Source organism: Cavia porcellus, unplaced genomic scaffold, assembly GCF_034190915.1.
Source record: "Cavia porcellus strain 051 isolate PalLab524CR breed Dunkin Hartley unplaced genomic scaffold, mCavPor4.1 scaffold_1, whole genome shotgun sequence".
Taxonomy (NCBI): domain Eukaryota; kingdom Metazoa; phylum Chordata; class Mammalia; order Rodentia; family Caviidae; genus Cavia; species Cavia porcellus.
The window spans coordinates 235,800,068-235,942,917 of NW_026947484.1; the positions used below are offsets into that span (position 1 = coordinate 235,800,068).

The window sequence follows — 142,850 nt, forward strand, 5'->3', positions numbered from 1 at the left end:
AGACTTTGTCTCAAAATACAAAATGAGAGGAGCTGGGATGTAGATCAGTGCAAAGTTCCTGGGTTCAATCTTCAGTGTTGTAGGAAAAAAAAAAAAAACAAAAACCAAAAAGTGAGACTCTCACAAATGATATTATACACTTAGCAAACAAGTTTTATCTCTCTCCCAGGAGTGGAATTACTATGTTGTACACTGTGTTTAACTTTGAGCAATTTTCCAAACTATTTACAAAATGGAGTCATTTAACTTTCCAACCAACAGCGAAGTTTCCTCTGAAGAGCAAATAAGAACTAAGATCATATTTACTATCTTGGAATGAAATGCATCGATAATGCAACCTTCTAACCATAATGCATAGAAAAATTCAATGTACAGACACAACTATTATATAAAAGGTAATGAACATAACTGATACATTTTTGTTTTTGTTTTTGAGACAAAGTCTGGAGCACTAGGATTACAGGTGTGGCCACCACTCCTGCCATAATTGATACATTTTCCAACATGACTGAAGTCAAATTGGCCTTCCCAGGTGAACAGGTCCGAGGCTAGGGGCGGCTCCCCCTGGGCTCTGCCAGAGGCTTATACCCAGCTCATCCCAGTACCAAGGGCAGGTGCCGGGGGGATGCTGAGACAGACTGTCCCTTAACTGCCCAGGAAGGCTTGGTGGCTTGTTAAGCACAAGCCAAGCCCCACTTGGAAGCCTTTGCGCCTCCTTGTCACGCGTGTGCACACGCATGGTCACCGGCGCTTGCGCGGCTCGGGAGCAGGTCACCCTGCACTGCTTCTGCCGGGCCGCGCCGTCCTCTGGGGCAGCAGGACTCACTCCACAGGCCACAGGCGAGCTGCTTGGGTCCTCCGTGCCGGCTGCTCTGTTCTTTTGAGCAGCAGACATGAAAACAGAAGCCTGGGATCCGAGGGTGGGGCTGAGGACAGGCCAGAGCCGAGAGCCTTAAAGGGCACTTAGAGCCCATTGTTGGGTTGGCAGGAGGAGGGCGGCTCAGGGGCTTCTGAATGCACTAATGGATGTGCATTACCAGCGTCCTTCCTGTCCAGCACGTCACTCTCCCCAGCTAGAGAACTCTGCATTCTTCTGGGAAAGCACAGTCGTGCCTAAGACCCCAACAAAGGCATTTCCTCTGCAAAAGGACCATCAAGCTTGCCACTGAGTCAGAAGGGCAGCTGCGAGCACCTGGGCTCTGTTTGGAACAAGAGACTGCAGTGAGGTCATCCAGGGGCGCCTGATATGCCTGTGAAGTCTTCAGCAAACGCCCTGCCTCCAGGAAGTCCGCCATGGTCGCCTTCAGTTTGAAAAAGCAGCTTCTGAAAGAACACACACAGCTCTTCAAGGCAGCGCCAGGGAGCCAGAGGCCTGGGAGTGTCCACTGCAGGATGAGAAGAGCACACAGACCCGCAGGTCTTTGCCCAGGGTGTGGCACTGAGCGGGCCTGGGTGGACACATTTCAGGGGCTCCGTGGCTCAGGCTGACCGTCCCCAAGCCCACCGGCCCTGGAGGTGGCTGCCCCTGAGGAGCCATGGTAGTCAGCGGTCCTCTGGCCTTGTCTGGCAGTTGGAGCTGGCAGAGCGAAGAACTGGCTGGCCGTGCGAGGAGCCTGGAGCAGACATGGTGTGAAGACGGCCCATCGGGGCTCAGAGGGTCGGCTCAGCCCCGGCAGCCACGTTCTGTGTGATTGCTGTTTGTGCCACAGAGCTCTGTTCAGGCCTGAGCTGGAATCCACAGGACAGCGGGCACCGAGGGCCACGGAGCACCCCTGCCAGAGTTTGGATGGGAGGTGCCTGGCCAGGTGCCGAGGCCTGCAGGCAGTGGAGCTGGGGCTGGACCCTGGGTCATCCTGCCCCTCTTCTGCCTCCGCTGGGTCTCTGCTTTGGCTCCACGGGTGCTGGAGGCCAATTCCGGGAAGAGGCCTGGACCCCGGCTCAGCCCTGGGCCTCCCCCTTCTGCTCTGCCCGCATGCAGACCATGGGAGCTGTGGCCTGCTTTGTGCTAATGCCGTGCATTAGTGGATAAAAGCAGTCTCAAGGGTCTCTTCATGAGGCCCCTTTGGCTGTAATAAAGCAAATTAAAACCCCATTCAAAGGTCAATTGAAATCTCTTTCATTCCAGTTCTCTGCACAAATTGATTCCTCTTTGCCCTTGGGGTCAAACTGAAGACCAAAAGGGGCCCAGCTGTGCCTTGAATGGGAGCAGCTCTGTAATAGCGTGTGTGTGTGTGTGTGTGTGTGTGTGTGTGTGTGTGTGTGTCTCGGGGTGTGGGAGGAAGGGGGCTTCTCTCCCATTCCCTGGGCCATCTGGGGCATCAGGGATTCTGTCCCCTCTAGTGCCGTGGGCTTCAGGGTCCTTTTCTGGAGATGAACTCTGTGCCTCTTCCCCAAAACCCACCAGCCTCCCTGCAGAGGAATTTTGAATTTGTGTTTGTACCAACAACCTCAGGAGTAGCCAGGATTTCTGAAACCTGTGTGAATCTTCTCAAGCACTGTGAGATGGGGCTTCAAATGTGACCAGGACAACTCAGAGAGGTTAAGTAAGTTGCTCAAGGCCACAGAGCACATGGTTTCCTTCTCCAAACACATTCAACCTCAGTCTTTCCCATACCCAGCAGTTCAAACAAGAAATCTGGAACCATCTCAAATCCTTTCCTCTGCTTCACTCCGTGTCGGTGCTGGGTCCTTTTCTGACTCCCAGACAGCCCGTGAGCTGCACCCAACCCAGCCCCTTCTGTCTGCTTCTGCAGACAGCCAGAGCATCATTCAGAGGACTCAGACCTGGCTCTGTCCCGCTTTGGCTGCAAACCAGCCATGGTTTCCTTCACATTGTGGAGGAATAATACTCTGATTCAACCTCTATCAATTCTTAGTCAGAGTGGACCTTTGTAAAAGGGTAAGAAGAGGAAAAGGAGCCTGGGGAGTAGCCCAGTGGTGGGGCCCTGGCCTGGCACGTGGCCCTGGGTGCAGCACCAGGACTGGAGACAGAGCAGGGGGAGTTTATTAACCAATCCACAGCATCCTCAACAAAGAAAACTTTTACAGAAGTGCCACTGAGGTAGGATAGAAGGAACAGAGAGAGCAGAAAGGAGACAAGAAAAATCATAGTTTAAAATTGTATTTTTAAGTAGACTGTTACTTCAGGGCGCAAAGTTAACCAAAGTTACTCACATCTGTACCCCAGGTCTTTACTCCTTTTGCTTTTTTTCCCTTTTCTTTTTGGTGTGGCACTGAGGCAGGAGATGAGGGCACGGTCGGCCAACTGGCAAGTGGGCATGCCCAGTTTATCACAGAGGTCCAGGATACGTGCCCAAAACAGTCCAAGTGCTGCGCCTGGACCAGTCGGAAAGTGCTACTGTTGCTGGGTAGCTTGCTTCTGAAAAGTGGTTTGCCGGCTAAACGTTGCTGGGCTTGGAGTTGCTCGCCTCGACTTCCGGAGTTGGAGTCCAGGTTCTCACCGGAACAAAGAATTGAATGAAAGTGTGCAAAAAGCAGTGGTCAAGTTTATTCGTGAAAGCAAAAGTGGGAGGGAAACAGGCTCTGCAGAGTGAACTTGGGGCAAGTAAGTAGAAAAAGAGTGAGACAGAGCGCAAAGATAACGCACACTGTTTCTGGGAAACACAGCATGGGAAATTGAGGAAAGCGGCCACGGCAAGTCTCCACGGCACCCACGTGTCCGCTGAAGCGGTCTAAATCCCGAGGAAACCCCTGAGAGGCGGTCGTGTCCACCCCGCAGGCGGCAGGTCCAGGCCGTGCAGCTGAAAGGCTGCTCCGGAGAAGTCCACGCGTGGGGCTTTGGAACTGTTCTGTGCATGCGTCCAGGATCTTGCCGTTAACAGGGCACACCTGCTTCTCCGGCAGTTTTTGGCACACCCCAATCTCCTGTCTCACGGTTCTCAGTGCTCTTGAGAAAGCAAGCAGGGTTGTGATAGGACAGCTGAGACCTGGCAAAAGGTGGCCGCCATCGAGCTGGTGGCCAGTGTGAGCCCTTCCGTGGCCTGCTGACACCCTAAGGGGGTACCTGTTTCCCTGCTTTTACCGGGCCTGAGCTCACGCTGCAGAAGGTATTTGTTTTCGGATGTTTAATCTCTTTAATAAATGCAAAACCTTGCTACTTATTGTGATCGCCTTAACTAATTCTTTGTTCAGAACAACAAGAACCTGAAAAGCACCTCTAGAAGACGTCCACAGCCCCCCAGAACCCTGTAACAGGACTGGGGGTTGAAAGCAGAAGTTTTGGTTTTGTGCATGTCGAGTGAGTGTTGTACCACTGAGCTACATCTCCAGCCTCTTGATTTTCCCCTTTCCAGTCCCATTATGCCCAAAGCTTTTAAAGACATTATAAGTTAATAAATTAATCTAGTTAATAAGGTAAAGGGCAGCAATCTGACCCCTAAAATGAAAACAAAAATAAAAAAAACATTCAAAACATTCAAAGAATGTTTTTAGGCAAAACATATCAAGTCATTCACTTAAAAAATTATTTTATTATTTTTTTCTATTTTGTCTTTTTGAGACAGGGTCTCTCTGTGCGGTTCAGGCAGGCCTTGGGCTCACTTTGTAGCCCAGGCTGGTCTCGAACTTGCAACGATCCTCCTGCCTCAGCCTCCGAGTGCTGGGATTGCAGTGTGTGCGCCACCACACCCAGCTTATTTTATAATTTTTGCATTAGTCGTTATTAGTACATGTTTGCAGTATACAATGATCACATTCATTATGGAGAATTGTTCCATGGACTAGCTTTGGGAGCTGTGTCCTTTCAGACAGGCCACCAGCCTGGCAGGCAGAGCTTTCTCTGGCTCACACTGCAGAGGGGTGAAGGCTCTTTCCAACAGGGGCCCTGGGAGGGGCCAGAGGTTCTGACTTGAGGAGCTGGTGGCCACGGGGTGAGGAAAGTGGGCAGGAGGGCCAGGAAGGAGCTGGACTTCCTTGCTGTGCTGCTCAAGGCTGGCATTTGGGTGTTCCAGCTCAGTCTGCGGGACAAATGCTTGCAGCCTCGCTCCTAGGACCTTCTCTCAGTGGGCTGTGGCCGGTACCTGAGGGCCGAGGGCAAGGCCCCCTCCAGTAGCCGACTCTGCCAGCCCCACTCCCAGTGCTGTCCTCTCGGCCACTTCTGCACCTGCCCTTGTAAACGCACTCACACCCAGGTGACATCTCTGTTCCAATTAAATCCTCAAAGGTGAAAAGCTGGGATGACGGGAGCAGCACCCACGGCCACCTGGCGTGACGGCAGCAGGGGTGAGGACACTGCCCTCCCCGGGAGCCTGCCTAGGCCAGGGGTTCAGTGACTCACCCTAAAGGCTCCTTTCCTTCTTCCCTCCCTCCCTCCCCCGCTTCTGTCTGCCTCATTCCTTCCCTGCCTCCCTCCTGTCTGCACTCTGTGACCTGAAGGAGAAGGGCTGGCACCGTGTAGGGCTCACCAGGGGCCAGGCCCTGGCAGGAGAGCATCACATGCACTACCCCATGGGGTTCCTGTGGCAGCAGTGGTTGAGTCCAAGTACAAAACAAAGCGGGTTTCGAACTCCTGAAACTCTACAGGAAGGAGGCAAGCAAGGAGACTGCTCAGCGGCAAATCCTGGCTGTTTTGGGAAAGGAAAGATGTTATGGATTAAAAACTGGTGGTCAGCCTAACACCAGCTGAATTAAATCAGCGTGGTGCTGAGTGTAGTTGGCCCGCCTGAGGAAAGTTGCCTGCATAAATGGAGACATGGAGAACTAGAGCGAGGTGTGAGTTCTCTTAAGTTTTGCTATTTTGAGCCGCTGGTTCTCCTTGGAGGAGCTGGTCATGCTGGCTTCCTGGATGTAAATTTGGCCATTAGCATTGCAGGACCTCGGGACCTTGTTGCTTAGAGTGGCTGTGGGTCATTTTGGGGGAGCTCTGGTCCTTACATTGAGCATGGCTTCCTGGCTCCAGAGGGGAAGATGTCGCTGTTTAATCTCCAGAAGAAGCTTGTCACACTGGCTTCCTGATATGTACTCAACTCTTCTCATTATCAGAGGAGCTTGGGACTTCATTGTAACCAGGGAGGGCTATGGTACTTTTCAGGGCAGCCCTGGTCTTTATTTTGAGCCACACTTCTTGGCTTCAGTGTGGAACCCTCAACGTACCAGCACAGCTCCTTCACCCTGCTGACACAGACTTCCTAGCTTCCACCACTGACCTTGGGGCCTTCCCAGTGCACAGCCATAAAACAGACTGGCGTGAGTCTTTGTCCTGGGCTCTAGGCCTCCAGCTGGACTCATGAGAGGCATTGTCATGGGCTCTAGGTCTTCTGCTGGACTCATGCAGGACAGTGCTGTGGGCTCCAGGACATCGGCTGAATATTCTGGGTCTTTAGTGTTGTGGACAGATTTCCTGTACTTTCTTTTATTTAACTCAGGGTGACCATCATAAAGTAGTATTACAAATACTGTGTCCTGTATGTAATTGTTCTCATAACCCCTGACTACAACAAAAGCTAACAGAGGGGAGCAGGCGCTGGGGCCAGGAGCCAGCGAGAATCGAGAATCATCCCAGGTGGTGGATCTGCAGCCTGGAGCTGCCGCGGCTGGATCGCTGCACTTCCCGGGCTTCATCCCGCCAGCCGCCTCGCCCCGGGCCTGCCTTGCCTTTCTCCATCCTGTTATGCAGAAGGAAGTTCCTTCCCACTGCTCAAGGGGTGGGTTCCTCTGCATCTGATCTCTGAGCTGCTTAAGATTTGCAGTATCGGCTCTTCTCACCACACCTGCGCCATGAGCTCCGCCCCTCTGCTGGCTTAGGCCTCCCAGGTGCAGCCAGGCTCCAGTGTCTCTTGGCTATTTTTCTCTGTCCTCCTCACTGCCCTCCTCGACCCCCTCACAGTCACACTCAGACTCCTGGAAAGAGTTGTCCTGTTTTACATCAGGACAGGGAGAAATAAGGAAAACTGAACAAGCAGTGGACAGTCTCTCTCTTGCTAATACACTAAGATGCCAAATAATCAGAAAGGATGTAGGTATGAAAATGGCACAGAACACTCAGCAGCCACAGGGTACCTGTTCTCTCCAGGTGAGCGGGTCACTGAGAGCTGTGGCCTGCAGGCCCATTTGCTATGCAAGCCTTAAAAGATTTCTAAGGGCTGAAATCAAACACATCTTCTGATTCAAGGGAAACTGAGCTAGAAACTACTTTTAAAATTTATCTTAAAATCAAAACATACCTAGAAAATCCCAGTTGTTTGGAAGTTAACTAGAATATTTCTCAGTAATCCATAGATCAAAGAAGACATCTCAATGAAAAGAAGAAATTATTTGAACTAAATGGCATTGAAAATATGGTGTATCAAAGCTTGAAGCATATCAAAACTTTATGGTCATATCTATATATATTAAGGAAATAAAGGTTGAATATCAATAATCTGAGGAAAAATAGTTATTTAATGTCCAACTGAAGGATAGAAAAAGTATAGCTAATTAAATCTATGGCACATGGAAAGCAATAAATAACAAGAATAAAAACTTCAAAAATATAAGTATACATACAATAGAGAGAATTAATAAAACTAAAGCTGAATCTTATGAAAAACTAATAAAATTGATAAACCCCTAAGAAAACTAATTTTAAAAGAGAGAGAGTTTGAGGATATAACTCAGTAGCACAAGAACCTGCCTGGCAAGTGTGAGGTTGTCAGTTTGATCTCCAGTACCAATAAAATAGAATAAAATAAAATAAAATAAAATAAAGGCAGCCCTCTCCTACAAATTGGTGCTATTCAAAGACTGCAGGAAAGGAGAACAGGAAGTCAACAAGAAGCTAAGACCTCCTGTGGGTCGGCGCCATATGCATGCTGACTGGGGAGAGCCTCACAGCACCCCCTTCTGGGCATGGGCAGGAGACAAGAAGAACCAACACTCCTTCCTTTCCTGCCCTGTAAGCGACCAGCTGGTCCAGAGAAACACAGGCTGTGATGATAGCTAATGAGGTAAGAGACAACTTAATGTTTGCACTGACTTTGCAGGCCTAAAGCTGACAGTCTAATAATCTATTAAGAGGATAATGATACACAGTATAGCGTCTATGGGGCTCTCCTAAAGGTGGTGACCATTGTTAATTCCCTAGTATCTTGTTTTGAAGTCCAGTATCATTCTCACTGTTTTGTTTGATTGGGTTTTATTCTGCTTTGTCTTGTTTGATTTTATTATATCTGATAGCATGGGTAGCCATTTTAAAGATGGCAAGATATATTGTGGTAGCCATTTTGGACTTACTGTTGTCTTGTTTTGAAGTCCTGTATCACATTCATTGTTTTGTTTTTATTGGATCTATTCTGCTCTATTTTGTTTGATTTTACTATGTCTGAAAGTAGGCAACAGGAGGCATTGTGGTAACCATTGTTGATTTCCTATTATCTTGTTTTGAAATCCTGTGTCACACTGTCTTATTTTGATAGGCTTTATTCTGTTTTATTTTGCTTGGTTTTCTTCCCTTTAAAATTTTATTTTTTAGGGCCAGGGATTTAGCTCAGTTGTATAAGTGCCTGGCAAGTGCAAGGTCTTTAGTTCAATCCTCAATCCCCAAAAATAAATAAATGCCTAAATATTTAAAAAATAATAAAATAAATTTAAAAAGAGAGAAGATGTTACCAATATTAAAGGTGAGAGAGATTCCTCAGATGCTAAGAAGATATAATTTTGAGCCAATAAATTAAAGAGTTTAGATGAAATGAACAAATTCCTAGAAATACACGTTTTAATCGACACAAGAAGAAATAGGCGATGGGAATTGTGCTATTTATGACATTGAATTTATAATTAAAAATTGTTTGCCAAACAACCTAAAGACCCAGATGGCATCTCTGATGAATAATCTCAAGCATTTAAGGGAGAGATCCTACCACGGTACACAAATTCTGCCGCATTGGCAAAGGAGGGATTTCCAACTTATTTAATGAAGACAGCATAATTTTGATACCAAAATCTGGCAGAATGCCACAAGAAAGGAAAATTACAGGCTACCCTCATGAATATAGATGCCAAAAGTCTGAAATAAAACACCAGCAAAGCTCTTGCAGTGCCAGGGGAAGAGAACACATGTAATCGATGTGGTTTAACCTAGAAAGGCAGAGTGGGTTGGACACTGAAAACTCAGCCAAGGGCAATGGTGAGTTTCTCCTGGTGGCATCAGCGGAAGTGAGAGTTCGTTCGAGGCTGGAAGCCACATTTATCTTTAGTGGCTGTGGTGACAGTGACTCCTGTGGCTCTTGTCCTTGGCACTTGTCTGACTTCCTCCCCTGGAGTCCAGGGGCCTGATTGTGGCCAGGGCCCAGCCATCCCTCAACCCCCCCCCCTCTGGATGCCAGTTCCACACCTCGCCTGTTAGTAAACATGGCCTGTGATCCCAGTGTGGGCAGTGGCGTTTCATTCACATTCACAAGGCAGGTCCTTCCGAAGGTAATTAACAAGCGGCTGACAGGGCAGGACTGAGGCTGGGCCACTCTGAACTTTCCCTGGTCCTGCTGTATGCTACCACCAGATGCCTCCTGTCTTAGTGACTCTTTACTCATCACTGAGACAAAAATACCTGATGACCAAAGCTGGGAAAGGAAAGGTTTATTTCTTACAGTTTGTGGAGGTTTCAGTGCATACTCGGTTGGCTCCAGGGCAGGGTGGCATGGCGGGGCCACAGTTCATGGCAGCTGCAAACAGCAAGGAGGAAACCGGCAAGAGAGCGAGACACACCTTCTTCCTGCCATTACATCACATTCTGGCTCCACCCCTTTGTGGGTGGAGCACTGACATCATCAATCCAAGCCCTAGACAATGAACCAATCACAAATGCACAGTGCGAATGCATGAGGCAGTGGGGGCCACAGACATAAACCATGACACCTCCTAAGGTTAGAGCAGTGATACAAAGACATCCTGGGTGTGGCGGTGCCTGCCTGTAATCTCAGCGCTCTGGGAGGCTGATGAGGCTGGAGGATCTCAAATTTGAACCCAGTCTAGGCACCTGAGTCACTTAGGAGAGACCCTATATTGAAATTAAAAAAAATTTTTTTACAAAGAGTTGGGGATGTAGCTTAATGAGAAGATCCTGGTTTCAATCCCCAGTACCACCAGCACCAACAAGAAATAATAACAAGAAAAAGGAGAAGAAAGAAAGGCAGAGGGAAAATAAGAGGAAGAGGAAGATTATTGGGTTGGAAGAATTCACAAGCTGGCGATGTCAGGCGAGGGAGGGAGACGGGGGTCTGGGAGGAACAGAGAACCAGCAAAGTGGCTGAAGACAGCAGGTAAGCGTGGACACGCCAACGTGAGCCCACGTTTCTGATGGTGAGCGAGAGAAGGAGGCCTTAGCAGCGTGGACAGACAGACGAATGCAGTGCTCCCGGGCCTGGGAGTGTTGCGATGGCTGAGGTGCAGGACGCAAGATGAGCAGGACAGGCAGGTGACAAGGCACCCAGAGTGCCGCTGAGGACTCGGTTCTGTCTTGTGAGGAAAAGATCACGGAACGTACAGTCAGCGCCACCATCCAGGACAGACGATCTCCCAGGGAGTCTGTGAGAGCCTCCCACTGGGAATAAACAACTTCCCTCCAGTGGGAGATGGAACATCCACGTGGATCTGAAGCCCGATTTAGTCTGAGTCCTCCCTGCCACACACATCTTACTTCACAACTTTTCTTTTTCTTTTTTTTTTTTTTTTTTTTTTTGTCTTTTTCGTTTTTTATCGGTACCAGGGATCGAACTCACGACTGCCTGCTTGCAAGGCAGGCGCTTATGCCGCTGAGCTAAATCCCCAGCCTACTTCACAACTTTTCTTTGTTGTTGTTTTTGGCAGAGGGAATTGAACTCAGGACCTTGAGCTTACCAGGCAGGTGCTGTGCCGCTGAGCCACATCCCTGGCCCCCTAATTTTTTTTTTTTTTTGAGACAGGGTCTTGCTATGTATTCAGGGTGGCCATGAACTCACTATGTAGCCCAGGCTGTCCTCAGCCTTGAGGCAATCCTCCTGCATCAGCCTCCCAAGTGCTGGGGTTATAGGCATGAGCCACTTTAGCCAACAGCTCTGCACAATTTGGATTCATTTCTTCATCCATGTTCATAGGTTCTCCCCATCTAGGTCTGCATGCTGTTCTCTTTTCCCTGTCCTGACCCTGGAGCCAGGCCGGGTCCAAGGAGGACGGAAGGGCCCCAGAGCATTCTGGCAGCTCATGGCCACAGGGAGAGGACCTCAGCTGGTGTCACAGAGTGCCACCCCTCCCATTAACGATACAGTATTCACTGGACGTTTTTCTTGGCGTTCAGGGCGTAGAAAGGAAGCTGCTCTGGATTCGGCCTGGGGGAGCAGGCCTGGGCAAACGCTCATCCCACACTCAAGAAGCAACCTGGGCGGGGGCGGGAGAGCGATCCCTGACCTCTACTCCTTCCCTCCTCCCCAAAGCAGAACACGAATCGGGGGCATAAAGAATGCGCCGCCTTGGGGGTGACATTTATCTCGAAATGCCAGAGAGGCAGGTGGAGCCCCAGCACACACAGGTAACGTCGCCCCTCCTCACCACCCCAGAGACGGGATGCTAAGCCTCCGTCCGACCCAAGTGGCCACAAACACCATCTTTAATTAAGTCCTTCCTGCCCACCAGCTGCCAGGCGCGCCCTTCGGCAGCGGGGTGCTAATGCCAGCCTCCGCCGTCCGGGACGCCCCCTCCCGCGCCCCGCGGCCCCCCTGCGCTTGGCCGACGAGTTGCTTTTGCGCAGCAGAATTGCTGCCAGGAAGGTCACGGCCCGCCCTGCAGGTATATAAGGACCCTGGAGAGCGACAGAGACCCAGCGCGGAGAGGGAGGAGCGCGTGGGGAGGAGAAGGGACCCGAGAAGCCGCCCAGACAGCAGCAGCCCTGTCAGGTAAGGGCGCAGCAGCGCGGCACCGCGCTCCTACCCGGCCTGCCTGCCCGGCCTGCGGTGCCCACTGGTCCCGAGAGAGGCCTGGGCACAGGAAGCCCGAGTTCTTGGCAAACTTTCTGGGCTGACAGCCGAGGGCTCCTGCTGGACTGGGGCTCGGCAGTGACACCGCAGGCTGCGCTCCCGGACGGAGGCATCGGAGGGGCTCGGGGCTCAGGTGCGGAAACCGGGGCAAGGGGTTCCCGAGGTGTCTCGCTTCCCTGATTTCCTGGATCTAAGTCAGGTCTGCAAAGTAAGATATTCTCAAGTAGTATTGGAAACGGGGCGGGAGAGAAACGGGGTCACAATAAACCCCTTGCATGACAGATTTTTAAAATTTAGACCCCTAATCCTCATTTCGCCGCTCGCCTTAGCGCCGAGCCAGATGCGCTATGATGATTAACCCGCTCTGGGGTCAACGACCACGAGACCCGATGGGGAGCCCCTCCGCCCCGAGACCTAGGTGGGGGAAGACAGGTGCCCGCGGGAGCTGTCCGCGGTCCTGAAACGCCGGTCGGGCTCAGGGGCAGGTTCACCCTGCGGACTCCGGGCTGCAGCCGTTTGTGCCGTCAGAGGCCAGGCGAGGCACGTTCACAACGCGGGAGGGCCGACCGCGGAGCATCTGGATTCTCCAAGCTCTTTATGTATAACCGGGGCAGGGGTGGTTCTCACAAAACGGCTAGAATGAGGCACGGGAAATAAAAGTGTACGTTTGCTCATCAATTTATAGCACATAGAGATGAAGGTTCACCTAATGACTGTTATGTCCTGGACATTTTTGTTATAGGACCTGACAAGAGTGTCCATTACTGTGCAAGAGTAAAGGTGCACCCACCTCTGCTCCTCTAATCTTTGCGGAAGGACGTAGCCAATGCAGTTTGGCAATAATATTTTATTTAATTCAGAGACTCACCCACGTGGAGTCCTGTTATAAAGTTAATGTCAAGGTTAATACATTGTAATTTTCTACTTTCCAGGGCTTTCAAGTATTGGATTATTATACTTTCTACTTACAAAAAAAAAAAAGTACAACAGCTAGCATCTTTCTCACTACTTTGCTGCTTTTTAAAAATGACACAAACACGAGCCAGGTGTGATGACACACATTTAAAATCCCAGCACTCAGAGGGCTGAGGCAGGCAGGAGGATCACTGGGAGTTGAAGGCCAGCCTGGACTCATAGTGAGTTCAGGACCAGCCTGAACCACAAAGCAAGATCCTGTCGAGAGAGAGAGAGAGAGAGAGAGAGAGAGAGAGAGAGAGAGAGAACATTTACGAGAGAGAGAGACAGACAGACAGAACATTTACTATAGAAAGACAGAATATACACAAAGCAAACAAGGCAAGTTGCTTTCAGGAAACCATCCAGCTTTTGACAAATAGAGGAGATGCTCCGGCGGGAGGACAAGAATGTTACTATGTGGCACAACACAGCCAGTGTGTCGGAAGGAGCTCTCTGAGGGCTTCCAGGAAAGCCGAAAGTCATGAAGGAGGTGTTTAGAAAGTGTAAGTCATTCCAGAAAGACCAGCTTTGAGAATTAAAATACAGTCAAGGGGCTGAGTGTGGTGGCACTGCACCTGCATTCTGGGAGGCCGAGGCAGGAGAATTGCAAGTTCAAGCCTAGCCTGAGCAACTTACTGAGATTTTGTCTCAAATTTAAAAATTAAAAAGGTCTGGGGGTGTAGCTCAGTGTGAAGGTCTTGGGTTCAATCTTTCATACTGAAACACAGAGAGAGGGAAAGAGACAGAGAGAGAGAGACAGACAGACACAGAAAGAGACAGAGACAGACAGACACACAGATGAGGAGACTGTTGGATCGGTAGGATTTTTCTCTACTACTGTGTTATACTGTACCGTTGTCCTGCCTCTCCTGTAATGAGTGGACCTAATTGTGAGCTGGAGGTGCTGGGTCTCTGGGATCTCTCTGCTTTGTTCTCCAAGTTCAGGCTGCCTGCTTGAACTGGAGCAGAGCGAGCTACACCAGCGTGGCCTGTCCTGCATCACGATAGAAAGCGACACTGGCCGACCTCTTTGAGGAGTCCCCTTAGCAGAGGGGCTGCAGGGCAAGCTCTCCGCCTGCCAGCGCCATCTAACGGCTGCTCTGAAGATGCCTGGCCCAAGCCCGGCAACCCTTCCGAAAAGCCCTAGGTGGCCCAGGCCCTGGGGAATGGGCGGGTGTGGCAGAGAGAAAGAAGTGGCTTCCTGAAGTGGACATGAGGACACAGAGGACTTTTTCACTCCCCAAGCCACCGCTCTAAGACAGATCTGGCCCACATCTCTCCAAAGGACGGCCTTATCCCCACCCCTTTTAAATTAGTATGTCTGGGATTGGTACTTAGACACATGGTATCCTGGTTCGTTTTTCTTCCCGTCCCCCGCAAGATTTCTTTTAGGTAAACTTATTTTAAAGTGTAAATGTTCCTTAGGAGTGAGAAGACACTTAAATCATCCACACCTTAATGAAGGATACTTTTCTCATCTAATTAGATTTCTTTCTAAGTGTGTGTGGAGATCTCCTGAAATCCAAATTGACTATAAGTCAGGGGTAAACTGATTACAGCCCGGGCTGGGGCTTGTTCATCTGGGTGGGGGGACATAGCAACAGAAGAGCTAGCAGTGCTGGGGACAGGACACCCTGATGCTCCTCCTGTTTCCTCCTGACCTCTTTCCCAGCACCTGCCCAAATGTGAGTCCCTGGATTCTTCCCTAGTGTTTCCTATGGCCATTCTCACTGGAGGTTAGTTTCCTTCCGAACTCTCTGTCCATGTTTACCCCTCAGTGCCCACATCCCCTTCAAGCTCACCTATTTCAGACTGTGTATAAGACACTCAGGGAACAAGAGGTCTGATGTGCAGTGTCCAGAAGAAGCCAGTTGTAAGAGAATTGGCTTTAAAGTTAAACCTCTCCAAAATTACGAGAGTCTAGGAAATAGTAATCACCCAAGAGACTGTGTGCAGGACTGGGTTGGCTGAGATCTGATGAACGGGCCTGGAGTTTTAAGCACCTTTCTGCAAAGCCCATATTCACGGGAAACATGAATATCTGAGGAATGAGAGGACGCCGGCAGACGGAGGGGGAATGGCCCTGCTGAGCAGGCACTTTGGAGTCCTTTGTCTTTCTCAAGTTACCCCCACTCTTGGGTCTGGAGGGTCAGCACTACAGCCTCATGGAGGCAGTGAAATAAGAAAGCGTTGTTGAAAGCAGAATTTAGCCTTACCTTACCTCAAATGCAGATGTAATTGTTTCTTGTGGGCTGCAGATTCCCCATCTCTTGAAAGAATGGCTGGATCAAGTGATTCTCCCAAATAGCTCCCACTTCTAGCCTCTTCAGGGGTTTGGTTTTAACAGAGATAAGGGGGAAGTGGCCGTAGTTTCCCTGGACCTGTTCCTCTCCTCCCCGCAGCTCCACCGTGCACATGTCCCATCTTCCTCCTCAGTGCTGCTCTTGACCTCAAAAAGCCTTGGACTCCACAAGCAAGTGTTGTTGGTGTTGGCCTGCAGTCCTTCCTGGTGAGTGTCCAACATTGTTCTGCGCCTCGCAGGGGACCCACCGAGCTTGTTTGCCTCCGCAGAGCCTCAGCCTGCCACCTGGAAGATGCCGAGATCGTGCTACAGCCGCTCGGGGACCCTGCTGCTGGCCTTGCTGCTTCAGATCTCCATGGAAGTGCGGGGCTGGTGCCTGGAGAGCAGCCAGTGTCAGGACCTCACCACGGAGAGACACCTGCTGGTATGTGGGCCACGGAGGCCACCCTGGTTTGGGACAGCTCAAAAGAAAGGGGTGTGGGGAAGAGGAAATTCATTTTTATTCACTGGGGCTGACACAACCCAGGGCACAAGCAGAACTCTGCTGTGAAGTCAAAATTGGGCCAATGAGAGGAAGCAAAGGCTGGGTGCGGTGTTGCACTTCTGTGATCCCAGCACTTGGGAGGCTGAGGCAAGAGGATCGCTGAGACTTTGAGGTCAGCCTGGGCTACACAGTAAGTTCAAGGGCAGCCTAGAGTACACAGTGAGACCCTATGTGAAAGAGAGAGAGAGAGAGGGAGAGGGAGAGAGAGAGGGAGAGGGAGAGGGAGAGGGAGAGGGAGAGGGAGAGGGAGAGGGGAAGAGGGAGAGGGAGAGGGGGAGAGAGAGAGAGAGAGAGAGAGAGAGAGAGAGAGAGAGAGACAGACAGAGAACAGCAGCTTCAGGGAGAAGGATCTAGTTCATAGTTTCTGATTGACTAGCTTTATCCCTGCCCTGTCCTCTAGGGAGACTCCACACAACTTATCCTGCGTAGAGATAGTGCCATAACAGTAACTGCTTCATCAACGGATCCCAAGTCTTCAACCTTTTACCCCCAATTCATTCATTTTTACATAGCCTCACATCACTGTTTTAACTTCATGTATTTTCCCCTTTAATCTATTATGTTACAAAACCAGCCAAGTATTTCCATGAACATTTCTAGAGGGAGAAGGAAAGACCAGGGTACCAGCTTTTGGTAACTGGGGCCAAGTACCTCATGCTTTTTCTGGAGTGCTGACCTTCTGCCAAGCTCCTCTGCAGTCTGCAGAGGCACACAAGATCAGTGGCCCCTGTGCACATGAAAAATAGAAACACAGAGCATGAAACTGCTCTATGACTTTGAGGAAATCTTTTCCTTTATCTTAACTCAGCTTCTCTGTTGGAAAAATGCTCAAGATGTAGTGTGGGCATCTCACCCTCGCTTGGCAGGCCCTCGCATGTGCACAGAAAAGACAGAGGCCAGGGAATTCTGTTGAATTATATAAATAGACCTGAGACTTGATTTGAGACACTGAACAGCCTCTCTTGCTGGGAGCTCACAGGTAAAGAGCACTGGACACAGTCAGAACCCATGGGTTCTAGTCCCACTTCCGTTATCAGTGAGTGATAAGGTTCTTTCATCCTCTCAAGCCTTCTGTTCAGGGGAGTGAAGTCTAAAGTAGGTAGTTTTAATTTTCCACCATTAACGTGTTGCAGTAGGAAACTCAGGACTCAGTAGAATGGGTGAGAGCCTTCTGTTTTCTCTTCTGTGGTTCCCAAGTAACTCAGTTGCAACCTATGGATCATTTTCCTAAGCAAATACAGTTTTACCATAGTTGACTCCTCTAGGCCAGGGATCAGAGACATGGGCGCCATGGCATGTACAATGAAAACAACCCATTTTGCAACTCTCCCTGTAGTCTAGTCCCAGGGCTTACTGCCTGCAGGGAAGTACAAGATTAGCTAGAGAGACTCAAAAGAACCAGAGGAAAGGGCCCAGTGAGTACGCGAAGGTTTCTGAGACATGATGCAGAGACAGGGCTGGGGGGAAGCTTGGAGCAAGATGGGGTAAGATGGAAGCATTGCTGAAAATACAGGCCCTCTAAGCAAGCTTCTGTTACCCAGATTGTCCCCTAAATTTCAGCCCTATCCCTCTTCCGGACTGGAAATGAGCCATATCTATACACTCAATGGTCATGAAGTCATTAGCTACCACCCATGGGGCACATGTCCCATGTATCAGGCACATAATGGAAGATCAGCTCCCAAGGGCGGGTAAGGACAGACAAGTGAGCCATGGCTTGGGATGGCATCTTTGCGGTGGTCGCCGGAGGTATGCAGCGGGGCAGGCGCAAGTGGGCAGATGGCGTCCGTGACCACCGAGAGATCTCGGTGGCCGCACACTGGGCAGCGCGGCCTCGGGCTGGGCCGGGAACCGCACGTGGGGAGGGCTGTGCGAGGCGCGGAGCGCGGCCTTCCTCACTGCCCGCGCTGTCCCCAGGAGTGCCTCCGGGCCTGCAAACCGGACCTCTCGGCCGAGACGCCAGTGTTTCCGGGGGGCGCCGACGAGCAGACGCCGACCGAGAGCCCCCGGAAGTACGTCACGGGCCACTTCCGCTGGGGCCGCTTCGGCCGCGGTAACAGCAGCGGCGCGAGCCAGAAGCGTGAGGAGGAGGCGGCGGCGGCCGACCCCGGCTTCCACGGCGATGGCGTCGAGCCGGGCCTGCGCGAGGACAAGCGCTCCTACTCCATGGAGCACTTCCGCTGGGGCAAGCCGGTGGGCAAGAAGCGGCGCCCGGTGAAGGTGTACGCGAACGGCGCGGAGGAGGAGTCGGCCGAGGCCTTTCCGCTTGAGTTCAAGCGGGAGCTGACCGGGGAGCGGCCCGCGGCGGCGCCCGGCCCCGACGGCCTGGGGTTCGGCCTGGTGGCTGAGGCCGAGGCCGAGGCGGCAGCGGCCGAGAAGAAGGACGCGGCCGAGAAGAAGGACGACGGGTCCTATCGCATGGAGCACTTCCGCTGGGGCACCCCGCGCAAGGGCAAGCGCTACGGCGGCTTCATGAGCTCGGAGAAGAGCCAGACGCCGCTGGTGACGCTGTTCAAGAACGCCATCGTCAAGAACGCCCACAAGAAGGGCCAGTGAGGCGCGGGCAGGCCTCCCCGCCCGCCCGCCAGCTCACGGGGGAGCCGCCCCGCGGCCCCCTGCCCGCCGGCCTTCCGGTGCCTTCTGCCTGTAGTTAGGAAATAAAGCCTGTCAATTCCGCAGCAGACTGACTTGAATGTCGACTGCGAACGAAATGCAAATACACAGCCATCAAAGACCAGCTTAGAGTGGAATGGAACATAATGGTTTCCATAAGGCCAAGTGGTGTAGTGGATTTCATTAGAGATAGACCGGCAAGAACGTGCCCGGCCACGCCCCCAGCCCTGGCCTATTAGGGGCCCAGATGGGCTGGATGGTCCGAGGTGGCTTCCTTAGCACTCCTGGGATGACTCCGTTTTCTGCCTATGCTGTCACCAGGGAGCCAGGCGGGGAACCCACCCCAGAAGGGTCCTCAGGGCTGCGGTTGTGACTCCCTGGATCTGAGTCCTGGCTGTGCTCCCTGCTGTGCAGACTTGAGTCCCTGAAGTTCACCATTGTTTTTTCCGTTACTTCTCCCTTCCTAGCGAAAGGGTTATGAAGACTAAAGGAGGAAATAGATGGGATCATCTTTATCCCCGAGGAGCTGAGTGTCAGCTGACAGTTGGTATCACTTCCACTTTGGCTCCTCACAGATGCCCTCAAATGCCTGGTCTCACTCCCTTACACATATGTGCTGTGGAAATTGACCTGTCTGTATAAAGATAGCACTACACATAGATTCCTCTTCCCGTCTCTCAGGCTCAAGCTCTGGGGTCCCATTTCTCCCTTGTGCGTCCCAGCTCTGCGCTCCTCATGCTGCCCAGCATCGGCCCTTCCCTTCCTGCTCGGTCCTCCCCGCTGAGGCCTTGATCCTAACCACATCCTAAACAGCTGGTCTCCAGTCATTCTCCTCCCCAACACATTGTACACAGATTTCTATTCATGTGTACAGAATCTGTTGTAATCCCTGCTGCAAAGGAGGATCAAGCAGGAAGACAAAGTTTGAGTCCAGCCTGGGCAACTTAGTGAGACCTCTGCAGCAAAGTGCTTGCCTAGCATGTGTGAGGTCCGGGATTCAATCCCCAATACCAGGAAAGAAATAATTTGGCTTTTGCATATTTCCTCATTCAGAACCAAAACAGTTAACTTTGCCCTGCAATTTATCAGTCCCAAACTGGGCATGGCATGTAGGACCTTGGCACCCAGGCTTACCTTCCTTACGAAGCCTGTTTCCCAGATGAAGGCTGCGCTTCAAGCCTACGGTCTACTCAATTCCGCTCCCATTTTCCTTTGGGGGCTGGAACCCTCTGCCTTCCCCCAAACTTTCTCGCCTGTTGTCAACATGAGCCAGGGCTCAGTTCTACTGCTGGGCAGGATGTGATCTCTCCCAGCTGCCCCTGCTCATCTCATTTTGAGTTTCTACAGCCACTGCCCTCCACGCTGGACAACATGCTGGTGGGCTCAGATGACAAATCACTTGCTGTGTGTTTATCTTGTTCTCTTCTCTCAGGGACACTCCAACCTCTGCAGGACAGAAGCAAAGTGTCTTTTCTTTTTCACAATGCTGAGGCCACAGGTTTGCAGCCATACATTTAGATACCTATGGATATACACACGTCACTTGTGTGGGACACACCAGCAGATGGTGCACATCAAAGCTGCAGGCAAACAGTACAGTTTATACAGATGCCCTGTATTTTGAAGCTCTGAGAATTTGCAATGAAAGAAAATGTGGACTGCACGCTGGGAATTCTGATGTGAAGGGAGTCGGAGGCCAGGTTCCCATAAGCCAATGTGGGTTGCAGGAAATTAGGTCCAACAGAAAGTGGCTCTGGGCCACCTGACGACACCCCCACACCGGGAATCCTGGGTTTCCATCTGGGTAGCACTACATCCTCCTCCTCCCCCTCCTTTTTTTTTTTTTTTTTTTTTTTGGTACCAGGGATCGAACTCACAGACCTTGCGTTTGCCATTAAACCCCAGGCGCAGCCATGTCCTTCTTGAGGTGGGTAAGGTCAGGTCAGCTGGGGTAACTAAATGTGAGTGGTACGTTGCTGGTATTTTCAGATTCTGTTTGTATCTGAAAAAAACATTTACTTTAAAGGAATCAAACAGACAGGCATGTAGTGACAACATTCACATTTATTTGAAAAGGGCATCATGAAGGCTTCCTGGGAAACTGCAACTAATTGTCCTAAAGAATGATCTTGCTAAGAGTCCTTCCCACACTCCTATTTCCCTGCTTCCCTAAAATAAAACTAATTTGATGCAATAAGTTTAAAATACAGAAAACTGCCATGGGCACTAACTGTGCACTCACGTATAAATGCCAGACATTATATACAGATATTGCCGACTACAGACTATGTTACACACATGCATACACACAGGCACATACACACACTCAGCCAGGTCGTGAAGGGCTGGGTGGACACAGACACATCACCATGTATGGGCTGCAGCATATACGACCTACAACTCTGCACTTCATACGCCAGAATCCAGTCAAAAAAAGGGCTAAATGGGAAGGTGGTGGGTTCAGGAAGCCCCGGGTCCTCTGGATGAAGCCCTGGTCAGCCAGGCTGCTGTCCCAGGAGAGCTCAGAAAGTGCCTCCAGCCACAGAGTCCTTCCTCCTGTCCCCGAGGCTCCGCACCACGTCTCAGCCAGTCAGGCTCCAGCACAGGGACCACCATGACCCTCCTGCAATCTTCTGACCTAGGCCTGATCTGGGAAAAAGGGTCACAGCAGCCAGATTTCTAGGACTAATAGAATGAACCTGCCTGCCAGGGACAAGGTCACAGGAAGCAGGTATGGCCTGCCCTGGTAAGATGAGCTCTGTCTGCCTTTAAACACAACACTCAGCCCAACAGCCCAGGTCTGGCTCTCCTCAGCAGGCCCCCTGGTCACATTTCCTGGTCACAAGAAAAAACTGGGAAAAACAGCCTCGTACCTCAAGTTGGTCACAAGGCCTGGGGACAACAAAGGCAAGACCAGCCCTGCGCCCCCACAGCCCAGAGGTCTGTGTCTAAAGAAACCTACAGGCTGTTCGGACACCTACTCTGGTTGAAATGTGTCCTGTGGCCCTGGCACAGCCAGGACAAAAGGCAGCACAAACACGACACGGTGCCGTGCCTGTTCGCTGGTCCCAGGCCCCACCTTGCCCTGCTCACCGATTTGTATACAGGTAGCGGGGAGAAGCTGGACAGGGGAGTATGGAGGGGTTTTCTGCATAGGCTCCACCCCTGGTGAGGAGGCAGTTTGGGAAGAAACCACTTATCTCATCACAGAGAGGAAACTGGGAACAAGCCCAGGGCACTGAGACCAGCTCCCCTGGGACTACGGGGACACTTGGCTGCTTCTCATCCACTTTTATGACCCAATCAAATTAACAGAATTTCCAACTCTCAAATACATTCAAGGCCTTTTAAGTTCTACCAGCAGGATGCTGACTGCCCTGTCCCTTACCCACAAAGCCAGAGAGAGTCTCTGGTAGCTTTTGCAGGCAGCTGGTCTCAATGCGCTGGCGGGTTCCTCCTGGCTCATGCTCACAGAAGGGCAAAACAATGGGGCACAAGACAGTGTATTCAGAGGGCCTAGAAGGCAGGCTGCAGGGACAGTAGGCTGGAGACAGGGACACAAGCTTCCACCTCTGGATCCCACTCAACTTCACTCTGGTCTCTCCAGGCCTTGTGATGGGGTGACAGGCATCACTGTATTCACTATTTAATTCTGTCCAAGGTGATGCTCCCCTTAAACATCCTGATTCTGAGGTATAGTTGACCAGAATCCAAAGTCCACTCCACTTCGGCAGGCATCCTAAGAGTCTACTGAGCATAACTTTAAACCGAAACAGACAAGAATGTGCAGGACACAGCTGGTTCTCTGAAAGCAGCGAGTCTTTGCTCAGCAGCCACAGCGTGGAGGAAGCTACTAGCTGAGACGGAGGTCTAGGCGGCCTAAGAAGCCTTTTCTTAGGCTTTTCTTCTCTCTCTTCCCAGCAGTAGGTGAGAGACTGAGAAGTCTGAGCAGACCTCAAGGTCTCTGGTTCTAAAGCTGCCTTTAGAAGGAAGATGATTCCAGGAAGTGTCTTGAGTCCCAGAACCAGGGCCCCACAGGCAATGCTCGGAGTAACCTTAATGCTGCCTGGATACGAGGAAGACATGGGGAGTCCCCTCTGTTAGCCAAGGGTGCGTAAGAGATGGAAAGATCTGATGAGGGAAGACGTTTGTGGCTCAAAGTTTAGATTTTCCTTCATTTTTTTTCCTAGAGGTTATTTGCCTTTAAGTTTGTTTAAATTTATTTTAAACTTGGTTTCTTTATGAGAATTAGAAATCTAAATTCATGCCTGTAGAGTTGCATTGAGCATAAGTTACACAAAAACCACAAAAGATAGCCCCAAAGCCTTGGGGAGCAGGAGCCTATCCCCAGCCCAGGCCTGTGATCATGCAGGCCATGCAGAAGCCACAGGCCCACAGCCGGGACAGTGACCCTGGGGAAGAGATGTCTCGGGGAAGTGTGGACAAAGGCTCAGAAGCCCCTGCCCCAACATTTACCACGGTGCGGTGTGTTAGGATTCTGCACCCATCTGCCCTGATGGCCCTTTGGTCACTGTGCAGGGTGTGACCTGAGGGTGTCCTGGGGAGCTTGCCAGCCTGGAGCAGACACAGCCTCCTTCTGACCCCTTGCTGTACTGCCTAAAATGTACCCAAAAAATGGGTTCTTGTGGGTCAAGAAATGTACTGTCTCCCTTTAAACACAAATTCTCCACGCAGGGAACATCTGACCATTTACACCTCGCTGTGAGTTACGTCAGCTCAGGAAAGACAGGCAAAGCTTGGGAAGAAAAGGCTCCTCTTGACCACAGCGGGCTGCTGCTTCCACAGACACCAGGATACCCAAAGGCACTCAGAGGAAGGGTCGGAGAGGTGGAGCTCGGCACGCGGCCTTTTCCATGCCCTGCCCAGCTCTGGGTCTGCGGCCAGCAGGGACAAACAAGTGGCACTCGGGAAACAGAAGCCCGGAACCTAAAGGGGTCTCCATTGCCTCTTCCAATGCCAGGTGGCACAGGCACCCCAGTTTTCCAGAGTGAGAAATCACTTGAATAGCAGGTGCCGGCTCCATTTCCTCGACTGGAACATCCGACAGATTGGCTCCTGAGCCCCAAAGGCTGCTTGCCCAACTCCCCCCTCGACTTGCTCCCCCAGCCAAGCTGGGAGACCATCCTCAGAGACCCTGTGGGCAGGCCTCGGGGCCCCTGCACTTCACCCACTTGAGTCACCTAGAACTAGACGGGTGGTGGGAACCCACGCATGCACACCATAGCTGGCCGTTTGCTAGGACCAGAAACTCCAAAAGGTTCTCCATCACTGAACCACACTATCTTTTTCTGCCTTCCCTCAACCCACAGGTTGTGGAAACTCCTTAGGATCCTTGGGAGAAAAACAGAGAGAGAGCCCAAGTAACTCAAAGACCAACACTCAGAAAACAGAGAGCACCCCCTACAACTCCCTCTGAACAAAGGAGGAGAGATGCTATAGAAGGACGCAACTCGTCCCCTTGTGCCAGGGACAGTCGGCAGAACCAGCCTCCTCCCACCCCAGGCCTGCTCCCCCGCGTTCCTCTTCATGGCCCCGTCTGGCTTGTCTCCGTCCCCAGTTCCAGCGGCAAGCGCCTCCATGTCAAATTGCAGTAGAAAGAGCAGACAGCTGAGGACCAGCCAGGGAGGGGGAGACTCCTGTGACTCGGCTCTCACCTCTCCTTTCCAAGGGGAGCTCGCACTGGTTCCTCCTTGGACCAATCAGGTCTCCAGCTGCTGCCTTCTCTGGGGACACCAGACGAGCCCTGAGATGCAGCCTCAGTGGAAGCCCTTCACCCCGCCAACCCCAAGCCTAGCTTCCCTCCCCTTTCTCTCTAGAGCCCACCCCACGATGCTCCACCCTGGCTGAAGGAAGAGAAGGAGGAGGGCACCGGAGAGGGGCAGGCGCCTGGGTCTTCCCCAGGGGAGGCCGGAGGCAGGAGGGTGGTGATGTTCTGGAGGGACCTGGAGGCTTTGCCTTTACTTAGCTGGGAGGGGCCAGCTGTCAGATATCCCAGCTAGATTTTCAAGGGCAGGGATGGGTGTGAGGGTCAGCCCTTCCCTCAGCCCCCATCCCTGCGAGGAGCTTCATCTCCGGGAGCTCAGTACACACACAGGTCAGGAAACTTCATCTCGTAGACGGGTATGGAGTGGTTCTGAGGCTGGCCGTAGGCAGCGGTGATGGTTCCCGACGGGCTCGGCGGGGGCCTGGGGAAACAGACAGAGAAGAAGGGCATCAGGCAGGAAGTCTGGGGTCCTGGCCCTGGGCAACTGAACGCGGCAGCTGGTCTGTGTTCCTCTTTGCCTGGCACTGGAGACCTGCTTGTCCTGCAGACTGCTAGATTTCTAGGCTGCTCCAAGAATCTATAGCTCAGGCTAAGTTTTATGCAGGCTGTACCTGGATGCAGCCACTTTAGAAAGGAAGCACCAGCTTCATTACATATGAGGACCGCTGGCTCTTTCCAGGCTTCAGTGTGATCACTGTTTCCCTTGTCCAGGAGAGCTGGCTGCTGACCCCCGCCCTGGGGACACAGGTAGGGGTCCCTCGCTGGGTTACTACTTACCGGATGGTGATTTCAAAGATCTGGTTGAGTCTGCTCTGCAGCAGTGATGCCTAGATACAAACAGAGGGGCAGTGAGTCAGGGAACCCCGGGACCCCACAGGCGGACTCACGGGCCACCTGTCTGCAGGGGACACTGGTGGCGCCAGGCAATGGCAGCCACAGGAAGGTACCAGGGGTGAACTCCCCCCACTTGTCTGCTGTGGTTCAGGTCAGGACAGTTGTCAGGTGAAGCCTGGGGAGGGACAGGACAGACGCCCTGGGAATCAGGTGAGACTTTGGCAAGTGATTCCGGAGTTCAAGTCCTTTGGCCCTCAGTTCTGGGCCTGGACTCAGGGGCCTTCACTGGGGCTGGCTCTTTCCTCAACTCGCATGTGTCCAGTGAGGGGGCTTCAACTCCTTGCTCATGAGACAGGCAAAGTCTACCTCTCAAAGGGGTTAGAAGTTAGGAGAAGGTAGGCTAGGAAAATCTGTTTTCTCTACACATACAAAATATATGCTTACATAAGTCCTTATAAAAGCCGGGTGTGGTGGTACACAGCTGTAGCCCCAGCACTCGAGAGGCTCAGGCAGGACTTTCACAAGTCTGAGACAGTCTGAGAACCACTTGCACTACGGTGAGTGCAAGGCTAGCCTGAACTATGCATCAAGACCCAGACTCCAAAACAACAACAACATAACATTGCGTGTATCTGTGTTGAGAGCAGGTGTCACTGCAGACTTGGAATGCTGTGGCTTTGTCACATTGTTACTAAATAGGCTGACACAGTGGCGAGCGAATCATGGCGCACAATCACCGTGGAGGTCAGCCCGGGTGGCCACCCCTGCTTGTCTGGCTCTGTCTCCCGAAGCCTGGCGGAGCCCCTGCTGTGCTCTCCCCTGCCTGCTCTCCTCTCCCTCTCCTTGTCCGCGGTGGTGTAACATGGGACTACAGAGGTACCAACCTCACAGTTAGGAGGGTCAAATAAGCTGATAAATGATGGTGCCCTCGTGGGCGGGAGTTTTTCACACCTGCTATTGTGATCAGGATGAGTTTGACTGGACGGTCTGGTACTGGGCTCTGGAAGTCTTCATGTGACGGCTGTGTGGTCTGAAGAATGCCACACACACACACACACACACACACACACACACGGCTTTGGGGTCACAGGGAACAATGTAAGGCGTTGGGACAATAGCAGAGTTCTCTGTCTTGGATGTTAAGCCCTACTTTTTTAGAGGACAGTAAGCCAGAATAGGCTGCTAAATAAACTCAAACCTGCCCTGTGCCCACATCGGGTGTGTCTGGCATGGCCTGTGACACTGCACTCACCCGGGCCCCGCAGTGGGCTGCGATCTCCTCGAAGGGCGCCTTCTGGAATTTCTCCACCACTTGCCGCCGTCGCTCGCGTTCCTGCTCCTCCACCGCCACACTGTCCACTGCGACAGGGACACCGAGAGCTGGGTGAGCGCTCAGGTCTCCCACTGAGGAGGATGGGAAGGGCTCGCGGAGGTAGGAAGGTAGGTGATCTCCTCCCGGTGCTCTGTCCCCTGCTAATCGTAAGGGTCAGCGGTGTCCTGGGGAGGCGGGACTTCCTCCTGGTTCTGCCAGAGGTGCAGCCCTCTTTGTACTGAGCTTGAGAACCAGTTTGAGAACTCTTCTGCTGCTTAACAGAAAGTCCTGGAACAACTGGTCCTTTTAGTACTGAGGCTAATTGGAAAAGGGACACCAAAAAAGCTATAGGACCAGGGAAGTCAACACTGCCCCATAGCAGGACAGTCTGAGGCCCTTTAGCTTAAGGCTTTACACATGCCATTCCGTCTCCAAAATGAGACAGCGCCCTCCAAAAAACTATGTGGGTACTGGGAGTGCAGGGTGGGTCACTGACATTTGCCATCACAAGACCAGCAAGCCAGGCATGGTGGCACGTCCTGTCACCTCACCACGCTGGGAGGCCCTGGGTTCAACCCCCAGTACAAAAAGAAAAAAGAAAAAAAAAAAAGCAGGCAGTGAGCACCACCGGAAAGTGCATCACAAAACACGGAGAAGCTTAATGAAAAGGAAATCTAAAGGCTTAATTTGTCATCAGAAAAACATTTCCTAGTGGGAATACTTTATTGTGCAACTGTCCAGATGAATGAAGTAACTGCATTTTGAAGCCTACGGCCCTTGCTAAATAAATGCTAATACGACTTGCTCAAGTATCTCCCACTTGTTCTGTCATATCCGACTCCACCAAAAACAGCGTCAAAACGTTTACACAAAATTTCGCTTCATGCAGCATCTGGCTTTGGCCTCAGCTGATGATTTCTAGAGGCAGCTGCCGCCAACAGGAAGGCGGCCTCCTGAGGTGGGGTACACGGGGTGACACCAGGGACCACCGTCAGGAGAGCGGGGATTCAGCTGCAGCTTTGGTGGCCACCTAAGGCCTTCGCCCCAGGTCCCTGCTGAGTCACCTCGGGAAGGACGGCAGATCAGGAGCCCAGCCTCTCCCCCGAGTCCCCGGGGGGACTCACCGATGGCCTTCTTCAGGGTCTCGTAGGTGATCTCCTCGGCCGGCACACGCTGCAGAGGAAGGGACAGACATGCTCAGAGACAGAGGAGAGGTGGCCCCCGTGCTCCTCAGATGTCCTAATGGGCCTCTCACCAGATCTCCACATGCCTGGGGTAGCGTGGAGGCGGCTGGCCAGATGCAGTCGGGCAGGCAGGCTGACTCCTTGCCCGACCCAAGAGAACCACTGCCTCTGTCTCCTACCCAGGCTTGCCGCATCAAGCCCCATGGGAGCGGAGGACCCTGTAATCTTTAAACTACTGGGAACAAGGAGGCAGTTGGCAAATATGATGTCAACTTCAAGAATTGCACTAAGATTTACTAATTTACTGCTGAGTTGCTCTCAGGGTTTACTAGAGCAAAGAAATGCAACACTAGCATCGATGGGCCCTCCTCAGCCTGCGACAAGCTGGGCACAGGCTCTCAGGCCTCTTGCAGACTGTGAAGGGGACGCTCAGGACACACAGCCTTAGGTCAGACGCTGGACGGCTGTGGGCTGAGCTGCAGGATTCCCACTAAACTCATGACTGGAAGGCATCCCATCACTTAAACAGAATAGGGAAAGAAGGGGACACAGAAGTAAATGACTTCACTATCACAAAGTTCAGGAAGGGACACAACTCTGGCTGGTGGCTCCCTTGGGGAAAACAGTGCAGAGGCAGAGCCCCTGGAGCAAAGGACACGTTTTCAGGGCTCTCAGTGACGGGACTTGGAAAATCCGTCCGCAGAGGAACGGCTGTGCCAAGCCCGACAGTGCTCTGCAGAAGTCACCTTTGTGCGTTCATCCGTGCAGGTGCGGGCGGCACGGCCTGACATCAGAGACCCCTGTGCGAGGCGCCCAGGAGCCACAGGGTACGGCAGCCACAGGGCAAGAGCAGGAGAGAGAAGCGTGTGGCAGAAACGGAGCTTGGAGCATGGCAGCTCCCTAGGTCGGTCAAACGGGCAAGAGAAGGACCCCTAGGGCCCCTGCACCCACGAGCAGGGGACGGCTGAGGGCCGCGGGCAGACGGGGAACAGCCCCTCCAGAGGATGAGATGACATCTCGGGGCCAGGCCAGCCCTGACTGGCTCTGACCCAGGCCTGGGTTCAATCAGCCCAGCACTGAGTCAACCCCACAGTGATGGCCATGGGGAGCCCCTGCAGGATTCCGAACCAGGACAGGGCGGGCTGAAGAGCGTGGCTGCGCAGTGTGAGGAGGGAACGTGGACGTGCCTCAGCTACCTGGCCACAGTAGCCTCCTGAAGACGCCAGGAGCTGATATGGTGGCCCAGGGCATTTAACTCTCGGGCCTGGAGAATCCCTGCAGCAGGAGACAGCAGCCAGCTCACCCCGGGGCCCCACGCCGGGGGCTTCCTGGTCTCTGAGAGCTGGAAGCTCTCCAGAGGGCCCTGGTCCCACCTCTTCCCCTTGCTTGTCCCATTAGCCCAAGCCAGAGCTTCCTGCCATCCAAGAAGGGGTGGACAAGCTCTGAGCTGACTGTCTGCTCCTAAAAACAAAGCGGTCAAGGGCATGGTTGGAAAGAGCTTGATCTGACCTCCAAAGACTTCTCTGTGGTCTCATCACATCTGGGGGAACCTCGCTGGCAAAGCTGTACCCCAGGTGCTACCGGCCCTGATGGGTGTAGGAGCATGGGAATGCCCGCGTCCCCAAGCCCAGGGCCCGGTCCAGCCTTGCTACCCCAGCCTCACCCTCTACTCTGTGGCTCCCCAGCCCTCTGGGCCAGTAACCATAAAGAAAAGGTGTGATCAGCACCTCATGACCGGTTTCTCTCTCCCCTCTGCACCCCGCTTTTCTTTCTCATTTAGGGCAGTAACTATATATTTCCTCTGTGATTTCTTAGACTCCTGGGTACATCTGCTTTATTTGCTGAGGTAGAGAAATGAAATAATGGCAGATATCACATGTTATTTGCACGTAAATTAGATATTCATGGATGGCAAGAAAGGGTGACAGGAGGAGGGATCTGTAAGGCACAGCTGTGGCTTTCTCTTGAACAAGAATCGTGGTTGTCAGCAGTAAAGGATGCATAGGTAGTGCACAGGGCATTTTCACGGCACTGAAAATACTCTGCATGATACTCTCAGGGAGAGTACATGCCTGAATCCATAGAACATGCAACAGCAAGCATGAATAGTAGCCTTTGGGGACCAAAAGTGTGCCCGGGTGGGCTCGCTATTAACATACAACTATTAACTGTAACAGCACATGGACCCCTCTGGGGTGGGTACTGATAGCAGGCGAGGTTGGTTATGTGTGGCAAGGCCTGGGAAGGTATGAGAAATCTCTCCATCCTCCTCTCAATTTCTGTGAAGTTGAAACTGTTTTAAAGAAATTAAGTCTTGGACTGGGGATTTAGCTCAGTAGCATAAGCGCCGGCCTGGCAAGTGTGAGGTCCTGAGTTCGTTCCCGAGTACAAAACAACAACAACAACAAAAAAGAACTTAAGTCAATTTAAAAGGACATTATTGTAATATCTGGAAGATACATTATGAACACTCCCCTCTCCCTCAACCTCTCCTGCTACGCCTTCTGACTTCCAACATGGCGCCCTCGGCCCCACCGCAGGTGGAGAATGGTGACCAGCAAGCTTCTCCAGAGTAATTTTTCTGACATTCTCAAGGGTGTAGGGACAGACGCTAATAACTAATGCTTCCAGATGGGATGCTGGTGATACACAGATGGTGACAGTCACGGGAAAACACTGCACGTGAGAAACTAACTTCCACGTAACCTTCAATGCACTGCGCAGCTAGAAGGGCCTGCAGCATCAGGCTTCCAGAACCTTCCGCAGGACAGTGACAGGACACTCACCTCCTCCTTCTCCGGGCTGTTCCTGGATTCCACCTCCACCTGCAGGGAAATGGTCTCTCCAATGCTCTTTCTCTTGGATAAGCGATCCTCATCTGGAAAAGAAGAACCCAGAAACTGGAGTCCCAGCCCTCGGAGGCCCAGAGTCAGGCCCTGTTCCATCTCCCTGCGGCCTCTGCTTGTTCCACGGCTTCAAGCCTTCTCTGCCCATGTTAGGGTGGTTGGTTTGGTATTTTGCAATCACTGGTGAAAACCAAGAGGCCACTTAGGACCGGAAAGCTATTTCTCTTCGTGTGGCATCACCAGCAGCCATCACTGCACGGCATTTCCTAAGATGTTTTAGGCAGTAAGCTGCACTGAGATCCTGAACTGGGTTTCTGGTTCTGCAGCCTACGCATGCTGTCTTCAGCACAAGGCACTGCTCCATCCATAGGAGAGCGGGGAAACCAGCATGTCCCCATCAATCCAGTGTCTCTGACACTTGTGCAACACCCGAGATGCCATAGGTGATCCAAGGGCCCAGGACTGCTTCCATTTAGGCCCTTAGCTGGCCAAGGATCGGCCGAGGCAGGCACGGGAGGCCCCGCACACAGCTCATTAGTACCTGTCAGCTGAGGGATGTAGGGCAGGCAGAGCCGGTCCGAATTGTAGCCACTGCCCCCCAGCACCTCACTAATCTTGCTCTGGCGGAAGAGGAACTCAATCACCACACCATCGAGACTGTGCGACAACCTAGACAACACAGAAGAGGCAGACTGTGGGGGACTGCAATGACTCCCTGACAGCACTCCTCACGGTGACATTAATTTCCCACGAGCTCCTCAGAGCTGAAGAGCTGTGCTCTGGCCAGCACATGGCAAGCGTTCCCAGCCTGCGTCTACAGCCCAACACCCCAGCCTGGCTCTCCACTCCCACGAGCATGGATGTCAGGAACTCTATAGCCACAGGCAGCATCTCCTCAGCCCGGACTGTACAGAGGCCTGGGCCTCTGGGCATGCAGCCCATCTGGCCTCAGGCAGCCCCCTTCCTGCCCAGCAGCCACAGGGATACACAGCCACGCCCAGAGGTGTCTCACCTGGGCCTCTCCACAAACACATCCTCGGGGAGCATGTACGGCGCCTCCTTCTTCCTGGTCTCTATCACCTGGAGGTTGGGAGGAATCTAACGATGAGAGCAGGGCCTGGCAGACCCGGGGAGCTCAGGACAGGAGACAGAAATGGCTGCTTCCGATCCTGCCTTTCCTCCCTCCTGTGGGCCTCTGGCGAGTGCACCACAGCCAGGCTTCTCCAGTGAGAGACCCAGGCAGGTCCCCAGCGAGACTCAGAGCAGCCCGAGAGGCCCAAGTGAGCCGCCCAGGCTGTCACCCTAAGCGACGCATATGTGTCAAGGGTGCTTCGGAGACTTTGGTTTCTGGCTCCCGTGCCCTATGTCTGTGTTTTCTGCTTAAACAAGTAAAAGAGAACTCAAGCTGTGCCAGGTCTCAAACTTGCACCCTGTAGTAATGTCCTGCTAGACAGTGACCTCTTGAGCCTTCCTCAGTGTCCTGTGGGAGCTTCTGGCAAGGCTGGCAAGCAGTTGTGTGGGTGAGGTGGCACTGCCTGGACCCCCGCTAGACCCACCTCTGGGGTTCTGTGACTCCCTATGAAGAGGACATCTGGACACTGCCCTTCCTGCCTGCCCTTCCCAGCCACCGGCCCGGGGCATGGTCCCGGCCATGGCTGCACCCACACCTCAGCCTGCCCAGGCCAGCTGGGACCTGTGGTTTCTTTTGTTTAACTCTGTATGGATCGTGCATTTGCAGTTCATCCTAGACATCACTCCATTCCACCTACAAGTACCTCGGCATGTTTTTAAAAATCTGTATACAACTGATTACAAACTGGGTATTAGATGTACCAAGGGGTTTTCTTTTTTTTTTCTTTTCTTTTTTGTGGTCCCGAGGATTAAACCCATGGGCTTTATACTGAGCTACACCCCAGCTTTTTAACATGTGAACAGCATGACAGCCAAAGGGCGGGGCCACTTTCTGTCGTGAGCCACGCATGCTGACATATGTAACGTGCAAGGGAAGAGAGCTGGGGTTCATTAAAAACCATTTCAGCAGAGAAAAAAAAGGAGACAGATGAAGTAAATGCAGGGGAATCTCAGTATTTAATGCACATGACAGCTCACGGATGTTCACTATTCTCATGCTGCTTGTGAGAACTTTTGTGGCAAAACCTCTTACGAAGCCTCTTTGGTCCACACACTCTGAGGGGTGTGTGTGTGCTTCCACGTGTGGGGCCGGACGCAGGTACAGGACGCTCCTGTGCCAACCCCGCCTTGCTCTGCTGTATCGGGGGGGGGAAACGCCTCCCCACGTACCTTCTCATTATTAGTTCTGATTTCAGCACTGTGACTCCTTTCTGCAGCACTGTGACTAAGCAATGCACACTGCAGTGAGGGGGAAGTGGCACCCGGGAGCCCCCAGCCCACACCCAGCACTCAGGCTCACGAGGACACCGACCTCGTGGATGTGCTGGCAGAAGGCGGGCACCGTGGTGAGCTGGCTGATGAGGTTCAGGTAGGCTGCTCCCAGGGCGTAGAGCGCACAGCGGTTGTACACGGGTAAGTTCTCCTCGTTGACCTGGGCCACATCCTATGGCAATACACAGGGGCCTTTGAGTTTAGTGACAAACTGCACTGGAGCCCCCACCCTCCACCCAGTCCTCAGCGTTTGCTCCATGGCTTCCTGGGAGACCCGTCATCTTCATTAATGCTGAAGGAAATGGACCAATCCATGAACTGAGGGTCTTAAATACTGAATGTGAGGCCATGCCCTGGGCTCCCATGGGGTAGTTACAGCCACAGCAACCATTACTGCCCAGACGCCCTGCATTCCCGGTGGGAGGATGCAGCATCTTGCGACAGAGCTGGTTCTTGGAGGATGGAGCTGGGCAGCCTGCTAAACTGGGTTTCCAACTGAGAAAACTGTGAGAGTCCTTTGTGGGACACAAAGGAATCCAAACTTCTGCCTCTCTGGGGTAAACAGAATCAAGCGAGCTGTTATGTCTAGGTCACCCCTGCCTGCAGAACTCAGCATTGCTGAACAGGTGGTCTGAGACCTGCCCCCGACAAATTCCCAAACTTGCCACGCTTCCGGGATATGGAGCCCACCTGGCTTCAGACCTGGAGGCCCCAGCCTGAGAGGTCTAAGGACTGACCCCAACTCCTTTGGGATTATACTTCACCAAGGCAGATCTTAAAAATCCCAGGCCCTGCCCAGCACCACAGTGCAGCTATGTACCCTGCAGGGGACTGGTTAAATATACACAGTCTCCCCTTGGGAGGCTCACTTAGCAGTCTGAGAATAAGTATGGTCTGATTAACACTGCAATTCTACAGAACAGCTACGTTTGAGAACCAGAAAGTCTTTCAACAAGTTTGTTTTGAAATCACTCAAATTCTCTCTTTTACTCAGTCTTGAGACTGTAGGAGTTTAGGGGTATTTCTGAGTGACCCCATTACAAGGTCTTCTTTAAACTGAAAGTGAACCACAGTCTAGAATTAATCACTCTCTGGGTTCCCCAGACAAGGCCAGGGGGATCTTCCCAGATCCATGGTCAACCAAGCATACAGCATTCCCGGGCTCCCCAACAACTGCGGAACGGCTGCTACTCCACACTTGACCAGCACTTGGCCAGGACAGGCCCTGTCCGTGAGCCTGCTGCCTGCCTGGGTGCTGCCACCCGGGGCCCACCTGCACGGCCAGCACCAGGCGGATGAGGTCCACCACCACCTCCTCGTTGGCCAGCTCGATGCTGATGAGCGCCAGCAGGCCGTAGAGCGCCTCGTAGTGCTTCTGCACGTTCGTGTCCTCCTTGCAGCTCAGGTAGATGTGCCTGTACAGCTGCTGCGAGTGCTGTGGTGACGCGGGGCAGAGGACAGTCACACCGGGCAGACCCCAGGGGAAGCGAATCCGCGTGGTAAGGGACGGATGGGCCCAGTAACCCCGGCAGTAGGAACAGCATGTAATCAGTAGCCAGGGACCGGCAGGGCGATCTCTGTGGACTCCACATCAGGGGTGTGGGTGGGGCAGGCTGGGGTGCTGGCTACCAGACCACACCTAGGGCAGGCCCTGGGGACAGCGGTCAGCAGTGAGCTGGGGACAGGAAGGTTGGGCCCACCGGCCTGGCCTGCTTGGGGCTCACTGGTTACCTTCTTCATGAAGACGGTGTCCTGTCGGGAGCACTTGTCCACTTTGAGCTTCAGGACTGAGATGTCACTGAGGGTACTAGCGGGGTTGGAAGGGACGCCTTAGCCCCTGGGAGAGCTCATCCCGAGCTCACGCGGTGTCACTGGGTTTAACCCTGAAGACCCTGCGTGCTCCGGCCCTGGTTCTCAGCCCGGTCTCCATTGCCTCCCACATCCTCAGCTTCCCGTTCCTGCCTCTCAAATCTTTGAGCCTGATTTTTCTCTTCTTCCCTTTATGCCCCCCAACTTCTCTTAGTCTCCCCTGGTAGCACTACAGCCCTTCCCCGCCCTGAACACTCTCCTTACCCCTTCCCTTTCACCTCTCAAACCTCCAGTCTGCACCCCGCCCCAGCCATGCTAGGCCTTCAGTGTCCTCCCAGCAGGATTCCGAGGTCAATGCTGGGGCCACCCTGACTATACAAACTGCCCTTCCACCTGGTGACAGGCTACTGGCCAAGGAGACAAGCCCTTTCGGGAGTCTTCTCCCCCATCATGCAAGTACAGGCGAGACCCCCCCACACCTGATGGTAGAGAACTTGTGGCGGTTGCCATGACGATCAATGAAACTGATGAGAATCTCCAGAACAAAGAGGCGGATTTCGGCATCCTCCATGAGAGCAGTGGAGAGAAGGCGGTCCAGAAAGTTGCTGGGCAGGGCTGACATCATGTTGCTGCACTGGAAACCTGTGGACACCTGCAGGGAGCCCAGCACAGGTGTGATTAGGGACACATCCTTGTTGGGTGCAGTCAGAAACAGCCAGCAGAATCTGGGTGTAAGCAAGTACCTGTCCACTCCCTGCCTTTGGATGGGTCTCTCCTAGTTTGGTGATGATGATGGCCTCGGACTAAAGTCAGCTGGCACAAACGGACATATCGTATATGATGTCAAAGCATTCAACAGCAGCAGGACAGCATTCCTGCTCAGTCCACACTGCAGGACAATGCCACGGATGTGGAGCGCCTAAGGGCCTGGCCCAGCCTGAGCACTGGTGGAGAATATATGTGTTCATTGAAGGGGGAAGTATGTGAGTGCACCCAAACTGTCACCTCCATGAGGTGCCAAGCACAAATTAATGAAGGTAAACTGGGCAATGCTATGGCAGGAATGTGAAGATCTAAGGAGGCTACTTTATTATTCGGTGCAGGCAGTGTGAGAGCTTTGTAAAATACAGTAACATGAAGGGTGAAGGCCGGTTAAAGGGGAAAAAAATATCTGCATGGGCTTGGGGAGTCTGCCCAGGCTGAGGTGGATGGGACAGAGATGGGGGGTGGGGGGGGTGGAGGTAGGGGCTGGGGAGGGAAGGGGCACAGGGAGCCTCCAAATCTTGCATGGACAACTGTGATCTACTGTGATGAGGGGCGATGCTTGGAAACAGCATCTCTAGAAAACCTCTGTCATGGTTTGTGTCAGTGGCCCCCAAGCCTCGTGGAATTATGGATGGGACCAAATCTAGCGTATATGATTGGTTCACTGTCCAGCACTTGGATTGGTGGTGTGAGTGTTTCACCCGCCCAGAGGTGGAGCCAGGATGTGATATAGCAGCGGGGAGAAGGTCAGTCTCTCTCTCTTGCCAGTTTGCCCTTATAGTTTGCGGCTGCCATGGACTGGGGCCCACCATGCCACCCTGCCTTGGAGCCAATCAAGTATAGACTGAAACCTCCAAGAACTGTAAGAAATAATCCTTTCCTTCCTTCATTTTGGGTGTCGGGTATTTTGTCTCACCAATGAGTAACAAGTACCTGAGACAACGTCTATGGCTGCATTTAATAGCTGGAAAGAGTGATGGTGAGATTGATCTAGCTGTGAGACGCCCAGAGCCGGGCCATGGCTGGGCGGAGAGGCCTAAGGAGAGCGCCATAAAACCCTGCTCACGGTCTCTGGGGAGCCGCCGGCCACGGAAGTGGTCTTTAAGGAGACTGGGTCAGGGCTCCAGGATTGGCTACAGGGATGGACAGAAAAGCAGACGAGCTGGCCACACTGGCACATCCCCGTATCTCAGTATCCAGGAGGCTGAGGCAGAAGGATCACAAGTTTGAGTTCTGCCTGGGCAAGTCAGCAGCTTTGCAAAATATAAATAATTAAATAAGCAAATCAGGGAGGGAGGTGTAGTTCAGATGTGACCCTCCGTACTCGGAAGAAAGAAAAAAAAGAAACAAAACAAAGCCATATAAACTGCTGCTGAGGGAAAAGGTGGTGGCTGGGAGATGCAACACACACAAATGCCAAGGAAGAAACAGGAAACTAAGGGACACAGGATCCAGGAAGGTACCAGAAAAAGGTAGGAATCAGAGATTCCATCTCAAGAACACCCTGCTGAGGTGACAGGGTTATCAGTAGCAAAAAAACCAAAAAACCAAAAAAAAAAAAACCACCTTTGTGGAACTAGACAAGGCATTTGCCCTGCTCCAGTTGACCCCTAGTTTGGTGGAGCCAACCTGGCTAGTGGGCTTCAGCCTCACTCATCCCGTAGGCTGGACATACAGGGTGTGACTTGAACAACTGGACACGGTGGTCTTCTTTAGTTTCTGGGACAGCGCTGTGTCCTGCAGAGGCAGAGCAGGAATAGGATGAACTCACCTGAAGGAGGGATTTCAGCAGCATAATTTGGGTCAGCCGGTTCCTGTTCTCCCTGCGGACCAGAGACGCACACACTCACCAGGCTGGAGATGCAGTGCAGACCCCACACCGCCCACTTGGTTCTCTCCATGAGGCTGATCTCTGCTACCCAGGACCATGACTGCCAGAACAGGAAGCACATCAAGGAATTAAGGGCTCCCTGAAGGGGTTCTGTGGGATCTGAGGGTCCCAACTGCTGCTGAGGAATTGGGCAGTGAAAGGAGGGAAGAGAGAGCTGAACCTTCAGCAAGTGAGAGCAGGAAACCCAGGAGCGGAGCAGAGCGGGAAGGAAGCTCACCCTGTCCTGCCGGAGTCCACCACATGGTGCAGGGAGGGCAGCGGCACCTTGCTCATTATGAAGAGGATCACCTCGGAGCGCTGGTAGGTGGGCAGCGTGCTGGCAAAGGAGCCTGTGGGCAGAGGGGCGCAGAATGACGGCCCTGGTGAGGAGGCCTACAGCCTTGGGGTTGCTCCTGGCTCAGTGGAGCAGGTCATCGAGTTGGGTGGACCAAGAGGAGCTGGCTGGGGAGGTGGTGTACGTGTGAGTGGCCTCTGCAGGAAGAGGCCAGAGCTCCCTTTCAGCTCCTGGTTTGTCCCTTCCTGTGCTTCAGGCCTAAGCTCCTTTACTGGAGAAGGGAGGATGGAGATGATGGGCACGGGACAGGGCAGGGGCTCCTTTACCCGCCGGGCCCTGTTTCTGCTGCAGGCTGGTTCCCTGGGGCAGGCTCTGCCTCAGCGCAGCTCCGGACGGAATCAATCCTGCCCTGCCGCCTTCTCCAATTGGAGGGAGGCTCCGGGCAGGAACGCTCTGAGGTGATGAGCTCCTCACACACTTTTGGGACTACTTTGATGAACTCAGGAGACCGCCATAGTGACAAGAAGCAAAATAACTCCTGGGCATTGACCTGTTACTCACTGAAACCACGATTTGTGCTCTCTTCTGAGGCAGACTCAACAGTAGTTTTTACTAAAACCCTTGACTCTTCACTTGGGCCTGCAAATGCCCAATAGGTAACTAAAGCAGAATAAGGCTTCACCTTCAATCTGTATCCTTCGCCTTAAACCTCGGGATACTGGCATTTCAATATTTTAAAATTGTCACAGAGCAGCTAACTGGCCTTAAGCTTACCTAGCCTGACCCATCCTCCTTCAAGATTTAGCACCATGATAAGAGTGATGTTTAGGGGCTGGGGCTTTAGCTCAGCGCCTAAGCACTTGTCTGGTAAGAACAAGGTTGAGAGTTCAATCCCCAGCATTAATAAAAAAAAAACAAAGTGATATTTAGGATTCCCAGGACACCCAGCCTTAGCTCTGAATTTCAACTGCCCATTGAGGAGAGAGTTTTGAAAGTCTCCAGCTACTGTCCTGAGCCAGTAGTTACTGGAGTCCTGGGAAGGGCAGAGCCTCAGGTGACAGACGGCCAGAAACAGAGCCCAGAGCCATCCTCAAGCCGGGAGGGCTCCCCTGGGGCCACAAAATCAAGGCTGAGATGGACCCGAATCTACCGCAGCAGCCGAGGAAACAGCACTCTGCTGTGGGGTGCACACCAGTTTGAACCCCCTTGTAATGCCCTCCAGCTACTGTGCAAAGCGGAGCCCTCTCGCTTCCGGTTAACGACGTGGCCTCTCAGCGTGTACTTTAGTGCTTCAGAGTTTTCCTTTTTACTACAGCAAGGACCCACGCTAGGCAGAGACAGGCGCACACGCAGTTTCCCTGTGGCCCCCTCGCCCTCCTCCTCTTTAGTCCCCAAAGCAGGAGGTGGGTGTAAGGTGGGCGGAAAGAGTTGCGTCTCTGACCAGAAGCCCAGGCTAGGAAACCTGTCCAGCCTATTTTGTGTTCTCGCCCCGGGCCTGCCTGGGCCAGGGCATAGATATGATGGCTGACTGTATTCCTCAGTGTCCCTGAATGACACAGGAACTACAACCGAGGCCTCCTGGCAAACGGGTCTCCCTGTCCAGTTCCTCCCCACCCCTGGGGTCCCGCCCACCACCAGCCCCTCCCTCGACCCTCTGGCCCCGCCCACCACCAGCCCCTCCCTCGACCCTCTGGCCCCGCCCACCACCAAACCAGACCCCGCCTAGGGCCACGCCCATCATAAGCCCCTCCCCCGACCCTCCGGCCCCGCCCCCGCACCGATGGTCTTGATGACGGCCTCCTGGAACATGCGCTCCTCGTGCTCCTTGATGATCTTGGTGCCCAGGCTCAGCGCCCCATCGTAGCTCCCCGTCAGCGCGTAGTCGATGCTGAGCCGCAGCTGCCTCAGCAGCGTGTTAAACATCTCCAGCACCGTGGGCCCTGGGGCAGCGGGATGGGAGGCCCCCAATCAGAGCGGCCTCTCGCCCTGCGCTTCTGCAGGGCAGTGCCCTGGCACAGGGCCCGGCCCGCCGGCCCTCGTTCGCTCGGGGCCCCTTACCCACAGAGCCGGTGGCGGCGATGACCGCAGCTTCCGACAGGACCTCCACGATGCCCGCGCGCACCGTCGCCGCGCTGCGGCTGTTGGCATCCAGGTGGCTCAGGAGCTGCTGGATAACCAGGTGGGAGTGCTGCGGCTGGGGGGAGGAAGACACGCTGGTCCCCAAACACCAACCCCCGCGTGGCCAGGCGGCCTCTCCTGGGACCCGGCCGCTGGAGTACGGAAGCTGCCAGAGGCCTGGGGACACTGGGTGGCGCCGGTCCCAGGGTTCCTCTCTTGCCGCCCTCTATCCTGGACCATCGAGGACAGCCAGACACCAGTGAAGACCAGCCCTTCACATTTTCCCGGTCTCTTTCACTTTAACGCCCATTTAAAAATATTTTGTTTTCCATTTCCCCTGGCCCAGAGACAATGTAAGCTCCTATGACACTGTACACAGCAAGGTAGCATGGAAATGGAGCCTGCGTGTGTCCTAACGTGACACCGTCACAGAGGCCAGGCCAACGATCTGTAAGCTTGTATTCTGAGTGAGTTCTTCATTTACTTTTTCTAAGACTCCTTTTTCGTCACATTTTGTAAAACTATTAAGTCGACTACGACGTACTATGAAACTGAACTGGCCCTTCACCACGGGTGGCCCAAGCGGCCACAGTGCAGACCAGGAGGAGTTAGCAAAGCTCAGAAGACAGCCAGCTTTCACCCTGAGGGACTGTTCTCCTCCGCATGCGCTGTGCCAAGGAGGACAAGCGGGGAGGAGGGTCACTTACCTGAATGGAGTACATGATGATTTTGAAGCAGCGGATGGCGAACACCTTGGGTTCCCACAGGGAGTGGTTATCCAGATGGCTGTGGGGTGGAGGACATCAGGGTGATGTTAGGGAGAAGCTTGCAGAGCAGAGATGAACTCCTGAGGGCCCCTGGCTGTCCCCAGGGAAGGGAGGTGGGCTGTAAGGCAGAGGTGATGGGGAAGGAGAACCCCAGCCCCAGAGCTGGACAGGGACATGGGGGATGGCTGGGCACCTGCACTCCCCACTGGGTGCCCTCCCGTCAGCTCCCCATGTGCCGCCAGTTATGGCTTTGCTGCCACAATGCAGGGAACACAGCACCAAAAAGGGACGGACTTGGCCGTGGCATCGTGATGGTGCCCTCTCCTTCTCCCTGCCCAAGCAGTTGGAAGATGCCAGGCCTGGGATATTCCAAGGCTGAGGGCTGGGAGGGGCAGGGCCACTCAGCTCACATGAGAACGGGCTTGATGGCGTTTTTGATGTTGCCGAAGGCTGCCCGGCCCAGCAGCTCCCTCAGGCACCTCTCTGCCAGCTCTGCCGGGTTCTCCTTCTCCTTCTCTGGTGCTTGGAGGGGTGAGGGAGACCGGCTGTGGAAACAGAGCCACATGGGTAAAAGGGCATGCGATGCTGGGCGTCAGGCTTTGTGCACCCCTGGGTTTCTGTGCTTCCTCCATAGGAATGACATCAGGACACGCAGGAACTTGATGCAGCCAGCACCAGGCAATGGGCGGATGTCACGGCCATCAGAAACTGCACAGCAGAAGGAAGCCCAGAGTGGCGGAAGACTGGGGGAGATGGGATAGAATTCCTTTCCTGGAAATCCTGATGTGCCTCTGTAGAGGTGCTTCTGAGCACCACGGGCCGGGAGGCACTGACCATGAGTGTTTCTGCGTACTTAAATGGCACCTAAGTCACAATGAGTGGATCCTCATACTAACGGGGAGGCCTCAGGGCTCCCTGCCCCAAGACCCCCTGAACCTGCAAGGAGAACGCGTCAGTGGCCGCGATTCCGGAAACAGCCACTAGGGGGCACACCACCTCCCCTGCCAGTCTCACCCGGGAAGCAGCCAGAAAGCAGAGGCTGGACGCATCTTTACCCAGCACAGCCAAGGCGAGGCAGCAACGTGATTCCCAGTTTAAATCCCACTTATCTGAAACACTGGGTGGCTGTGGCTGATCAGGCATGGGCCTTTGTTTGTGGTACTAGGGATCGAACCCAGTGCATCTGCACTGCAGTGAGCTACATCCCCAACCTCTTTAAAAAGGCATTTTATGTGTTCAGCCAGGGTCTCTCTTTCTAACTCACTAATTGCCTTGGGCTTGAATTTGTCATCCTCCTGCCTCAGCCTCCCAGGGTGTTGGGATTACAGGCATGCAGCCGCACACCCTGCTGAGTGGGCCTGAAATAGAATTGGGACGTGAGGGCGCTCCAAAGGGGAAGCTCTCACGCAGGGGAGCCTCCAGCATACTTCAAGCCTCCCCGGCCTGCTACTTGAGAGACAAAGGAACCCAACTCTTGTCCTTTGTGTGCCCTTTGTGTCCGGGTAGCACACCTGCCCCCAGGGAGGGCAGCATTGTTACTGTCCCCTGCACTATCACAGAGGCGCAGGGGGACAGCAGCCAGCAGACGGCCGACCCTAGGTTCCCGGGAGCCGGCTTTGACTCCTGGCAGAAGAGGCCACGAAGGCACGACTGCAGGCCATGTCCTGGTTTTGCCTTCTGGCCAAGCCGTGAGGCTGGCAGCAGACTCGGTGGCTCCTGTCCAGCTCGCTCACCTCTCTGCCTCCTCCACGTGCTGCAGGTTGAAAAGCAGCGAGGGGACGATCTTGTCCATGTGCTGCGGGTCCCAGATATTGGCCTGCAGTTCATCGTTCACCGTCTTCCTGACCACCCCCTGTAGACCTTTGATGCCCGACATTCGGATTCTGTAAGGAGAGACAGGATGAAGAGCTGCTTCTGAGGCCAGGAGCGCAGGGCAGGGGCTGGGGACACACTGTCCATCCAAGGCAGAGGGAGACTGCCCGCCCTGAGGAACAGGACCTGCTGGTCAGTGTTCTGTGTAGGTGGCCAGCGCCCAGGGAGCCAAGTCTTCTGACCCATCTCAGTGACCCCCAGGCTGCCCTTGCCCTGGTCCACCCTGGCCCCATCCCCTTCATGTTCAAGCCCAGGGCAATTAGTGAGTTAGAAGGAGGGACCCTCATTAGTGCTTGGCCAGGCCAGCAGACCCCCCAGTGCTGCAGGGCCCTCGGGAGGCAGAGGCCAGGCGGGGAGCAGCTAGGGCAGGGTGGCTGCAGGGAGGCGCTGGGCTGCAGGCTCTGTGGGCACAGAGGGCCAGAGCTGAGCTAAGTGGCCAAGGAGCCAGGGGAGATCCAGTAACAACCCAGGGGATGGGGCGCGGGTTCCCTACGCCAGGCCCTACTGTGAGGGCCTGTGGGAAAGAGTCCCCTTTATTGGCCTTTTATTTCAGCCTAAAGTTCCTTTTATCCTCTTTTTTTAAACAAAAATTTTAACCCTTACATGCTTATTATACTCAGAGATGACGTAATTGGCAGTTGGAGTGCTGCAAACCCAGGCCTTTAGTTTTTGTGGGGAAGGAGGGAGCTAACAGAGACTGAACCCCAGGCCTCTGCACTGAGTCACCCCCTCACTGGCTGTTTTAACTTATTTTTTTTTTTTAGGTAGAATCCTGCTAAATTGTACAGGTTAGGCTTCAACTCACTATCTTCATGCCTTGGCCTTCCAGAATGCTGGCCCAGCCCTTTTTATTTTGAGACAGGATCTCACTAGATTGCCCAAGCTGGCTTTGAACTTGTGATCTTGCCTCAGCCTCCGGAGTAGCTGAGATTATATAGGCTGTGCCACCACCCCACTGCAGCTTTCTTTTCTTCTAAACATAATGACTATCAGAATTAATAATTCTAATTGCATGTCTAATTTATATTGGCTCCCCCCACATAACAATCTAAGCACCTTTTAAAAAATATTATTAGCCTTCATAAACACATTAAATGATTATATGATACACTATCATAAGAACTTCCTAAACCGGGACCTGACAAGTTTTTCAAACTGCTTATAATTTTTCTGCCATTACAATAATGTTATGTGGACACCACTGTATAAAATATTCCACTACATCTGTGAGTCGCTTCCATGCATGGAATCAATGAATCAAAAGGTACAAATGAACAGCTCCCGCTATTACCAGGTTACCTGGGCCCAAGCACAAACGACACAGTGTACCATCCCACCGTCCCACTGTCCTGCTGTCCTGCTGTCCCTGCAGCAGCACCGGGCTTGCGTCTTAATATCTGCTCTTGTTTTATGGCTCAGAAAAACCCTCACATCGTGTGGCTATTTCAGTTCACATCCTTTAGGTGATGAGTCACGCTGAGCAGTTTCTCTGAGTGTGTAATTGTCAGTTGTATTTTCAGCTTCCGTTTGAGTGGGGTGACCTGGATGTGACCCTGGGCCTTACCAGGTGACTGTCACGGGGTAGCAGGAGCCTCACAGTGCCTGGAAGGACCCCGAGGCCTATTGGCCACAGACAGGGAGTGATTCCTGGGGAAACACCACGACCCCACCAGGCCCTAGGTCAGAGGCTGTCCGGGCCTGAGCTCAAAGGCATTGCACACTGCTCTGTTTGCCATGCTTGGCTATAGGTCAGGAAGCATCGTCTCAGGACTTTGTGGGTTTACCTGAGAGGCTATATTTCTGTGTGGATGAGTATGGTTCTGTGAGTTAAGCATTTTGACAACTTGAGCATGTGGGCATGGAAGCGTTTTCTCTAACTCAAAATGTTTATCTGAAAGCTCTCAGTCATTCACTCAACAAATACATGTCCAGTGTCTGCTGTCCTCAGAGCTGAATCGGCACAAAATGACTCCTGACCTTCTAGTGCTTGCATTCTAGTGGGAGAGACAATCAACAGGAAGCAGAGTCAGGTGCGGTGGCACAAGCCTATAATTCCAGCTTTCTGGGAGGCTGAGGCAGGAGGTTCACAAGTTTGAGACCAGCCTGGGCAATTTAGCAAGACCCTGTCTCAAAATAAAATACTAAAAAAAGGCTGTGTGTAAAGGTCCTGATGCAACCAAAAATAGTAATAATAATGGTAATTTAAAAACCTAAGAAAATTAGGAAGCCTTTTGACAGGCTATGAGTGTGATGGGGTGGAGGAGGTGGGGGGCAGGATGTAGGACTGCAGAGGCCTGGGGACAGGAGTGTCCCTGCCCTGTTTGAGGCCATCCTGGCTGGAGGGAGTGAGCCAGCGGGAGGAGGCGAGGGACGGAGGTGGCAGTGAGGGCCTGGCTCCATCTTGGGGTGCAGATTTCGCCATGTAATGTGGACGATGGCTGCTTCTGCTGGGAAAGTGCGTGCCCCTCTGAGGCGTGCGTGTGCGTTCTGTCCGTGGCTTTCAGGGGCTGCTACCGTGCGTCTTGTTTTCTGACCACAAGGGCTTTTCCCTGGGAGCCATGAGCTGGGAGCACAGCAGTGCCCACACGTCCACCCACTGTCTCAGCCTGGGGAGGAGCCTCCACAAGGAGCTGGCACACCCTGGGCTCCCTTTTCACTTTGAGGCAGGGTCTTGCTAAGTGGCTAATTGGCCCAGTTTGAGCTTGCCCTTCTGATCCTCCTGCCTCAGCTTCCCAGAGTGCGGGGATGACAGCTGTGCACCACCATGCCGCCTAAGACAGGTTATTTTCCAAGACCTTGGCTTCCCCAGGAGCCAAGCAGGCTCCTCGCCCTCCTGCACTTACTTTGTCTTGATTTCCAAGTCATCGTGGCTCGAGTGGCACATTTCACTGAACCGGGACACGAAGAAGTCATAGCTCCGATGATAGGATGGCGTGTCCTCCTCGATGTTGGCGAACTTAACGAACTGCGGTGTGGAGGGAGAGGACAGTGTGATGGTCACCTGGTACCCTCACTCCAAGTGTCCCCATTTGGCTGCCACGGCGAGCCACGGGACCACGCACCACGGGACCACGTGCCCCGGATCAGCTCCTGTGGCCTTCCTGCTCAGCGCTCCTACAGGGGCCTTCCGGGGGAGGGAAGCAGGGGAGGGATGATGAGGGGTTTCCTCTTCCCCCTAAGGAGGGCAAACCCCCACGGCCGGGAAGCTATTGGGAATAATAACACTGAAACTGTGCAAAACACAAGGTTAAGGCCCGGAGCACCGATGAATGCTGCGATGCAAGAACAAATCTAAAATTTGATTAGAAAGGTGTAATTGCACTTTGTGTTGGAAACCTGGGTAAATGGGAAAAGTGTGCCGTTTCACTTCAGTAAGCCTCAATCAGCACTGCGGGTTCCACGGTGCCGCACGTTTACAATTCTAAATAGAGACTTAATTTCAACTAAATCTTGCTGAGAGAAGCAGGCATCATGGACTAGTTGGAGGAAATTACTGAAATTTTAATATAATTAATACAAGTTGTTTTGTTTAATGGCATAAATTTATTGCCCCAAATGACTCTATAAAGATTGCATAAAGTATATTCTCCATTATTTTGCCCTGTATTATCATTTATTTTTTCCAAATGTGTGCTGATTTAAAAGGGATATACTATCCCCCCAAAAATCTAGCTAGGATATTTCATAATATTCAGTGTTGTCAATCTATGTCCCAATAAAAAATCATTAACTTTTTCTGGGTGAAAATTAGCAGCTTCCCAAAGCACCATTAATTATTCTAGATTATTATTCTTGCACACAATAAGTACACAGCTATTTTCTGCTGACGGGAAGGATGTCAGAATACAAAGCAGAGCAGCTGGGCAGGGTGGCACATGCCTGTACCCCAGCACTTGGGGGGCTAAGACAAGAGGATCACTGTGAGTTTGAGGCCAGCCTGGACTACATCGTGAGTTCAAAGCCAACCTGGGCTATATAGTGAGACTGTCTCAAAAACAAAACAACAAAAATACAAAGTAGACCAAGAAATCTTTCTTCCAAGCTACGTGTAAAATGCATATATGTATAGTTGAGACCCAATGTTCTGATGTTAACAAGTCCAAATGACACTGCTGGCATTGTTGATGTGGCGAATCAGAAGACAGGCATGGTGGTCACTCATGTGGTCACAGGATCACTGATTATCCACAAGTCCAGGAATTTCAGAACCAAGGGGAAACAGGCCTTGGGTGGCCCAGCCTTCCTGAGCCACAGCTAGCAGCACTGGGCTCCCCGGGCAGTACCTCCTGCATGTGTGCAGCCTAGACCTGGCAAGGTGTGGCCCAGACCCAGGGGACACACAGACAGAGTCCGCCAGCAACTCTACCCTTAACAGGTGGTGTGTCCTGCGGGTGGGACACTCAATGTTTTATATTTTGGCTTTCCCACGTGTAAAATGAGCAGCATTTGTTTGTGTGTTTTGTTGAGATAGAGTTTCGCTCTGCAGTTCAGGCTGGCTTTGAACTCAACTTTGCAGCTCAGGCTGGCCTCAAACTTGTGGCGATCCTCCTGCCTCAGCCTCTTGAGTGCTGGGATTACAGGCGTGCACCACCATACCTGGATTCTTTTAAGGCTTTTAAACAATCAGTTACTAATACGATGAGGCAGCTTAAAGTCAGACTTCCTGTGTACACGTTTTGGAATGAAAAAGATTTTTTAAAAATTCAACAGTAAAGAGGGAAAAAAAGTCAAAGACTTCATCTAAAGTGAATGTCAGGAGAACAAATGACCAAACTTTACGTCCAGTGGTTGAGGGTTTGTGATTAACAACTAAGGAGATGTAAGAAACTTCTCGAGTGTCAGGAATGACCTTAAGCAGTTTACACACACCATTTCTTTCACTTCCTAGAGAGAGATGATTTTCTCATCCTACAAAGGCACAAGACCTACAACTCCCAGCACCCAGCTCAGTCCGGCAGGAGGTGTCTGCCTCAGCCCTGCACCTGCTGCTGCAGGCTTTTCCGGCAGCCTCCTAAAAGCCCAGCCTCCTGGAGTTCATTTTGCTTCACTGAGGTGTAGTGAAAATAAAAACCCGTGCATTTCAGGTATACAACTAATGTCTCCACACACATACTGTCTGTAAAATAATCACCAACATCAAGCTAGTTAATACATCGCCTCCCACGCATCCACCACTTTTCCCTTCTCCTCTTTCCCTTCCCTTCCCTCCTTTATCCCTTGTTCCCTTTGTATTTTCTTGTGGTGAGATTTAAGGTAGCCGAGCTACGGAAACAATCTAATTGTCCACTGTCATATGTCACGCATGGCGTACGGGAATATGATTCTGATTTAAAGAAGGAGGTCCTGTCACTTCTGACAATGCAGACAAACCCAGAAGACATCGTGCTACGTGATGTAAGCCAGGGGAATCGGAAGCAGGCAGCCTCCCAGTACAGAGCATGGAGGGAAGGAGTGTGCCAGGGCCTGGGGAGGGACTTCGAAAAGGCATGAGCTTCTCCCGGTCTCTGTCCCTGCCCTGTGCATCCTGCAGCACCGCAGACCTAGCAGCACCCCAACCCGGGGAGTGGGGTGTGATATTGTTAGGGAAAATCTGAGAGCAGAGGAAGTGACCTCACCCTGCAAAGGTGACCTTCCGGTCTTACCCAGCGGCTGCGGTACAGCAGGGTGGGGGCCACTGACCTGCATAGCCCACAGCCCACTAGAGAACCACGGCAGGCAGGGCTCCTTCTGTCCACCTCAGTCTGGCCCACGGATGCTGGTCAGGACCCCAATCCTGGACTTGGGGGAGCAGTGGCACCACGGCCCCATCACCGTCAGCTTTGACTTTCCTCTTCCTCGGGGGCCAGGGGGGCCCTGCAGGATGGAAGCCTGCCCAGCATCTGCCCTGACGGACCATTTCTGTGCTGTCCAGCACATCAGTATTTCAGCTATTACCCCAGCTTCAGAGTTAGGACTAAGATTAAAATCCACATTTTTTCCTTTTTAAATCCATTTCATTAGAAAGTTCCTTGTCAACAGTGAGGGAATGCAGGCGCCACACAGGCGTAGGGAGTCCTTTTTCAAGCATCCACGGCCCTCTCCTGGCAGTTTCTTCTGTCTGTATCTCAGCTGGGCTACCACAGTGGCCAACCCTGCAAAAACACCTTCATTTTTTCTCTTGGGACTGTGTCCCTCAAGTTTTGCTCTTGTGTTTTTTTTTTTTTTTTTTTGGTACTGGGAATTGAACTCAGGACCTTGCACTTGCCAGGCTGGTGCTTGTGCTGCTGAGCTACATCCCTGGAAGGAGTTTGCTCTTCTGTGCTTCTCCCTAGAAACACAGTTTCAAGCCTTCTTTTCATGGCTGGCTTTGACCTGGTGGAGGTTTATGCTCCAACCCACAGCCACACGGTCACTTCCTCTGCCTTGTCAGTGGGTGACTGGAGAGAAGCTGTGCAGAGTGTGGCACATGAGGACCTCTGTTGTCGGGTGGTCACACACGTGGCAGAGCGATGCAGGCACGCTTAGGAAACAGTGCCACAATCTCATGATGACCATGTAGTCACTTAGGGTCAGCTCCATCAGCTCTGGGCTAGGACAGGTGTGGTCTGACCCTTGTCCTTTGCAGAGCACTAAGCCAGGAGCCCCAATAAGGAGCCTGCACCATAGAAAGGGGTGACAGGTGCCAATGAGGTATGGAGTGAGGACAGAGGCCAAGGGCTGGGGTTGAAAGGTGACAACACACCCCCAGGAGCACCATAGAAAGGCTGGAGGTCATCTAGCACAACAGGATCCAGCAGCCACGGCTTTGAAATCAGCAGGAAGTGGCTGGCCCTGCTGTCATCTCATTAGTGGATATGTCGCCTCTTAGGAACAGGTAGTAGAGACTCCCTGAGTCCTGAATAACAGGAGCTGGGTGGATTGGATGCGTGTTATTAGTGAGGTTCCATTTCCCAAGGTTCCCGTTTCTCGGCCCCTTCCCGCCGCAGCACCACGCAGGACTGAACAGCAGCACTTACCGCAGAGGTGCACGGATGCATGCTGAGCCCTCCAGGGAAAGCAGCGCGCTACTCAGAGCACGCCTGGGGCTCCGCTGTCCGCCCTACCCCACCCACTTGATCTGAAAAACAGATTTCAAGCATCATTTTACTGATGCCTGTTCCCTTTGCCCGAACCCATGCTTCGTTCTGTAGGAAGTCCTCAAAAGCCACAAGAGGTGTGAGTCCTCGAGGAAGCTATTCACAGACACTGCAGTTTGCATCAGCAAAAGCCATTCTAAGCCTGTGCCTCAGTCTTTAAAATTCCATTGACCAGGTCTAAGTTGCCCAAGATGGCTTTGAGCGCACGATGCTCCTGCCTCAGCCTCTGGAGCAGCCAGGTGTGCACCACTGCAGCACGCTTCCCTTCCTGCTCCACCATGTATGTCAGAGACGGCAGCAACACGCAAAAGGAGCAGTTCACACTGTGCAGAGCCAGCCACTCCGGGGTGGGCCCCATTCACACTCTGAAGGTGGCAAAATGATGCCCTTCAGTGCCAGGCTCTGAGAGCACTCTTAGGAGCTCTGGACAGGTCGGGCAGCCCTGTGGCAGGACCTCCCCTCTGAGTCCGGAGCCTGGCAGCACAGTTAGACAAGCTGTTTGGGGAGTGCTGGCCCACGGCGTCCCTCTTGGACTTCCCCTCCCCGTGCTGCGCCTGCGGCTTCCAGGGGGCAACAGGAAGGGCCAGATGGGAGGTGTGGTGACCGTGATTCACGATGTCCTGGTCAAGAGCCCACAACCGTTGTGCGGTCTACCTGGGAAATGGGCCAAGCCTGCCTCGATGTGGTTGAGCACTGGGCTTCAGGGTCAGGGCTTCGTTCCCTTCAAGGCAGTGCGGTGCTGGCAGTGCGAGGCGGGGCGGGGGTCACGCTCTGTGTGTGGATCTCAGCTCCTCTGTGGATCAGTCACTCCAGTCTCCAGTCCCCCACTGCCCTATCAGGAAAGTGCGGGCCATAAGAGCACCTGCCTTGTCCCGACTGGCACGGCCGGGACTCTACCAGCCCTGCCTAGCAAAGAACAGCTGCTCCCCGTGCAGTGCCTTCCTATCCATGAGCTCTCACAGGCTTAGACCTGTGTGACCAGTTACTACTTTTTTAAAATGCATGAAACCACAGGAGCTTGCCACCTGCTTTCCTTGCACCTTTGCTAACTCACACCTTACACATGGCTTTTGTTTAAATACTCGTTGCATAACGCATGAAATCATGAAAGAATAAAGTTGAGGGTTTTTTTTCCGAGATATAGCAATGAGGAGGAAAGTCTCCATAGCAACCAACTGCAGATACTGAACATGTGACATTTCAAAGGCCATGGGCGCTGCTAGGGCCACCCGTTCAAGATCAAAGTTCCAGCTCTCTATATACAACAAAGGATGGCTCCCCTCCAGGACAGGCCGGCAGCAGGAGCCACGATGTGTGAAAGCTGGGGTGACTGAGGGACTCGGTGGGGGATAGAAAGCAAGCTCCACACAGCTTTGACACTGAACACACAGCTCTCCCGGGTCTGCAGCAGGAGGCTGAGCAGGCTGGGCGCACCTTGGCACCAACCAAGACTCTCTGAGGAGAGCTGGCCTTTCCCGCTTCTACAGCTGGATGTTCTGGGCCACCAGGAACAGAACCACAGGGAAACCTATCGGGCAGACACAGGGGCCCACCTCTCTCGCAGCTGGAGGACTGCATGGGGAAACAGGAAGCGCTCCCTGCTTCACCAAGGCAAATCCTAGCTGGAAAGCAGACTCAGTAAAGCACATGGCTTCAACTTGTATCCAGCCTGCTTACTTGCAGTCCTGGTTTTTGTTTTATTTTATAGTACTGGGCACTGAACTCAGGGCCTTTGCATTGAGCTACATCTTCAGCCTTCTTGGCCCTTTATAATTTTGGGACAGGGTCTCATTAAGTCACTAGGATGCCTAGGCTGGGCTTTAATCCCTGATGCTCTTGCCTTAGCTCCCCAGAGTGCTGGGATTACAGACGTGTACTACCACACCAGTCGCTGCTCTGACTCACCAGGATTCCTTGGAGCAGTTTACACTACAGCCAGGAGACAACCCCCATAATGTCATCAATACTGCCAACCTCGACCACTGGCTGAGGCACAGAAATTCCCATCCACCAACATTAGGCTGACCCTCCTTCGAGGGTCTTTGCCAAAGCAGCTGCAGTTCTCAGAACTCCTGGGAATATGTAGTCCTCGCCACTCTGGAGAAGCTATTCCCTCTGGCCGGAGTGCCCCACGCGCCCTGAGGCCTGCAGTCAGGGAGCACAGGCTGCGGGATGGCCTGGCTGCCTTCCTCTAAGACCCTGTCTTTCTGGCACTGAGCCTCTGCCCTGAGTGTTTCCGTGGCCTTGCAGTTCTGGGCTACCTGATGCTACGGAGCCCGCCTCTTGCCCACTGGTAACGGCAGCGCTGACTGAGAGGCTGGCATTGGACACTGCACCATTTCCAGTCCACAGATGACCGTAAAATCAGTCGGTGATGTCATCCAGGGGAGCAGAGTGAGAAGGTGGAGCACAAGAGCCTCGGAGGTCACAGACCTTTCAAGAGCATCAAGAGAATCACTGAAGCAAACAGTATTAGCTTCTCGAGTCTGCTGCAAGGAATGACCACGATTTAGCACTTAAACCAGCGCAGACTTCTGATCTCACAGTTCTGGAGCTAAGAAGCCTGACATGGGCTGCACGGCAGCGAGAGCCTCCAGGAAGCAGGGGTTTCCCTCCTCCCCAGCCCCCAGAAGCCACCTACAGTGGCTTCCTCTTGTGACTTAATCTGTGTTCAAGGACAGCAACGAAGCACCTCTATTCTCTTCTTCTCTGTCCTTTGGCCCCCACAATTAACTCCCTTTCTGACTCTGGTCCTCCTGGGGGCCACTCTTCTAAGGTCCCTCGTGCTTCTATTGAGCCCACCTGGGCAATCCAGGACTCTCCTCGTTTCTAGTTCCTTAACTCACTCCTGTCTGCAAAGTCCCTTTGTCATCTGCAGCAGCTCTCCCAGGGCCCAAGGATGAGGACACGGACACCCTTGTGGGGAGCGTCACTCAGTCCACTGCAGGAACTAGGAAGAATGAGAAAGGCGGGGGAGTTGGGGAGTCAGGAGAATGTGGAGAAGGGCACAAGGGACCGGGATTTAGTCACCAAAGCAGAAAGCCATCAGGAGGAAGTGGGGTGGGAAGCCTGCCTTTTGCACAGCTTCCACAGATTTCTAACTGGCACCACCCTCCTCCAGGTCACACTGAGCATCCCTAACAGCAGGACACCACTCAGTGCTTTCTGAGCCCCTCCAAGAGGGTCAGGGTCGAGACCTGGCTCTCTAGAGGTTTTCCAGAGGACTCCGTCAGCGGGGGTGCTGAAGACATTCCCTGTGGCGTGGAGATCTGTCCTGAGCCGAGCTGGGCAGCTCACCCAGGTTTGGGAAAAAAGCTACAGGCAGCTGGAGTTTGGCACGGGGCGAGGCTTATCCCCTGCTTCTCCTCAAGGCCACAAGGCCACGAAGTCTCAGGACTGAGACTGTCACAGGGAGTGTCTGGTCTGTGCAGAGGCTGGAGCTCTGGTGCAGGGGAGAGAGAGGCCACTGCCCTGGCCCACTCTCGGGTCTGGGGAGAACACAGGTGCTGCGCAACTGGGGATCAGTTTATCCGACCTCTCTGGGCCTCCGTTTCAAGGCGGAGGAACCTAGAAAGGTGAGGGCTTGGTTGAACTCGGTGTTTTCTCTTTTCCTTTTCTCCTCTCCTTCCTTTCCTTTTCCTTGCACAAAATTTTATCCATACTGCGTGTGTCCATCTAAGCAGATAAAAGAAGCTGACTGCAGGGTGAAGCAGGACAGGACCCAGAACCTTCTGTTCCTCCACCCCAGCCTGTTTTGCACCCACAAAACCCCAAGCCCGAAAACGTCGTGAGATCTTTTGACCGTCCTAGGCCCACTTTTCTAACATTATATGAAGCCCTAGCATACCAGCAAGTCTCAAGTGATAAGGAACCAAAGAACACTCCACTCGGGAAGGGGCCAGGAGGCCCCGCCTGGAGGCTGGAAGAGCATCCAGGAGAAGGGCAATCTGAGGAAAGGCTGTTTCCAAGCTGAAGTCTCACTTCATCTCCGTATTTGGCTTGACTTAGGAGAGCCTGCCCTCTAGAGCCTCCAGTCTGCAGCACACGGTCCCTCATGCACCTGGGCCCTGACCGCGCCGCAGTGATGCACTGAGAAGGGAGGTCACAGCACACTGAATTTCCAACTGCAGCTAACAAAACCCCTACCCGGGGCTAGGATGTGCCGTGGGGCAAAAGCGAACCGGCGGCCACCTGCTTCTGCGTCCCCCATGGGTGCGTGATGACTGGTTTATTTTCCATCAGATGTTTTCCTCTAGACTGTAGTTATCTTAAACAAGACAACTAAAACAGTATCTGAAGCTGTTGCCAGGGCAACTTGACAAAAAGACTTTGCCCTCAGCTACTGTATATATAATTTGTCAGAGGCAGCTGGCGCACAGGGAGAGAGACGGGAAGGGAGTAGCTGTCACTCTCTGCTTTGGAAAAAAACAGTCAGAAGACTCCCTCCTGGGGAAACAAACATAGGAAGAACAGGAAGAAAGACTTGACCCAGACAATAAAAATTCACAAGTGTCAGGCTTGGAATGCCAATGGAGAAGCCCTCTGCTCTTCTCCAGCTCCCTGCAGAGAGATAAGACCTGCAAATGGTCCATCTTAGTGGTCTGGAGAATTAGAGCTGAAAGTATGTCCTAAGGGGAGGCACTCAGAGAAGACGAGAAATTAAAGAACACAGCTAGCACATTCTTGGTTGTATAAACACACACATGACTCAGGAAGCTCTTGACATACCTGACATCTCTTTTCTTAATGAATCAGAACCTCCATGAAAGCAGCCACTTGTACTGGGACCAGCAACAGACAGCTCGGAGGACCTACAGACACCAAGTGCAACCTGCCCACGGAAAGGATGGGAAGACGGAGGCGGCTGAGAGACGGCTGCATGGGGTTCACAGCTAGGACAGGGCAGGCCTCTCCGGAGTCCTGCTTCCTGGTTGCTCTCAGTCTCCCCACAGCTGCAGAGCCTCATCTGCAGTTATCAGTTTACTCCGAAAGACACAGAGCCTGGACCCTTGCAGAGGCTGTCCGCTGGGACACTGCTTCGAAGGCCCCTCCATGTCAACCTATTTTCCTATTTTCTGGGGCCTCACTTAAAATTCCTTAAGGGAAAAACCTATTAAAGTTGGAAGACCGTCAGCCTAAAGATAAGCACGTTAGATGATGTTGAAGGTTATCTGATCTTGTAAATATGCTTAACCCAGTGAGTGGCAGTGAATTCTATTATTGAAGTTTTATGTTTTTATAGGTTTACAGAAATGATATGTAAGTTACATGATATTTATTTATATTTTAAAAAATGCAATACCCCTTTGGGTACACAAAAAGGGATCTTGACGCAGGCAGTCTGCAGTGCCGAGGGTCAGAGATGAAACAGGAGCAGCCCGAGAGGTCTTCCCTCCCCGCTCCCCCAGATCCTCGCCAGGATACCCGGCGCCCCAGTTGCTCACCGAGTTGGTGCCGAGGATCTGCAGGTTGGGCTTCTCTGACTCCAGCAGCTTGGCCACCATCTTGAGGAAACTCTCCACGAAGAGGTTGATGCTCTGGCAGTGGCAGGCCATGAGCAGCTGGTCCAGCGCCTCCATGGCGATGCACACGTACCTGGGGAGAACACGCCCAGTCCTCACCGTGGCTCCCGGCCCACCCACTCCCACCACCAGACAGGAGAGCGGGGTGTCAGAGTGGGACCTCCAGGGTGGCGGCTGGGAAGGAGACTCCCCCACGGCTTCCGGTGTCTACATAGTGCCTACTGCTCCGGCCCAGAATGGAGAAGCATAAAGGATCAGAGCTGCAAGGGGCCTTTAAGGTGTTACTGTTGCCTGCCGTGCTCCAGCCATACAGGCAACAAAGCAGGAGCACCAAGATTTGTTCTTCTTTATGTCTTGATCAAATCATAGCCATCTTTGAATGTTAGGCAAAAGGTTAAGAATTCTTAATTGGCTGGCTCTCTCTCTCTCTCTCTCTCTCTCTATCTCTCTCTCTCTCTCTTTCTCTCCTTAAAGTTTGGGCAAAAGGAAAGCATAAGAAACATGACTCTAGGACCATGTCTAGAGCCATCTTGATGCCAGACAGGTGGCCCACCATGCTGCCAGTGGGTGTCCAAGTTCAGACCCTGTGTGATCTAACTGCCTCAGACCTCCCCACTTTGCAAATTCAAACACATAAGAAACAGCAGCTGTAACATTTTTTAAGAATTTTTAAAAACAAGCATCAGATAGCTGGGTGCGGTGGTGTACACCTGTAATCCCAGCACTCAGGAGCCTGAGTCAGGAGGGTCACTGTGAGTTTGAGGCCAGGCTGGGCTACAAAGTGATTTGAAGGCCAGTCTGAATTGCACAGGAAGACACTGCCTCAAAAGGGACACACACACACACACACACACACACACACACACACTCACACACACAGCATCAGATATTATTTCTCGGGTTCCATTGTACTAACTCCTACACCAAGGAACCATTAAAGAGGAAAAAAAAAAAGGCCTCTATAGTTAGAAATTGTTCTTTCTACTTTTATAAAATGTTTATTTCTTTAATCTATAGAAACTGGACCAACAATTATAAATTATTATTCACTGTTTCTAGACAGTTGTCCTGGGCACATTCCTGCATGGGGCAGGTGGTGTGTTTGTCCAGAGTGCCTCTCAGACACGAGGGCAGCACGGGGCCTTTGAGCTCCTGGGTGAGCAGTGTCCAGCCTGCCCTTCCTCTGGACCTGCCACATACCGCTGGCTCTCTGCTGCCCGCACTGCCCACGCCCTGCCCTGCCCGCTCATAGTCACCAGGAAATCCGCTGTGCCTTGTGGTCCCGACCTGCATCTGCACAGGCCACTGGGCAGAGCCTGAGTCCTCAGTGCTGGGAGGCAGGCTGGCCTGGAGCCCTGTGGGAAACGTGGGCACTGCCAGGCAGCTGACCACAGTGAGAGGGCAGGGGCAGCAGCGTTCTCTCCTCTCACAGAGCATCTTGGCACCTTCTTGTGGGAAGAGATCTGCACCCACCTCTCCATGACCTTACGGAGTTTAATTGGGGTAAATAAATGCAAGGGTGGATCAGTGTGGTTAGGCCTTCCAAGCCCCTAAACCTAGATATCGCTTTTCCTTTTCTTGCAACAACAACAAAAAAGATCCCAGAATATCCTGGTAAGCAAAAAACAGCTTTGAGCAGAGGGAGGATTGTGCTGGCTCCTGACCAGCCCTGGAAATTTTGATAGGAAATCAAAATTACAGCAGCAGTGAACCTGAAGCATAACCAAGTTGAAGCCTTGTTCTCTGAGCACATTATCCTCTGTTCTCCGGCTCTGATCCGGCACCCAGGATGGCATGACTTCATTATGAACCTGACCTCTTCAGGAAGTCCCAGTCCAATGCTCTGTGTCTGTCCTATTTTACTGTCACCTTCCTGAGTGTGGTCCATCTGGCAGGCGCGTTCTCAGGGGAACTAGAGCATGGGGTTCTTGGAGTGATGTCCACTCACCAGGACTATAGTCAGAAGGTCACCAGCAGCAGAGATCTGCTTGGTTGTGGTGTTGGAAGGGGCCCAGAGTAAGGACGGGTTTGGGAATCCCAGCAGGCCTACCTGGGTATCTGGAGCAGAACGGGTCAGGAAGAAGCTGGGCCACAAGGGGGGCAAGATTCCCAGTTACAGACCACAGCAGCAGTGGACACTCTGCTCAGAAGAATTAGGAAAGCAGAACCGAAGGGATCTGGCATGAACTGAGGCCCATGAGGCAGGTTATTCAAGGGGGGAGTCAAGGTCAGTGTCCAAGGCCAAAGTGGGTCACATCCACAGAGGAGAATACCCAGGGGCCTGGTGCTTAGCAAAGAGGAAAAAGTATGGCACCCCAGAGAGGTGGTCAGTCAGGGGCATCCCCAGAAGCCAGGGAAGGTTTGGAACCTGCAGGGCAGGAGTGGGGTCACTGGCTAGGAACCGACTAAGTGGCTAGGAAGGCAGATGGAGGGGCCAGGATTAGGGTCAGCAGGCAGGAAGGAGGGTGGCTTTGGCAGGGCCAGTTATCATCCAAGAAGATGCAAAGGACAGCAGCCATGACAAAGGACCTCTTATTCTGGGCTGCTGAAATGTGCCTGGTCAGTTTAACTGTGTCTGGGCAGAACCTTCTGGGCCCTCCTCAGGATGGCCCTCCCCATCCAGGGAGAATCTGCAATACGCTCGTCTGAAGGGTCAGCCATCCTCCGACCAGGGTCCTCAGGTTGGAGTAGCCTTGTCCTCTTGGCCCTGGGTGTCCCTATCCTCGGGGCTCAGGCATGGCTGGGGGATCCTGATAACACCTGGTGTGGCATCCTGCCTGGTGGGATCAGTGTGCTTGGTGGACTGTGGACCAAGGTGACTCTCACCCAGCACTGCCATTACCTCCCCTGCTGCCCAGATTCTAGGGTGTTTCAGTGCTTGGGCTGGCTGGCAAGGAAGTGCACGAAGGTAAGGGAGAGAGGTAGGAGAGAGCGCTTCCTTTGGGATCCATGGTACTGCCCATTCAGATCCACGCAATGAATGAAAGATGCCTTGAAATTCACCCTCACTCCCTCTCTCCCCACTTCCGGCTGCACTCTGGATGCCAAACTCCCAGCATGAGGACCCCCATCCAACTGGAACAGGCTGACCGTACAGGATGGCAGTAGTCAGAAGAGGGTGGTGCTGCCCTGGGACCCAGCCCCAAAGTCCACGTGCCTAGGTCACACCGTAAACAGACGCCTGCATCACGCAGGGAGAGCCAGCCCCACCCACCGCCTGTTCGTAAAAACTTTGCTCTTCCCAGGCTGCGGTCAGTGGCGAGGAAGATGAAGATGTAAGAGGCACTCAGGGAGGAAAGCCAGGGAGGGTGAGGGGAGGGCACGAGAGATGAGCTGGAACAGATTTTTCTTCTCCAAGTGTTTATGCTGAAAGCCCTCCACGAGGCCTTTGGGCTTTAAATACAGGCTGCAGTGGCTATTTTTAACAGGACGATGCCAATTTCGCACTGCCATTCTAAGGGCAGTAAAAGGATTCTAAGTGGCTCTGCTAGCTGCTGGGCTTTTTTACTGAGACAGCTAACACTGAACAGAGGGCAGGCACCACCGTATTAAACGTTGCATGCACTAGCTGCCCATTAGCTGTAGGTTCAATCTAGGATAAAGTGATTTTTACTTGCTGAAATCCCATACTTTATACTATGTCAAGGTCCTTTATATAACAGCATGCCGTGTCTAACCTAATTTTGTTGTGTAGAATGACTATGGAAATGTATTAGTTTACATTCTGCTTTTCGTGGTAGCGTAGCCTGATTTAAGATTTGCCAGGGTTGAGGGCAGAGCTCAGTGGCAGAGTGTGCCCCTGGTATGAGCGACACCCTCAGTTTGAATCCTAGTGGGGGCAAGGGGCAGATTTGCTGGTGGGCTCTGGGCTTTCTGCACCTCGGCACCTTGCAAACCTTTTCACGGTAGTTCAAGACCCCGTCTTCCCCACACAGAGGGGTCTTAGGGCGGTGAGCTGGTGGGCAGTGGGAGGAAAAGAGAGGTCAAGCAAAGGCTCAGAGAGGCAGGAGGCATCCACCGATCTGTCTGCAGCCGGTTCTGCGGCAGGTGTGGTAGCTGGCTTAGGGGAAGGTGGTGAGAGACCTCTGAAGTCAGGCTGAGGAGTGTGGATTTCATCCTGAAGGGGCCAGGAAGGTACACTTCTGGGTCTGGGACCCGAAGATCCTACCCAGCAGGATTAACTTGGGAAGACCCCACAGGGCAAATGGGAAGCGGGGAGACCATTTCCTGTCCTCATCTGAACAGGCGGAGAGGAAGACGCTAACCAGACGAGAGGCGGGATCGGTGGGAGGCAGAGGAGGGAAAGCAGGACCACCGGGACCTGGGAACAGCTGCCCCAGATCTACCCGGGGCTTGACCCTGTCAGTGATGCTGCCAGGCCCACCTCAGAGCTCAGGCCTCTGTGAATTGTGGCATGAAAGGAGGCAACACGTTCCATCCTTTCCTGTGGCAGGAACGCATGCCCAGTGGGGAATATGTGGGAAACAGAAAAAGGAGATAGAAATCCCAACCGACCACCACCACCGCCACTAACAACAGCCATCACCAAAGAAACTCTGGCTGCACCGCTGACAACACTGCGGGGTGTTTTCTGATTCGTTGTTGATGCTCACTTTTTAATTTCATTGTAAATACTGCATATATAACTATGCTGCCTATATTTTATTTTCTAAGGAACTGTTCGTGCTGTAACAGCATCTTTATAAATACCCTTTTTATGATTAGTTAACACTTTATCGAAGGGTACACACTATAATTTACTGAACTCTCACCGAGCACTTTACTTCTGCTTTTTCGTTATTATATAAAACACTGTAATAAAGATCTCCATGTGTCAGGCAGGTTGTATTTAAGACTGATTCCTTGGGAGCAGAAATGGAATCACTAGGTCAAAGGGCATAAAGAGTTTTGTAGTTTAACACACATTTCAGAAATAAACACTTCCTACAAAGTCCAGTTTGTACCTTTTTTTCCTGTGAAGAAGTGTCTGCCTTTTTGCCATTTCTGGAACTATTTGATTTTGTATGAACTTGATGAGAGCTTAGCATTTCAAGCCTCATCTTCAGTGACAAGTCTGCTGATTATTAGCCCATGCTGCAAAGCTTCTAGTATCCATCTGCAAGCTTCTGGTTTGTGACCCTTTCCTCAGACTTTTTTTTTGAGACCGTCCAACAATGCAGTTCAAGCCGACCTTGAATTATGTAGTCCAGGTTGACCTCAAACTTGAGGCAATCCTCCTGCTTCAGCCTCCAGAGCAGTGGGATTATAGATATGCACCATCATACCTGGCCAGACCACTTATTCTTATTCTTCCCACCCCGCCCCAAAGTATTCGTTATATTCTAAAAATGTAGGGGCTTGAGTCCTTTGTTGTCTTGTTTGATATTTGTTTTTGGTGTTTGCTTTTAACATTTTGATGTTTAGTGGTGGGCCATACCTATAATCCCAGCACTCGGGAGACTGAGGCAGGAGGATTGCTGTGGGTTAGAGGCCAGCCTGGGCTACAGGGTAAGACCCTCTCTCAAAACATCAAATAAGGGCTGGGCCTTTAGCTCAGCGGCACAAGCGCCTGCCTGGCAAGCACAAGGTCCTGAGTTCAATTCCCGGTACAAAAAAAAAAAAATCAAATAAACAAAATAATACTTTGATTCCTTTCTGACATTAAAATATTTAAATTTTAAACAGCTAAATTTATTGATTGGTCATTTTCTTCGGACCTTCTCTTCTAAATGTAGTCTTTCCCTTTCAGAAGATTAATAAATAATTTCACTGAAGTGTATTTTTAATGGACAGTGACCCCACCCTTGTCCTCCCACTAGGAGGGGGATGGCCCCTGTCACTTGTGGCGTGAGGCAGGCAGGTTGGAGGAGGGTGACAGCGTGCTCCAGCTGGCTGCTCCAGGGCCCACCCTGACTGAGAGGCTTCTGCCTGGAGACACAATCAGTGACCCCAGGAAGCTCTTCCCAGATCACAGCAGCAGCAGCGCCCCGTGTCACCTGCTTTTGTAAGAGCCGGGGAGCCCCCTCCTCAGCCCCGCTCCTGTTTTCTCAGTCTGTCAGGTACCCCAGTCTGCCGCCGTACCCTTCAAATGACACCCCACTGCCTTCCCGGAACAGCAGTGCAGAGTCCGCGCGCACCTCTCCCTGCTCCCCGCTCACCCATATCGGTGACGGCCCACGTCGCGGATGAGCCGCTCGGAGAGGTAGGCGCCGATGCGGTCTAGCTTTTCCGGGGCGGACAGGGCATAGAAGGTCAGTTTCTCCATGTTTGTCTTTACCAAGCCATCCTGCAAGAGATGGTTCAAAATCACGGCCAGACCGTGGCAGAAGGGTTTACGCTTGGAGGTAAACACAGCCAACTGAATCAACATTTACCCAGGGCCTGCTGTGCCCGAGCCGGGCATCATGCTGGCCGTCAGAGACCCAGGCCCCCGCCTCAGTCTAGCCCTGAACGCTGGCGAGCCCTGAATGAATACGAACAGTGAATGAGAGAAGTATGCATATATACCTGAATGTAAATACATGCATGAATGTATATGCATGTGTGGCTGGGTGTGCGAACATGCCTGCAGGTGTGTGTGACTGAATAACAAGCCTTCATTAAAAGCCACTCGGAATTAAGATGCGTTGGAGCCACCCCCAAGTTATAAAGCAGGAGCTCTGTGGCCCTTAGGAATTCTCCTGAGGATGCAGGAAATGAGACTGTCCATTCAGCAGAGAACAGTGATTCCAGGAGAGCCGGTCATGTACATCACTTCACACTTCTCAGACCACAACCCACAATGCAGCCCGACGTGGGATGAGGCAGCTTGGAAGCCAGGCTGCTGGGCCTCCTTACATTAACACCAGACATCCCACAGCGCCAGGGGCAGCTGGGGAAGATGCGGCTCTGAACCAAAGCACAGCCAGTAGGGGGGGTCTCCTACAGAGGAGTTACTCAGGGGACCCTCCTCCAGGAAGCCGAGAAGGGCACCGATACACAACTGCCTCTCTGCAGCCTGACAGACCATATCCCCTCAACTTTCCTGGTGATCTGGCTGAGTTTTCGAGACCAGGGCCCCAACATGCCTGCAGGCCCATGCAGCAAGCTCAGATACCCGGGTGGTGACAGTCACGATGCCACCAGAGGTATGACCTACCTCAGGATCCTCGGGGAAGATGTTGTCAACCAGCCTCTTGTATCTGGGCCGAAGGGCACCACAGCAGCCACACACACCTGAAATGGGACCGAAGAACATCCATGAGCAAAGGCCAAGGAGACCCAGACACCAGGGTGAGGGCCAGCGCAGCCTTGGAGTAAAACAGGGTCTTGTCCTTCTGGGCCCAGGGCTCCTGCTGCCAAGCCGCTGCCACACCTGCTTCACATGGATCCTTGGGGATTAGGCGAGCATAATATGCAGGGTGAAGCCAGGCTTAGAAGAGCACTAGGAGGGGTGAGGCTTCTTGGATGGGGGCTCACATTAAGGCCACGTGCACCCTACCCTCAGCACACACATATACACACTCACACGCACAAGCACTTATGGGTCAGGTCCGACCATACAGCTGCCTCCTACAGCTCAAGTCTTGGGCAGCAGATTCAGCAGGAAAGGGGCATGGCTCCTCCTACTCGCCTCAGTCCCAGTCTCGTGCCTCAATTTCCCTTTCTTGTGGTCATTTAACATTACAGGGCGTAATGTTAAATGAAAGTCTGACAAATTAAAGTGAGCATTAACTGTTAACATCTGAGACTATACTTTTAATGTGGTGTGAATGTGATGTTTGAAAACTAGAGTTTGAAGAAGCCAGCCCTCCCCGAGAGTTGGCACCATGTGTGGGCTACTGGGATGAGCGCCAGATGCCAGCCTTTTTACTGTGAGTCGGCGCCATCTGCAGACTGCAGGGGAAGAGAACAAGAAGTCAACAAGAAGCAAACCTTCCCTGTGAGTTGGTGCCATGCACGGTGTGCTGGGGGGTGAACCAGATGCCAGCCCCTTCCAGTGCTGGGCTGGGAGACAGGAACAGCTAACCACCACCCTCCCTGCCCCCTGCTGTAAGTGGCTGGCTCATGTGGAGAAACACAGGCTGTGATGAGGGCTACTGAGGTAAAATATAACTTATTGCTTGTAGTGTTTAGTGTTTTACTGACTTTGCAGGCCTAAAGCCAGTAGTGTGATCTTCTACTCAGAGCATAACAACACGTAATGTAGCATCTATGGGGAATCTCCTGCTGAAGGTGGTGGCCGTTGTTAATTCCGTTATCTTGTTTTGAAGTCCTGTATCATTTTCATTGTTTTGTTGGGTTGGGTTTTGTTCTGTTTCGTTTTGTTTGATTTTATTATAACCAATGGCACGGGCAGCTTTTCAAAGACAACAAGCTATATTATGGTAGCCATTTTTGATTTCTGATGATCTTGTTATGGCATTCATTGTTGTTTTTATTGGTTCTGTTTTGTTTGATTTTTGCTGTGTCTGAGGGTATGGGCAGCAATTTTGAAGACAACAAGAGGCAGTATGGTAACCACTGTTGGTTCCCTATTGTCTTGTTCTGAAGTCCTGTATCACTTGCACTGTTTTGTGTTGCTTGGTTTAATTCTCTTTAAAATTTTTTTTTAAAACCCTGCAGACCTTGAGGGCTGGGCCAGGCCATGGTCCGTCCGGTGCGTGGCTCCCAAAACTGGTCTGTGCAAAATGAAAACCTAAGAATAATGTAGCAGGCTTGCAGAAGCTAAATTATTCCACTGAGCAGACTGAGGTGACTTCTTTCTTGCTCTTTGGCAATGGTGACAGGAAACTGATGATAAAAGGGACTTTGGCAAAATAACTCTAACTCTCCCCATAAAAAGTTTAATTAATAAAGGAAACCATGACATCTGGGAACTGCAGCTCTCCTGCACCCTTCACCCCGCGTAGGAGCCTCCTCAGAAGGATACTGCCCAACCCCTGCAGGGGGAGGGGGAGGGAGGCCGGGGAAGGACCTGGAGAATTAGGGCCCCTCAACCCTCCAATCAGTGGTGAAGGCTGTTTGTTTCTACTTGAAATGCAAATGTGCCCTGGGAAGATTATGCCTGGGGATCACAGAGAAAAAAGTGAATTCCTTCAGTGGGAATTTCCTCAACCACACAAAGAGCTCTATACCAGCACCAGTGGGAAGCAGCTTTGGGAGCTCGGGTGGGCAGGGGTACTGGGCCCCTCCCTGGAGGAGGGAAGGGCTGCTCTGCGGGCTCTGGGCAGATGTGGGTATTAGGAAATGGCATGTCTTTGGAGACACCAAGGGCACCCAGAGGCTGAGAATCAGGCATCATCTTAGTGATTTGTGATCCTGCAGCCCCATCCCCATGAAAGCTGTGTGGTGTCTCCCTCCCCCACCCTGATCCCTGCCTTGCCTGGAAGAAGGTGTTGGGATTTATCTGGGCAGCATCCAGGTTATATACCTCATCATGACAGGACAACCTAAGAAAGACAAGTTCCTTATTAGGAACTCAGAGCCCAGAGTTTAAGCCAATGGCTGCTTGACCCCTACCTATGTGGCTCTCAAGATGCTCTCCCCCGGTGTCCAAGTGGGACGTATACTGAGTTCTGTGGATACTAAACATATCCTCATTTTACAGATGAGAAAACCAACATACTATAGGGTTAAGTTGCCTGCCAAGAGCCACACAGCTCTAATAAATGGTACACAAAGATTTGAACCCTGAAACTTGAATTTGAGAGGCCATGTGCCTACCCACTACACCAAGGATGTCTGTCTTGCATTGTCAAGGACTTGGCAAACTCAAGGCATCCAGAGACAGAAAGGATCACAGGGCAGAGCCTCTCAGACCCAGTGTGCACCTGGGTCCCTGGAGCTCTGGGTTGATGCAGTTCTGGTGCAGCTGGTCCGAGGAGCAGCCGAGGCTCCACATGCCCACTGGGCACCAGGTGCTGCTGACACCCTGGCCACGGCCACACTTGGAGTCTGTAAAGCACCAGGACATGGAGGCGATGGATTTCCGATCAGGGATCAGAAAGGCTTAGGCTGAACCCCAGTTTTTCCAATTTTTACTGTGTGGCATTGAATTATAGAACCTAAATCTCCATTTCCTCGTATATAAAAGAAAAATGAAGATGCTCATGGTTCCCACCTAGGAATTTCACTGGATAAGGCACCCTTTGGCCATGTCCATCTCTTTCAGTCCTCGGCAGGAAAGACAGGGTGAGGTGAGGCCACCCTGAGGACAGCTTGAAGCAAGCTGAAGCATTAGGTGTCTTCCTGGCAAGTACCTGTGCCCAACCCTGGGGGGCAAATGCCCGTGCTGTGTCAGGCTCAAGACTGGAGGGAGAAGACCTCCGGGAAACAGTGGAGGAGAACACAGCCTCGCTGAGAGGCACCGTCCAGACGCTGGGATGCAGCATGACAAGGAAGACGGGAGGAAGGAAGCGGTGCCTGGACCCAGGAAGAAGCTGAAGTGAAACCTGAAGCCCACAGAGACAGTGAAAAGAAGCTTCAGTGAAGAAGGCGACGGTAGATCAGAGGAGCTGTTCAGTCATGGTGGAGGTGGTGCCTGGTGACACTGGAGGTCCCTGCAGAGAGACGTGGCGGGGGGTGGGGGGACAGTGGATGTGGAGGGCTGCACTGGCTGGTGGTGAGTGCAGAGGACATAGTCCTCCTCTGGGGAGAGAGCAGTTAGCCAGGAGCCACTTTGGAGATGGGCCAGCCGAGCCTGGAACCCAGAACTGCTGCTGGCTTCCTCTAACAGACCCCAGCTGGGCGCAGAACTGCAGAAATTCCTTGGATACAGCAAGTCCGATGAGTCTGGTCTCAGGGCAGGCCTGCTGAGATTAGGTACTATCCCACATAAGCAACTGCTGGCTTGCTGGGCTAGATCAGCACGATATAGGACTGTCTATTAGTGAAACCAGAGAGAATCCTGAAACTGGACTGTTTTTCTTTTTCTTTTTGTCTTTGTCATTTGTTTTTTTTTCTCTTTCTCCTTCATTGTTTTTATGAGTGTGAAAGTGGTTCCTCACCCCTTGAGGGAGTGACTCTGTTCTCTTTTCTTTTATTGCTTCTATCTCTCTTTTCCTTCAGTCTTTTGTACCAGTTTTCCCAAATTGGGTGATCCCCCTTTGTCCTCTAACCTTTCTTGTAATCTCTCCCTCTTCTTCCACTTCTCTATTTTCTCCCTAATCCATTTTAAATTTTAACCCCCAGGGCAGAATTGACACATTACAGACTTCTACATGGCATATAATTATCTGGCTTGTTTTACATTTTGTTATGTAATCACAAATCTAGTTCATGTGGTTAAAAGTGGCAAATTAAGGGTTAGCTCGGTTTCTTGTTTTCTAGGCTGTGTTTGATGATGCTGTCGGTACCACTATAGCCAAAACTGATATAGCTGCTCTAAACAGCTGTTGGTCCTGATAATTCATGACTGAGATTGACTACGGGTCACAGAAAATAGGGTGGCACAGTGCCAAAGAACCAGAGACTAGACCAAACAAGTAACAACCTCTCATCTCCAACAACCTGAAGAGGTAAGCTCTTCCAGCAGACTCTAAACCCAAAAACCAGCTATACCTAGAAGACATCTCAGAGACGTAATCATCACCTAAGGGTCCCAAACACTACCAATAAGGAAACCCACCACAAGCAACCTACAAGCATCACCCCAGAACTAAAACTAAAGTAAGAGAGAAAATGAAATGAGAAGACAGGTAAGCAAAACGCAGCCCCAGACATCCAGCTCCCCAAAGGCAAATCCAGGGGACAGCGAGCTGGGACACTCTGAGAGCCCCCCCAGGCCTCTCAGAAGTGGAAACAACAAAGCAGCTGAATGAGGCTCTGGAAAGATGAAATCAGAAACAACCTCTCAGATGACTACAGAGATGACTAAAATGCACACCATGCTTACGACGTTAGAGCAGACACAGACAAAAAAAGAAAAAAAATAGATGAGCTTAAGAAAATTATGGAATCGCAGCATAGGAAAGAAATGGAGCCAGGGATTCAGCTCAGCAGCACAACTGCCCGCCTGGCAAGTGTGAGGTTGTGAGTTTGATCCCCAATACCAAAATAATAATAATAATAATAATAATAATAATAATAATGGGATACTTTATTTAAAAGTAAAAAAGTTTAAAAAATTGTAAACATTTAGGGCAGGGGATTTAGCTCAGCAGTACAAGCACCTGCCTGGCAAGTATGAGGTTATAAGTTCGATCCCCATACCAAAAAAAAAAAAAAAAAATTGTAAAAGAAATGGAATCCATAAAGCAGATTCAAGCAGATATCCAGGAGAATAAAACTCCATTGAAAATATTCGAAGCAGATTAGGCTAAAGTGAAGACAGGATCTCAGATATTGAAGATAAGCTTGCAGTTAGCAACCAGTAAGAGGAAGATTTCTCAAAAATAGCAAGGGGCCATGAGAATCAATCCAGCAGTGCAGAGGAGACAAAGAAGGCACAACTTAAGATTAATTGGAGTCAATGAACAAGCAGGAGATACCACAAAATGACAGTAAAAAAAAATGTTCACAGATATCATGACAGAAAAATTCCTGGTAGAGAAAAAGAATTTGACATGCTGATAAATGAGGCATATAGAACTCTAATTAGCAATTATCAAAAAAGAGTACAGCCTGGCGTATCAGAGTCAAGATTCCAGAAATTCAACCCAAGAATAGAACACTAAAAGGGAAAATAAACAAATCACCTCTAAAGGAAAGCCCATCAGAATTACAGCTGACTTCTCAGCACAAAGTCTCAAGTCAAGGAGAGCTTGGAGAGAAGTTCTCCAAGTTCTAAAGGACAGTAACTTTCAACCCAGATTGATGTCTTCAACAAAACTATCTTTCAAAATTGATGGAGAAGATACTTCCACGAAAACTAGCATATGAGGAAATTTATGATCACCAAACCAGCGCTCCAAAATGTTCTGAAGGACATTCTAGAAAGAGATAATAAGGATGACAGCTCCATGAACCCAGAAGAAGGAATCCACCAGGGAAGGCAAACAATTAGCCACGACAGGAAAATAACATGACAAGGATAGTCAATACACACCAGTTATAACCACTAATGTGAATGGTCTCATTCACCAATCAAAAGACAGACTGGCAGAAAGGATCAAGAAGCAAGATCTAACAATACGCTGCATACAAGGAACACATTTAATTTGAAAAGAAATTTATAGACTCAGAGTCAAAGGATGGAAAGCAATATTCCATGTGACAGGAACCCAGAAAACAGCAGGGGCAGCTATTCTATTTGCAGACAAAGTGAATTTCAAGCCAAGACTGACTAAGAAACATAAAGAAGGTCACTACATCCTCATAAAGAGAACAATCCAAGAGGAAGAGATAACAATCATAAATATATATGCAATAAGTCCCAGTGTACCCAACTATATAAAACAATTACTAACAGACATGAAAAATCAAAAAGCTCTAATACAATTGTATTGGGAGGCTGCAATATCCCACTGTCACAAAAAGATCAACTAGACAAAAAATCAACAATGAAATACTAGAATTAAATCAAACTTTTCAACAAATGGACTTAGTAGATGTCTACAGAGTGTTCCACCCCACAACATCAGAATACACAGTCTTCTCAGCTTGCACACGGGACCTTCTCCAAAACAGGCCATATATTGGCTCATGCAACATGCCTAAGTAAATGCAAAAGAATTCAAATTACCCCATGCACACTATCAGACCACAGTGCAATGAAATTGGAATTCCATGCCAAAGGAAATCACAAGAACTTCACAGCACACGGAAATTAAATAGCACCCTCCTGAACAATCAGTGGGTCACAGATGAAATTAAAGAAGAAATTAGACAGTTTTTACAGTTGAATGATAATACAACCAGAACTTGCGGGACACCTGAAAGCAGCTTCAAGAGGGAAATTTATAGTGGTGAATTCTCATATCAGGAAAATAGAGCAAGTGTATATAAACCATTTAATGTTGAGCCCCAAAATTCTAGAAAAAGAAGAGCAGGCTAAACCAAAAGCTCATACATGGGAGGAAATTATAAAGATCAGAGCAGAAGTCAAACACTAGAGTCTAAAAACTCAAAACAAAGAATAAATTTGAAGAGTTGGTTCTTTGAAAGATTAAGTAAAATCGACAAACCCTTAGCCAACATTATCAAAAAAGGAAAGGAAAGACTCAAATCCCTGCAATTAGGAATGAAAAAGGCGAAATCACAAGACACCCTGCAGAAATCTAGAAAATTATCTATACGGACTTTGAAAACCTATATTTTAATAAGATGGAAAATACAGAAGAAATGGACAGATGCCCAGAGACATATGAATTACAAAGCTGAACCAAGAAGATGTAAGAATCCTAAATAACCTAATATCAATCAGTGAAATCAAGTACATAATTAAAAATCTATCTACAAAGAAAAGCCCAGGCCCTGAAGATTCACTGCTGAGTTCTACAAGAAATTTAGAGAAGATCTAACACCACTACTTCCAAAATTCTTTAATGAAATGGAAAGGGAAGCAATACTTCCAAGTTCATTCGTAGAAGCAAGCATTACCTTGATATCAAAACCAGAGAAGGCCCTACTAAGAAAGAGAATGACGGGCCACTTTCCCTAATGAGCTTAGATGCAAAAATGCTTACTAACATACTGGGAAACAGAATTTAGGAAATCATCAAGAAGCTTATACACGTGATCAAGCGGGATTAATTCCAGGGATGCAGGAGCAGTTCAACATACAGAAATCCATAAATGTAATATACCATATTAACAGAGCTAAGAACCAAAATCATACGATCATCTCAACAGATGCAGAAAAGGCTACTGACAAAGTCCAGCACTCATTTGTGATAAAAATCCACAGAAAATTGGAACACATGGTCTTCTATCTCTGATAAAAGCCATCTGCGACAAACCAATCCCGAACATCATACTAAATGGACATAAACTGAAAACTATCTTTCTAAACTCAGAAACAAGACAAGGATGTTCACTGTCTATACATTCTTATTCAACATAGTCCTGGAAACTTTAGCTGGAGCAGAGGCCAAGAGAAAGAAATAAAAGGAATAAAGCTAGGAAAGGAAGAAGTTAAATGATCATTATTTGCAGATGACACGATACTCTACTTAGAAGACCCCAAAATCTCTACCAAAAGACTACTAGATTTATTTATTTATTTTTTTTACAGTAAGCTTGCCATCTTTGTTGTTTTTATTTTATTTTATTGGTATAGGAATTGAACTCAGGACTTTGTGCTTGCCAGGCAGGCGCTTGTGCCACTGAGCTGTATCCCCAGGCCCAAGCCTACTAGATTTAATAAGCAAATTCAGTAACATAGCTAGATACAAAGTCAACACTCAAAAATCAATAACCTTCATGTACATGTATAACAATTCACTGAGAGAAATCAGGGAAACAATACCTTTCACAGTAGCATCCAAAAAAAGAGAAATACTTAGGAATCAACTTAACAAAGGATGTAAAAAGATCTCTATATTGAAAACTACAGTACTCTGAAAAAGGAGATTGAAGAGGATATTAGAAAATGGAGCGATATCCTGTGCTCTGGGATAGGAAGAACCAATATAGTGAAAATGGCCATACTTCCAAAACTCTTACACAGATTCAATGCAATTCCAATCAAAATTCCAATAGTGTATCTCACAGAATTAGAGAAAACAACTCTAAAATTCCTCTGGAGCCAGAAGAGACCTAGAATACCAAAGGCAGTCCAGGACAACAAAGACAGGGGCAACACAATCCCTGACTTGAAATTATACTATAAAACTACTATGATAAAAACAGCATGATACTGGTGGGGAAAAAAAAAAAAAAAAGACCTAAAGATCAATGGAATGGATTAGAAGATACAGAAACAACTCCAGACACACTAAGCCACCTTCTCTTTGACAAAGGTGGCAAACACATTCACTGGAAGAAAGACAGCCTTTTTAATAAATGGTGCTGGAAAAACTGGTTCTACACATGCCAAAGATTAAAACCAGACCCATATCTTTCACCATGCACTAAGCTAAAATCAGAATAGCTCAAAGATCTTACTATTAAAACTTTCAACCTGCTAGAAGAGAGAGTAGGTAAAACTCTTGAAGACATTGGTGTAGGCAAAGATTTTAAGAACAAAATCCTGATTGCACAGGAATCTATCACAAAGAAGCAACAAATGGAATCTTACCTTACGGAACAGCTTTCAGACTGCAAGAGAAACCACTGACAGAGTGAAGAGACAGCTCACAGTGTGGGAGAAAATGTTTGCCAGCTGTTCCTCAGACAAAGGATTACTAAGGAGAACACAGAAAGAAATCAAAACAATCATCCTCCCAGATTTAAAGACCCAGTCCAAAAATGGGCACCTGAGATGAACACACACTTCTCAGAGGAAGAAACACAAACAGCAAATGAATATGTGACAAAATGTTCAGCATCACTGGTCATTTGAGAGATGCAAATTAAAACAACACTGAGATTCCACCTCACCCTGGAAAGAAGGGCTACTATCAAGAAATCAACCAATAACAAATGCTGGAGAGAACATAGGTTAAAAAGGAACCCTTTTCCACTGTTGGTGGGAATGCAGACTGGTGCAACCACTGTGGAAATCAGTGTGGAGATTCCTCAAAAACCTAGGTCTAGTGGTCCCATTAGATCCAGCTATTCCCCTTCTGAGTATCTTCCCAAAAGAATTAAAAACATCATGCCACAGTGACATATGTGCACCCATGTTTACAGCAGCACAGTTTGTAATAGCCAGGTCTTGGAAACAACCTAAATGTCCATCAATCGATGAGTGGATATAAAAGATGTGATCTTTTATACAATGGCGTACTAGTCAGCCATAAAGAAGGATAAACTGGAGCCTTTAAAGGTAAATGGATGCATCTTGAGGCCATATTTGTTAGTGAAATGACACATGTGAGCAAACATCACCTTGTCTCATTAGTGCAAGAAGCTGAAAGAAACAAGATATATATATATGCATATGTATATAAAAAACAAGGCAGTTATCCTACTGGTTTCTCTGAGTCCACTGAAGAGAAAGATTTGTGCTGGTATTGTTTGGACAATTGAAGGCAGATGTCTTGTGCTCTGGGTGAATGATTTGGGGGTGACAGAGTGCAATGTATATACCATTATTGCCCCCCACATTGATGTGTTTTGAAGTTTTATTTTAGATTTTTTTCTTTTTCTCCTTGAAATAAAATGTATTTAGAAAAAAAAAAAAAGGGGGAGGCAGAACCATCGAAGAGTCAGGTGGCACCGAGAGGCACAAAAGGAGGAACAAGACCCAGAGAACAGGGTCGCTCTTACCCAGCTGGGCTGCAGATGGCCGGGGAAGCACGGGCACATCAGATGGCAACACCCTGCAGGCAGCTGGTGAGGAGGGCCAGGGCCCCCCGAAGGACCAGGTTGAAGCCCCAGTGTCCACCCAGAAGGGACCACAGGAGAGAGGACCCCAGTGCTGAGAGAGAAGGGAGAGAGGGAGGCCTGGCCTGCAGAGACGCCTCTCCCGTCTCCCTGTCACGGCCACCGTCTCCCAGGGTCGCCCCCCCTACCTCGTGTTAGGCACTTTACCTCAAGCTGGGTCACTGGGAGGCTTCAGGTGGCTAAACTGGTCTCAAAAATAGATCTTATTAGCCTCCCCCTGCAAAACCAAAGGCCTATCTCAGTGATCTGATTAACTAACTCACAAGATGCTCTCAGCTGATTAATGGTCTCCTTAAGGATATACGCTTTTGTTTTTAAGTTTTACAGAGAGCTATTTAGGACGCTGAAGCAGACAGAATTTCAAGTTCAAGCTCAGTCTAGGCAACTGATTAAACCCGGTCTCAAAATAAATCATTAAGAAAGGGCTCAGAGGAAAAGTGCTCGCCTATCACTTGTGAGGTCCTGAGTTTAATCCTCAGTACCAGGGAGAAAAAAAAAAGCTTAAAGCCAAAGAAAATAATCCCTAACAGAAGCGCCTTTGAGACATTTGGGTATCAGGGTGTTTATAAGAAGCCAGTAAGCACGAGTCTGCAAGTACTCTGTTCTGTTTGGTTTGAGTTTTGTTTGCTTGTTAATTTTTAATCTTTTACAGTTTGGGGGAAAATAAGGTAAGAAGACCAAATTAACAGCCTGGTTTAGAAAGAAAAGATATAAAAAAAGGAATAGTTTTGTGTAAGTAATTCACCACATGAGGAATCTCAAAAGCAGACTGGTAGAGAATTCCAAAGGCACATGACTGCCTCTATTGCAACAGGAGGAAAGAAACCCAGCATGGCTTCCTGGGAGGGCCAACCCAGGGTGACGACTTTCCGCTCCACTGTAGGAAGGGGCTACAGCATTTTTGGAATCTCAGCCAGTGGGCAGACAGCCATGAGCAGAAGCCCACACTTCCTGGCGGGTAATCAGAACTTCAGGCAGGGGACAGACTTCTCTCTGATAAGGCAAAGAGCCGGGGCAGGCTCTGGCCGGGCGCCCAGAGTCTCTGGAGCCAAAGCAGCTCAGGAGGTCTTGGGACCACAAACACTCCCAGAAAGCTTCCAAACCAAAGCAGGTGAATTCAGAGCAGCCACAACCAAGCTGGGAAACACCGAACAGAGGACGTGAAACTAGTCCTGATGGTCCACGTTATAATCTCAGTTCCTCAGTGGGCTAAGGCAGGAGGCTGCTGAATTTAAGCCCAGCGTGGGGAACGCAGAGAGGCCCTGTCTCAACACAGAACCAAAAGGGCTGAAGATGTAGCTCAGTGGTACAATGCTGAGCTAATAGTATGTTCTAGCTCTGGGTTTGATCCCTGGAACTAACACCAAAAAGTAAATAAATAAATACAAACAAAGACATTAACATGAAATTGAAAACTACTCCTTGCAAGGAGTTTTAAGTAATATGTTTTATGTATTTTGCTTCTGAGTGTATTTACTCTTAATGTCACTACACAGAAGGAGGTGGCTGCCATGTACTTAGCAGGCAGCCGCACACCTGTGATGAACCGTTTCATTCTGAGCCAGTTCATGGAAGACGGGAGTGCCCTCTCGGAGTCCTGTGCCTGAGGATTGCATCAGGCATATCCGACCACGGACCCAAAAGGTAATTTATAAAGGATCCTTTTCTGTAACTGGGACTTGTCTTACCCTTTAGTATGTTTTTTTAAGAGACAGGGTCCCATGTTGCCCAGGCTGACCCTGAGCTTCTGGGCTCAAGGGATCTTCCCGCCTCAGCCTCTCGAGTAGCTGGGACTGTAGGCACACACCACTGCATCTGGCTTCACCTAATACTTTCATGACTGTTTTAAGGAAAAGAAGAAAAAGCTATAGTGCCAGCTTTACTAGTATGAAGCTGCTCTGATCACTGCAACATCAAATAATGACAGTTACTATAATTATTACTATTAATATATATATATATATATAATTTGGGGGGGTACTGGAAATTGAACTCATGGCCTTGTGTTGTCAGGCAAGCTCGGAGCTGCTGAGCTACATCCTTGACCCTATTACTATTTTGAGACGGGGTCTCACTGTGCAGTTCAGGCTGGCCTCAAACTCTCAATGGTCCTCCTGCTTCCACCACCTAAGGCCTGTGATCATAGGCATGTGCCACCATTCCTGACTGTGGCATCCGATTATTAACAGAAGGCCCAACAAGATTTCAGTGGCTTCCTCCATCTTTAAAACCCCACGAATGACCAGATGCTTCCTGGGTCCCCGGCCCCTCCAGCCCCTCTCCCTGGGGCTCCTCTGTTCCCACTGTAGGAACGCCTCCAAGGCCCTGCCACAGGGCCTCTGCACAGACTCTCCTCCATCCCAAATGTTCCCCAGTGTCGCCCGAGCTCTGCCTGCTATCACCCAGCTAGACAACCTCCCTCGCTACCAGTCCCCCCAGTTTTCTGGCCCCAGTGTATTCCTTTTCACCCACTGACTCCTTCTGCGTCCACACTGTGTCCTCTGTAAGCTCTTCTAGGACAGGGATGGTCCCTGCTGTGTCCCTCGGCCAGGAACAAGATCTAACTGAGGGTGGGGTGGAAGGAGATGTTCATTCATGCACACACGTGTTGAAAGGAGCACAATGAACTGGACAGAGAAGCAACAGTGAACATCAAGTCCGTAAAGGCCAATAAAGCCTTTGTGGAAATTCCTGACTTCAGGCCCAGCCCATCTTCCAGGGCCCAGTCTGCCAGGACCGCATCAGAGGAACGGGCTTTGAGGCAGAGACATGCTTGATGTGAGCAGCCAGGCCTCAGGGCCCTGGGCCTGCCTTGCCCGCCCCCCACACCCATGCCTGGCCTGTAGTCACAATCCTAACTGCTCATCAGAATTATCTTTCTGCCCCGAAGAGGAGTGAGAGCATTTAAATGTCCCTTTGTGACCCAGCAGACCATACAGTTGCCTCTGGCCTGGTCTACCAGTACTGTCTGCTGCATCCCAAGTCCCCTGCACTGCAGCCCTGTGTCCCTCGCCTCTACTGGCCCGATCCTGCTTCCCTGACCCATCTGTCCCACTGGTCTGACTACGGATGGCCAGGGCATCCCACACTGCACACAATCTAGGCCTCCTCTCCCACATTCCCATTACCCACGGTGCATGCCTCATCTGCCTCCCCTCCCGTCCCTGGCTGTCCCAGGCTCTCTGGGCTGATCTTGAATGCCTGCTCTGTACTAAGCCCTAACCACCCACATACTTAACAGGCAGGTATACATTCTCACCTTATAGATATGGAGGCAGGACCTGAGGGGTCAAGCGTCCTGTTCAAGGTCACACAGCCCGAGTCTCTCTGCCCCAGTGTTCCCTTCAATCTCCCATTACTTTCCCCAAAATACACCTTCAACAGTTTCCTGAGTTCACTGTGTCCCTTCTTTCACTTCCTTTGTGACAGCCATGGTGCTGGAAGCCTCCTTGACCCTGACAACAGGCCTGTCAACCGGCCATTTACTGTCTATGAAGCTTTAAAGCAAGTGTTGGGTTTAGTTTGCTTAATAACATGCAGTAGCATGTCTCACCTCTGCAGTAGTGTGTCAACCCTTCTGACACAAGCAGAGAGCACCCCGGGACAGAGGACAAATTCCTGGGCCCTTAATCTATTGCTCATGTAAAGCATGTTTTGTGTTTTCTTCTAAGGCAATCAGGACTTAAAAAGCAGTTCTTGCTATTAAAAAAAAAAAAAAAAAGAGGAAGTGACTTCATTTAAGCCTACAGGTCCCCAATACGTAACTTGAAAGATCTATCTCCTTTATAACCTTCCCTCTGAGTCAGAGCCTTGCTCAGCTCTGCGTACAGGCCTGCTAATCATTAAGGAAATATCTGTCAAAAAGTTGCAGAGCCCTGAATTTGCATAACTTATCTCACTCCCCTTCAGACTAGAGATTTTCAGGGACATCTACCAGTGAGCACCTGGAGGTCTCCAGCTACCTGGCTTCTAGCAGAGGTGCAAGACAGACTGGCCCAAGAGAAGCGATCATCCCACGGAGCCAGATTTGCCTCCGAAGCAACAAGGATTTCTCCAGGAGCCACCTGAGACAATGCTCCGCCACCCATGGCCCACTCCCGCTAACCCAGAGGCGGCCTCGCCCTGCGAACTGGCCCGCCTGGCCCTTGTCCTCGGAGCAGTGTCCTCATCCGCTCTCATTTCCTTTTACTTTCTGACCCTCCCTATGTCTCCCGTCGATGTGTTCTGAGATTATTTTTCTCTGACAAGGGTCAAGAACTGTTCCCATGGGGTGAGCTGAGGTCCCCGTTTCTCTTCGGGGGGGCCTCCCTGGACTCCATTCGGTAACACTTCCTCTTACTGTAACCAAGGCTGCCCACCATGGGTGAGGGCTCCTCTGCCCTCCAGCGCTCTCTCCCCTCCCTGGCTCGTCCAGCAGCAGGGCACAGAGCAGAGACCGCAGTGACCAGGGCTGGGAGACCCAAAGAGCAGCAGGCTGGAAGACCAGGAGGTATGAGAGACCTACAGCTGTGGATGCAAGGATGACAGGGTGACAGGAGTAGGGTTCCCGACCCTTGCTGAGCCTCCCCGCCCCACATCCTTTCTCTCAGCTGGCCCTGACAGCCTCTGTGAAAGCTGCACAGCCTCACACGTACACCTCCTACAGCTGGGGATCCGGCTGTCATGTCAGAGCCCTCCCCCCCAACTGTAAATTCCTAAAGTCTTCTTCCTGCCTCGCCTGCCTCAGTACAGTACCCGAGCCCAGCGGGACTCCAGGAAACTGGCGCGCATCACTTCACCGGCCTTTGATCCGCATGAGACCCAGGCTTGGCCCCTCCTCTCCCAGCACTGATTTCCTTTCAATAAACATCAACTCCACTAACCCCATTCACCAAGAAAAACATCTTTTTGTTCAAAATAGGTCATATTTATTTTCATAGCTTTACAATCTCCCTGTAAAGACGAGGGCCAGACTGGGTCATTCCTACCAAAGCAGATGGAATTCTTCTCAAACAATTTACAATAAAATTAAGCTGGCACTGATAGCCAACGTGAATGAATTGGAGGAAATGGAGCAAAGTTCAGAGAGAAAGGCGTATCCACCTCGATCCAGGGCCTCCCCTGAGGACCAGACCTTGTGGTCAACTGACACTAATTAAACTCCAGCAGTCTGCACAGCACTTGCTGGGTGGTGGGCAGACTCTGCCCTGCAGCAACTTACTCCCTGAGGATGTGAGACCCACATGCATTTAAAGATGGTGTCGTGTCACAGTGAACCGGAAGAGGCCATCAAACTGCAAAACTCTGAGTTGGTGAGTCCAGGCTGGCTTCCTGGAGAAGGTAAGACCTGAATGGATCCTCAGGGATGAAGAGAGCTGGTTTGTACTGCGAAATCCAGGAACCACAAGCAACTGGCCAATGGGGAAACACTTAGGAACAATTTTAGGTCCCCTCTCCTCTTTTCTCTGGCTTGTAATCTGAAAAGGAATCCATGCTCCCAGGAACAAATTTGCAAAACGAGGAACGAAATGAATATACACATCACTTACAACAGCATTCACAAGTAACCATGTATATTAACATTTTACTTGTGCTAGCGTTTTGCTTCTGTGTTTGTACATATTTTTAAAATACATAGATAAAGCTGTGATCACACAGGATCGTGTTAAAAGTAATTTTTGTCTCCTTATATTCTGTTTACCTTCTATTTTTAAAAACCTGCACTTTAAAGGTTACTCATTATTCTACTTTTGGCCAGATTCTGATTTACTGAATCATTCCTTGTTGAGTGAAGCAACCCTTTGCCCTTGGTAATCGAAGCTGGGAACGGCGTGGGCAGAGCCCGGCTCTGTCTCCTTGGGAAAGGCAGAGCGTGGTGCAGCTGCCTGCAGGGCCAGGGCTGCCTGTCGTCAGGGAAGACAGGGACTGGAGACATCAGGAGCAGGTGCGGGAGAAACAGAATTTGGGATCGAGTTTCCAGACGCAGCTTTCTGGAAGCAGAATGAAACGGCAGCCAGATTCTCGCTGCGGGAGGCCGACAAACCTGGCGCTGTCAGCGGTCTGACCTTTAAGTGTTCCTGGGTTCCAAGATGCTCACAGCTCCCTGGCCCACCTCCGTTAATCTGATTGCCACCTTAATCACTGAGGACGGGAATTTAAAAAGAGAGAAACCTGTGCAATTGATTTAATGTCAGGTTTTAATTCCTTGCTAACCGTAGGTTTCCCTAGGCTTTAGCATTGCTTTTGAAGCAAATAATGGGTAAAGATGAACAGAATGTTTTCCCATTCTCTGTCTCCTGGGACTACTAACAGAAGGAAGAATTCATCTCGACCATGTTTAGGAGCTGGAGAGCCTGCTGCAAACCCCAGTCCTCGCTCTCACAAGCCCCACAAAGAGGCAATGCACTCAAGCCCTTGTGGTCCTGGTCTATTTGTCTGAGACCACCCCCGGGGTTGGGGGTGGATTCTGCTTCACTGGGTCGTGGTGGAGGCTCGACGACTTCACACAGTGAAGCTGAGGCCTGCGTCTGGCACAGGAGAAGCTCTCAGCACCATCGGCTTTCACCACCACCAGCATCCCCATCACCATCAGTACTGGGATTACTATGCTAATTAATAAAGATTTTTTTTTCTCTACTTAGGAGAAAGAAAACAGAATAACAACAAGAATGGCCGCTGTGACATTTCGTGTCCATTTTTATCCTTAGAACATAAAAGCACAAGCAGCCATGAAGGAATCCAAGTTTAGATCCAGATGGATACTGCACTGCCTCTCAGGTGCCCAAGGACACAGCTCCGTAGGGAAACACACAGGAAAGGCGGCACGGTGCCATCAGCACCCGTTAACACGACTCGAGCTTGCGGTGCCAGGTACTATGACTCCTCCATTTCGTTTCTGCAGAAAGGCTCTGAGGTTGATAAAATCATCCGTGTTTCACAGATGGCACCACGCCAAGGCTCTCCTCTAATACGCTGCCTTCTGGAAATGCGAGGACGGAGGCCACTGCCTGCAAACACCTCACACTGGGGCTGGGCAAAAATAGAACTGGAAGCACATTCACAGGAAGAGGGAACACATAATCAGGGTCATCCGAATGAAACATTAGACACACAGCGGGGTTGCTCAGGAAACTAGGGATGGAATGGGAAAATGTCAGAGGAGACTCATTTTGAACATTATTTAAAGGAGAAAATTGCACTGCGCTGTGAGAAAAATAGAAGGCTCTCTGTGCAAACATCTCCTGAGCTGAGTTCTGTGCCTAACTTGAACACTTTACATTAGGGAAAAAACAAATCCCATGAGGTTAGTGTTGTTACTATTCAAATGCCAGAACCAAAACTCAGAGAGGTTTGTGAATGGGACCAAGATGGACTCGGGGAGCCAGGCACAGAGCCAGGGAGATCCCCTGACTTCAGGGCAACGGAGAGAGTAAACATGTCAGGCAGAATAGAAAGAAAAGTGCTCAAGTAGGAAACGACAGATTCCAGGATGATTTTTTTAAAGTCATCTATAATCCACAAAACTTGGACCAGCTGTGTGGACTGGATGATGCCAAGTTCTTTGTGCACAGAAACTGAACCATGGTTACCCTGGATGCTAACACTGGGGGAGGTGGGGCACGGGACCACCCCATGCATTACTCAGCAACTATCTAGAAATCTACACACATTTTAAAGCTGCATATAACACAGGCAGGGCTGCTTCCTTTAAGGAGAGGGGGTGGCTGGCAGAGGCCTGGACTCGCCCCCGAGCTGCATGGGGACACAGCCCTTGCTCAGCGGAGCCAGAGCCTCACCCACCTGCCCTGAGTGACCGAGCAGCCCTGCACTGGGGCAGCCGCACTGGAGGGAGGAACACGACCTGCCAACACTTAGGCTGAGCCTTACGATGGTTTCCCACAGTGCCAAGGGCCACCTGAGTACACCAAGGGTCACAAGACCCAGCTCACAGCTCTCTAGTTAGACGGAAAGGCACAACCAATACATAAAACACCAAGTCTGAGGGTGCTGATGATTCTCCCAGGATAGTTCTCGTGTCAGACTCCAGTAGGCCAGGCTCCCAACAGGGCCTCCGCAGGGAAGCAGGATTTGGGCAGGACCTTGAAAGATGTGGGCATGGCAGGCAGAGAGGGGGAAGGGAGGGAGGCCCGGGAAGAGACACCCTTGTGCAAAGGTCACAGCTGGCCTGGGTCTGCAGGTAACTGGTCCCTAGGTCTCAGTGTTGGGAACGCATCCAGTCAAGTGTCAAATAATATTCACAGACGGCCACTGCCAAAGAATGACCTTCCATATTGTCCTCCAAATAGGAAATATATTGTAGGGGAGACACAGTTTTCTATTCTACACCACAGAAAAACCTGCTTTCCAATTCAGCGACACTGGGACTGCGACCTTGGGTCACCCAGCCCTCTGTCCGCCTCTCCGTCACGGAAGGCGAGCAGAGCAGCCAGCAGGGGCCATGAAGCACACGACAGGCTCCACAATGTGGGCTCACTGCCCCCTCTATCCTATTCTTCTGCATTTTTTCTGCTGTTGAACTGTCAGGATTATCATTCTGAATGTGTGCTTAAAGTTCCAGGGAGATGATTCACAGCGATTGCCGAATCTTCTATAGTCTTTGATATTTATCTTGGTCACATTTTCACACCATTAAAAATAATGTTGGTAAGGGTACATGTGTGCATTACCGTTTTTTTTCTGGATTATTCCTTTAGGACAGATTTCCAGAGATGAAGTAAAAAGGTCAGAACATGTGTAAGACTCAAGCACTGGAACAATCTCTTTAGGGCCTGGGTGTGCCTTCGTGCAGCTAGAGAGGAGCTCCAGGCAGCACTCTGGGGGGCACTCAGACTGTGAGAAGCCCCATTGCCCAGATGAGGAGCTCAACCATCAGCCAGAAGCCCCATTGCCCAGATGAGGAGCTCAACCATCAGCCAGAAGGTCGGTGCCTTCTTTGAGGCCTTTAAAAAAATCTTGAGGGCTTTTTAAAAAGAGCTGCAAGAGGAGAAAACCAAAGTGTATTAGGAAGAAGAGTAATTGGGTTGGCTGAATTTGAGATTAGAGAGAGCAGATGAGGGGAGATCATCACCAAAAGAAGTAGGAGCCATAGCATAAAGAATTATGGGCGGGCCAGAGGTGGTTGCACACGCCTGTGACCTTAGCACCTTGGGAAGCTGAGACAGGAGGATTGCAAATTCAAGCTAGCCCAGGTAATTTAGCAACTCAGTGAGACATTGTCTTAAAGTAAAAAAGTAACATCCCTACATCCCTCATCCTCTCAAAAAAAAAAAAAACCCAAAAAACAAAACAAAAGGCCATAAAAAACAAACAAACAAAAAAACCCCCAAAAGACCAGAGCCAGGGCTAAAGCGAGAACAGAAAAGCAGGGCTGGTGAGCCAAGCAGAACCCTCCAACCAAGCTGACAGCACCGCAGGAGGAAAGCCAAAGCCTGGAACCGGTGACAAAATGTGACCACCACCTCCCCAATTCCAAGGGTGCGTCCATAACCACACAGGTCCTAGAGCTGGATTAGAACTCATCTCAACAGGGAAGAATGACAGTACCAACAATCTCACATGGCCAGAGTGATGTGTTAGGTTTGAGAAACAAGGTGAGTTAGTGCCAGACTGGAAATTTCCCAATAAAATTAATGCTCTGCAAAGCTGATTCAAAATCTGGATGGAAAACAATGGAGTGGAGGCTCGCAGCATTGGTGCTCGGTTCTGTAGGCTCCCACCAACCACTGGCACTGACACACTTCCACCATGATGTCTGCAAACAAAGGCAGCCTGAGTGAAACCTAACCAGCTGGCGGAAATACATTTGAATAAATAATTTAATGCAAATCTCACTTGTATAATTGGAAGACAGACGAGGTATTCCTTGGATAGAGAGTTCAGTGAAAAGGCTACACAGTGATTCCCTTTTATTCATACTTTTGCTTTCTGTAGTTTCAGTTAACTGAGGCCAATTTCCAGGCCCCCCAAAAAAATGAAATAGAAAATTCCAGAAATTTTAAAAAATCCCTAAGTTTTAAGTTGTGTGCCATGCCAAAGAAATCACACAAAGTCCTGCTCTATTCCATCTGCGATAGGACTCATTCCTCTGTCCAGCATATCCATAGTGGATATGCTACCCTCCAGGTAGTAACTTAGTAAATGTCTTGGTCATGAGATCAACTGCCACAACATCACAATACTTGTGCTCAAGTCACACTTGCTTTACTTAATAAAGGCGGCACAGTGTAAAAGCAGTGACACCAACAATTTTATTAACAATACAGTGTTATAATTCTATTTTTCTACTAGTTGTTATCATTACTATCTTATTATGCCTAATTTACAAGTTAAACTTTATCATAGTAGGTATGTGTCTTACTTTTTCATTACTGAAACAAAATACCTGACACCCAACGTTAAAGAAGGAAAGGTTTATTTCAGCTCACAATTCCTAGAGGTTTCAGACCACACTGGTTAGCTCAAAGACAGGGCAGCACAGGAGACAAGACAACATTCCCGGCAGGCAGCAAGGAGGCTGCAAGCACTGCCTCCCTTTCCCTTTTTATCCCCTCCAGGCCATGAGCCTTTTGGATGGGGCCACTCACACCCAGGGCGGGGCATCCTATTACCCACACCCAGAACTACGTTAAACCAACTAGTGGACTAATCCTGGTATCACACCCCTAATCTACAGTCCCACACCATAAATCCAGCCACCTCGGAAAAGCCCCAACTATGACTACTCTGGGGCTATGGGGCATCTAGATATGAGCCATAACACTATGTACAGAAAATAATACTTTACAGAGGGCTCAGACTATCTGTGGTTTCAGGCATCCACTGAGGGTCTTGGAACAAAGTGTCCCTGTGCAAGCGGGGAGCACTGTATACTAAAGTGTATGCAGAATACAGCCCAGACTGAACATTATGATTGAATTAGGACAGAGGAGCCAAGTGTGGTGGTTCATGCCTGTAAGCCAGGCACTCAGAGGCCCAAGGCAGAATTATCATGAGTTTGAGGCCAGCCTGAACTACATTGTGAGACCCTGCAGAAGAAAGACAGAGGGAGAGGGAGGGCTGGGCAGAGGGGGAGAGGGGGGAAAGGGGAAGGGAGGGGGAGAGAAGAGGGGAGGGGAGAGGGAGAAGGGAGAGGAAAGGAAAGGAAAAGAAAAGAAAAAGAGAGAGAGAGACAGAGAGAAAGAGAAAGTGCATAAAAGTAAACAGCTTGACCTCCTCAAGTACTAAATCATGGTGGATTTTCTACTTTGTTTCTGTTCTTTGTCTGCTGCATGGATATTTACAATCACACCCCAATTTTGTGTGTGTACCTTCCCAGCCTGCCTTGAGACTGGGCCTCTGAGCCTCTGCTCCCTGATCTGATCAGTTTCCCTCCCTCCCAGGTTCTGTCCTGCAGAAGGCTCCTGGTTCTGGCTGCGGGAGGGGCCTTTCTATTGAAAGGACCTGACCTTTTCTTCACTATGATCCTCCTCCAGTTTTTAAACCCTGCTCAGGAGTCACCAACCCCTGCAGTGTTGAATTTCTTCTTACTATTTTATTTTTACTTTTGCAGTGTACTGGGGATTAATCCCAGAGCCTCACATGAGCTAAGCAAACGCTCTACCACTGAGCCTCCTGTTCAGTCCTTGACACAGGGTCTCATTAGGTTGCCCAGGCTGGTCTTGAATCTGTGATCCTTCTTCCTCGGGCTCCCAAGTATGACAGGTGTGTACCCGCACACTCAGCAGCATGAAATCTATATTAGTCTTTATTTCCATATGCTCTGAAATTAGGGGAAAGCAGTGGGGTAACCTAACCTGGGGCCACCACAGCAGGCTCCCCAGCCACACCCAAGGACTGTGCCTCGTTTGCCTTGGTTAGAAAGTGACTCTGGTACACGGTACCTGATAAATCTTCATTTTATCCAGGGCTCAACAGCAAACATCCACATGCTGGTAAACACACGGGACTTTAACATTCGTGCCCCTGGACGAGTGTAATGAGCGTGGCTTGAGAAACCTTAGAAACGAGCCTCTGGGCATTCTGGATTTTCCTCAAGTCTGCACTTAACTCATCCTACAGATGAGCACTGTCTGTGCCGGCCATCTATAAATCGTTATTAATGTCCCAGCATTTTCAGAGCTCATCACAGCCTGTGTGATAAAAATCTAGGTTTCAGCTTCTCAACATGGGGAGAGAAAGGAGAGATCACAGGAGGACGCAGGTGCCAGCAGCTCCACATCAAAAAATAAACAGTGGCTTGGTGGTGGCATTGCAGACAGGGCTAGGCCCACACTCGGCCCTTAGCACTGGGCCAGGAGAACCAAGCACAGAGTGTGGGTGGGCACTGTTCCTCCCCTGAGCCCAGAAATTCCATGTCTATGTCTGCACCTGCTCACACATGCAGGAAAGCAGGAGGTCAGAGATGGCTCGGATGGCTTGGAAACAACCTCCACTCGTCCATGGAGGGAGGACCAGCAGGGACATCCACACCAGACAGCAGCGGGAGTGAATGGTGCAGAGCTGTCAGGGCTGCCCCGAGAGCCCTGCAACACACTGGTAATCAGAGAGGAAGCTGCAGGTGCCACAGGGGTCAATACTGTTTGTGTGCTGCAAACTTGGAGGGAATAAATATGCTGTGAATGCACAGACAGATGCTGGTTATTGGTTGTGGCTGGGGGTGTCTATGGATGAAGGGGAGGAGGTAATGAGGGTCTCACCTTGCACCACCCAGTGGGGCAGCCGCCCCTCATATAAGGCCATTTAAATAAAACATAAAAGGCAGTTTCTCCTCCACGCTGGCCACATTTTACATCCTCAGTGGCCACCCGTGAGAAGGGCTGAGCCACAGGTGCTGTGTTACTCAGAAACAAAGAGGCTCCATGTGATAGTGCATAGCACAGCGACTATAAATAACGATGAAATCTTGGTCAAAAGGCTAGAAAGGATTTTTAATATTTTTTCATAAAATGATAAATGCTTGATAGAGGTTTCACCTGACTTAAACATCATACGATGTACACATGTATCAAAATATGTTAACACTGTACCCCAATAATTGCATAATTTGTATTTATCAGCTAAAAAGTAAATTTATTTATTTATTTGGTTCTGGAAATCAAACACATGACCTCGCACTTGCTAGGCAGGTACTGTGCCCGCTGAGCTATACCCTTGGCCCAAAAGTAAATTTAATAATGAAGTCTTTAACTCAGCATAAGCACCTGCCTTGCAAGCAGGCAGTCGTGAGTTCGATCCCCGGTACCGATAAGAAGGAAAAAAGACAAAATAAAATAAAAAATAAAGTCTTTAACTGCAAAAACTAAAAACAGCCAGGCACAGCCAGTGGCTAAATCAGATGATACAGATATAGAACAACCGCACCAACATAGAAAGTTCCCGAGCCAGTTCTCACTTCAGGCTTTAAGTTTCAGTTGAATTTCCTCCACCAATAGAAATGTTTTACATATTACCCTAAAATCAAAATAATTTTTAATGCTTTGTCCATTTTTTTCTTCAGGCTATCACACAATCTGATAAGAATAGTTTTTGTTCAAAAATTTAGAATCCACTCCTGTAATCCTAGCGCCCGGGCAGCTGAGGGAGGAGGATCACTGCAAGTTCAAGGCCAGCCTGGGCTACACAGTGAGTTCAGGGCCAGCCTGAAGTATATAGTGGGACCCTGTCTCAATAAAACAAAACTAAACTAAAATCTGGACTCCTAGCTGGGCAAGGTGGTGCAAATCTATAGTCCCAGCACTCTGGGAAGCTAAAGCAGGAAGACTGAAAATCCCAGGCAATCCAGCAATTAATTATCACAATAAAAAAATAAAAGTGGGAAGCACTTAGCTAGAGATATAGCAGGATGTGAAGGCTCTGGGTCCAATCCCCAGTACTGCAAATATATATATATATACCAAAAAATCCAAACAAGCAAAAAAATCCCAAAATTTGGAATCTTATTGTGTGTATTGTGTGTATGCACACACACACACACACACACACACACACACACACACACACACTGTTTTCTGTACTTGCTGACCCCTCATTTCCTGGAATTTTGATGTAAAGGAGCTGAATCAAGGCCGAGAAAGTCATTTCATCCACTGCTGCACACACAGGTGAAAACACAAAGGGGTGGAGTGTACCAGACCCAGCGGGAGGGGAAAGGAAAGAAAACGCACAGGTCCCTTTGAAGTAACAGCACAACACAACTGGCCACAACCAAAGGAAATACAAGGGTCAGAGGTCACAGCCAGTGGCCAGGACCACAGAGGGTGGAGTGCTCCCCACAGAGACGGGCCACTCGCGACACAGAGGAAGAAGGAAAGCATCCTAGGCGGCTGGACCAGTTCACAGAGCCAAGTGCAAAGGAGCATTCCAAGAAGCCAGCTGGCCCCTCTCCTAGAGAAGAGCTGCAGCTGCTGGATGCATGGTGGGGAGGGCCACAGGGAGAAACGCCCCCCAGAGCCTTGTCAGAGGGGAGAACCATCAGGACCACTCACCAGCAGCCCCTGTTCATGCCTGCAATTGGTGAGGAGTGGACTTCTGGGGGAGAAGTGGGCGGAGATTGTCTGGCTCCCCCGGAGGCCACTAAAGAATGTAGCCAAGCCCTGGACTAGAAGTGTCCACCAGTAGTGTGACAAATGTGTGTGAGGGTGTCACACTGGGTTAGGCTGTGACATGAGTGGGCGGAATGAGGCACTCTAGGCTTCTATGGAGATGTGCAGAGTATTAGGCATGATCAAAATATCGGTGAACGCTTACATTTTATTACAGTAAAAGACACATTGCCATCAGTCCCCCTCAAAACACACCCGTCACTTCAAACACACTTAGTCCATGGTCCTTGTCACTGTCTGCAGCAGTTACAGAAGTCCTCTCTCATAAGCATCCTTACAGGGTATGACCAAAAATACTGCTGCCGGAAACCCAGGTCACAAAAACATCACAGTGTATCCCCGTCCACCTAATGTACGGGGTCTGGCACAGTTTACCTCTGGTTCTTCTCCAAAGTCAAAATGACCATGAAAGGTAAATATTTTGTTTGAGTTGACTCAGGACATTGTGCAGGCGAGGACACAGAAGAGGACTTCGAAGACTGTCACAGCACATGGCAGCAACCACAGGGTACGTTTGGAGTGAGGGGAGTATTTTGGGGGGGAATTAACATCAATGTGGCTCTCACAGTAACAGTTGGAGATTTAAATGTTCACTGTACCTTTTGATCACAGCACACAAGTTAAAAAAGGAAGTCAGAAGCAAAGCCCAACCACTGACCGGCGTCCACCTGTCCCACAGCCAGGCAAAGGCCTTCAGGACGGGAAGACCACCAGAGATAAGAAAGGATACACAACGGCTCAGTGCTGCCTCTCTCCCTCCTGCTCCACCCACTGCAGGGACAGCTGAGTGAGCTGCAGGTGTGGCCAGGAAGACGTCTGTTGGGACAGAACCTTCCAGCATCCGCGGAGTCACACTGGGATAGCATGTGACCCGGACACAGCCCGTCAGCATGGAGGGAAGAAAGGCTCGGGAGTGTGCCAGGTCTCAGCAGCTGGAGGAGAGGAAGGTTTAAAGCAGGAAACCCGCCAAGAGAAGAAACTGAAGGCAGGGCCCAGATATCAAGCTTCAACTGCTGTCCTTGGAGAGCTGCAAAGACTTAGCTCAAGGAGCAAGATGAAACCATGACAACAGCCAGGCACACCTGGAATCCCAGTGCTCTGGGAGGCCGAAGCAGGAGGATGGCAAGTTGAAGCCTAGCCTGGACAACTTAATGACTTGAGAGGCTGTCCAAAAATAAAAAATTTGAACAGGCTGAGCATGTATCTCGCTATGAAGGCCCTGGGTTCAATCCCCAACACCCCCACACACATACAAATTAACCAGGACAACAACTCTGCGTAGCTCTGCTCCAGCACCCTGCACGCTGTGAGGACCCAGGACTGCAGGCTGCTTCCAACACAGGAGGAGCACGGGGGAGCACGTGAGCGCTGTGCTAGGCGGGAGTGAACTTCCAAGGTGGCCCTGACACTTTTGGATTTCCATGTAGAGTCTTAGAACCCTAAATCCATTTTGCAGCTTTGACAACAAATTACTTAAGAGAACTCTGTTGGTATTTTATTTTGCAATGTGATTGGTTGGTACTTCATAAACTGTTTATCAGTGTAAGTAGTATACTCCTTACATTTATGGAAGGAAGTACTTTATGGGCCTTTTTAAGCCCTAGAATACCAATAAACGAGAGCCAAGGAAAAGCTAAGTTTGTGTCCGTGTGTAGCGCGCTCTGTGAGGTGATCTGAGCTCCTCGTGGGGATGCATCCATCTGAATGCTTTCTACTTGGCACAGGGCAGCATCCAGGCTTTTTAATAACACACATGAGCAGTAGGGGATAAAAGGCATTCTAATCAGTAACTTCTATTCTCACAGAATAGAGAATGTATCATGTGAAAATCAATGCGCATTAGGAATTTCCTTGGTGGTTTGGTCAAAGTTTGGAGTTAAAAACACATAATCAGGATTTTGGATGCACAATCTGTTCATGCTTTCCTCTTTCCCAAAATTACACCCAGTTTCCTATTGTGGTCACCAGGCAGCCTATAAAAAGCAGGGTTACTCACCTCCAGCTTTCCAATGAACACACGTTATCAAATATAGAAACCAGAGGAAGTGTCATTGTTACGGTGCCAAATTGATTGAGAACAAGTATAAGTGCTTTAAATATACAGACGAGCTAAAATTTAAGACACAGACTCTTAAAGGCTAAGACTCCAAGATCAATCATTCAGATGTCCAAATATATACTCACAGAGGCTGCTGCAGCACATGCAAGATTCCAGAACACAAAAACAGGCACCATGCCCAGTGCCGGGGGAGGGGGAGAGGGGGTGGAGCCAGGGTGGTCAAGGTGCCAAAGGGAAATTTCAGAAGCAATGCTTTTGAAATGCAAAACAGAAGCAGGAGCAAGCACTGGAATTCTGCAAAAATGCAGAAAGAGGACTAGGGTGAGCCCTATTAAAAATGCCACATGAGCAGCACTTTGAGAGGAACCAGGACCCATTTTTAATGAGCTCTAGTGCACATGGGCTTGAGGGAAAGACCTTCACAGGTGCTGCTCCCTGCAAGGAGCAAAACACAGACTGGCTGGGGAAGCAGCTGCTAACAAAGCTCCAAATGAGGTGAGGAGCATCCTTCCCCCAAAGCAGATCCCCCGGCCTCTGGGGAGGGACCCGGTTGTCATGGGAAAGCACTGGCTGGTGGTGAAATGTGTGACACAGCCACTCCGATTAACATCATTAACATCGACACGAGCCTGGGCTGTTCCTGTTTTGCTGGTTGTCAGGAACTGCTGGAAGGTTTGCACACCTTTTTTTCCAGCCGCCCTAGGGACACTGCGGTAGAGTCTATCTCCGTTCCACAGATGAGGAAAACGTGGTGCAGGGCAGTTAGGACATAGCTCCAAAGTCGCATAACTGCTAAACGGGGTAGCTTGATTCAAAGCAGGCCTGTCTGCTTCTAGGATCCCCACACTTAACCTGTGGCCTGCAAAGGAGACACTGAGATTTAATCAGCTCAGTGAATCATTAGTCAGGGAGATGGATAGGGGTTTGTGCACAAATGTCACCAGCTCAGACACTATTAAGAAACAAGTGAATAACAAGGCCACTAAAGGCTATGTGTTCTTAGGAGAAAGACATTAGCAGCAGCCGTGAGGTCACGGAAGCCTAGAGCAGGAAACAGAAAAATCTATGCTTTGTACATGCCAGTTCACACATCACAGCCAGCACAGGCACAGCGCTGGAGAGCTGGGGCCTTTGGTCACTTCAGGTCCCCTAAATGAAGGTGCTGGGGATAGAGCTCAAGGGGAAGGCCCTGGGTTCACTCCTCAGCATCACAAAAGGAAAGAAAGGAAAAGGCAAAGGGAATAAAAGAGGCAGGCAGGGAGGGCCCCTTGCGCCCCGTGGCCTTGGGCCCTCTGCCCACTGCCCTGCCAGCACTGTTAGTCTGCCAGCTGCCAATGGGCTGGCCTTGCCGGCCAGCTTCCTCTGGTCAGTTCCTCTGGTTGCCGCTCAGCATGTTAAGTTGTCTGGCAACAGAGGGCCTGCCCAGCAGCTCTCAATGAGCCCTTTCAGTGAGTGCTGGGGGCCACCCTGGGCTGTGGGTAAGAGCCCTGGCATGGGCTGGCACAGGCCCTCGGCTGCCTCCGAGCACACCCACGGTTGGTGCTGCAAAACAGCCCTGTGCCTGCTGGCATGCATGCGTCCCTCTTTCTTGCATTTCCCAGTTTTATTGCAGTACCATGAACATGCGATGATTTTAAGAGGGCAGGACCTTGAGTTTTGACACCCGTTCTTACACTGGTGCATCATCAACCACCCAAACAAGAGACAGGAAATTGCCAGTCACCTCGAGAACTTCTCCTTCCCAGCTAGTCCCCAGACCCAAACACTACCCCAGTCCTACCAACCTAGACTGGTTTTTGCATGTACACTTGCATGATCATTTCTAAAATGTAATTACAAGAGTCTAGATAACTATCTGTTAGGCCTTTGGTGGTAAAAAAAATTCTTTTAATTATATTTGTGTTCTGCCAATGAAATACTCATTATGCAACAAATGAAAAATGCAAAATGTTATTTAAAAGAAAAATTAAATTCAACAGTGACCCATTCATCCAGAAAAATCACTGTTTTCAGATCTAGTATTTTCTTTCAGGGCTGTAATATCCGCATTGATCACAGGCAGGTTCCTTGGTGACATTAACTCTCTCCTTTTTAAAGGAATATGGCTTGCTGTTCATTTTTCAGCAGGCCATCTAGAGTTGCCCATATGAGGTAATAAAAAATCAACCTGCAATTCAGGGCTCCCACCCTGGTGACTCAGCTGGAGCAGAGATCTAAATGCACATTTATCTTTTTTCCGTGGAACACATCTGTTTCCCTTCTCCCCATTAGCACGGGCCTCTCAGGGCACCTCAGGTTTGACATTCAGGACAGTGGGCAGCTGTTCGAGATCCCTTCCCACGGTGAATTCTGCCGTTAGCTCAGTCCAACCCTAGCGCTTAACCCAAATTGATAATCATCCCTCTAGCCACTTTCACAATATGCACTACCACACAGGCCCTTAATTTTACGTCACTTAGCTTGAGCCCCACAAACCAGCGGGGTTAGACAACATCTAACCACCTTAACCATCTCAGCAGGTAAAACCAAAGGCTGCCCCAGACTGACACCTCAAAGTGAGGAAAATCAAACGCTGGGCTCCAGTCTGTTCTTTATATGCAATTATGATCAAGGTGGAAAAGCACAAGTAAGCACAAGTAAGCCCAAGAAAAGCACACACCGCTGCTGTCACTCACTATAGGATTTTCTTTGACCTCAGAGAAATCTCCAACCCATCATCTCTAAGTCTCCGGAAGTGTGGGCTGCCACATATCTATACACACACACATACAATCTAGTACATAGAAATATATACACACACATATATAATTTATATGTATAAATGATTCTTGTGGTCATTTTATAGGTCCATGAAAACAGCTTAATCTTGCTTCTGCCAATGTTCTGTGCAAGTGCCAGGGAATGCAAAGCTAAGATAGGGACCACGTCTTCAAGAGGCTCACAGATCTACAGTGCAGAGAAATGAATGACATTCAGCAAGACAAATCAGGGAGGGGCTGGGGATTTAGCTCAGCGGCATAAGCGCCTGCCTTGCAAGCAGGCAGTCGTGAGTTCGATCCCTGGTACCGAAAAAAAGACAAAAAAAAAAAAAAAAAAGACAAATCAGGGATACAGTAGAAAGTACACTGGGAGCCTGCAGCAGGCTTGGAGACAGCGCTGGTTCTCCCAGGGTCCCTCCTAGCTGCCTCCCCTCTGGACACCTCCATCGTTACCAGCTGTGCAATTACGAGCTCCTTTCTCAGGGATCTTTGGGAAATGTCTCTACAAGTGTTCTTAGAATGTAGAGAGGATTCTTCACACAACTTATGTTATTCCAAGTGTTATTTGGCTAGAAAGAAAGCAGGGACCTGGAAAGAAGTATCTCTGAGCAGTTATGATCAGGGTCGGTGCTCTGCCAGGCGAAGAATCTAAGACTCCTGGTTCTTGGATGCTTGAATCGATCTGCTCCTTTCTGATGAGAAAATCAGCACTGGAATCTGGGATCCGGATGCTCAGACTTATAGGCAGATTTCTCTGCTAGGAAAAGGGATCCCCTTTATAGTTTGGATCTAAAACGTCCCCCAAAGGCCGTATGCTGGTTGCCAGCTGACAGGCTTTAAAGAAGTGACCAGGTCCTCTGAAGAGTTCATAATTTGACAGTACTGGAAGGTGAGAGGAACCAAGGAGGTGGGGCCTTGGCGATGGGAACAGGGAGAGACATGGCCTTGGGGACTCTATCTTGTTACCGCCTGTCCCGTTCTCTCTCTCTTGCTGCCTTGAGGTGAGCAGCTTCTACTACAACCCTTCTCCACTGTTCTTTCTGCCTTTCCACGGGACTAAAAGCAGCGGGGCCAGCTAACCACGGCCTGCAACCTCTGACACAGAGAGCCAGGTGCTCTCTCTTCCTTTATGCTGACTTCCTCAGGTATATTGTTACAGTGATGGAGGGCTGACCAAAAACACAGGCTTTAGGGCACTCCATCTGAGCACCTGATGTGGGCTTTCCATACTCCATGTCCTACATGTAAAATCTAGTAAAATACTCAGTTTGGAGCTCTTTTATACTGAAATGTGCCGTCTGCATAAGACACATAGTTACCACCAAGCACAAAGCAGTATTTTTATTTATTGAGACAAGAGCTCACTTAAACTCTACAAGTAGGCTTGGCTGGCCTTGAACTTGAAATCTTTCTGCTTAGGTCTTCTGAGTGCTGGGATTAAGTGTGCACCACCACTCCAGGTTTAATTGTGTCTTTTTTTTTTCTTCATACAGGGTTCCACTATGTAGTTCAGCCTGCCCTTGAACTCAGTATGTGCCCCAGGCTGGCCTCAAATTCTCAGGTCTCAGGCTCCAAGTGCTGGGGTTACAGGTGTGCACCACCACGGCCAGCAGTAGTGTCTTAATCTCACTTAAAGTTCTGTGAATGCCTGCTCGAGGACAACGGAATGGATGGCCTTGAACCAGCTGCATGACCCTGCCAGGTTACTGGTCTCTTGAATTTCAGTATCCTTAGTTTAACCATAGAAATAATGATAACTATATACATAAGGTGAAATGTACATGTTTTGAACTGATATTATGAACAAAATGGCATGGAAGAAACATTGCCAAATTCTACTAATGCATATTAATATAGAATAATAATAAGGATGTAGACAAAGATGTTACCTCTGTCCACTTAGATCTAATGGATTTTTTCCATCTTTCAGAGGCAGGGATGAGAGGTATATGGCCAAGGACCACTGGGTGGGCCTGTGAGAAGCCTCTAGGAGACAGGAAGTGGTCAAGACAAGAAGTGGGGATCAGTGTTAAAGAGATCCCCTCCAGGCCCCGTCTGGGCAGACACCCCTGAACCAGACTGAGCCCTATAGGAGCCTTCCGTTTCCACATTCTTACGGTCGGTCTCTTCCGTCTAGGTATGAATAGCAGGGACTGTCAAATGCAGGGACAGTCACTGTTTCCGCAAGGGTCTGCCTACACCCCGGAAGCACTCCTACGGAGTGCCTAGATGGTAGCAGTGCCATTCACAGTGTAAATACCTGTAGGGAGACATTTTTTTCACTGGACCCCTCACTGTACCTCACCAGGGAGGCAGACTAACTCTCCCCATTTTCCAGGGCAGGGGATGGGCTCAGAGAAAGACGAGCTCTCTGTCCGGGGTCCTGTGGCTCAATTCTCTGCCCACCTGTCAACCTGCCTGCCGGTCTCCTCTCTGACACGCACGCCCACACTTCCTCATTTGTCACCCCACAGCTGGTTCCCGCATTCTGCCTTCTACCCTTGGCTCTCCCTGTGATCTTTTCTCCTGGACAAAGCAAAACAATGGTGAAGGGGACAGGAAAGGTGCCAGGAGGCAGAGGCTGGGGCTCCATCCACCGTGAGAGCCCCCAGCTTTGCTTTGACCTGGAACCAGCAAAAGGGCCCGGCCACTCGTAGCAGCTCGGGCATCTTCCCAACCTCCTGCACAGAACACGCGTGGATCTAAGGGACACAGAGAGCTCCACAATGGAGAGCCCATTCTCCGCACAGAACATGCGTGGATCTAAGGGACTCAGAGAGCTCCACAATGGAGAGCCCATTCTCCACAAGACTCAGCATATTCTAGACCCGCAACGAGAGGGTCTGGAGCACATTTTGGAGCTGGGATGCCTAGTTCAAATCTCAGCCCTATGCCATAAATGGCTGAGCCTCTCAACTCTTCCATTTTCTTGTTTCTAAAGCGGGCATAGTAATTCTTAATTCCTAGAATTTGGGAAAAGTTAAATCAGGCAAGGCATGAAAAGTACACCTTGTGGGGCTGGGGTTTGAGCTCAGAGGCATAAGCGCCTGCCTTGCAAGCAGGCAGTTGTGAGTTCGCTCCCTGGTACCAATAAAAATGAAAAAGACAAAAAAAAAAAAGTACACCTTGTACAGTCTCTTCCATCTCAAGACACTGCAGGCTGACTGCTGGGTGAGCAGCTCCATTTCATCTAGTCAATCACTGTGTGATTTTATTGAGCGTATTTTTATAGGGTTTTATTTTCTGCATGTTTTACAACTTGTTTGCACACTTAGATTGTAGTCTTCTTGATAGAAAGACTTAGACACACATTTGTATTCTCTCTGCTACTCCATGTTACATCATGCATCATACAACAAATACCTGATGGTTTATCAACACAACATAAAGCATCTGCCAGCCAAATGGTTAACACGCTCAATAAACACAGCACTCCTACTCACGTGGCAAGTCACTGACACGCAAATGGTTAAAAGGCATGGGAAGTATTGAGCTTCACTAGTAATGAAGAATGCAATTTAAAATGATATGAACTCCTCTATCAAATTAACAAAGATGGGGATAGGATCTGAGGGTTTGATGTTTTCTAGCGTACAGGGAACTGGGCACTCTCAGCTACTGGAGGGGGTCTAACTCATACAAACTGAAAACAACCTGACAACACACAACAAGTCTTCAAAATCATCACATACCTGCGTAGTACAGTTCAGAGGGTAAAGCCCAGGGAAAAATTCCAAAGTTCCCAGAAAGCCACGGGCACAAACAGCTTCTCCATTAGTGAGCACTGGGCCACTGTACTGTATATTGTACTGTATATTTGTTTTTAACTAGAAAAAGGGTTATAAATATTCTCACCACAAGAAAAATGATGTCTGAGGAGACAGATACACTTAGCCTGGTTTGTATATTACATTATGTACACATGGATTAAAACATCACATAGTCCCCCATCAACTTAGACCAGTATAGACCCACATTCGGGGGTCTGCTATTGCTCAGATCAGCGATGTCCCCACAAGTTAAAGGCTGCTGCTTGCCTTGGTGCTCCTGGAAGGTGGCAGAACCTTGAAGAGAGGCCTCCGGGAAGGAAGTCAGGTTGGTGTTGGCTGACCCCTGGAGAGCAGGGGTGCCTGAAGGGGATGTTGGAACTGGGGCCCTGCCCTGTCTCCCACTTTTTACTATCCAGACACATATGAGCAGCATCCTGTGCCACTGGCTTTGATCATCATGTGCTGCCTCACCATAGGCCCCAACCAACAAGGCCAATTGACTGTGCACCTCCAAAACAATGGGCCAAGAGAAATCTCTCTCTTCTTAAGCTGATTTGTCTCAGGCTAATGCAGGTCTGAAGCCCACACTCTACCCCTGTGCTAAATAAATACATTGGTTTTTATTTATTTTGTTTGTTTATTTTTTGTCTTTCTGAGACAAGGTCTCACTATGCAATTCAGGCTGGCCTTGAGCTTACTTTGTAGTCCAAACTGGCCTCAAACTTATAGTGACCTTCTTATGTCAGCCTCCCAAGTGCTGGGATTATGGACGTGTGCCACCATACCCGGCTATAAATACGCATTTTAAATCGTAACCAGAAAGTTTTCGGTAACTTAGGACGAGGAAAGTGCTTATATGCTAATGCTATGTGGAAAGAAAAAGAATACAAAAATAGTATAAAATTAGTAATTCCAGGCTGGGGACATAGCCCAGTGGCAAGCATGAGGTTGCGAGCTCGATCCTTGAACAAAAAAAAAAAAAAAGAAAAAAGAAAAAGAAAAAGCATTAAAATTAATAATTTGAACTATATAAATATGTAGAAGGAGAGGTATCAAAGTAATATTTCACAGCTTGCTATATGTTCAGATTTTCTATAACTGGCTCACTACCAGGAAAGAATTTATTAGAGTTTCTTTAGCTTGACGTAAGTAACAAAATCACAAGTACTATTCTTAAGCTGTAGGATGTAACTTCTTGCTTATTTGATTTTTGACTTTTTTAAAAACTAGGAAGTAGGAGAAAAAGAGTTGAAGAAAGAACAGGGAAAGTCGGGGCTGCTCTTGTTCTAACTCTCCTCTCCGGTGAGGTGGAAGTTGTCACCTTTTTAGGGGGAGAAATGAGGTTCAGAAAAGCTGGGGTCCAAGGTCACTGAGGGCAGATCTGGGTCCAGGCCAGCATGGGGCCTCTGAGGCCTTCACCTTGAAACACGCCAGTCAAGGGTGACACAGGCAGGATGTAGAAAGGAAGAGAAAGGAAAAATCAGAAGGTTAGATGCACAATCACAATGGCAGTTTACATCGCAAGATAAATGGAGACGCTTTGTTGTTTTTGCTGTTTGTTTGTGGTACTGGGGTTTAAACGCATGGCTACGCCACCCAGTTACGTCTCCAACCCCAACAGGTGGGTCTTAATGAATAGGATTCAAGGGACTTTCTTTTTCCTCTCTTCTACAGATTTTCTAAAAAGTGCTATGAACTCCGTATTTTTATGTCTGTGCGAGATGGAAACAGCAGCTGAATCGCTGAACTATGAGCAACAAGGGAAAAACTCAGCCCCACCTACCAGGTCCTCTCCTGAGGGGAATAAAGGGATGGGGCATTGGAGGGGCGGGCCAGCAGCTCCTACAGCACCAGCCATCTGCCATGAGCTGCAGAAGGCTCAAGACTCAGGAGAGGAGGTCAGAGCATACACGTGCACAGGGAATTGTACGTGTGAACATGTTTCAGATTCGCAGGGTCACCTGTGACCAGGGCAGCAGTGCCATGGAGATTGCATGCAAGTGAATCTCTGCACCCAGGAAGAGTCAGCCTGGCTCGCCAGTTTCTCTGTTCTTTTCACAACAGGTGCACAGACCACACAAGAGTCTCCGCCAAGCAGGCTTCCCAGGCTTGTTACACCACGCTATTTCCCTACAGGACACTTGCAATCACAGGACAAGAGGTGCAAAGCACTTCAGGTGTAGAAGAATTAGTTGAAGCAGATTTGGGTTTAGTGGAAGTGGGTGCAGAGTACGTAGGAGGGGAAATCCTCAGTTGGTCTTCAAGGCCAGTTGTCCTCAGTCTGGAGGAAGCATTTCTCAGAGGGCCTTAGCTCAAGTAAATGTGGTGCTCCCAGGAAGGAAGGCCAGAGCTCAGGCCCAGGTGATCGGCATGGGAGAAAGGCCAGGCACTCAACTCCAACAGCAGGCAAAGCCAACGGGAACATACTTCTGCAGAGAACTCATCATGGGCTTCCCATCCTAGTACAAAGTGCATCTATTTGTCCATGTCCCTTGTCAATCCACGTTCCTAAGTATAACCAAGACTGCAGAAACTATTTTTGCCCATTTGGACAGGCTTTCAGAAAGTGACTTGGTCAAGGAGTGCGCTGTGGGGGACCTCTGGGGAGAGTCTGGGGGAGGAAGAGAAAGCAGCAAGGCCAAGGCGATCTGTGTGTTTAGGGGAGGTGCTGCAAACGGGGTGCAGGGGCTGCCAGAGGGAAGAGAGAGGGGTGAAGGCCCAAGAGGACCTCACAGGGACGAGGTCTTCTGCGTACCCTGTCTGCAAATGCAGAGACTCTTACAAAGTGGTAGCTGCCCCATGGTGAGGGTCCCGACAGACCTGGGGGGTGGACGGACACCCTAACACTTTACACTAAGATAGGATTCCTAGAAACTCCACTTGCATGGGGTCACTTGGCTGTAAACGGGCTCTTAGTCTGAGATGGGCTAGGATTCCTTCTGTCCCAGACAACCCTATACCCTGCAGGGAAGACAGGAAGACATGGGGAGCAGAGATGAGTGAGGAGGGGATAAGAGGGGGTCATGCAGACACGCCCAGAGCTGCCACGCAGGGAAGTATTAAAGGATAAGAATTTAAATCATAAGGTGGGTGGTCAAATGGCACCTTTACCTAAAGTTCTTAGGCAACGTCCGCCTCCACCTAGGTTCTCACTACTCATTAGTTAATAAAACTCCTGGTGGCATTTTCCTAATGAGCCCCTATTTGAAAAATCACAGAAAAGTGGAAGCCAGAGGGAAAAGGAACGAGTCAGGAGACCCCAGCTTTCACTTTGCCTTACACCAGCAAAGTGTGGCTAAATCTCTTGGAAAACGAGAAAAAGAACAATCATAGGAAATGTATGAGGCCATATGCCCTCCCAGCTGACCACTCCCACCTCTCTCCATCACTATATTGACTTCTAGGGAGAGAACGGTTACAGTATCACTGGACTATTTCTTTCCACAAACTAAACTCCAGGCAGACAAGCTGCCCTAGAAGACTAGGCTGGGAATGACTGGCATCTCCCACCCAGCACCATCGCAACTTTCTTTCACCGGGATGTCCCAAAGGACCTTCTCATCAAAATCTTTCTATGAACCATTCTGTGCTGTTTGTATCTGGGGAAATAAAAACTTACTATTAAAGAGAACAGCAAATTTGGGGTGTATCTGAAAATAGCACCCCAGATGTGCTGGCTTCCCAGTTTACCCATCTGTTCCTCCCCGAGCTCCCCGGATTTATTGGATCCAGGGACCCTGAACTCTCAGATACCCTGGAGAAATCAGCAGATTAGCAGCGCAGTGTGACGGGTGATGCAGAAGAAACAGGGTTCCTGATTCCTGCCATTCTGACCGGCCTGTCCTAACTGCTTCCCACTGCAGGTGCCCTGCAGTCACATGCTTTTGTCAAATGATCTGCAGCTTCAGGCTGCTCCCTCTGCAGAAAATAGTGGAAAAACAGAGTTAAGAAAGAAAGAGAGAAAAGGAAAAAAAATACATATATATCGTGGGAACCTCACAACCTCGCACGCTGGTACAGGACAAATTCAGCAACATCCTCCCGCAGTGCCCACAGGTCAGCAGTGCAAACTGAGGTTGACACCCACCCCCCACTCCACGCCCCCCACGCCGCCCACTCCTAATACTGAGGGGGCCTGCTGATGCTTCCACCTGGCTCAGAAAACAGATGCATTTATTCCCAACAGGCCAAGGAAGGCCACTGGTTCAAAGTTGAGTCTCTGTCTTCTAAACAAGGGTCCGCCACTGCTGAGCCTTCCCAGCATGCTCCCAGCTTCTTCTGCCTCTAACAAACTTTGTGACTCACAGTCTGCAGAGCGAGGCATTAAGCAGGCTCACTGATCGGTTAAACTGGGAATGTGTCTTCCCCCAGGTGCTACGAGGCCTTGGGAGTAGAAGGTGAACACGGCTCCAATTGTTTTGGTGGTCCTAGAACAGCTAGCTGTTAGTCTTGGGCTCTGCTGTATGGTCACACACACACACACACACACACACACACACACACACCTGCCCTTGGAGGCTCTGTGATGCAGCCCCTTCCTAAACCGGACTGCATCTCCAGGACTCCAGTCTACCAGCTGCAGTGTGGGACCCCGGGCGCTTTCTTCTTCAACCACTCTGCCTGCAAAGCTAGAGAGGTTCCTGGCACATTGTACCGAGCACAGCAGCCCACAGTGCTGCTCTGCTGAACTGATGCAAGTGGTAGCGGGCGATAGCTGGGCAAGGGGGAGAGGTCAGGGCTGCGCTGCGCCCTCCATCCCTGTGGCGGGCCGATCTGCAAGCCCACAAGCCTGAGGCCACGGGCAGGAGGGCGGCCAAGTCCACCAAGGGAGCGAGGGACGACTCCCCGCGCTGGCTCTCGCGCGGCCGCCACACCGCCGGCGCCGCCAGCCACATCCCGGAGCCCGCGGAAGGCGGCAGCGCGCCTCCCTCCGCCGCGGCTCCGCTTCCCGCAGGAAACTCCTGGGCGCAAACCGCTTTGTTAATCCTGCGCACGCTGTCACACGGCCACCTCCACCAACACGCCCAGCCCACGCGGCTCGCAGAAGGACCTGCTCCCCGAGGCCCGGACCCCTGCCCTGCCACTGCCCAGCGCCTGCCCACGCGGGAGCCGAGGACCCGAGGACCCGAGGACCGGCGTCCCCGGCGGCCGCATCTTTGTCCTCCCGGCACCGGCGCGCGCACAGAGCGCCCGGCTCGGGCGGCCGGATGCCGGGTCGGCGGCGCTCTCACGGCTCGCCGGGCCGCGCGCGGGGACAAAGGTCCGCGCCCTGGAAGTTTGCGGCGGGGCCGAGCCCTCCTTACCGTACATCTCCGCGGGGCGCGCGCCTCCCGGGAGGCCGGCGGGGCCGTGTGGCTGGCAGCCGGCTCGCGGCGGCGCCTGCCTTCATTCACAGCGCGGCGGGCCGGCGGGGCGGGGCGGGGCGGGCCGCGGGGCGGGACCGGGCCGGTGCTCGCGGCCCTCGGCGCCGGGCGGACCGCGCCCCCGCAGCTCGGTCTGGGCGCGCGGTGGCGCAGGGGGCGGAGGCTGGGCTGCAGCGCCCCCTCCCGCCGGGGCCCGCGTCCCGCCCGCAGCCCGGAGCCGGGCGCGCCTTCTTCCCGCGGAGCCCCGGAGGCCGGCGGTCCTGGTTCCGCAGCGCTCCCTGCGCGGTGCCAGCGCGCGGGCGGACGCCGAGGCTGCTGGCCGCGGCCGCCGGGGAGAGCGCGCGGAGCGCTGCGGGCGTCCCCCTCCCCCAGCCGCCTCTTTCCACGGAGGCTGCCGGGGGCGCCAGGAGGCGGAGTTGGGGGACCCCGCGCCGTCCTTTGGTTTCCTCAGCCGAGTTCCTTTCTCCAAGGAAGCCCTCGGGCCCTGGCCCTCCCAGCCCGCGGCGCTTGCAGGCTGCCGAAGGGCGTCCTTCCTCGGTACGCAGGAAGGTACCTTTCCTAGGTACGCAGGAAACGCACCCCACTCCCAACCCCAGGTCCTGCGGGAAGCCCGCCGACTTTTCCTCTCCGATTTCTACGAGTGCATTTTGCAAGCTGTGCCTCCAGGACCTCCCCCGCTGTGTCCCAAGCCCGACTTGAATTCCGCTCACCTGTGACCCAGTGAGAGCCAGGGAGAAGCTTCAGGCCTGCCTAACATCTGCACAGCCCTGCATCTCTCGGGTCCCTGGCCTCTTCGTGTCTATTTCCTGCTTTCACTTTTTGCCCCATAATTGAGGATTATTTTTTCTTTCTCGTGTAGAAATATCCTACTGGTAGAACTGAGAGAGGGGTGGACCTTAAAAATGGTGCCATGCCCTTCATTTTATTTCATTTAACCTTGACAGCATCAGTAATCTGTGTCCTGTTTCCTAAATACACTGGGCTGCCTGTCTGTAGGTCGGACATTTATCGTCTTTGAACCCCACTTTTGTAGGAAAATCTGAATGAAACCTACACAGAAGTACATTGTGGGTACTCATCTATTTATTTCCTTTCTTTTGGTCCAAGATAAAATCAGAGAGAAGATCCATGTTGCATGACTCTTGAAACAGTGCTCTCTGCTGTACCCCAAAGCTATGTTCTGTTTTTCTCTGGCATTAATTATCTCCAAGTCCCCTTCCTCACACAGTGCACACTCCCTGTTTCCAAGTTTTATTTCTTTCCTACCTCTCTTAGCTGCATGAGAGCCCCCAGAGTCTCCCTGGACTCCTAGAGAAGATTTCCAGAAAGTCTACATTTAGTGTAGACCCTCCAGTGACTCCCAAAAAACCCCTTCCTTTGTTCTCCAGCCTCTGGGAGGGACAGGTGGCCTCTGGGAGAGACCCGAACCAGGGCAGGAAGGCAAGTCTGGGATCTAACTCAAGCGGGCACCCAGACATGCAACCTCCTACCCACCGTTCCCTTCACCACAATAAATACATACTGGGGAATCGCTGGTGTGGGCAGCACAGGGCGGGGCAGAAGCGGGGGTACAGGATCAGCCTGCAGAAGTCAAGTGTCTTAGGTGGAGCACCGGCGGGCGCTATTGGTGGAAATGTTACACAACAGAGAAAATGTGGTCAGTTCTGCCCGAGAGGAGCTGACCTCCAAAAATTCAGAGGGCTTATAGGTTAGGAGGTTAAGGTTTTGGTTTGGTTTGTGGTTTTTGTGTGCTGCAGACCTCTTCCTTTCTTTCTTTCATACTTCATACTAGGAATTAACCCCAGGGCCTTGGCATTGACCTGCATCCTTGGTCCTTTTTAAAATTTTTATCATGAACTGAAAAAAGAAAACGCCTTTCCCAAAATATGTAAGGATCTAATAAAAAAAATGGGCAGGTGAAATGAATAGACACTTCTCAGAAGTAGTGCAGCCAATAAATAGTGAAAAAATGCTCAGTATGACTTGCCGTTAGAAAAATACAAATTAAAACAATACTGAGATGCCAGCTACGCTACAAAGAATGGCTACCATAAGAAATCACGTACTGTAATAAATGCTGGCGAGGCTACAGAGAGAAAAGGAACCCTTCTAGATTGTTGGTAGGTATGTAAATTAGTGTCACCACTATGGAGAGCCTTCAGGTAAAGTAGTATAACCACCGTGGAGATTCCTCAGAAAACTAAAACTAAAAATTCCATTTGACCCAGCTAATCTCCTTCTAGGTATCTTCCAGAAAGAGTTAGAGACATCATATTAAAGGGATACATGCATACCTATGTCTAACAGCATAGTTTATAATAGCTAAATCTTGGAATCAACCTGTATGCCCATCAACAATGAATGGTTAAGAAAATGTGTTTATACACAGTGGGGTGCTACTCTTCCATAAAGAAAGAGAAACTTGAGACCTTTGTAGCTAAATGGATATAAGTGAAATAAAAGATACATGAGTTTAGTTATATCCCAGGCTGCCTTTTATATGAGAAACAAAACATAAATAAAGAGCAAAAGCCATGTGTGGTAGTGCACACATGTAATCGTAGCACTCAGGAGGCTGAAACAGAGGGGCCCCTCAGGTTTGAAACCAGCTTAGGTTATATAGCGAGCTCAAGGCCAGCCTGGAATATGTACCAAGACCCTGTCTGAAAAAACAAAATCATAAGCAAAACAACAACAAGATGGGCTCTGAGAGGACAGGCAGTCTTTCCAAATGCAGAGATAATGGAAGTCATTCCAGCCAGAGGGACTAGTATTTGCAAAGGTCAGAGATGGTATCGGGTAGGGAGGATGTGAAGCATGGGTGTGTGATCCCGTCTGGCTGGTGTGGAACCGAAGGGAGACAGAAGTGACAGCAAGGCTCAGGCCTCTTGGGAGGACCTTGAGTGCCCAACCTGAAGGCTTTCATGTGCACTCCAGAGGTCCAGATATAGCAAATAAAAATACAGGATGCCCCACCGGGCACAGTGGCACACACCTGTAATCCCAGCACTCCTAATGCTGAGGTAAGAGGATCACCACCAGTTTGAGGCCAGCCTGGACTAAACAGTGAGACGCTGTCTCAAAAACCCAATAAATAAATGAATAAATAATTAGAAAGCCCAAGGAAGTTTGCATTTCAGATATATAAGCAATCGTTTGTAATGTTTTTTCCATGCAATAGTTGAGACTTTCTCATGCTAAAATTTTCTTTGCTTTATCTGGCAGGTTTAGTTCATGTCATACTTTGGAGGGTGCTGCTCCATCCCCAGGACTGGACTGGCTTGGAGGAGGTGTCCTCTCCCCCTCCCGCACTCTGTGATCCCAAACACATCCTGCTGTGTGAGGTTCTTCGGGAGAAGGCAGGGTCACTGGCTTGCCTGTACCCTTGGCTTGGGCACATTAACCAGGGGCCCAAAGGCCAGCACTGGCCTTTCCCACAAGCGGCTTCGCCCACCCACCATATGCCTGCAGGAACAGTGGGACACGGCCTCCAGGGCCTGATCTCCCATATACTCAGCCTCCAGCGTTGCTCTCTGGGCCCTCTGTGTGTGCAGTGGTGAAGGAATCGGTCCCTGCCCCGCTTCTCTGAAGGGTAGTTTTAACGTTTAGATAAATGTGTGCAGAAACTAGTGGCCCACGCCTGTAATCCCTGCCACGCCACAGGCTGATGAGTCAGGAGGATGACAAGTTTGGGCGACTTAGCAAGACCCTGTCTCAAAATTTAAAGTGAGATGGGGGGAGGGTGACTGGGTATACAGCTCTGTGACAAAGTGCTTGCCTTGCATGCATGAGGCCCAGAGTTCAATCCCCAGCACCCCACCACCACACACTCAGGTAAAACTGTTCGGGAAATGGCCTCTTAGGAGTTCACAGTGGTGAGGTTACGTGACGAGGAAACAGACTTAAATTAACACAATCTCAGGCTCTCCCCGAGTGGAACTCCAAAGGTTCCACTGGTCTCTAGAGCAGTGTGTTTGTCAGTGCAGACACCAAACAGCAATCCACTATGCACAAGGACCATGGAAAGGAGGGGAAGTCAGAACTGAGATTGCTACCTTAAAAAGGGTCTGTCTCTGCACAAATCCAAAGTAAGGTGATCAGGAAAGTGGGAAGTAAATCCCATTTACGGAATGCCCCAAGCACGGCGGATCTGTGCCAGGCATGCACCACAGGGCTCAGTGCAGATTGACCAGGTCTTACCATGGCCCTGCTTTACCAAGGTATGAGGACAGTAGACCTCGGTAGGAACTTTCCTTGGAATTTTTAATTTTGATCTCTTCCTGGCTTGGTACATATGGAAGCCACCATTCGCATGATCGATAGTCCACAGTGCGCTACACTAAGTAACGGAAGTGGATTAAGTGCATTTTCAGCTCACGATGGCTTTTATCAGGATGGAGCCCACTGTCAGTAGAGGAGCATCTGTCCTTCCATTCTCATTTTATTGCTAGGAAAATGAGCCCAGAGAGACAGACAATGTTCCAGTCATGCTAGAGCAGGAATTCAGGCCTGGAACCCTCTGCCCAAGGTGTGATTCCCCACAGTACAGCACCCTGTAGCCACAGCGATGCCCAGGTACTATGGCACTTGAAACCAAGGGGTTCTTCCTGGCAGCCTGAAGCCCCCTGTCCTCTTCCTGCATCACCTGCAGTTGCTCCTCTGCCTCACACGTCTTTCACCTCCTGCTCCACCTCTCCAGGGTTTGGAGAAAGTCTCAAGCTGTCTAGACCAAATCATATCTTTAACTTGCTCCCCTCCCTGGGCTCCTCACTGGTCAGCTGGGTATCCTTGGCTGGAGCCCAAGAGATCTCCTGGGGCTGGTTCAGCCAAGCCAAAGGAACTAAGCCTAGGAAAAGGTTATTATTTTTTGACGAAAGTGCACCCTGGTCAACACAGCCACCCTGCTGGCAGTGACAGCTCCGATAACCACCTCTGAGATGAGTAAGCATCACACAAAGATCCAGAATTTCCGTATGAATCAGAGGTAGAACTTCCTGTGTTTTAGGGAAGGAAAGCTTACAAGCAGAAGGCTTCTTCTATAGCCTCCGCATGAAACCCAGGATCCTTCCCCTACATCTGCCTGTCTGTATTCTTGAGACATCATCAGGGCCTGTCCTTCGGTCCAGGAACTCGGTTTCCTGAGGTTCAGCCCTGTGCCACTGTGTCCACCCAAAAGCGTCTCGCCTCATCAGCCACAGGACCTACAGCAGCTCGCCGTTTGGGCAGCAGTCCTGAGCAGCCCTTGCAGTGGGAGGGAGGAACAGGGAAGCAGAGGAAGGCGCCAAGGAATGGAGTTCAGAAACAAATCCTGAGACCTGGAGAAGGTCCCAACGGGTCCCAGAGGGGAAATGATCCTTTAAGGATTGCCACAAAGCTGTTCCGCTGTGAGACCAGAAATAGGGATCAGGAACCCTGACTCCAGGCTGGGTGTTCGAACCCCGGCACTTCTCCCTTAAAGCAGGTTAACTGCACTGACTTACTTATCAAAGGCCACAGGGAAGGAACAGCCTGTAAAAGCATTGCCCAGGTTTAGGGGTGGGAAGTTCCTGAGGCCTGAAGAGTGCGCCTTCACTGTGCCAGCGGGGCAGCTGGCTTGGCAGGGTGTGCTCTTGTCACCAAGGTGTGTAGCCACCTTGGGCTGCAGGGACTGAGCAGCTGGCTGCTAGGAAAGCAATCCTGAGTGTCTGGGGTGGACAAGGCCACTGCTTACCAGACTTTACAATTAGATTTGACCACAGTGCGGAGGACTTAGAGATATTGGCTGCTGACATGCTGAGGTTTGAAAGCGCCAATCAGGCTCTGCCAGCTGCCATCCTCTTCACTATGTTGGCTTCCCGCATGTCCTCCTCCTGGGGCAAGGCCAAGTCCCTGTTTCTAGAGGCTGCTCCCTCTGGTCCTTGGAAGCCCCTTTCCCATATGAAATTCCAATCAGTGTCCACTTGCTTTTAGTAAAAAAGCACCAGCATCGCTACGTCCATTGCCCAGCCTCTGCCCTAGACCAAAGAACTCCAACCTCCCTGGCCGCCAGCTGTCAGCAGGCACTAGTTCCCCTCTGGGGACCTTGTCCCGCCTGCTCTCACTGGGGGGCCCACGTCCGCCCACACACAGCAGGGAAGAGGGCCCACGACCATTTTCATCTTGTCTTCCTGTTGATAGGCAGGGATGGAGGAGAGCAGAGACGTGGGAAGTGAGCAGCTGCTCAGAGGGTGGATCTCAGAGCCATATCTGGCTCTCCTGGCCAAGACAGATTAAGGAGGCCTGCATCTCACCACAGCCAGACAGATGGGTCTGGCTAGAGGCCGGCCGACTTGATTGAAGGACGGTTCAAACAAGATGGAAGAAGGAGACAAATGCTTTCTGGAAACTTGTAGACCTGGCTCCAAGCCTTGAACACTGGTGCTGGTGGAGAAGAAGCCATAGGTCCAGACGGGCCTGATGCAACCCTACAAAGAAGTCACGCTGGGCCACCTGAACCAAACGCTGCCTTACGGCCTCTGTCCGATGCCTGGTGTTGGCTTTGGACTGGAAGTTACTCTTCCTTCCCATTAAGGGTGTGATTTGTATTCATCTACTCAGTGTTTCCCAGCTCTGCAGTCAGGCACACCTGGCCCAAACTCTACTTGGTCGTAGGACCCCTTTTTGATGTTCAACCTCAGTTCTCAGCTTTTAAATCTTTGACCTAACTCTTACTTTTTCTGACTCAGGAATGACAGCTCAGTTCAGCCTTATGACTTGACCCCAGGAAAAGGATGCTCAGAAATTATAGAGTGGAAGAGATGGAGAAGCTCAGCCATGTCTGTACCATCGTATATGTATCAAAGTCAACACCAGCTCTGAAGCCCTTTAATATCTGATATGCGGTCAGGGAGACTCACTCTCTAACTGACAGAACGTGCATTTATGGAGTGCCTACTACCTGCAAGAGACTCTGTACAGAGAAAAATAAGAACATTTTTGCCATCCAGCCAACGGAGGCTGGCAGATAGCAGGAGGATGGGTTGGGAAGCGACATGGAAAGGTGGGAGGGAAAGTTCTAGAGAAGAAATAATGTGAGCAAAGGCAGGGATTGGGATGTCACCAGCAATGATGGGAAAAGCGAATAGTTCATGTGATGGAAGGTGCACCAGCTCAGTGGATGTGCTGAGCGGCACCGTGAGAAGCCAGGGTCCGGGCCACTCTCAAAGGTCTCGAGCGCCAGCCCAGGAGTGTGGTCTTTATTCAGTGAGGAGAAGTTGTCCACAGCTGGACATTGGTGGAACCTCAACAGTGGGAATTCTACAATAGGTGGAGGAGGACGACGACCAGAAAGGCGACACAGAGAGAAAGCAGGTCACCATGACCAGACTTGTTCCTCCCAGCCTCATGACCGCTCTTCCAAGAAGATTCTTCCTGATCCAGAGCATTGAAAACGTGCAACGGGTCTGAGCCACAGTCTCTCCCCCTCCTAATCTTTCCAGAAAGAACAAGAAAGGACTACAAAGGTCATCTGTGTCCCTAGGCGTTCTCTTTCTCCTCCCCTCAGGAAGTGGCCTTTATCCCAGCCTGAAACACACGGTGCATACCTCCTGCTTGCTCTCCAGGTCAGCGGTCTCAGTCAGGCCTCAGGGGAAGGAAACTCCATGCTGTCCACTTGGAGCTGCCTCTGCCTCCCGGCTGCGGGGGCAAAGGAGAGAGATACTGTCCCTTCATTGCTTAGCTGGGCACATGGGAGCTTTCTACCAGACTGGAGGCAGAAGCCTTAACCAGGGACCTGGGGGAAGAATGTACCCCAATGTGTCCTGTGCCGTTTCACAGGAATCTAAGAGTGGTGGGAGGCAGCTGGACTAGGTACAAGGCCAGCCAAGGGAAGAGAGAACTTACAGTGACCTTCAGGTTAGTTATGAGCTGGGGGGCAGGGGGTTTATACTCGCCAATTTCCCCTAGATGTTAGGCACACTCCTAGCCCAGTACCCGGTGCCTGGCACCCGGCAGATACTTGAGACCTACTAACTGAACGAAGCCTCTTACTCCATCTCTAAGCCTCTACGAATCACATAGACTAGAATTAGCGTTTGTTTTGTTTTGTTTTAAAGATAGGATCTCTTTATGTTGCCCAGGCAGGCCTCAAGCTCCAGGCTCAGGCAATATTCTCGAGTAGCAAGGATGCAGGTATGAACTACACAGGAGAACCATGCCTAGCACGAGACGCTTGTTATTGTTGCTGTTGTTTTTGTTTTGTTTTTGGTACCGGGGATTGAACTCATAACCTCGTGCTTGCCACACATGCGCTTGTGCTGCTGAGCTAAACCCCCAGGCTGTTGCTGTTTTTAAGAGACATTCCAGCCTGGCGTGGTAGCACAGCGTCATCCTAGCACTAAGGGAGACTGGGGCAAGGGGACTGCAGATAGAGTCCCATCTGGGCCACTTAGTAAGATCTTGTCTCTAAAAAATAAAAAAGGAATTGGGAAGGTACTGAGTTCAACCCCAGTATAACTTAAAGAAAAAAAAGGACATACGGTAGATGGCAGAAGCAGAATTCCAAATTAGATTTGTCTCCCCAGCTCTGAGTTTTGTTCTCTTTCTTACCCGATTGTAATCAGGTAAACTGCTGCTAAGTATCTTTAGTTTAGTTTAGTTGTATTGTTTTGTTTTTGAGACAGTGTCTTCTCTACGTTACCCAAGCTGGACTTGAACTTGTGATTTTCCTGCCTCAGCCTTCCAGAGTGCTAGGATTATAGGCGCTGCAAGTTTGAGATGAGGCCTCAGACGAGAATGACCAGTGTGGCTCTTCTGGGAGCTGAAGGGGTGTTTCATGAAGGGGTCCTGCTGACCGGTATCAGCTCCCCCAGGGGGCTTGCTGAGAAGCATACGCCTGGGCCCAGCGCTGACCGTGGAAGGGAAGGCTGAGTTCTACTGGAGGAAGGCACCAGTGGGTGCCCTGGCAGCAGGCGAGAGCGGGGAAAGAGGAGGCAAAGGCCACAGGCCAGGTGGAGGCTGCTGTGCGGTGACCGCAGAGACCTCTCACCAGTGGTTGTTGGTGGAGGTGGTGACAGGGTGCTTCCCAGAAGCAACAAGGCCTGTGTGCCACAGAAGCCCACACAGGGGCTGGCAGATGTTTTTCTAGTGAAAAATGAGAGCTACCACCACGACTGAGTGTCATTGTTCCATTACTGTGACTGAGAGCAAGTAGTCCACAGCGTCCATAGATACGGAGCAGGGAAGCCATCTGAGGAGGTTCTGTCGTTCACAGTGGGTGCCTCAGGCACTGGGGAACAGAAGGACAAAGGTGCCCATGCTCTCTGGGATCACACGGCACTAACACTTCTCTGTCTGTCCTTGTCTGCTGGACCTGCTCAGGAAGAAGGTGTGCACAGCAATCACGGAGACGACCAGACTAGCCTGACTTTGGCAGTGGTCTCTAAACAACCAACTCTCCAGCAGAGAAGCACCTTGACCAACAGGCCCGGGAATCTCAGGTCCATCGGTGACCGCATTCCCATAGAGGAGAGAGGTGCATCAGACTCTCGCTGTTTAATACCTTAGATAAACCTGCCGGGTCCCCTTTGGCTCACCACCATCTGAGGATCTTTTGGTATCTCTATTACTTTTGCATTTTTGTGACACAGTATCTGACATCTACAACTCGCAGGAGGAGAGGTTCATCTTGGCTCATAGTTTGAGAAGTTTCAGTCCGTGGGCAGCAGGTTCCACACGGGAAAGGGTGCGGTGGAAGGGGCTGCCTTGGGGTTAGGGAATCTGCTCAGAGTAACGCGTCCCTGGCCGCCTCTGTTGCTGCTCAGGGCTCCCTTTGAGACATTCCACTCCGCTTAGCCTACGTCTGGTTCACGCTCACCTGTCTAGTGAAGCAAAGCTTGCACAAAGAAATCCCAGTGATATGCAGGAACGCGAGTCCACTCAAAGCAAATAGTATGGGGAATTCTCTACTTACCTCATTAACATTTTTATTCCTTCAAAAGATAAAAAAAACACAAGGAATATAATCTTTGAAAACATTTATGACCAACTTGTTTTGTTTTGAAGATAAGAGTTTTACTTTGTAGTTCAGGCTGGTCTTGAACTCACTATGTAGCTCAGGCTGGCTTCAAACATATGGTGATTCTCCTGCCTCAGCCTCCCAGCTGTCTGACCAACTTATTGCAACTATGAAAATTCCAGAAACATTTAGGTGGATAATGTCAGCTTAGATAACCAAGGAAGGGTGTATTGGGCAAAGTAAGTGAATACTCTAAACTTCAGGAAAGCAAGCATAAAAAAATCTGACAGTCAAGACATGGAGATTCTGGGGCTGGGGATTTAGCTCAGCGGCATAAGCGCCTGCCTTGCAAGCAGGCAGTCGTGAGTTCGATCCCTGGTACCGATAAAAATGAAAAAGACCAAAAAAAAAAAAGGAAACAAACAAACAAAAAGACACAGATTCCAAGGGCACTAGGAAGCCTGGGAGCATCTCAGCCATGACATCGAGGACAGTTAATTTTGTGCTGGCCAGGCTTCCGTGTTATGATAGAAACCAGCTCTGGCTCAGTATTGCAGGAAAAAAGAGCTTGTTGTAAGGATATACTGGATTAAAAAAATAAGAATCTAGACGAGTGTGGTAACGCACATCTGTAATCCTAGCAGTTGGGAGGCTGAGGCAAGAGGATCACCATGAGTTCAAGGCCAGCCTGGACAACAAATTGCGACTTTGTCTCATAAAACAAAATGAAAACAAACACAAACAAACAAAGAATCTAAATGGATTTTTAAAAAAAAGACATAATCCATGCTCCAAACCGTCGGCAAGATTACGATCATTTCTCATCACATGCACTGGGCCAACTGTCATGGACCCCTGTGCCTGATGCAGTTAACTCTGTTGTACTTGGGGACACTTGACTCAAATGCTGTCACTATAAACAAACTGCATGTGACTCCCTCAGAATTCAAAGTCCTTGGGCACTGAGAGCTGATTGGCTGTGCTAGGTCATGTGTTGCTCTCTGGCCAGAACCCAGGAAGGAAAGGAAAAGAAATTTCCTTCCATTTGCTTTTTATAGTTAGAGGAAGGATTCCTCCAAAATGAAGACTTGGGTCTAAGGTAGCTGCAAGATACATTTGCTACAATCTACCCCAAATTCACATGTACCCCTCTTCCAAAATCTGCACCGGAAAATCTTCTCTCAGTAGAACACAAGAGTTCCTCCTACAATTAAAAAATACACTTATACCTTTTCAAGAAAACCCTAAGGCCATCAGTTTCTGAATTCAACTCCAAGTGTAGGATCTCAGCGTGGGTGCCCACAGTGCCTATTTCATTATGATATTGTCTCAACATTTACATCCTGTAAATTAAACGATGAATTTAACAATGCTCAACATACATATACACAAGAGACTTGAGAAAGACAAGGAATAGAAGGGATTTAGTTAAAATAGATAAAAATAAAAGTATTTGGCCTAGCAAGTAAGAAAACCTGGGTGAAACCAACTCAGTAGCAGGACTTCCCTGTGACTGAGTTAATGCACAGCCTGCAGCCCTAACATGACGGTCATTTTGTTCAGTCCCATGGACAGGCCTTGGGGAGATTGAAAAGGAGCCTGAATGACTTCTAGAGCAAGTCATCTGATTAACCGAGTTTATTCCTGTAATTATCCCATGTTTCCCCCAAATGACTTGCCCCAACAGAACATCCAAAATACCTCTTCGCCCACAGTCTTGTGCTAAGTAAATCCTCACCACACACACGAAATGCTGGGCTCAGCCCGTGAGTCACTGTCAACTCTTACCTTGAGGTACTTCTTCGAAATTCTGTCCCCTGGAAAGCTGTTCTTCCCCTCCGGTCCTTTAGAACTCATCTGAGCAGGGTTGTTAGCAGATCTGGCTGGACGTGACTCTGTATGAGGCATAGCTGTAGGCTGAAGAAGAAGCCACAATGCGGTAGGAGTTGGTGCGCCTGCTAGGACCTGCTCTTATGGACACTGCTTTCTAAGGTTTTGCTGGCCACACCCATCTTCATGGCCTTGCAGCTCAGAGGATTCCAATTCATGATGAATGGCTTAAGATACATGGTCAAGATCAGTCTTTTTCAAGTCTCCATAGCAGGCCAAGAGGCTTCCCCCATGAGGGTAACAGCTGCTTACTGAAGCGGTAGGTCATAGATTGCTGATTGCAAAAGGCCTCTGCAGTGGGTCTCTTCACCAGGCTTACCACAGCTGCATTCTGTCACTCAGTCTGCATTGAGAACCCAAGTGCCATTGGAATCCACCAGAGCATTGTGGTCAACACATTTGCTGCAACACAAGGAATAGATTCTTTCTCTGGGCCCTGCTTGGAACTGAGACATCTTTCAAGCTAGTTGGTAAACAGGTTGGAGAAGCATGGCAAAATATATGTGTCACCTGGGAAGTCCAGAGGCCCAGCAAACACAGTGCCCCTCTCAGGGAAACGTGTGCAGAATGCTATTACCTGCTCTTCCCTGTGTACCGGCTGTGCTAATATGACTTAGACTACTGAGCCTCTAGAACTTTCTCTGAGATGCAGGCCTCCTGCATTTTCTTAGACTTTTCCTCTTCCTTTTACTCTTGTGTTTTACCAAGTCACTGAAGATACTTGATACCTCCAGATCGTCAGATCCTATCATCATGATGCTGTCAACATTGTAAACCAGCATGATGTCCAATGGGATAGAAAAATAGTGTCTCCCGCATTTAACTGCAGGACACAGACAGAAAATGCAATGCTGAGGAAGATGTTGTATTACTGTCATTTTTCTTCCATGTGAAAATAGCATATCCTCTGGTGTTTCCTAATTACTGGCATAGAACACAAGAGAGTTTGTGATCATTGCAATATCTAGGTGCCAGGGAAGACCCCATCTGGAGCAGCATCCCCTCATAAAACTTAATGATCCATAGGTCCATAGATCCACAGAGAACGCTGCTGTTTTCCAAGATCCAGCAATCTTCTGTACTATCCAAAATAAATAGTTAAGAGCAATTTGGTACCACAGAACCCTGCATCCTGCATCTAACAAGCCCCTGGTGGTGACAATGATAGGAGTGATTTCCCTGGGGATGCATGTTATTCTGGCTTCTCTGAGAATGTCTAGTTCAACTCTGCAAAAGTGGAGACGGAGGGCTGGGGACTTAGCTCAGTGGTGTAAGCACCTGCCTGGTCGTGAATTTGATCCTCAGTCCAAAAAAAAAAAAAAAAAGTGGAAATGACTTTGTCTTTGATGGACTTGGCGGCCGTAGGGACTATTGTGAAATAGACTCTGGTCAGATTTCTACTTTTGACCTGACTCTGATGGACCTTCTGCTCTGACCAGTTAGTGGCAGTGTTAAGCATTCTGAGTGATTCATTCTAAATCCATTTCTAATAATCACTAAAAATTGTTCTTTTTTCCAAGTTTCTTCAGAAAAAAGCCACCCATCTGTTTGGGAAAGGGTCGAGGAAACACACTTCTGTACTTGTGGTGCTCCAGGACTGTCCCTCAGGGCCCACACCTCCCTCATAGGGTCTGAGGTCTCGTACTGGATATGGAGCTGTATTAGTGACTTCAATTGGTTATTTATTTTTTTTCTTTCCAGTAGACCTGAAACTGGGTTTTATCTTTTTCTTATTTGTTTTACAGGCAAACAAGATCCCTGTGGGCTAATCTTTCATCTTGGTAGTTAGGTCCTATGATAAAAACAGGCCGGAAGCTTCTAATGGTCCTACTGGTTTTTCTGCCTACCGTGGACAACGGTGCCCCATATTACTCGAGGTAAGTGTAGGCGGTTCACTTCTGCTGGGATCCGTCCACTGTCACGGAAATAAGGGCGCATTTCGGGTGTGCTGCGTCTTCTGCATCTTCTTTGCCTTTAGTCACTGGAGCAGTTTCAAAGGTTCTGGTAATTTCTTTCACCAGAGTTTTGCGGGCCACCGTGGAGACATGAAAACAGGATATAAGAATGTCCTCTAATATTCCTATTTCCAATGTCCTCGAACTCCTTCCCAATATAACACCACATTGCATCTCAGCTTGATCTGCAATGCCCACTACTGAGACCAGGTTTCAGGCAGCTAACCAAGGAAATATTTAGAAACGTTTCCAACTACTCAAGTCAATGCATAGTTTTCAGGAGGAAAAAAACCCATATGCTGATACATACAGCCAAAATCTAAAAGTTTGTTTTTTTCCTACATAGAAAATCCGTTCCCAAGTGTGTTCTCCCACACTGATGTAAACTAGCAAATCTGTGTGTGTGTGTGTGTGTGTGTGTTACTGATTGCACAGTGTGTGCTAATTATGACCTCTCAAGTTACACATTATAATTGCCCCGGGGCATTCTGGTCCATGGCCCTAGTTACGTGTTTGAAGCTAATGAGCAGGGAAACCAGTGCAGGATGAGGATAATTGCTTCCTTCTGCAAGGTTGCAAGACGGGGTCCCTGAGGTGCACCTTCGTGTAAAGCAACAACAGCTCATTAGACATCAGAGGGATTTTTTTTGGCCGGTGACAGAGATTTAGTGAGCTTTGGGGTTGCAGAGTTCCCTCAGTTCTTCTGTTATTAGTCTATGCCGCCATTCCAATTCTTGAACCACGACACTTACCTGATCGAGTCCCTGAATTACACATACGCGACCAGGCAAGGGCTGGATTCAGCTGGCTTTGTAATTTGGCAGCTCATAAAACTTGGCTTCCAGTTATCTCTGCCTCCAATCTGTAAGAAATTGGATTCTTTCAGGACAGTCTTAGAAAGAGCCAGTGTGTTGATCTGCATTATGATCTGAGAATTTGAACACATAAATTCATCATTTATCTTTGTGTGAGCAGATAGGAATCAATAAAAGAAGCGCGTGGGTTTGCAGGAGATAATTGTTGCTTTCAATGTGCGGTGATCCAGGATAATGGTTAACATTTTGCTTTTTACCATTGCATGTCATGAAAATATTACCCTGATATGCTCACAAAACCGTTACTGTTCTTTGTCCTAAATAACCAGCCAGCCAATCTCAGCTTCCCTCCCTCATCCCTTTCTCTAAGGTTCTCTTGCCTACAGCCACTTCCCGCTCAAGGTTCCTTTCCAGATAACAGAAACCAACTCTAGATAACTCAAGCAGAAGAAATACCTTGTGGAACAGCGTAGGAGTACTCATAGAATCAGCTTCGGAAAGTCCAAAACACCAAGATCAAAACCCAGCCAGGAACCAAGAGAAGATGGGAGGCAAAATACCATCAAGATCCAGTTGCCAAAATAATGGCCCTGGCACTGCCACCCTGGATGCTTGCTGTTTCTGCTCTTCTCCTGCCACTGATGGAGGACGCTCTGTCCCACGCATCTGCACCCTCCATTGCTCTCCTGCTCCATCGGAACTATCTTGCACCTGCTGTGTCTTTGCATTACTCCTTCAGCATTCAGAACCCTGAACAGTAGCATCACAGCCTAGATCAGTGCTTGCCCTTGCTAGACAACACCACAGCGAACACCCCTGAGAACATCCCGGGGCAGCCCATCGCCACATTGTTTTGAAATCCTCCAGTTAAGAAGGACATGTAGATTCTAGGCTGTTGCACTGCACTATCCCCAGAAAATGTCCACTATTGTCTTCAAACTGAAAAGATTTAAGACAAATATTGCAAGAAGAAAAACCCTGGGGGCTGGGGATTTAGCTCAGCGGCATCAGTGCCTGCCTTGCAAGCAGGCAGTCGTGAGTTCAATCCCCGGTACCGATAAAAAGGAAAAAGACAAAAAAAAAAAAAAAAAAAAAAAAAAAAAAAAAGAAGAAGAAAAACCCTAAAGTAGCAAAGTAGTTTATTTAGGTTATAATAAGGTTAAAATAAATAAAATTTGTCCATATCTAGGCAGATTTTAAGATGCTAAGAGAACTTGGAAAAAGGAGTGTGAAAAAAACATCAACAAACTTTAAAAATTCGTGAGAAGCTTTAAGGAATCAAAAATTGGGTTGAGCTTGTATGAAGGAAAATAGTAGGTTCTGTTAATTACCAGGTGCTGAGTAGTGACGGGGGATGGAATCACCTGGTTAAACAGGGTTTGTTTGACGCAAACACTTAAACATAATTAAATGGCCACTTGATGTCAGTTTGAATTTATTAAGGACAAATCATAGTAAATATGTTTATTTTTTGATTCAGCTGATGAGTCTATAGAGAATTTGGTAGGCAACACAAGGATATGACAGGATTGAACCTTTATTCTTCAATTGTTAATTTTTTGGTTCTCTGAGAGAGAGTCTCACTGTGTATTCCAGATTGGCCTTGCACTCCCTGTGCAACCCAGGAGCCACCATCCTCCTGCCTTAACCTCCCCAGTCCTGGGATTACAGATGTGTGCCACAACCCCAGCTAGGATTGTGTCTTTATAAATTTAAAAAGTAGCTTATTTCTGTTAGTATATGTTATAGCTTGTGTCTAGATGTCCCCCCAAGCCTCATGTAGTCATCAGTGGGACTTTTCAGAGGTCGTTGTGTCCAGGGTGTGTGATGCTGGGGTTAAGGATGTGAGGCCGGGATCAATCCAATGACTGGTTTTGTATCGTGCTGGGTGTGGATAATGGAAGCCACCCAGAGTGTGGGGAGCCTGTGAGGGGTAAAAAGGAAAAGGTTACTTCACTGCTTCACTGCTGCCTCTGCTCACCGTGGACTGTTTTTTCTCTGACATGCCACCCGGCCTTGCAGCCACCTGATTATGGACTGAAACCTCCCCAAACTGAGCTACAATAAGCCTTTCCCCCTTTAAGTTCGGGTGTTTTGTCTCAGCAATGAGAAAAAAGCAACTAAGACAGTATAAATATGAAACATAAGAATTTTAGAAAGGCAAATAGTAGTTTCTAGTGAGACAAAACCAAACTACTAGCTCTATTTCCTTCTCACTAAAACAAAACAAAACAAAAAGCCTGTTCCATAAAAGGAAGAAGACACATCAGAATGCTCATTCTCAGCTGCACACAGAACATTGTCCAAAATAGATAGCAGACTAGCTCATGGAGCATACTTACGTAAATGCAAAAGAACTGAAATTATCCGGTGCATATTATCAGACCATAGTGCAATGAAATTGGAAATCAGTGAAGACCAGTGGAATAGATTAGAAACTGCAGAAACAACTGCAGACACATTAAGCCACCTTATCTTTGACAAAGGTGCCAAACACATCCACTGGAAAAAAGACAGCCTCTTTAATAAATGGTGTTGGAGAAACTGTCTCTGCACATGCCAAAGATGAAAATTGGATCCATATCTTTCACCATACACTAAACTAAATTTGAAATGGATCAAAGATATAAATATTGAATCAGAGACATTAAATCTGCTGGAAGATAGAATTTATAAAACTCTTGAAGACATTGGTGTAGGCAAAGACTTTATGAATAAAACCCTGATCTCACAGGAACTGTGGTTTCAACTTACTAGAAAGCTTTTTCAGGGCCAGTGATATAGCTCAGTGGCATACATGCCTGCCTAGCAAGCACAAGGTCCTGAGTTTAATAACCTGTACAAAAAAGAAGTGTTTGCACAAAAAAAGAAACCATCAACGGAGTGAAGAGACAACCCACAGTGTGGGAAAAAAATGCTTACCAGCTGTTTCTCAAAGGATTACTGTCAAGAACTCAAAAACACCAGACCTCCCAAATTTAAAGACTCAATGCAAAAATGGGCATCTGAGATGAATACACACTTCTCAGAGAAAGAAATACGAACAGCAAATAAATATATGAAAAATGTTCAACATCATTGGTCATTCCAGAGATGCAAATTAAAAAAACACTGAGATTCCATCTCACCCTAGAAAGAATAGCTACTGTCAAAAGGTCAACCAATAACAAATGCCGGAGGGAATGTGGGTGAAAAGGAACCCTTCTCCGCTGTTGGTGAAAGTGTAGACTAGTTCAACCACTGTGGAAATCAGTGTGCAGATTCCTCAGACAAAGAGGGCTGGAGGTCCCATTTGACCCAGCTGTTCCCCCGCTGGGTATCTTCCCAGAAGAACTGAAAACATTGTCCTACAGTGATAAATACCCATGCTCATGGCTGCACAATTCATAATAGCCAGATCTTGGAAACAGCACAAATGCTCTTCAACCGAGGAGTGGATAGAAAGATGTGGTCTTTTTATACAATGGAGCACTACTTAGCCATAAGAAGGATAAACTGGAGACTTTTATGGGGAAATGGACACAACTGGAGACCATACTCATCAGTGAAATAGGCCAGCTGTACTTATATGAACATTTTGTTGTCTCCCTAGAGAAACTGAAAGAGTAAATAAGATCCAAAATGTAGTGTAGACGTTGTAAAATGGGAGAAAGCTTAAAAAGAAAGAGACACTGGGAGGGGAGGATGGAGACGAGAAGGAAGGAAAAAAAAAAACAAAACAAAAGTATATAAAGATAGTTAAGATAGTTACGTTACTAATTTCTCTTAGTTCATTGAAAAGATAGGTTTATGCTAATATTGTTTGGACAATTAAATGCAGAGATTTTGTGCTCTGAGTAACTAATTTAAAGATAACAAATCACAATGTATTAACCATTGTTATCCTCTTATCTTGTTTTGAAATTTTGTTCATTTTTTCTCTTTAAAATAAAATAAAAATAAATTTTAAAAAATAAGAAGAGAGATAACAATAAATGCACAGAGAGATTAAGTGAGGGGACGGAACCAGAAATGACACATTTTTTCCCATCAGTACGGGGGATCAAACTCACTACCACGCTTGCAAGCACAAGTGCTTATGCCGCTGAGCTGAATCCCCAGCCCGACAACACATTTTTTAAAAGAAATGGGTAAGCAATAGCTGATATGGCATCAAAAAGAAAGCTGAAGTCAAGTGACTTTGGAAGAAGATGCCAGCCAGGCATGGTGGTGCTCGCCTGGAATCAATTCCAGCCCTCTGAAAGGCTGAGGCAGGAGGATTGTAAGTCTGAACCCAGCCAGGGGAGCTTAGTGAGACCGTGTTTCAAAATAAAAAATAAAAAGGGCTGGGGATATAGTTCAATGCAAAAGCACTAAGTTCAATCCCTAGAGCTGTAAAAGAAGAAGGGGGAGGGGAAGGGAGAGGAGGGGAGGGAAGGGGAGGGCAGGGAAGGGAAGCGGAGGGGAGGGCAGGGCAGGGGAGGGGAGGGGAGGGCAGGGCAGGGGAGGGGAGGGGAGGGCAGGGCAGGGCAGGGGAGGGGAGGGGAGGGGAGGGGAGGGCAGGGCAGGGGAGGGGAGGGGAGGGGAGGGCAGGGGAGGGGGGAGCAAACCAAAACAGCAGGATGCCTGGGGCAGCAGAACCCCAGGAAGGCTACCGAGTTCACAGTCCGTGGGACCCAGTCACACCAGACCCACAGATGCATTACCTTCTATTTTCCTGTATATTTTTGTTTGGAGTTAATGGCAATTATTTGATTGGTTGCCCAATTCTCTGCATATCTATCACAAATATCACAAATATCTTGAGCTGTTCCAACACTTCAGGGATTCTGTTGTGACAGCTGGGGACCACCACAGGGGGACAGTGATGGAACAAAAGGCTGGGATGACAGGGCACAGTACACTGTTATCGTGTGTAGCTTGGCGTGTTTCCCCAGAGGCCATATTTTATCATGAAATTCTGATAAAAGCTCACAAACAGGATGCCTGCCTCAAATCAGAAGTTGTTACCCGAAATAACCCTAAAAAGCCCTTCTACAGGTTTCACTTGCTCTTTGTCTAGTTAAAAACACTCATTTTGGGGTTTTTGTTTTCGTCTTGTTTTCTGCTTTTCCGTGACAAGGTCTTGCTATGTGGTCCAGGCTGGCCTCAGACTCACAGCGACCCTCCTGCCTCATCCTCCTGAGTGCTGGGGTTACAGGCATGCGCCATGTACCTGGCAAAATGGCTAATTTTGAAGGTCATTTTGGGCGGTTCATTATTGGTTTCCTGCTAGCTTTTGCTGTCGCTGGCACTGCCATGGGTGTGGTGATTACGGTAACAGCTGTTTGGATTTCTTCCTGGCCCCCGAAGGCCACTTGGACTGAGACTACTACAGATGTCTGACGGGTGACTAAAATGGGATTAGAAGTTGGCAGCCACGTCTTCATGTTGTGCCTGCCACCTTTGCTAGTTAGTCCTTTAATCTGCGTCTATTCAGCTCTGCATGTTGATCATTTAAGAAAGCCTTTGACCGAGACCGTGATACGGTGAGCTTGGAGCACTGTGCACTGAGTGGCCATGTGCTTCTCGCAGCCCAGCCTTCCCTGGGCTTTTCAGCAACTCATGCACTTGGCCTTCAACGCTATCACACAAGGAGGGTGTTTATGCAAGACGATGGCACCCGCTGAGAGAGTAACTCAGCAGTTCCTGGGCAAAGCTGACCAGGGTTAGCCCACCAAGTAAGAGCAGAAACGTTTTTGCTCAAGACAACGATGCCAGATTCAGGAAAACTCAGCAACTGCCAGGGCAGGTTGACTATGACTATGGAAAAGTCCAGACTTTGGGCCACTCCAGCAAGCCAATAAAAACCTGCTTCTCTCTGTGCTGTGAGCAACAACATGGTTATCACCTTGACCAAGCTGAAGCCCCCCCACCCCTGCTCCCAAATAAAGCTTTACATGTCCAGCGGTGTGTGTAGGATCTGGCCCAGCCTCATTTCTACCATCTGTGGATCAGAAGATCCTGTCCCTTAACCCTCTCAGTGGCCTGTTTTATTTTTGTATTTTTAGTACTGGGTGCTTTTACTAAGGACCTCAATTTTGCAGGTCTCCTGCCTCAGCCTCCCTCAGTGCTGGTATTACAGATTTGTGCCACCATGCGCATGCCCGGCTTCGGTTTTCTGTTTTGTTTTTTATCTCTTTGAAACAGGGTGTCACTGTGCAGTTCAGGCTGGCCTTAGCTCACTTTGTAGCTCAGGCTGGCCTCCAACTTGCAGTGATCCTCCTGCCTCAGTCTCCCAAGTGCTGGGATTACAGATGTGCGCCACCACGCCAAGCTTTTACTGTCTCCTATTTTGGAGAAATTTCCCTCAAATCTGCTATCTTCTGCAGCCGGGTCCCTGGCTCTGTGGGCTGTTGTGTAGCTGTCACCGTGGAATTCCCCTTTCCACTCCTGTTCTCTCTCGGGGAGGAGTCTTCTTCCTGCATCCCATGGCTTTCTTTCTTGGTTTATGGCCTAAACTTGGTGGCTCACTCCAGGATCACACACTCATCCATTTTCTAGCATCCAAAATGTGCTCTTGTCACTTGGTTGCTCTTTTTGTTGGATTTATATCTCAAGGGGAAAAATGGTTTCATGGGTATTAGGAGAGCGCGTGTCATTATGCTTTGGACCTGGAATGGCTCATATGTTCAGACCCAGAGATGAATTTGAAGCCAAGCGTGCTGCTAGGAGGTGGGGCCTGCGTGGGGACGGGTCACTCGGGGGTGACCTGCAAGGCTGGGCCTCCCACCAGGCTCCTCCCTTTCCTCTGCTCCTGGCTGCCGCTCTTTCACAGGCCCTTCCCTTGGCGCTGGCCAACCACGCGTGGACTGAGACACCGGAACTGTGAGCTAAGATAAACCTCCTCTCCCTTAACATGTGGGTGCTGGGGATTGTGTCTCAGCAACAAGGAAAGTGACTAAGACAAGGGCTAAATATATGTGTTTCTTTGGCCATCTTTATTTATAATCTAATTTTCATTTCAGAATTTAACACTCTGGCTTTAGTACATAGTCAGGATTGGAGCTGGACCAATACTGGAGGCTGAGAGATCTGCAGGAGGGTGTTCAGATAATTCCAGAAAGAGATGATGATGGCAACGGCTTGGGCACACTATAGCTTTCCAGAGAGCGGCTGGCCACTGCTCAGCTCCTGAGATGGTACAGGTGCCTCACAGATGGGTAGATAGGTAGATGGATGGGCAAACAGATCTCCATAGATACTTTTATGGTTGTGTATTTATCTTAATATGTGTTATGAAACTCTGTAACTGGCATATCAATCTTGTGATTCCCTAGCTAGAATTATTTAAAATGAAATAAAACATATTTAAGTTTTAAAAAGAAATTCAGTTGGCCCTTTCTGTGGGCGGGCACAGGCCATGCGGGGGGCCTGGGAGGAGTAATAAGAAGCCAATTCCCCTTCCTGTTAGCCAACTGACGTGTGGGCTGGGAGATAAACACACCCCACCCCCTCTGTAAGCAATGGGCTGATCTGGAGCACAGGCTGTGTTGATAGCAGCTGAGGTACCAAAATAACTTAATGCGTGTATTGTTTGACTGACTTTGCAGGCCTAAGGCTGGTAGGCTAAGCATTTATTAGGAGGATAACAATAGGGGCTGGGATTTAGCTCAGTGGTACAAGTGTCTACCTGGCATACACCAGGTTGTGAGTTTCATCCTTGGTACAAAAAAAAAAAAAAGAAAAAGAAAAAGAAAAAAAGGATAACAATATGCAATATAGCAAATAGGGGGGATTTCGTTCTGTCTTGTTTTTGAAACCCAACATTATTCTCACTGTTCTGTTTTGCTTTGTTTTACTCAACATTCTGTTTTTATTGGTTTTCTTTTGTTCTGTTTTGTTTGACTTTATCATGTCTGATGGTATAGGCAGCGATTTTGAAGATAACAAGAGGCGTTATGGTAGCCATTGATGATTTCCTATTATTTTATTTTGAAATCTTATATCACTTTTACTGTTTTGTTTTGATTGACTTTATTCTGTTTTATTTTGTTTGATTTTATTCTCTTTAAAATATGCTTTCATTCTTTTGTCCTGATTAGTTTTATTCTGTTTGGTTTGTTTGATTATGTCTGATGATTATGGACAGCTATTTTAAAGAAAACCAGAGACATGATGGTAGCCATTGTTGATTTCCTATTATCTTGTTTTGAAGTCCTGTATCACTCTCATTGTTCTGTTCTGATTACCTTTATTCTGCTTTATTTGGTTTGGTTTTATTCTCTAAAAATAAATCAATAAATAAGCGGAAATTCCGTTGAATAGATTAAGCAAATTAAGTACTATGGACAGTGTCTTTAGAGAGCTCTTTGTGGGAGCTGGGCCGGGAAATCACTGGGTCACCCTGCTGCCTACATCAGCCTGCCAGCAACAGCTGGCCCCTCTCCCCGACACTGCCTGCCCCCCTTCGGCTCTCTCTGCACTGTGTATGTAAGTCTCCCCCTCCTCTGTACTGTCCTTGAAATTTCTCACTCCTGATGTGTGTGACAGCATCGTCACCTCCGTCCCAGCTTTTGCAGTCTTCTGCTTGCAAGTTTCAGAGCTCCTGATGGCATTTTCTTTTGAAAACCACGCCCTATGTCTAAGAGCTTTCAAGGGTGCCTTCTTTGAAAGCCAGTGGTAGACAATCGTCTGATAATTTCTCTCTTTGCTTGTGCTCCCTCCGCCACTGTCACCACTCGTACCCACAGGCTCAGCCGTCCCTCAGCCTCGGTCCCCACCCCAGGTTACCTTACTGCCACCTTCTCAGTGACAGAGCCCAGCCGAGCAGCTCCACCTTCCGGAGGTGCACCCTCACCCATCACAGCTGCAGGCACAAAGTATTCACCCAGCTCCACAGCGCGGTCCAGCGAGGACTGGGCACCCCCGCCCAAGGCCATGGCGAGCTGGGGAACGCACACACAGTGGCCCTCAGAAGCCTTCTGCTTGGGAAATGTGTAGAGCTGGGATGGGCCCCGAGAAGGGAGGAAGGTCAGCTGTGTCACGGGCCACAGCACAGGCCACACATAGTTTTAGGGGCAGCAGAGCTCTGATTCTGCGCTGTCACCGTGATGGATGAAAAGGCAGGGAATTTGAAAGGCAAGCACTGACAGTGACTCCCTGTGACAGACAGCCCAGCTCTGCCCCCATCCCAGGGACCAGGCCGCTTTGCTAGATTATCCCAGGGCCACTTCGACCATGAACTGATGACATCGAGGGTCTAGGTGGCAGGAATCGCAGGAGTAGCCAAGTTTTCCTTAGGCAGCAGAAATCCCTGGAACAGGATGCGTGGATGGAGCCTGTGACAACCCATTAACATCTAAAAATACATCTTGTAAAATAATGTAACTAAGCAAAGTTTAAAGAAAGAAAATCACACAATGATTCCTGACAAATATAACTCATAAAAATGAACAGTCCTGAAAGCACCTACATTTAATAAAATTTTATATGGCTGATCTTTACCCTCTACTGTACTTGACAAATGGTCAGAGTATAAAAGGGTAATAGAGCCAGGTGTGGTGGTGCACGCCTGTAATCCCAGCACTTGGAAGGCTGAGGCAGGAGGATTGTTGTGAGTTCGAGACCAGCCTGGGCTACATGGTAAGCTCAAGGTCAGCCTGAACTGTATAGTGAGACAAAATAATAATAATGATAATAGTAATAATAGTAAATAAAAATAAAAAAGGATAATAGGCCATTTCATAGATAGGAAAATAGAAAACATTGATTGCTAGAAATATACATAGCTAAAATTGATAGAAGTTAGATAAATACAAGGCAAACAGCTTACAGGGTTTGTTATCTACCTACAAATCCATCAAAGTGAAATATTATAAAGATATGATTGAGGGGCTGGGGATTTAGCTCAGCGGGATAAGTGCCTGCCTTGCAAGCACACAGTCCTGAGTTCGATCCCTGGTACCGCTAAAAAAAAAAAAAGAATAGAAAAAAAGATTGAGTAGACCATGGCATCCTGACAAAAATGGAGTACTATATAGCCACTAAAATGATAAATGTGATGTCATCAAACTGTGTATTTGGAGATATATAGAAAATCAAAGCATATGTAACAATTTCAAGTGAGTGAGCACAAGATAATGTGGCTTGGCAATGATCTGAAAGTTGCATTTAGTATGGGGGGTTTTCTTTTCTGTAATGTAAAGCACATAATAAGCACATAAGTATATAGAGAGCTAGTCTATAAAGGGGTGGTAGAGAGTAATTTCTTCTTTCTCCTTGCTTCCCAGGGGAACCGTGGGGATGAATTAAATGGTTTGAACTTCCTGGATCAAAATTTTGGCTGGTTGAATGCGTGAGTGGTTTAGGTTTGTCTGCGGAGACATTTAAGAATATCCATCTGTCGAGTGTTAGGATGTTTTTGAGTTAACTTAATGACATTAGAAAATGTTCATAATTAGTCCTGTTTTTGCTTTCAAAAGGCTCTAGAACATCCCCCCACTAAGCCTGTCTTTCTGTCTCTCTTTCCCTCACCACCCACTGGTTAGACTTTATTATTCAGCATTAGTAAGACAGGACGAGAGAGAACCTCCAAACTCCACGCACACCTCAACATCTACAGCATTTAATCCTTTCCACGTGGCCCCCACCCCCACTCACAAACCCTACAAATTTCACCGCCACCACCCAGAAGTAATTCCGTCCACCATTAACAATATGGCGCCACAAACTAAGAAATTTTAACTGTATTTCAGCCCCTGGTCCTTTCTCATAATACCATCTCAGCAGTGCCAACGATGTGACCAGCCAGCCTAACATCAGAACAAGACGATGTGGGCAGAGTCACATCGTTAAAATGTTGACTCCTTCAATTATTTAGAGAGATTATAAATAATATAAAGAAACACATTTTACTATTACACTTCTAGAAGATAGAAAGTTTTCATATATTGAGGCCTGTTAGCAATGGGACTCCAGACATAGGCCTAGAAAAATCTGCAAACAATTACAGAATAACCAGTCTGTCCCATTCCTCTATAAAAGTGCTCAAAAATTATTAAATAAAAAATCCAAATTCAAAATTCTGTATCAGAACTTGCACTACATAGTGAGACCCAGTCTCAAAACAAAAACCACGTATAAGGGGGCTGGGGATTTAGCTCAGAGGCATAAGCGCCTGCCTTGCAAGCAGGCAGTCGTGAGTTCGATCCCTGGTACCGATAAAAAGGAAAAAGATAAAAAAAGAATCACATATAAGAGATGAACCATGCACCACACAGACATCCATTCAGAAATACGTTAACAGTGGCTGTTAATAAAATAGCAACGTCACGAATAGTTCAAAATTTCTTCCACACTGTTTCCCAAATTTTCTAGATTTTCTTTTTCTTTTTCTTTTTTGTCTTTTTCGTTTTTATTGGTACCAGGGATTGAACTCATGACTGCCTGCTTGCAAGGCAGGTGCTTATGCCGCTGAGCTAAATCCCCAGCCCCTCGGATTTTCTGCCACCAGTACTTGATAGCTTTATAACCAAGAGAATCAGACAAGTTATTAATAGAAAGCTGTATCCAGGAGTCTGGGAAGAAGCCCTGTCATTACGTCAAGGGCAGACAGAACTGGGACCGGCAACCATCATGAGTCTACTCTCAGAGCGATGTCCAGGGAGAGCTGGTCCATCAAGGGCAGCCTCTCAGGAAGGGTGGCCAAGACTGACTGGAGAAACAAACTGAGCCTGAGAGCACGAGATGAGAGACATGACCAGATCTCATCAGCACTTAGCCTAGAGAGCTCTGGCGACATCAGTAAGGAAGGGCGACTACAGGTGTGTACTTGCATAAAATGGGGCCCAGGATTTAGCTCAGCAGCGTAAGCGCCTGCCTGGCAAGTTCGAGGTCTACCTGGGGACCGTCTGGTGCAGGCTGCTCATCCGCAGAGCAAGAGCCCTGGCAGAGCGAACCTCACTCCCTCCAGCTGCTCGGTGCAGAGCCGGGACTGCAGCTCCTGGGTCCTGACAGTCCTAAGGCAGGACTCGCAGTCTCCACTTTCTGCACGTTGTGTTGCTATTTTCGCCGCTACTGCATTAAGAAATATGTTATTACCAGGCGTGGTGGCTGCAATCCCAGCACGCAGGAGACTGAGGCAGGAGGATCGCCATGAGTTCGAGACCAGGGTGCGTCACAAAGTGAGCTCAAAGCCAGCCTGAATCACATAGGGAGACTCTGTCTCTAAAAACAAAACAAACAAAACAAAACAAGGGCAAAAGCACAGTATGTTTTATAGTTGCATTAAGAAAGTGTGACCTAGGTGTGTGGTGCATGCCTGTAATTCCAGCACTTGGGAGGCTGAGTTAGGGGGGTTGCCATGAGTTCAAGGCCAGCGTGGACCACAGAGCAAGACCCTGTCTCAAAAAATAAAGAAAAGAACAAAAAAGAAAAGAAAACAATAGCCTGCAACCGACCCAGAGTGCTCTTATCAGAATCCAGGCACGTTGACATCTTGCTCTCCGGCCGCCAGCCTCAGGACTGTGGCAGAGAAATCTCTCGCGGCCCACTCCGGCGTTGTGTTATAGCAGCCTGAGGTCACTCACCTCGGCAGACCCATTGCCATGGTCATGGGCCAAGCTCCCATTCATTCTTCTTCTGCTCCTCTCCTGTTTTATTCTTTTTTTGTGATCTTTAAACACACAACATACACACAGAAAGAATAATAGAATTCCCATGTATACTTTTCCCAAACACAAACATTTTTAACATTTTGCCCCATTTGGAAGCAAATTCATACATGTCAAAAGTCATATATATACACACACGCACGCACGCACATGTAAGAGCACACACGCGTATCACAGACACACAGAGACGCACGGCGCACTCCTGAGCCTTTTGAAAGTCAGTTGCAGACATCATGACAATTTGCTGTCCTCACATCTCCAGCTCCATTTAAAAATAAGGACGGTTCCCTGCACAGCTGTGACCCCCTAAGAAGACGAATCATCTGTTTCATAATCAAATGCTGCCAAACTGTCTTTTAAAGCTGGCCTAAGTTTTTGATCAGGGATCCTGTAAAGAGCTACATATTTGGTGAGGTTGTTGGGTCTCCTTAGCTTCTTTTGATTTAGAAGTCTCCTCCCCCTCTGCTTTCATGTGTGTTTTGCATAGCACTGACTTTTTGAAGAGTTTCAGCCAATTTTCATATAGAATCATCTATCTCCTGGAGACTAAATCTGGACACGTCTACACCCAGCTTAAAGTTCTTCAGAGATGAGCTCTACTCTGTATGGCACCATGGGGCTCGTTGTGAGCTGGCTCTTTCCTCCCCAATCTGATTTATCTCTCTCTGCAACCCTTTATGTACTCCATTTAAACTGCTTACAGTTCTCCAGACACAGCCCCTCCTCCACACCCTGTGCCCCCTGCAAACCCCACTCACCCTCCGGCCTTATCTGACACTCTCGTGCTCCTCAGGCACCACCTCTTCAGAGCCTTGTAGGGCCTCTCGTGGCACTCGTGGCCCTGCATTGCAAAGGTTTGGGTTTTCTTGTCTCTCCCATTTAACTGTACGACTTTGTGGTAGAAGAGCACTGTCTTTCATCTCCATATAACAGGAATCTGGTGGTATCTGAGGCAAGAGAAAAGCACTTCACAAGTATTTTGCAATGATTAACTAATATTTCCTTGAATTACTAAAGAATGTGTCCATGTTCCTGAACAACTGGATTATAGGATCTCTAAGGACAAAAGCCGTGTGTCCTCCCAAAGCCTCCTGTGTCCCGAGATGAGGCTTTTGGAAAAGCATGGGGCTCATAGGAGTGCAGTACTCACAGTGATCAGTCCATTGATGAGCTTGACGGGTTCCTAGCTGAAGTACTCTCAGGAGGGGGATCGGTTACAGGAGGGGGATCCCTGGGGTGAGGCCTAGAAAGAGCTATTCTTGTGCCAAACTCCCCTCTCTCTCCCACTCCTCTTCTTCCTCTCCTCTGCTCCTCCAACGTCCCCAACTCCCTGTTCTCCCCTTCCTTCTCCTTCTCCTCCTCCTTCTTCTCTTTCCCCTTCTCCTTCCTCTTCTTCCTACCCTCCCCTCTCTCTCCTCCTCTCTTCTCCATCCTTCTTTCTCTCTCTTCTTTACTCGTTGCTTCCTCTGTCCCCACCCCTACTTCTGAGCCTCAGGCTTCCACTAGGTAAGCAGAGTCTCTGCCTTGCTATTTCTGTGTCAAAGCCAGCAGACCATGTACTGAAGCCCCTGGAACTGTGAGCCAAAACACGTTTTCCTTTAAGTTGTGTTTGTCCAGCACTTTATTCCAGCAACAAGGTGGTGACTGATACATCATGTCTTCTTATACATTTTTGTGTTGCTCAAAATTCCATCCTATTGTTTGTTCATTTGCAATAGCAATGATAAATAAAATGATACTGTATGATGTACTGTATTCCTTTTTTTTAATCTGCCCAGTTCATTTTTGTTTTAACAAGTGTTCCTCCTCTACCTCGAAGGACGATCAACCCTTACCTGGTCTTCCTTACACATGCTGAGATCACAGTGTGAGCTGGCCAGTTGAAATTCATCCTCCTAGTTGCAATGACTGGTCATAGGCCTCCTGGGGACAGATTAGCTAGAAACACATGCAAGGAAAATGGCCAAGTATCCATGCACTGCCAGAAGTTGTCACTGCTACTTGGGAGAGAGCTTATCTGCAAATGAAGCCAATATCAGACAGACAAGTCCACTCAGGTACAGGATGGAATGAAAGACTTTATTTGACTCCTTAAACCAGGACCCACCCAAACAGTCACAGTTTGGACTTCCTGGTACACCAGTGAACAAATTCCTTCCTTGCTTTTTAGGGTGACAGAGTCCTGACCAGCATTCAAGGTAAGCGCTTCATGACATTCCCCAGTTGGTTAAAAGGTAAACTGAGTTGGAGAATAAGAATTTCACCTCCTCTTAGTCCTTTTGAGAATGATGTTCTGATGCCATCTCTGTGGCTTTCCAACCCTTCTCTGCCTCCTGCTGAACTCTGATACAGGCAGGAAGTGAGCTTTTATCTAAGCTGCCTCTCACCTCTCTCAGAAGAAACGGGTGCATTTGGGGCCTCGTTCTCAGGTCCCTGTCACCCGTGTCTCCTCGGAGATGTAAAGAGGACCAGGAGGCCTGAGGCTAGGCCAGTGAAGACTGACCAGCATCCTTACTATTTCTGCTCCAGATTTCCGAATCCCTCCTCACTCCAAACGGCCCAGCGCATCTTCTCCTGCTGAGGTCCTCCAGAATCTACTGTGCTTCTGGCAACTCTCACTTCCAGGAAGATCTGGAGGTGGGGGGTGGGGGGGAGGATCCGGCTCCCAGCTGAGACAGAGATGTGGGCATCCACTCAAGGAGCCTGCATTTAAAATGTCAAGTGCCTTTCAGAGAACTATTATTGGGGATATTTTCCATCTTTTGTCTTAACTTGCTAGAAAGATTTTCAAAGAGGCACATGAGAAGAAGAGAGCTCAACTTTCTGTAAAACAGCCTGCAGGATTTACTGACAAAATAAGAGGCCTGGTGGGGAGAGGAGAATTTTGGTTTAAAGAAGGTTCCCCCGTGTCATCCTTATTGAGGATCTGCAGGGTTATTCTGAGGAGTAAGGAGAAACAGCCAAGCTCTTTAAGAAGAGTATTTTCATGGTGTTCTTTGCATTAGCTTATTAGATGTCTTTTTCCCTGTGAGCTGAGATAAACCACCTCAAGAGAGCCAGGGGTGGGGTAAAGCATGGAGGAAGGAGAGCGGAGAAGGGAGTTACGGGGTGACCTCCTGCCCAAGTCTGGCAGGGACAGAGGAGTGTGGAACACAGGCTTCTCTGGACAGGAGTAAACTGGAGGAGAAGGAGAAGAATCCAAAAGGCTGGGCAGGAGCATGGCAGAGAAAGGGCGCATGCCAGGGAGACTGTCATTACTTTGCAGTTTCTCTGATGAGCACAGCTGCCGTCTTTCCTGGATTCGTCCTTTCTGGGATTCCACAGTGACCACCAGTCCGACTTTTATATCTCAGAGTCTGGCAAAGAGAGACGGCCGTCCACACCTGTGTTGCGTCCTGTGCTGATCGTAGACTGGAATCTTCCTTGCTGCCAAATGTTACCCTGAGGGAAGAGGCAGAACCCCACCTCTGAGCACCGATGGCAGACGGAGAAGCATTTATTGATTCAAACCCATTCCGAGGGTGGACCCCACTCCCCGGACCTGCAGCTGCACCCGCAGTTACAGGAAGCCCCAGCTCCCTGCCTGTCTTCAGCTTCTGTGTCCCTGCTTTTAGTGGGGTCCCACGTGTGTGAGTGAGTGTGTGTGTAAGTTTCAAAGAAGAATCTCAGATTGGGTGAGGAGGGGTGCCAAGGCCTGCCTGGAACTGCCACCTCCTGCCTGCGTCAGCGCCCGGCTGGCCTCCCCTGAACCCCAGGTTTATGTAACCAGTCCTGGGGATTCCAGGGCCGGGAAGCTCAGCACTGGGGAAGAGGAGGGTAAAGGCGGGTGTGCACGTTGTGGGGGGCTCTCCCTCTCCCCTTGTCCTGCCTGTCCCTGGTGACACCCGGCTGAGTGAGCACAGAGGTCCCCCCCCAGGGACCAGGAGGCCGCGCCCTGTCCCCAGCCTTCCTGGGCACCCGCCCCGGCTCCCTCCCAGAGCAGCCTGCGTGGGTGGTGTCCAGCACTGGCTCTGCTGGCTCTGGCCCTCCCTGCCCTCGGGCCGGGCACGGACTGCAGAGGCTCAGAGGCCGTGCCTAGCTCGCCCTGCACCTCCCCAGACACCCTGGAGCTCACTAATGAGCGCCTTCGAGTCGCTGTGACTCAAACTGGAGGCCGAGCAAAGGCTGAGAGGACCCGGAGGGGAGCAGGGGAGGACCCAGAGGGGAGCAGGGCTGGGAGGAAGCTGCTGTGGGAGGAAGGCTCGGGAGGCCCTGCAGGCTACACCAAACCTCTGCAGGAGGGCACTGTGTCTGCGGCATAGGTAACCTGCCGTGCACAGGAACTGAGATTTCTGTGGACTGTGAAATGCTAAGGACAAGAACTCGGTTCCATTTCAACTAAAGAAGTGCACACACACACACACCCCAGCTGTCTTAGTTTGGTCCCCTTCTGAACCTGCCAGGAAGAGTATTTGAAGACAAGTTAGGTTCAGTCTCTTCACAGGCGACTGTTATGTCCTTGCATCTGCCATCTGACCTTTGTTATGGCTGATGGTTTGCGGCAGGCTATGTTAGAAGCGGCTTTGCTGGGGCTGGAGATTTAGTTCAGCGGCATAAGCGCCTGCCTTGCAAGCAGGCAGTCGTGAGTTCGATCCCTGGTACCGGTAAAAAGGAAAAAGGCAAAAAAAAGCAGCTTTGCTTTGAGTGTGCAGGGTGTGTGGCCATATAAAGGTGGGTGTGTGTGTGTGTGTGTGTGTGTGTGTGTGTGTGCATGTGTGTAGGCTGCAGGACTACAAGCCATGTTTAAAATATGATTTAGCATTCCAGTACACACCTGTAATCCCAGCACTCAGGAGGCTGAGGCAGGAGCATCACTGTGCCTTTGACGCCAGCCTGAGCTACAAAGTGAGTTCAAGGCCAGACTCTGAACTGCATAGTGAAACCCTGTCTCAAAAAAAAAAAAAAAAATCTAGTATAGTTTTTTAATCCTATAAAGCCTACAATTACCTTTTGAATATATTTGTAATTTACCAAAATGAAAGTCATAAGCTATATAGTTGATATAATTGCATTTTTTCTAAAATTCATGAGAGAGTATAATGAAATAGTTTGATTTTAGTACATAAAGCTCAAATACAGCTAAACTAGAAAACATAATGAAGGAGGAAATGCTGTGCCTGTGTATAATGGTAACTTTGGATTTAAAAAGGTAACATGAGATTCATAGGCCCCCTGCTGACCTTTTATCTTTGTACTGGAAAGAAAGAGAAAGAATGTGTGCCTCTGTACATCTGTAAATAGCTAGCGTTGGACAGACACAAACGTAGACATACGAATATGTTGACTCAAATAGCACCAGCAAGCTTACCATCAGGGTGTGATTTTCTGAGATGCAGCAACCTTAGCAAAGACCCAACAGAGACAAAGTCTTCTTTCAGTGTGACCAGCTGTTGCTGTGCGGCACAATTCAGTATCTAATGAAACTGTTTAAACTTGGGGCACTGTGTGTCTTCCCCGCGAGGTGCTTTGGAAATCATGGGTGCGTTTTGGTCCCCACCATGACTAAGGAGCAGTGCACCCTGCAGTCCAGGGGCTGGGGGTGCTGGACGGCGTGCGATGTGTGGGCCAGCTGCATAATGAAGGATTGTCCCATGTCCCACATGGATTTCCAGTACCCGGCAGAACTTCATGCAGGGGGAAACCCTTCTTCACTAACCCAGGCCTAGGTGTGAGCTCCTTTGATATGCAGAGGCTTTTTAATTTTATGTGATCCCATTTGTTGATTTTCCATAGTATTTCTTCCAAGCATTTTTTTTGGGGGGGGGGGGAGGCAGGGCCTCACTATGTAGTCCAGGCTGACCTCAAACTTGCAGTGATCCTCCTGTGTTAGTCTCCTGAGTGCTGGGATTAGAGACATGGACCACCACACCTGGCCCAAGCATCATTTTGAACAGGCTTCTTTCTCCACTGAATGATGTGGGCACCCTTTGCTGAAGATTATTTGACCCCATAGCAAGTTTATTTATGGGCTTCTAGTCCTTTCCATTGGTTTATATGTCTGATTTTACACCAACACCATACTGTTTTGATTTCTGTAGCTTTGCATCAATGTTTGAAATTGTGAATCCTCTACCCTTGTTCTTTTTTTCTGAGATTGTTATAGTCAAGTTATGCGATTTGCCTTAAAAATACATATGAAGCTGGGATTTAGCTCAGCAGTGTAAGCACCTGCCTGGCAAGCGTAAGGTCATGAGTTTGATGCCCTGTACAAAAAAAAAAAAAATGCATATGAATTTTATGATGGATTTTTCTAGACTTGGTTGGAATCAGATTGAATCTGCAGATCACTTTGTTTTTTTGGCCTTTTCGGTTTTTTTTTTTTTATGGGTACCAGGGATCGAACTCACGACTGCCTGCTTGCAAGGCAGGTGCTTATGCCGCTGAGCTAAATCCCCAGCCCCTGCAGATCACTTTGTATTGCACTGACATCTTAACAATATTGTCTTCTAACCCACAAACACAGAGATATTATTTATTTATCTCATACTTTTTTTGAAATTTTAACGTGTCAAATTTTCTTGTAAGATCTAGTTTTCTAAAATCTAGGGGGTTGGTATGTTTCAAATTCTTCCTCTTCCAGTTTCTCATAACTTATACATTAGGGATCAGTTGTGTCTTAATATTTTCTCATAAATTATTGGCAAGGCAAAAAATTTAAGAGATGATATTCTTTCAGAACAAAGGTGCTCATGAAAAGATTCTGAAGCAAGTGAAACGTTGGACTCACAACTTGTTCTACAATCTGTTCTCCAACTCCAAGATCCTCTGACATCTTTTGTCCTTTAGGATATGGGTCTCAAACACCTTCTAAAAAGTGTTTAGTAAACACTTTAAGCTTTTCTGGCAATGTAGTCTCTGCCACAGCTATGTAACTCTGCCAATATAGTGTGAAAGCAGCCATGGAGGAAAAAAAGAGAGAAAGAAGGAAAGAAAAGAGAGAAAGAAAGAAAGAAAGAAAGAAAGAAAGAAAGAAAGAAAGAAAGAAAGAAAGCAGGCCAATACATGCTGCATTTTGAAAGCATGCTAAACAATAGGCAGACATAAGAGGTTACGTATGATCCTATTTATACGAAATGTCCAAGAGAGGCACATCTACAGGAATAGAAAGCAGATTATTAGTTTTTTTCTCAGACTGTGGAATGGTAAAAAAAGAGAACGAGAGTGATTGCTAATAGGCAGTTTCTTTTTGGAGTAATAAAAGTGTTCCAATATTAGATAATGACGGCTGCACAACTTTGTGAATGTACCAAAAATCGCTCAGTTGTAAACTTTAAAGAATGAAAGCTATGGTATATGAACTCCATTTTTAAAAACTGTGGATAATATGTAGATAAATAGGTGTGATTGTGGGCCACTTTTTGCTGTGCTGTGCCCTAGACTTTAAGATTCATACAGTCAGGAGGCTTTTTGTGTTTTTGGTTTTTTTGAGACAGGATTTAGCTGTGTAAAGCGGGCCAGCCTTGAACTCACTGTGTCACCCAGACTGGCCTCATGCTTGCTGTGGTCCTCTTGCCTCGGCTCCTGCATGCTGGAGTTCCAGGCAGGCACCATCATGCCCACTTTAGTACTGTAGCTCTATCTGGTCTCTAGCACCTCACACAACACCTGTCCAGTAGTAATTATTCCATAAATGTTTGCTCAATGTCTTAGTCACTTTATGCTCGTCGCTGAGACAAAATACCTGAAGCCCAAAGTTGGGAAAGGAAAGGTTTATTTCTTACAGTTTTTGGAGGTTTCAGTCCACACTCAGTTGGCTCCAAGACAGGCAGGCATGGCTGGGCTGCAGTTCATGGCGGCCACCCACAGCAAACTCAAATCAGCAAAGAGAAAAACACACCTTCTTCCTGCCATTACATCACATCCTGGCTCCACCCTTATGTGGGTGGAGCACTGACACCATCAATCCAGGCACTATACAATGAACCATCACATATGAACAATGCAAACTCATATGGCCTGGGGGACACAAACATAAACCATGACACTCAATTAATGAACCAGTGAAAGAATGCATGGAAGGCTCTGTCTGGCCACATGGAGCTGCGCCTCTGGACAGTGCCTTGGCAACTTTCTGTCTGGTCTTTGTCTGAAACCACATCCCCTTCCACACTCCTGGATTTAGCTTTTCTAAACCACACAGCTCCTGGTATTTCTTATTTCAGTTCTCTCCTGCTCTGTGACCCCCCATTCATCACCGCTATGTGATTACCTTCCCTCTCCTTGCATGTATTTCTGGTTCCACAATGAATGGCGCATCCCAGCTTAGGCCACTCACTGCTCTCTTTTACCCACCATCGGGAAGTTCAGTTCTTTCTGAAGGCCTCTAGAGCTCATGCCAGCTTAGCTATTCACAATTCACATTTAAAGTCCTTGCGGTTGGGGAATGGGGAGATTCTGGATCACCTGCATTGCCCCATGCAAAGAAGGACACATTCAGCAGGCAACGATCCTGAAGACCGTACGTACCCTCTTGCTATGTGGTCCTCTTGGTCATGGTGAAAGGAAGTATAAAACCACCTGCCATTTTCCCATGTTCCAAACACAGTCGGGTTCTGAAAAAACACCAAAGGATGAGTGGCCAAGTATCCATTGTGACACCGCGTAGTGATACTGGCACAGGAAATCTACGAGGCTCTGAGGTCTCCAGACAGAGCCCCGCTGACTCTCCAGAGCTCCTTGATGGGGGCTGGAGAACCACTAAGCCCCACACTCTGAGACCGGCTGGCTGGAGGTCTGCTCTCCAGGACAGACGCAATCTACACCAGCCCGTTTGCTGTTACAGCCCATGTTCCTCCATCTGTTCTCTTCTTCTAAAGGCTACCAATGTTTCTTTTCCTCTTTTTTAAGCCTGAATAATTTGCCAGTAATGAGAATTCAGCAGGGGCCTTGAGGCTGTGACAATATCTTTATGAAATGGTTTTTAGTATAAAGTCATTCTCGATTGATTATCTTGACTCAGGCGTTCTGATCACCTAAATGTGTTCCTCTCCGGTATGAACACATTACCACGTTTTTCTCTTGCTGACTGACTCAAGGATATGGTTATGAAATTTGCATTGAATACTCCAAATTATCCATCCTTTTGCCATATGATTACATCAGACTAACAGGTTTTCTGTTTTGAAGCTCGTAAATCCCCTCTCAGGGAGATCTGCGGGACTTGTCACTTGGTTAGTGGAATGTCACACGACTTTCCATCTGATACCTTTGCACTGTGCGGACCATGATTGCAGGACTTTTCTTTCACCCATGGCGTGGCTTGCTCCTTATGTGGATTTCTCTGGTTTCTGGTAACCATTAGCTTGAAGAAACAGTGCTTGATAGGATCTCCCCAAGGAACTGCACAGAAGTCATAAAACTTTCCCTTCAAGCAAAAAACAGGTTTAAAACTAGTATCTGGCTTACAACTGCACAGGGAGGATTTTTGGCTTTCTCAGTGTGGGGGATTAACTAGTGGTCAACTTGTAATGCCCATCCGAACTGAATCAGTGTGGTGCTGGGTGCAGAAGGCCCGCCGGAGGGCTGTTGCCAATGGCATAAAAGCAGAACTAGAGAGAAAGATGGCCCGCTGTTGGTTCTCCTGGAGAAGCTTGTCCCGCTGGTTTTCCTGAATTCAGCTGTTCTCATCACTGGAGCAGCTCGGGTCCTGAGGACGGCTGTGTTGTTTTGGGAAGCTCGGGTCCTCACCTGGAACATCGCTTCCTGGCTCCAGTGCAGACCCCTCAGCTGCTGGCACTGACCCTTCATCCTGCTGGTGCAGACTTTCTAGCTTCCACCGCTGATCTTTGGGCCTTCTGAATGCAGATCCTTGATAGAAATTTGCATGAGACGTTGTCGGGGGTCCCAGCTGGACTCTCGTGGAGGACATTGCCATGGGATTCAGGCCCTCAGCTGGATTCTTTGGGTCTCTAGTGTGTGGACAGATTTCCTGCACTCTTGCATTTGACTGTCTGGGTGAATATTATAAAATAATCTTATAAACTATGTATCCTGTATTACATCTTCTCCTGCAAACTCTGACCTCAACACTTAGTTTAGTGTGCTTATTAATTTGGTTCTCTTTCTGGAATAACCATAGCTAGTGATCTGTTCTCTCTCCAATGCAATTCTGATGCTAGCGTCTTTTCAGAGGTATTTAATTTTCCAGCTGTAGCTTGGTTGTGTGCATTGCCCGCCTCACACTTCAGTGAAAGTCTTCTTGGTCAGGTTGGAAGGTCTGAGTGGAAACACAATCATCTTAGTGACAACAAGGAGCAAATGGTCCTTCACCTGCATCCCTTGAAGCCTCCTAAAATCTAGTACAAAAAATCAAAATTCTATCCTTTGATTCCATTTAGTGAAACTACTGTTTGTTTCCAATGTCCTTGTTTCTCAGTATTTCCTCTTAGTTTTCTGAATACTCCATAGCTCCATGTGGTACAAAATACAAAAATATACAAGATGGTGTTTAATGAAAATTTACCTCCAAATTCTTAGTCCTTCTCCTTGGGAGACTCACAGTTTCCACAGTATCTCTGTGTTCAAAAACACAGGTACCCATATTCTTACAACAAGCAAATGAGGAAAAGCATACATGATAACGTTGCTCTTTACCTTGCTTTTTGCCTTATCTGAGAGATCAGTGTTAGGAAGTATATATAATATGTAATATGGTGTATATATATAATATGATGTATATATAATATGTAATATATATATTAATTAGTTACCTGTAGATTTACCCTGCACTCTTGCATTTGACTCTTGCATCCCGATGACCACAGATGTGGTTTCTGGTCCTTCTGACCCTTTGTCTTTTCGTTTGCATAGACAAACTGTTAGCCAGATGAAGAGACATGGAAACAGCTCCCACATGCTAACAGGTTCCAGGTCACCACCTATTCTATAAATGCACCCCAGCATGAGAGTGTCCCGAGCAAAGCATGCACACCCCGGGGCTTGGAGCGGGTTTCTGGGAGAGCCTGGTCCCAGGAAGCTGCGTGGCGGCTCAGCTGCGGCATCAGCCCTCCAGATGGCTAATTCTGAACACCCACCTGTGCGCCTCCCACTCCTTTTCCTCCTATTTCTGTGCTATGATAAAACAGCCAAATAAATAGCAAGAACAAAAAGTAGCATGAGAGTTTGGAGGAAGGAGATTCCATGTAGGGGTGATATTTGAGCAGGGGCAGGCCAGGGTTGGATATAAAGAAATTAGTGAATTCAAGGCGAGAAAAACAGAAACGGCAAACAGAGAAGGTCAACAAACAGTGCAGACCTTGAGGAGCCTCAGAGCAAGCAGGCAAAGGTTTCCTGGTGAGGAGCAGCGTCAACAGTGAAGGAGCCCAAGACGCTGCCGCTAAGTTTGCATTTACTCTGGGCAGGTCTGCTGGTCCCCTCCGCTTGTTCTTTATAGTAGTATCTTTAACCTTTATCACTGACCCTTTGTTTTCCTATGTATAATTTGGAATCATCTTGTCAAGACCCATTTGAGATTGCACTTGGATTAGCACCGATTCTATAGACCAAGTCAAGAGGAACTCAGTTCTTTTTTACTATTTATTCATTGAGGTGCTGGAGATTGGGCCCCAGGACTCAAGCATTAACATCTTTGTACTTTGGCATTTTTATCTAGCAACAAACACAGCATATCTCTTTTACTTAGATATTTTTGAGCGTCTCTCAAAAAAAAGTACATTTGCCCTTCCGGGTTTTACCCAACAAATACTAATTCAAGTTTCTTGTGCAAAGTGCTAGGAATATGAATGAAGCAGAGTGACCAAGTGAGCTTGGAATTTACTGCCTAGTAAGGAAGGCAGCCAATGAAAATAGCAGTGGACAGTCCCCGGTGAGGACGGTGATCAGAGAGGCAGTGCCCGGGGTTCACCCATGGCGGAGGCCGACCTGGCGTGCCCAGATACAGAGCGGGTGCCACACAAGGCTTTTAACCTCCTCTCCCGATGGCCCTCTGGCAACTCTCTCAGTGTCCCTCACTAATCTCTGTACATCTCACTTTCCTTCAGGGTCCACGTTCTATTCTTCCAGGTCTCACACTCGTAGGAGCTGACTCCTTCATTCTCACAATAAAACACGATGGCACGGAGGCTGTGCTAACTTGAAGTTACATATGTGCCCTACACATGTGCCCACAGGTTAGGCTAGGTCATACGTAAATCACTGCACTGTTAACCATTTTTAACTCACAGAAATGACAATTCCATATGTTCCAACCGTAAGACTTGAAAACTTTGCCTAGGGCTTCCCTATATAAATCCACACACAAATTTACAGTTCAGCATCAAGAAGTATCATAAGCAGCCCCACCAATGCTCTCTCATTCTATCCCTCCGAGTTGCAAAAGCGTAAATTCTCATTTACATATCTTACATCTGACTGCATACATGCATACATATGAAAACACAAGGTGACAGGCTCATTCACAAGTGTCCTCACATGCCACACAGCCAGGATGCACACGCAGACCACAGACGTACAGGACACGAATGGACTCAGGCTCTCTCCCCACATTCGTCCCAACCAGCACACTAGGATACGCGTGGACTCCCACACAAATGCTCGCTGGTACCCAGACATAGCCAGAATAATCCTCGAACCTGACAAAGTCAGATGTATGTGCACCCTCGGGGGAGAATTTCACCCACTCTCTTCCAATCTGTCTTTTCATAGGCCTAGAAAATCAAATAATGAGGTGTCATAACTATGTTTAAAATAAAAATTAATAAGCTCTGAGCAAGGATCCAAAGGATTCTCTTGGGAATAAAGAGTTTGGGGGCTGGGGATTTAGCTCAGCGGCATAAGCACCTACCTGGCAGGTGCAAGGTAGCGAGTTTGATCTGTAGTGCCCTTAGAATAGGGCTCACTCTGCAGTTCAGGCTGGCCTTAAACTCACTCCGTAGCCCAGGCTGGCCTTGAACTTGCAGCAATCTTCCTGAGTCTCCCAAGTACTGGAATTATAGGTATGCACCACCATGCCCAGAAATCTGGGTTCTATAACATCACTAAGGCTGCTCCAAGACCTTTCAAGCTTAAATCCTCAGTGAGGTTGTACCTCAGAGCTGGGGTTACCAGCCTCAGCAAGTGACCTCTAATTAGTGCCCTTGATCCAAAGAAGACCTTTTTAATTTCAAGTGTCTGTCAGGCCAACTTTCCTACTGGGCTGAGTAAAATGGAAATCAGTAAAGAGGAGCGTGGCCTGGAATCACATGTGGGTGCAAATGTGGACAGCCACCAGTGCCAAGGCACTGAGAGTCCAGGGACAAACAGGCACTGAGCGTCTGTCCCTTTGTGACATTCGCTGTACTTCCCAGGCTTGGATCCTGTCTCTTTGCATGTTCTCTGTCTTGTTTCCATGGACACCAAGATCTGTCGCAGGAAAAGCATGAGAAATTCTGGGTAGAAAGAAAAACATCAAGCCAAATCTGTTCGTTAAGCTCTTAGGGCTTTGTGAATTAGGTAGGAATTGTTTTTGTAAACTTCTTTGTGCTGAACTGCAACATACTGTCAGGAAGCACACAATCATCACTGTGTAGCTCACTAAATCTTCACAAAGTCATTACAGCCATGTGATTCCACCCAGATCAAGATATAGAAGAATATCACAAGCCAGGCGTGATGGTGCAGCACTCAGGAGGCTGAGGCAGGAGAGCTCTGGGAGTTTGCGGCCAACCTGGGCCACACGATGAGTTCACGACCAGCCTGAACTGTAGCCAGACCCTGTCTGAAAAGAAAACAGATATAGAACATCCCAGCACCCACAAACCCTCATTACACCTCTCTTTATCCACTGCTTCTTTATCCACTGGCACCTGATTTGAACTTTATAGAATCAGAATCACATGGTACAAATTCTTTTATGTCTAACTCCTTTGATTCAACGTTATATTTATGAGACATAGGAATGGTATAGTATTGTGTAACAGTAGCACAGAATTCCTTTGTAAGAATACAGGTGAAAAAAAAAAAAACCAATAGAAGTGAACATCTCTATTTCAAAAATCCAAAATCCAAAATTCTCCAAAATCTAAAAATTTGTGAACACTGATATGCTGCTACAAGTTGAAAACTTCACACCATGAAACTCTGTTTCAAATATAAACTATTTAAAAAATATTGTGCAAAATTATCTTCAGGCTCTATATACATAAAACAAACAAATTCTATGTTTAAATTTGGAGCAGCATTCCCAAGATATCTCAAGATGTATGTACCAATTCTAAACACTAAATAAAATCTAAAATCTAAAGCATTTCTGGTGCAAGCATTTTGGATATGGAATATTTAACCTGTTTATCCGTTCTGCCACCGCTGGACAAATGAGCTGTTCCAAGTTTTTCACAACTGCTAGTACTAGCAACATTGTCAGAAATATTATAGGGCTGGGGATATAGCTCAGGAGCACAGCACCTTCCTGTCAGGTGCGAGGTCGTGATTTCCATCCCTCGTACCATAAAAGAAAAGAAAAGCATTATCGCTGTGCAAAGTGTATCCATCCATCTTTGTGTGTGTGCATATCTAAAATATATATTTTTTACAAATAACTCAAGCAAACATGGGACAAAACAATTAAATAGACACTCATAGAATTTGTCTTTTCGAGATCTCTACCTAAACTGGTTTTTTAAAAAAAGCTGGTAAAATGAGAACCTTCTGGAAAACTCTAATGATTTCCTTCTTTTTACTCCTTTCCGTTCCCTGCCCTTTTTTTCCTAAATTTTTTGTTAGGCAGCTGTATATA

The 142,850-nt window shown here is 49.3% G+C and overlaps 2 protein-coding genes and 1 long non-coding RNA gene across 6 annotated transcripts; 2 read left to right on the forward strand and 1 right to left on the reverse strand.

Moving 5' to 3' along the window:
- The first annotated feature begins 11,738 nt into the window (after positions 1–11,738).
- On the forward strand, positions 11,739–18,423 carry Pomc (proopiomelanocortin). Its single transcript, XM_063231434.1, has 3 exons — positions 11,739–11,861; positions 15,471–15,625; positions 17,663–18,423. Exons 2-3 carry the CDS (start codon positions 15,494–15,496, stop codon positions 18,299–18,301), a joined length of 771 nt encoding a protein of 256 aa, XP_063087504.1. The 5' UTR covers positions 11,739–11,861; positions 15,471–15,493; the 3' UTR covers positions 18,302–18,423.
- A 1,981-nt stretch (positions 18,424–20,404) lies between these two features.
- Positions 20,405–101,544, reverse strand: Efr3b (EFR3 homolog B). 4 transcript variants are annotated; one of them, XM_023566314.2, is made up of 23 exons: positions 101,526–101,544; positions 61,994–62,070; positions 61,014–61,141; positions 54,778–54,928; positions 45,062–45,183; positions 42,080–42,229; positions 40,757–40,891; positions 40,287–40,365; positions 39,520–39,655; positions 39,240–39,401; positions 37,405–37,516; positions 37,068–37,119; positions 35,011–35,183; positions 34,454–34,529; positions 33,996–34,157; positions 32,763–32,894; positions 31,332–31,399; positions 30,861–30,988; positions 30,260–30,351; positions 27,414–27,462; positions 26,230–26,336; positions 24,921–24,970; positions 20,405–24,564 (listed from the first exon to the last, which is right to left on the reverse strand). In XM_023566314.2, exons 3-23 carry the CDS (start codon positions 61,118–61,120, stop codon positions 24,459–24,461), a joined length of 2,349 nt encoding a protein of 782 aa, XP_023422082.2. In that variant the 5' UTR covers positions 61,121–61,141; positions 61,994–62,070; positions 101,526–101,544; the 3' UTR covers positions 20,405–24,458. The 4 variants fall into 4 exon arrangements, with proteins under 4 accessions (XP_023422082.2, XP_063087485.1, XP_063087482.1 ...); XM_063231415.1 differs by lacking the exon at positions 101,526–101,544 and adding an exon at positions 100,756–100,882 and having other exon boundaries at positions 39,520–39,625; XM_063231412.1 differs by lacking the exon at positions 101,526–101,544 and adding an exon at positions 100,756–100,882 and having other exon boundaries at positions 39,520–39,628.
- Positions 76,806–80,916, forward strand: LOC134471758 (uncharacterized). Its single transcript, XR_010041359.1, has 2 exons — positions 76,806–77,583; positions 78,556–80,916. It is a non-coding gene; the product is annotated as an uncharacterized LOC134471758 (long non-coding RNA).
- Positions 101,545–142,850: the final 41,306 nt, after the last annotated feature.

Excerpts from the sequence above, each read along its gene's own strand:
- Pomc (XM_063231434.1), top strand. The coding sequence starts at position 15,494 with ATGCCGAGATCGTGCTACAGCCGCTCGGGGACCCTGCTGCTGGCCTTG. Across the intron at positions 15,626-17,662 it reads CCACGGAGAGACACCTGCTG|GAGTGCCTCCGGGCCTGCAA; the intron begins GTATGTGGGCCA and ends CGCTGTCCCCAG.
- Efr3b (XM_063231408.1), bottom strand. Across the intron at positions 42,230-45,061 it reads GACTTGGAAATCAAGACAAA|AATCCGAATGTCGGGCATCA; the intron begins GTAAGTGCAGGA and ends CTCTCCTTACAG. Across the intron at positions 37,120-37,404 it reads GTGGACTCCGGCAGGACAGG|GGAGAACAGGAACCGGCTGA; the intron begins GTGAGCTTCCTT and ends TCTGGTCCGCAG.